At 52.1% G+C, this 135,000-nt stretch overlaps 3 protein-coding genes and 1 long non-coding RNA gene across 22 annotated transcripts in view; 2 read left to right on the top strand and 2 right to left on the bottom strand.

Annotated features, from left to right (window-relative positions):
* Positions 1 to 25,364: 25,364 nt before the first annotated feature.
* Positions 25,365 to 27,973, top strand: Klf2 (Kruppel like factor 2). Its single transcript, XM_021223591.2, has 3 exons — positions 25,365 to 25,652; positions 26,050 to 26,860; positions 27,360 to 27,973. The coding sequence occupies exons 1-3, from the start codon at positions 25,581 to 25,583 to the stop codon at positions 27,533 to 27,535; spliced, it is 1,059 nt and encodes a 352-aa protein (XP_021079250.1). The 5' UTR covers positions 25,365 to 25,580; the 3' UTR covers positions 27,536 to 27,973.
* A 9,810-nt stretch (positions 27,974 to 37,783) lies between these two features.
* Positions 37,784 to 40,537, top strand: LOC121139129. The gene is made up of 2 exons (XR_005875988.1): positions 37,784 to 40,013; positions 40,133 to 40,537. It is a non-coding gene; the product is annotated as an uncharacterized LOC121139129 (long non-coding RNA).
* A 2,779-nt stretch (positions 40,538 to 43,316) lies between these two features.
* Eps15l1 (epidermal growth factor receptor pathway substrate 15 like 1) lies at positions 43,317 to 127,565 on the bottom strand. 19 transcript variants are annotated; one of them, XM_040742158.1, is made up of 25 exons: positions 127,453 to 127,565; positions 103,026 to 103,067; positions 102,518 to 102,607; positions 101,882 to 101,929; positions 99,059 to 99,154; positions 98,204 to 98,266; positions 94,174 to 94,299; positions 92,341 to 92,400; positions 90,348 to 90,581; positions 86,514 to 86,671; positions 84,387 to 84,543; positions 84,086 to 84,171; positions 82,717 to 82,789; positions 82,011 to 82,172; positions 81,248 to 81,445; positions 79,176 to 79,340; positions 74,037 to 74,160; positions 73,218 to 73,268; positions 72,240 to 72,376; positions 69,818 to 69,878; positions 69,063 to 69,145; positions 59,151 to 59,283; positions 57,038 to 57,085; positions 47,903 to 48,108; positions 43,594 to 43,871 (listed from the first exon to the last, which is right to left on the bottom strand). In XM_040742158.1, exons 1-25 carry the CDS (start codon positions 127,483 to 127,485, stop codon positions 43,728 to 43,730), a joined length of 2,778 nt encoding a protein of 925 aa, XP_040598092.1. In that variant the 5' UTR covers positions 127,486 to 127,565; the 3' UTR covers positions 43,594 to 43,727. The 19 variants fall into 19 exon arrangements, 18 of the variants coding, with proteins under 18 accessions (XP_040598097.1, XP_040598092.1, XP_040598094.1 ...); XM_040742160.1 differs by having other exon boundaries at positions 79,269 to 79,340; XR_005875987.1 differs by lacking the exons at positions 43,594 to 43,871; positions 47,903 to 48,108 and adding exons at positions 52,100 to 53,429; positions 53,542 to 55,830 and having other exon boundaries at positions 79,165 to 79,340.
* Positions 127,566 to 130,046: 2,481 nt separating this feature from the next.
* The window catches only part of Calr3 (calreticulin 3), a 20,663-nt gene continuing 15,709 nt past the window's right edge, over positions 130,047 to 135,000 (bottom strand). The window contains exons 6-9 of the mRNA XM_005087087.4: positions 133,648 to 133,743; positions 132,565 to 132,696; positions 131,348 to 131,440; positions 130,047 to 130,661 (exon numbers count right to left, since the gene is read on the bottom strand). Of these exons, the coding sequence (XP_005087144.1) occupies positions 130,524 to 130,661; positions 131,348 to 131,440; positions 132,565 to 132,696; positions 133,648 to 133,743 (459 nt within the window). The 3' untranslated portion in view covers positions 130,047 to 130,523. The remainder of the gene's footprint in view (positions 130,662 to 131,347; positions 131,441 to 132,564; positions 132,697 to 133,647; positions 133,744 to 135,000) is intronic.

Genomic DNA, 135,000 nt, shown 5'->3' with positions numbered 1-135,000 from the left:
AGCTGGGTGGTTTGGCCCTTGATAGTGAGAACATGGGTGTGTTTGCCCACGATGGAGAAAGACCTCCACCAGCTTCTGGGGACTAGTGCGTCCTATCATGGAACTCACTACACTGAGGAGCTGGGAGAGAGGAGGAGCCCACAGACTGTCAGTGGCAGCCTGAGGCTCTTAACATGTCCCCAGATATAGCCTGTTTGTGGGCCTGGCTCCAAGGTCACCCCTTCCAGGAAGGCCCTGGGAATGTGTCCTATCGGCTGTCTCACAGACCCTCCTCAGGCCTGGAAAGGATCTGAATAGTTCCTGGTCCTGGGGGGGCTCTGCCTGTCTTATCAGAGAAGAGATGGCAGCGAGGGGCACCAAGTTGTCACAAAGAAAAGACCAGCAGGACTTTGTAGAAAACAAAAGGAAATTTAAAGGAGTCCTTCCCAGTGAGAGGCTGGGGGCGTGGCTGGGGGTGGAGCCCCTGCCTAGAATTCTCCAGTGAGGGGCTGGGTGTGGCTCAGGGGCAGACCTGCTAATGTGTGCTAGCGCCCCCCCCCCCGGGCTTCTAAGTCTAGCAAAGACAGGTAGTCCCACCACCTGCGCTGTGAATGTACAGTTAGTAATGTCCCAGCACCTGTACAAGCCCAGATCCTGTCCCCATTTGTCTGTTGTCTTGACAAGGGACAATGCCAATTTCTTCCATTCCTCCCACCAAACCAAGAAGGCCTTCCCTCCTCTGGTCCTGGGCAAGCTCTATTGGAACACTGAGGAAGGGGACGTCAGTGGCTGGCGCCTGCTTAACTCCGTACAACGCACACTGCCCCAGCAGAGAGCCATCTGCTTGAGCCCTGAAGAAGGCCAGCAGTGCTGGCGCTGGCATTGGCATTGAGAAAGCTCTGTCATGACACTAGACGTCCCTGTCAATGACTCTGAGGGTTAATGTTGGGTCCCAGCACTTGGGAAGAGGCAGGGAAGGCACTTGCTACCAAGACACCTGAGTTTGATGCCCAGGATCCAGGAGAGTTCGATGTCCAGTAGAAGGAGAGAAGTGACTCTTGCAAGTTCTACACACACACACACACACACACACACACACACACACACACACTTGCACACATGATCAAGCCAGTCAAGATGTCAACATGCACAGGGAGGGAACCAGCAGCCTAATCCCTGTGGGAGGAGCTATGGGTGCTTGAAGGCTGCTTGGAGAAGGAGTCACTCTCCTCCTGGAGGTGGCTCAAGCCCCTGCGGGGGGACACAGGCCCCTGTGCATCTGGGATGCGCTAATTTTGAACTCAGGTGGTTATTAGTAAAAATAAATAGAAACGGGACATGTTGCTCACATATGTCTAGTTGCCGCATATTTTTATCGCCCCCTAAAATACACTGCAACTAGACATGTGAGAAACATCGTGGACATGTTAAGGGACACTAGTACCATGGACTTCAAATAATTCATTACAATTATTTATTATTTTAGTGAGTGCATGTATGCCCATGCCATGCACACATGCAGAGGTCTAGGACAGCCGCAGGAATCAATTCTTCTACCTTGTGGGCCTTAGGGATCAAACTAGGGTCATCAGGCTTGGGCAAGCTCCATTATCCATTGAGCCATCTCGCCGGCCCAGAGTCAGGGACTTTATAATGGCCCATTTGATAGTCTGTGAATTGAGTCTCAGTAAAAATAAATGAATCAAAACAGGACTTTTAAAAAGAAACCCAGAAGTTCATTTTTCTACAATTTTTAGAGGGAGGGGTCGTGTCTGGGGACCTGGCCCAGCTCGACTAGCTTGTAGCTGACGTCTGAGCTGTGTAGAGCTGGCGGGAGCTGCAAACTAAGGGGTTTGAAAAGGAGCCAGATTCTTCTTGTTTCTTTTTCCCCCCTCGGAGCCGTGCAGTCTCCAAGCTGCTGTTCTCAGCCATCCCGGGGCCTCGTGTTCACAGGAAGCACAGCCAAGTAGGGCTTCCTGAGCACTGGGGAGAGGAAACTCCGTAATGTACTGAGAGCTGAGGTTAAAAATAACCCCAGTATATAAAGAGCCCGGAGGGTCCCCTGCTCCTTCAGAGCTCGGCAGTCGGGCTGGACGCCGGGCCTGAGCAGGTGGCTGGGGAATGAGGGAGGTTGAGCCCTGACCGGGTTCTGGCCAAGAATCCTGGTTGGGGAAGCCAGCAGTCGAGTTCACGGGTCCCTTCCTTCCAGCACTCAGACAGGGAAGCTGTGGGGATTTCTGTGAAATCACTGTCTTCCTACCAGAGAAAGAACTCAGCCATGGCGGAAGCTGGGCCTGGCAGTGACTCCACAGCCCACCACAGCTGAGCCTGTGTTCGAATCCCAGGTCTACCACCTCCAGCCTTAGTCTCCTCCTACGGGAACTAAGAATGATAATAGGTGCTGAAGTCTTTCATGGGACACAGGCCCACCATCTCAGCAGCTGGGAGGTAGAGGCAGGAGGATGTGGAATTTAAAGTCACCCTTAGCTACATAGTGAGTTTGCAACCAGCCTGGGCTATGCTATAACCCTGTTCAAAAATAAAACAGTAAACTTGTCACACGGCTGTAAGGAGACACAGCCAGCTGAACAAACGCAGCTTCCCACCAGGCTGTGCAGGGCACTGATGGGGTCTAGCTGACTGGTGGGTTTGGGCGGTGGTGGTGGGAATTTCTGTTTGGTTTTTCCTGCTATTGGCTTTGTGAGTCGGGGTCTCACTGTAGAGCCCTGGTCCCCGTGGACTCCAGCAATCCTCCTGCTTCAGCCACCTGAGTGGACGTCCACCAGCATGCCTGCCCCCGTTGCTCACAGTGTCACTCAGGCTGACCTTGAATCACGGATGTGAGCTCTCCTGACGCGGCCTCAAGGAGCTGGGGTACATGCCTGTAAGACGGTTTGTGGCTATTTGTCTATACCCCGGGAATCAGGCTGTTTGCCCTGTTGAGGAGAGGATTTGTTTCTGAGACAGATGTGGGGGTTACCTGCCTGCAATCCTGGCACTTGGGAAGCAGAGACAGGAAGCCGGTCAGTACTAGGCCTGTCTGGGGAACAGAACCAGATCTTCTCTAAAAAGACGGAAGGAAGGAAGACAAACGACCAGTACTAGGAAGGACAGCAGTGACATCAGTGAGAGTCAACACTCAGTAAAGTGAGCTGTGGGGCAGCTCAACAGCAGAGTGCCTGCCTAGACTGTCCAAGAGGCATGGTATCAAGGCCATATCCCTGACCGAGCCATCCCTCGGCCCCTCACTGGGGGATTCTAGGCAGGGCTCCATCTTTGTTGTTGTTTGTTTTTGAGACAGGGCTTCTCTGTGTAAGACCTCTATCTTTCAAAAGAGAGCTCTAAGTCTCGTGTAGGGAGGCTCTACCAACCAACGTGGACGTCTCAGGCTTCTCTACCTGCCTGTGTGGATCACTGCTGGAACTCGGGTCCTCTTGCTTTCTCTGCCTGTGTGTAAATGTCTCTGTTCTCTATGGCAGCTCTGAATCCCACTGGTGTTTCCCTGTCTCTCTCTCAGGGTCTCTCCTTCTCTACCAGCTTTCTGTCTGACACTGGCATTTCCCGAAGCTGTACCTTGGCCACACACAGGAAGCCCCAACACCTGTCCCTCCACAACTGTGTTCTCTTCATGAACCACACAGGGGTTCAGGCCCTCAGGGAGGATTCCAGAACCTCTGCAAATGTCCCAGGGACCTTGCTGTCTGGGCTGGTCTCCCCGAACTAAGGCTGGCCTCAGACAGAGGCTGATTCTGGTATCAGCCTAGGTCCCTTGCAAGGCAGCACTGTCTGCATCTGGGGAACACTGAGGCTTAGAGGGATGATGTCGTTTACCCAGCCCATCCGGCTCAGACACAAATGTCTCCTGACTGTGCATTGAGTTGTGGCTGGAAGGATTCATGCAGGGAGCTGGGACTACCGATTTGAAGAGACTGCAGAGGTCACCAGAGTTGGTACCATCTTTTCTTTTGTAGATGGTCTCATGAAGCTCGGGGTGCCCAAGTTGATTCTCCTGCCTCCCTGATGCTGGAATGACAGGTGTGCACCACCACACCTGACGTGTGCAGGGTTTTATGTGCCTGAGGTGAACACTGTCAGCTTCCCTCACTCTACTTTTTAAAATCTGTGTGTGCGTGTCACAGAGAGAGAGAGAGAGAGAGAGAGAGAGAGAGAGAGAGAGAGAGAGAGAGAGAGAGAGAGAGAGAGATGTGTACGTGCCGATGGTCACGGCACCTGTAGAGGCCAGAGGCCACCCTTGGGTGTTGGTCCTGGAGAACCTTGTTTAGATAGGGTTTGTTTGTTATTCACCATATGCGCATATTCCCACAGGCATCTGGAGAGTTCCCTCTCTTCTGCCCCCTCCCCCCCCAAGAGCCCTGAGGTCACAGATTTGCACTACCATGGATGGATTCTGGGAACTGGAACTCAGGTCCTCACATTTGTGGAGCAAGCGCATTACCCAGGGAGCCATCTTCCCAGTTCCGTGCCCTGTGTCCCTGAAACAGGAAGTGGAGACTTAGTGGGCAGAGGGTCCGCACAGACCAAAGGGCAGGTGCTCCAGCGTGGGGGAGACTGGACACCCCACACCCGTGCACAGTGGACACCCCACACCCGGCGCCCGTGCTCAGTGGACACCCCACACCCGTGCTCAGTGGACACCTCACACCCGTGCCCGGCGCCCGTGCTCAGTGGACACCCCACACCCGTGCTCAGTGGACACCCACACCCGTGCCCGGCGCCCGTGCTCAGTGGACACCCCACACCCGTGCTCAGTGGACACCCACACCCGTGCCCGGCGCCCGTGCTCAGTGGACACCCCACACCCGTGCTCAGTGGACACCCACACCCGTGCCCGGCGCCCGTGCTCAGTGGACACCCCACACCCGTGCTCAGTGGACACCCCACACCCGTGCTCAGTGGACACCCACACCCGTGCGCAGTGGACACCCCACACCCGTGCGCAATGGACACCCCACACCTGTGCCCGGCGCCCGTGCTCAGTGGACACCCATACCCGTGCTCAGTGGACACCCACACCCGTGCGCAGCGCCTATGCTTGGTCATAATACATAAGCCTTCTTGAGTGTGGAGCCATCTCTGCAGTCCTCCATTTTGCTTTGAGTCAGAGTCACTCAAGGAGCTGATGCTCACCACCGGCTAGGCAGGCTGGTCAGTGAGCCCAGGGATGGACGTCTCTACCTTCCCAGTCCAGTGCTGGTATGCAAGGTGAGCTGCCTGACAGTCTTTATGTGTGCTGGGGATCCGAACTCAGGTCTTCGTGTTTGTTCAAGGAGTACCTTACTGACTCAGTGGTCTCCTCGTTCCTTCCAGAAAGGAGGGGAAGAAGGGAGTGGGGAGGGAAGGGAAAGACAATGTCTTCAATTCTCTCCACAGATTCTTCCAGCCCAAAGAGTTTTGTTCCAAGCCTGGGAAATATTTGAAAGTCCATTTTGATCAGATGACAAATGATCTAAATTTGTCCCCAACCCCAGGCCACAGGAAGAACAGTAAGCAAAAGACTGACCCAGTGCGTAGCTCCATGAAAAGGCATCGTGTGCACCCGACTCCTGCTGCTCCAAGGTCTGATTCAGCTTCCTCACATTGAAACAGAGCCTGGGGACGGAAGCCCTGCTCTAAGGGACAGGGCTGCCTGAGCCTGCCAGTCTCTCCCTCTTGATTCTTCCCAGGGCCTGGGAGGAGTCAGGTGGCCTCCATAAGGACCCTCAGTAGTTACCCCATGCTCACCCTAGGACACCTCCAAGCCAGGTGACCCTGAGCTCTGATACTTTCAGGAAGCTGGGAGAGTATTTCTTAGAAGTGGTATGCACTTCAACCCCAGCTACTTAGGAGACTGAAGAAGAAGGATGCTTTGAGCCCAGGAGTTTTAGGTCAACCTGGACCACACAGCCAGACTCCATCCCAAATACAACACGGGATGGAGGTGGTGCTGGATGGAGGTGTAGATGGGGGTGGTGATGGATGAGCGGATGGTGGAGGTGGTGGTGGATGAGCGGATGGATGGAGGTGGTGGTGAATGAGCGGATGATGGAGGTGGTGAAGGGTGGGTAAAGGGGAGGATGCATGTCTGAGAGAGGTAGGTGGGTGAATAAGAACGTAGGTGGGTGGGTGCATGAGAGGGTAAAGTAAGTATAGACGGACAATGGATGCTCGGGGCAGTGTTGGGAATCTCTAGTTCCGCCATTCCAGACCCCATCTCTCATTAAGACCACCCAGTGTCAGCTCCTCTCCCAGAGCTGATCAAGACCACACCTACAGGGTACTTAGGACCTGTCACCAGACCTGCCACGTGACTCCAAGAGACACCTGGGAGTACTCTCTGTTTACTAAGTCTGGTCTTATTAGTTCGTTTGATTTGGCTTATTGCATTAGCACAGGATACCCAATAACTGGGGATCCAATGCTTATCAGGCAGAAAGACAGACATGGTGGGTGAAAAATTCAAGGAGGAGGGAATTTTTAGGGCTTATGAAAATCTGGTTGAGTATTTTAATTTTTCTTTTTCATAAAACAATCTGTGTTGCTTGGTCAGGCTACCCTTGAACTCCTGTCTCAAGCAATCTCCCCAAGGCAGTCTCTCAAGTATCAGGAACCCAGACACTCAACCCTGCAGTGGGACAACAGAAGAGCTCTGAGTGTCTCATGTCATGCAACATTTGGTTCACATTTATGCTTTAACAACTTGACGTAGGGTCCAGGTAACTCCAGGTACAGGGAGCTGGCCTCTCTAGCCTCCCTGGGCACCAAACGCATGTGAAACATGCACACAGCACACTCACACACTCTCACACACAACACACTCACACACACACTCTCTCTCACGCACACAAGTATACATAATTAAAAATAAAAAGTCCTTATAGAAAAGAGAAAGAAATCCTGGTGTGTTTTGTTTTTAAGATAAACTCATTATTCACCCAGGAGGCTGAGGCAGGAGGATTGGGAATTCCACATCAGCATGGGCTACACATGCTATGACAGATCTATTTCTCCAAACACTACAGAATCTGGCCAGTGAGATGGCTCAGCAGGTAAGAGGTGACTGCCACCAAGACTGCCAACCTGAGTTCAGTTCCTGGGACACACGGAAGAAGGAAGAACAGATTCCTGAACACTGACATCTACTTATTTTTTGGTTACTTGCTTTTGGTATTTTGAGACAGGGTCTCACTGTGTAGCCCAGGCTCTCTGTGTAGACTAGGCTGGTTTCGAACTCACAGAGATCCACCTGCGTCTGCCTCCCAAGGGCTGGGATTAAAGGTGTGCACAACCATGCCTGGCCACCTCTAGTTGTTTTATTCTCTACTCTCCTACCAAATTCTCTTTCTCTGTCTCTGTAACTAGCGTGCGTACACACACACACACACACACATACACACACACACACACACACCATTTTGACTTTAGACTTTCCCATCTATTCCAGAAAGGGGAAAAAACCCTCCCCCTTACTACACATAGTTTTTAAAACTGCCCTCTTTCAGTGGAAAAGTTTTGGTTTGTTTTTTTTTTAATGGCTCAAGAAAAACCTGATTGTTTGACTCGGGTCTGCAGTAAGCCCTGGCTATTTTAAGTGTCTGAGGGACACACACCCCCAACTTGTGAAAGGGAGTCGTTTGTCCTTTCTACCACATATCCCTGTGGCGCACGGGGTGAGGGGCACAGCTGTCAGCCTGCCAGGAGAAACCTAAAATATTCCAGAACATTCCTTCCTAAGGCGTCAGAAATCGTACCGTTTGGGCTGCGCCTCCAGTTCCGGCCAGGCAGGTTTCGGGAAGGAGTGAGAGAGGATGGCCAAGGGGGAAACAGGGAGAACAGATTCCTCTTGTGCTGTAGCCAGCGGCTGACAGCTGCTAATGGGATCCCCAAACTAGATGGCCACCAGGCACACCTGTGGATCCGGCCTGGCAAAGGCTGAAGCAGGGGATTAGAAGTTCAAGGTCACCCAAGGCCACAAGAGACCCTGTCTCAAACGAACACTCCTGAAATGGCAGCATTTAGGAGGCTGGGGCAGGAGCATTGCCATGAGTGGATCAGCCTGGACTACATAATGAGTTTGAGGCCAACCTGGGCTACTAAAGACACCCAGTCAGGAAAGTAAACAAACAGCCACAACAAAAAAGTAAAGACACATACACACAGTGCTGGGATTGAACTCAGAGACACACAAAATAAAATGTCGATTTTTAAAATAGTAACAAAAATACAAAATTGCTCAATCTGCCAACAGTTTTCTGTTTCATTTTCCTTTTATTTCCCTCTCAAATAGCATGTTTTTCCACATTCAAAGGTACGGGTAGATCCTGCCCTGGCTCCCAAACACAGTGTTCCGATAGGAACCTGTAAACAGCCCCTCCCTACAGTTGGGAGTCTGGATGGCACTAGAAAATCTGCTAGCAGAAGGGGGCTGGGATTTTCCAAAAATCAGCTCAGGACTTACGCAAGAGGCCAGAGAGTTTCTGCAGCCAACCCTGGAGCCACTCGGGCCCCGCCCAGCTGCAGCACGGAGGAGCGGGGCTGGTGGTGGAGAATGGCAACCAGGCCAGCGCTGGGGAGGTGCAGAGACCTAGTCTCTGGTCATCACAAGTCCCAGCCACCAGGACCCAAAGCACTGTGGGTCACTGGCTGTAACTCAGGTTGTCATGGTCACCTCCTCGTATCTTGCTGTTTGTTGTTTTTTTCATTGCTGGGGATGGAACTGCGGCAAGTCAGGCCCGAGCTCAATCCCTGAGCCACGCCCCCAGCCCCTCACCAGATTCTTTAAATCCTCACTATAGATGGGAAAAGGGTGGACTAAGTACGTCCCTTAAGAGAAGATAAGGAGCCAGGCATGGTGGGGAGGTGGGGAGGGAGGGCAAGAGAGAGAGAGAGAGAGAGAGAGAGAGAGAGAGAGAGAGAGAGAGAGAGAGAGAGAGAGGGAGGGAGGGAGGGAGGGAGGGAGGGAGGGAGGGAGGGAGGGAGGGAGGGAGGGAGGGAGGGAGGGAGGGGAGGGGAGGAGAGGAGAGGAGAGGAGAGGAGAGAGAAGAGAGAGAGAGGGGGAGAGAGAGGAGAGAGAGATATTCAGGGATTCAGTGGCTATGGCTGACTCCACGGTCTAGGCTAACCTGGGTTACATAGCAAGATTTTGTCTAAAAGAGAAAACTTGAATTTAGAAGGAGGAAGTCTATGCTCACACAAATGACATGCTCAAGAGTGTTCCCAGCCATGTTATTCATGGTCAGGAAATAAGAAACACCGCGTGTCATCCATAGACGAACTGTGGCTCCCCGGGATCTGCCCTCTGGAGTTCTAGTTGTCTGCGGTCCATCCCAGTCTGAAAATAACAAATGGAAAGCTCCAGAAACAAAAACTCCTGCTATTATTTTTTCTGTTGCAGATGTACGTGTGGAGGCCAGAGGATGATGCTCCTTCAGTCTCTCTCCGCATTGCTGAGGCAGGTCTCCCCCTGAAGCCGGGGCCTGCCTGTCCTAGCTGGCCAGCTTGCTCCAGGAATGCCCGCCTCTGTCTCGGAGTCTGGATGGCTGCCGTACCTGCCTGGTGTTTATGTGGGTGCCAGGGCTCCAGACTCTAGTTCTTACATTTGTCCAGCAAATGCTTGCTGGACCCTCCCCAGCCCCACTCCTAAGATTTTGGGGGAGAAGGAATTATTTACTTATTTTATATGTATGTGTTTTTTGTCTGTATGTATGCCTATAACCATGTGTGTGCGATTCACGGAGGCTGGAAGACGACATCAGATCCTCTTGGACTGGAGTTACAGACGGTCGTGAGCAGCCAGGTCCTCTGGAAGATCAGCCAGCGCTCTAACCACTGACTACTCTCCCCAGGCCCTGGTTCCAAAGTTTGTGTTGTTTTCCAGACTGGGTTTCTTTGTCCTGGCTATCCTGGAACTCGATTTGTAGACCAGACTGGCCTCGAACTCACAGAGATCTGCCTGCCTCTGCCTCCCAAGTGCTGGGATTAAAGGCGTGCATCTCCACCACTGGCTGCTTTCAGTTTTTTTTTTTTTTTTTTTTTTGGTTTTTCAAGACAGGGTTTCTCTGTGGCTTTGGAGGCTGTCCTGGAACTCACTCTGTAGACCAGGCTGGCCTCGAACACACAGAGATCCGCCTGCCTCTGCCTCCCGAGTGCTGGGATTAAAGGCGTGCGCCACCACCGCCGGGCTGCTTTCAGTTTCTAATGACAAGAAATTCAGCACAATGTTATACCTCTAGTTCGTTATTAACTATTGTTAATCTTCTATTTGAATAATATTCACATTAAATTATTTATGTGTGCATGTGCCTGGAGTCCAGAAGACAGCATCAGACCTCCTGGAGCTGGAGTTACAGGTGGTTGTGAGATTCCAAATGTGTGTGCTGGGAACCAAAGCTTGGTCATCCAGAAATGCAATACATGCTCTTAACCACTGAGCCATTTAAGTCATTATTCCAGCCCCTATACATTTTTATTATACACACACACACACACACACACACATATGAAATGCGGTACCTAGGACTTTTGGCAGTGCCAACGGCTCTGGAACACTTTGAACACTATAAGGGGACTGCTGTATCTTTTAACGGAATACCATGCAGGGGGGGAAAGACAAGCTACCCCTGCATTCAGAGCATGGGGAAAGCAGAGATACGACATTGAGTAGTGGAGCTAGATGGCACTGGGTCTCGAGTTGGGGAGGTCAGCAATGGGCACAGCTTAGGTGACACAGCTGTGGGCTCTTGCCTGTGGCAGATAGATGTGTGCTCCTTTACTGAGCTGTGACTCCATCCAGGACCACCTCAGGCAGCCCCCGTAGACTGAGACCGTGATGTAGAAGGACTGATGTAAAAGCCGAGTCTGTAACGCAGCACCTGCTCTGAGATGGAAGACAGACACGGGAGACTCGGCCTGGAGCTCCCGGCCCAGATCACCCTGAGGGCACAGTGCAGCGTCGGAACCAAGGGGAGCTCTGCCTAGCAGGGTGGAAGAAAGGATGGGTGCCCCAAAGCTGTGTTCTGACCACCACACATGCACTGTGGTGTGAGAGAGAGAGAGAGAGAGAGAGAGAGAGAGATGCTCACAATTGGGGTGATTGGGGTGTTAGAGGGTCCCTCCAGTTTTCCTGTCACTGAGGACAGTGTGAACAGGCACTCACCACACCCTGAGTTCAGAGATCCCCATAGCTACTCCTCCACCCCTGTGAAGTGTTTAAGTGGGACTATAGGATGGACCAAGTCAGAGCAGACAAGGAAGACAGCTCAGTGTCCAAGTGCCCCTCATTGTAGGTGTTTCTGGGAGCTGACCACCACACCACACAGCCTCTCCTGACAGCCACCACCCTTTATACAAGCTGGGCTCCCCCTGAGTCAGAGAATAGAGTCAACACGCCACATTGTCTGGAACTTTTCGGGAACCCAACTCAACACTTTTTTGTGGAAGGCCTGGCATGCTGCCAGCCTGTAGGAAGTGGATCCCTTTGGACCTAGTGGTGACAAAGACTAATGGGCTGCCAGGTGTGAGAGCTTGCCTGTCATCCCAGCATTCAAGAGGCGGAGACAGAAGGATGGCTACAAGTTCCAGGCCAACATAAACTATACATTGAGATTATCTTTTTTTTTTTTTTTTTTTTTGGTTTTTCGAGATAGGGTTTCTCTGTGGCTTTGGAGGCTGTCCTGGAACTCGCTTGGTAGTCCAGGCTGGTCTCAAACTCAAGATTATCTTTTAAAAATGAAATTAAACCAGGTGGGTAGTGATGCACGCCTTTAATCCCAGCGCTGAGGAGGCAGAGGCAGGAGGATCTCTGTGAGTTCGAGGCCAGCCTGGTCTACAGAGCAAGTTCCAGGACAGCCTCCAAAGCCACAGAGAAACCCTGTCTCAAAAAAGCAAAAACTAAATTAAATTGAAAGGGGCCAGCAAGATGTCTCAGCAGGTAAAGATGAGTGCTGCTTAACCTTGATGGCCTGAGTTCCATCCCTGGAACCACATGGGAGGAGAGGACTGACTCTACAAAGCTGCCCTTCACATGTGTGCACAAACACACACACACGCGCACACACAGACACACACACACGCACACACTAAAAAGCAGAGAAATGTGACTCTTAAATAGACAATTCAGGCCAGGCGGTGGTGACACACAGCACTCTGGAGGCAGAGGCAGGCGGATCTCTGTGAGTTCGAGGTCAGCCTGGTCTACAGAGCAAGTTCCAGGATGGGCTCCAAAGCTACACAGAGAAACCCTGTCTTGAAAAATCAAAAAGAAGAAAACAAAATGGACAGTTCGGGCTGGAGAGATGGCTGAGAGTTGGAGCCCTTGCTGCTCTCACAGAGGACCTGAGTTCAGTTCCCAGCACGCATACGTGGCAGTTCACAATCCTGTGACTCCAGCTTCAGGGGGTCACACACACATAGACCTGACACATAGATATAATTAAAAATAAGAAAAACAGCCAGAGGTGGTGGCAAATGCCTTTAATCCCAGCACTTGAGAGCCAGCCAGACAGTTCTTTGAGTTCAAGGCCAGCCAAAACTATATAGTGTGACCCTGCCTCAAACAACAAATCTAAAAAGTAAATTAAAACTTAAAAATGTAGACAACACGACGGCACCTGTTTGATTCCATACATTCCATCTCCCAGGAGCCCTGACTTCCTGAGTCCCACCCCAGACCAACATTGCTTTCTGTCCCTGGGGATTGGCTATTTCCGGACATTTGTCATCCATGGGTCACATAGACGCCACAGCCCTTTTCTACCCAGGTGCTGACTTTCAAAGTCCGTGCAGGGTGCAGCGTGAGCTGTCACTTTACCTTCTTCATGGCTGCAGGGTTCCCTTGGGGAGCACACCCCACCTTCTGGCTATCGCTACAATGCTGCCCTGAGCGTCTGGGGTGTGTGCGTGTGTGTGTGTGTGTGTGTGTGTGTGTGTGTAGGTGTGCACGCACGCATGTGCACACATGTGCACACCTCAGGCCCTAAGAGCAGAGCTGCACAGTACTGCAGAGTCTCTGTCAACCCTTCGAAGGCTCCAGATGCTTTCCTGGTGGCCGTCACACTGTGCACTCCCACACAGCATTGAACACGTGTAAGTCCTCCACATGAACTCTTCTTTCCATTTTTTCTTAATTTTTTTGTTTGTTTTTTGAGACAGGATTTCTCTGAGTAGCCCTGGCTGCCCTGGAACTGGCTTTGTAGACCAGGGTGGCCTTGAACTCAGAGAAATCCACCTGTCTGCCTCCCGAGTGCTGGGATTAAAGGTGTTTGCTATCACCCGGCTTAAATTTGTTTCTACAATTTTTAATTTACTGTGGGTAGTGGATGTTGTGCGATCCAGCGTGTGCCTGGATGCTCACGTGGAGCTCAGAGGACAACGGGCAGGAGTCAGCTCTCTCTCCCTACACGCGTCCATGATCAAGCTCAGGTTGTCAGGCTCGGCAGCAAGTGCCCTAACCCTCTGAGCCCTCTCTACATGTTGTTTGTTTTTAAGACAGGGTCTCACTGTGTTGGCCTCAAACTCAAAGTGACCGCCACTTTTGCCCCCCAGTGCCGGGATTACAGGTGTGCCACTGATCCCATCTTCTGTTGCTGATTAATTATTCTGCGTGTGGATGTTGCGCCTGCATTTATATCTATGCACCGTGTGTATGTGTGTACCTGGTGCCCATGGAAACCATAAGGGGACGCCAACACTCCTAGGACTGGAGTTACAGAGGACTGGGAGCCACCATGTGGGTGGGTGCTAAGTCCTCTGTGAGGGCAGCCAGCGCGCTTAGCCTCAGAGTCACCGCTCTAGCCCCTGCGTCTTTGTTTTTTGAGACATGCTGGAACTGTAGATCCTGGGCGGGCCTGGGATCCCTATCTGGTGGGATCCCAGCCTTGACCACTGCATCCAGAGGAACTGTCCGCCCAGTGGTTGTTTTTGTGTGTGGTGTATGGGTGTGCGTGTTTTCCTGACATGTGCAGGTGTGGAGGCCACAGGAGGCATTGGGCATCTTTCTCCATTGTGTCCCACGGTGTACTTTCCACTGTGTGGGCATGGCCTACATGTGGGCACGTGGGGTTGGCCGTGTGTGGAGCTCAGGAGGTGACTGGTTTTCTTCCTTCGAGTCTACAGAGGTTTCACTCAGCCACACTGCCAACTCTCTGTGACATTTTTTGAGACGGGCCCCTTACTTGCTTGAGGCGTGTGGACAGCTAGGTTGGCTGGCCATTGAGTCCTAGCAATCTAATCTCCCCCAGTGCTTGGGTTATGGGTGTCTGGATTTTTGTGTTGGGGTCCAAACCTCATATTTGCACAGCAAACACACTCACCCACTGAGCCGTCTCCCCAGCCTCTGAACTGTCCACTACATTTTTTTTTAGATTGCTTGATTTATTTACTTGCTTATTTTGTGTGTGTGCGTGCCATACATACATGCTGGTGCCTGTGGGGGCCAGAGGAGGGCAGTGGGTCCTCTGGAGCTCCATTGCAAGTGTCTGTGCACTTCCTGATCTCTGAGAGCATCAAAGGCTCCCAAACTGCAGAGCCATTTCTCCAGCCCATTATCTGCTTTAAAAATGTCTACTTTTAGCAGGGCATGAAGGTACATGCCTTTAACCCCAGCACTCGGGAGGCAGAGGAAGGTGGATCTCTGAGTTCAAGGCCAACCTGGTCTACAGAGTGAGTTCCAGGCAGCCAGAGCTATGCAGAGAAACCCTGTCTGAAAAACAAAACAAAACAAAAATGGCTATTTCACCCAATCAAGGTGGCCGTCATCAAAAAAGCAGCAAATGCTGGGAAAAGGGCACTATTTATTCACTGCTGGGGAATGCAAACTGGGCCATCCCTGTGGAAATCAGTGTGGAGAGTCCCCAGAAGCTGAAAATAGAGGCTGGAGAGATGGCTCAGTGTTTAAGAGCACTGGCTGCTCTTCCAGAGGTCCTGAGTTCAATTCCTAGCACCCACATGACAGCTCACAATTGTCTGTAATTCCATTTCCAACGGACCTGACCCCCTCACGCTGACACACATACATGTGGGCCAAACACCAATGAACATTAAAAAAAAACAGCTGAAAATACACTATTACAAGATCCAGCAGTACCCAAAGGACTCCATAGCCTAATCTAGAGACTACTCACAACAGCCAGCCGGTCAAACAACAGCCTGGATGCCCTTCAGCTGCCGAGCAGAGAAGGGACACAGGCTACCTTTATACAGTGGAAAATTACTCAGCTCGAGATAAAGGTGGAACCACGAAATTTTCAAGAAAGTGGAGTCCTGGTTAGGTGAACTAAGCCAGACTCAGATGAACAGCTCATCCTTTCTCTCACTGACAGAACCAACTTAAATTTATGGATGCTTGAAGGTTGTGAGGGTAGAGGGGGAAGAGGAGATCTTAGGGAGCTAAGGGCTGTTTAAGGGACAGGCAGGGATCAGCGGAAGGTGGCAGGAGGAAAGGCATTAACACGGAAAACGTACGGCGGGTGTGGGGACAGCACCCGGGAGTGGAGGCAGGAGAATCAGGAGTCCCGACCAGCTCCTGTCAAAAATAAAGGATTAAATAAACAAAATTTAAAATACAGTTTTTATACTGGGGTCATGTCAAAGCGTGTGGCGGGGGCTGGGGTCAGAGGGCTGCCTTTGGGAGTTGGTTTTCTGTGTCCACCATGTGGGTCTCAGGGATTGAACTCAGGTCACCATGTCTGCTTGGCTGCAAGCCCCTATACCTGCTGAGCCATCTCAGCTGGCCCAAAAATACATTTGTTTTCTCAATATGTATTATTTTAATTTCATGTGTATGAGTATTTTGTCTGCATATATGTAAGTTCACTGCACGTGTGCTTGGTGTCCAGGAATGACGGAAGAGGACATCAGGAATCCTGGAACTTGAGTCATAGTGGCTGTGAGCCACTATGTGAGTGCTGGGAATCAAACCTGAAAGCAGTGAGTGCCCTTAGCCACCGAGCCGTCTCTTCAGCCCCTACAATGTATTTTTTAAAAGGGAAGAAATGAAATCTCAGGGTCAAAGGTCAGGTGTGGTATTGTACACCTGTCACCCCAACACCTGGGAGGCTGAGGCAGGAGGATCAAATTCATCAGGAGTAGGAGACCCTGTTTCATAAGAGGGAGAGGAGGAGTTTAAAACAGAAATGAATGTACAGAAAAGAGTGGAAGCCCTTGGCATGCCTCTTGGGGTTTCTCAGGCCCCCACATTCCTCCACAGCTGTACCAGAGGCTCCCGTCCCGGTCCTGTGTAAGGTGGCACATGGCCAGCCTGCCTGCTGAGCTGTCTGGGCACTCGGCCCACATTTCCTCCAGGCGCCATCTCTCCTGGGGACAAGCCAGGTGTGACAGGCTCTGGTGACTCAGGCCTTGGCAGTGAGCCCTGCACATCGTCTGAGTCAGCTCCCCTCACGTGACTCTTCTCCTCAGTTACTGTGACATTATTTGTGGTAAACAGTACAGATCACCCAGCAAGAGTGTCCCAGTAGGGAACCGGGACAAGGCGTTTCTTAAATGCCCCCACGCCTCCTGAGCGATCTGTGACCAGGGTAGGAAGGAGGTAGTGGTCCCCAGCCTGAAACTACTAGGAAATGCAGACTGCAGCTCCTCAGAGCCCAGGTCTCCAGCTGTGACACCTGGGCCACTTGAAGTAGTCACCTGTGACACATGGCCAGGCTGGTCTATCTTCCAGGGCTGGGAGAATTGTCTTGGCATCTGGGGAATGGAAGCCAGGGAGACTGACCCTGCAGCCTCTGAACTGGGCAGAACTGTGGCTGGAAACCCCTTCCATGCCGGTCCCCACCTTCCTACTATCTATTCTGGGTAAGCGTGGCCACTCTGCTGTCTTCTGCTAAGAAAAAGGGCACTGGTGATAGTTTTGGTGCTTGTCATCTGTGGACCTTGTATGTGAAAGGCTGAGGCAGGAGGATTATTGCAAGTTCAAGGCCAGCACAGGCTACAAATTATGCTCAGTCTCAAAAAAAATGAAAACAATTGCTGGTGAGATGACTCAGCCGGTAAACCGCTTGCCATGAAAGCTTCATGACCCGAGTTCAGAGCCTGGAACCCACATAAAGGTGAAAGAAAGAAGTGATTCCCACAAATTATCCTCTGGTCTACACATGGAAGACATTCACACACACACATCCATTCACAATACACACACATTCACAAACACACATACACACACATCCATACATAGGGCCATACACACACATGCACTCACACATACATCTACACATACGTGCACTGTCACTCACACACAATGAAACGGGGAAAGGCATGTGTCTCAACTTAGAGCACTGGTACAGTCCCGTCACCCCAGCACTGGGGAAGCCACGGTAGGGAGGCTGCCAGGAGTCAGAGGCCAGCCTGGATTACAGTGAGCCTCTATGAAAATAGCTGGGTGTCTGGACTACATAGGGACCACTCCCTAAAAAACCAAACAAACAAACAAACAAAAGGAGTCAATGAACGAGTGAATGAGTAAGTAACAATAAACACATAAGGAATTGGCCAGATGTTGGTGGCGCACACCTTTAATCCCAGTACTTGGGAGTCAGAGACAGGCGGATCTCTGTGAGTTCGAGACCAGCCTGGTCTATAGAGCGAGTTCCAGGACAGCCTCCAAAGCCACAGAGAAACCCTGTCTCGGAAACAAAACAAAAAAGAGTACTAGGACCCTTGTTCCATACCCAGCACCCACGTGGAAAAGTTAAGTGTGTCGGCGCATGCGATGCTACAGACACACAGATAGCAGAAGCCTGGACTTAGCCAGATCAGTGAGCTCCAGGGTCAGTGGGAGACCACGCCTCAAAAAACAAGGCAGAAAGCTTCAGGACGGCATCTGGTGACCCTGCCCTCCACATGTGCACACACAGCTATGAACCGAGAGAGCTAAATAGCGAGACCCTGCCTCAAACACAGAAAGATGATAGGTAGGTAGACAGGTGATTGGTAGATGTGTAAAGGTCTGATTAGATGAGAGAAAATGCACCGTTCCTCCCTGCCAGGCCCTGCATCAAGTGATCAGTAAATGATGCTCTCTCTCGCCCCTGCTCAGTCATGCGTGTCCAGGAGACTGAGGCCCTGCATCAAGTAAGTGATCAGTAAATGATGCTCTCGTCCCTGCTCAGTCATGCATGTCCAGGAGACTGAGACTTGTATGGCAAAGAGATGAGAGGATCCGACCAGAACCCAGGGTGCAATTCACCTCAGCAAGAGAGCTCACCACTCATGCCAAGGCCCTTCCATCACCAGTCACTCTGGAGGTGGAAGATGAGGAATAGGAGTACAAGGTCATTCTTGGGACATAGGGTGAGCTAGCCTGGGCTACATGAGATCCTGTCTCAAACAGATAGACATAAATAAGCCAGAAACAACAACATCAGCTGGAAAATGGCTTTCCTAACAGATTTTGCTAAAGAGCAAAGGGCAAGAAATCCACTTTTATAAAGTCAATCCTGGGGTGCATGGCCACCGTCCCAGCACCCAGGAGGCTCGAGGGACAAGAGCTCGGCACAGTGGAGGCCAGCCTGTGGAACACAGCGAGTTCCCAGCACGTCTCAAGAAGAGGGAGAGGGTAGGAGAGGGAGAAGGAGGGGGGGGTCAAAGGAACGCTCTATTTTTGTGTTTTGTAGCCCTGGCTGTCCTGGAACTCACTCTGTAGACCATGATGGTCTCGAACTCAGAGATCCTCCTGCCTCTGCCTCTGAGTGCTGGGGTTAAAAGTATGTGCCGCCTCAGGAATGCACTTTCAGTAAAAGAAACCCAGGGATCCCAAACTTCTCGGCAGCACCTGGAGCCTACGCGGGCTTCACAGTGACACTGCATGGAAACACCCATTGGCTGCCTCAGCTGGGCGTGTCCTCCTCCTGCTCAATGCTGTCACTGTAATCTCTCCAGAGCAATCAGGTCTTGGAAGCTCAGCTGTGTTTTATGTGACGTCTTATTGGGCACATTCCTGAGCGCTTGCTATCAGGGATTTGAGCCAACTGCACACAATAACAATTTTGGAGAAAACATCTGGTGGAGAGAAGGGAGGCCTAGAGTCCAGTTGTGGAAGAGAATGAAAGGAACCTAGAAATGGCCAGGAGCCAGAGACAGGAGATCATGAGTGCCTACAGTGACAAAGACTAAACACACACACACACAGTTTGTGGCTGCGGAGAATATGGGCTATATATTTCTTTAGTCTACATGCCTTCTGGGTATCAACATTCATCTCTAGCCTGGAGTTGGAAACTTGCAAGTTCTCTTGAGCCCAGTGAAGACACCCTGGCAAAGCTGCATGCATGCTAGAGGTTCAATCCTTCACTCAAGGCAAACATCACTGCTCAATCACAGATCACACACAGACACAACAAATCGATCCAGGCCTGAGCCTGGAGAGTTGTGCAAGGTCAGTGCCCAGGTCTCACAGCTTGGGAGGAACTCGGCCATACAGACGCAGCCCTTCAATAAACAACTGTAATAATAATACATTGTATCTGGTGTGTGGTGACAAGCAGCCATTTAATCCTAGTACTGGAGTAAGAGGCAGATGAAGGCAGCTTAAAACCCAGGAAACATGGCACCTGTGTGGCATTCTCAAAGATTCAATATTCTAAAATGCTAAGCATGATTTAACACAAATAATAAGTTTTCATGATGCCCCGCTCACTGACTACGTCATCTGATCAGGTTGCTGTCCTAGCCGCGGTGACCAAGTCCCTGGTTTACACAGTACTACTGGAGTAAGCAGAAGGGGCTGAGGGAGGGGGGACGTGTGACCCAAACCTGGAGCTGGTCCACTCCTGAGGAACTCAGGGACACAAAGGGCTCCTCCATTTACCTAGCACCCACCGTGGGCTTCTGAGCCCTTTTCATTATTTTGAGATGGGGTCGCATGTAGCCAAAGCTGGCCTGGACCTCTTTGTGTCACCAAGGTTGACCTTGAACTTCAGGTCCCCTTGCTCCTATCTCTCCAGTGCTGGGGTCACAGGAGTACACAGCAGCAACCTGAACTGCTGCCTTTTTTTTTTCCGAGACAGGGTTTCTCTGTGGCTTTGGAGGCTGTCCTGGAACTCACTTTGTAGACCAGGCTGGCCTCGAACTCACAGAGATCCACCTGCCTCTGCCTCCCGAGTGCTGGGATTAAAGGCGAGCTCCAGCAATGCCCGGCCGAACTGCTGCCTTTTAAAAGACTACATTTAGTCCATGTCCCTGTTTGCAGACTGTGCGTGCGTGCATGTGTGTATGCATGTGCGTATGTGCATGTGCATGTGTGTGTGTGAGCATGTGTGTGTATGTGCGTATGCGTGTGTGCGCGCGCGCGCTCGCGTGAGTGCTGTGGTACACTCAGGGAAGGGACCTCAGGACAATTTACAGGAGTAATTCCTCTCCCTTCACCAGGAGGGGCTTAGGGATGGAATGAATGCAGGTACTCGGCCTTCACCAATAAACCATCTTACCAGTCTTGATTTGCTTTTTGTGGAGATCAGCTCTCTCACTCTGTTACCTAGATCCGCCTTGAACTCACAGCCATTCCCCTGCCTCAGCTTCTGAAGGGCTGGGACTCAAGATGCATGTCGAGGCTCCTGAGACACCCTGAGCATCTGTATGGGTGTTTCTGGGACTTGCCCCGAGAAACAAGCAGCTCTATGGCTTGTTTGAGGGTTAGGTCTGTTGACCTGACTTCAAGCCAGAGCATCTCCTCATCTAGAGATTCAAGAGGACACACACTGGGGCCTTCGAGATGCCTCAGCCCCTAGCAGCACTGACCGCTCTTCTAGAAGACCTTCCAATTCTCAGCACCACATGGCAGCTCACTCTTGTCTGTAACTCCAGTCCCGGGGGATCCAATGCCCTCTTCTAAGGACACTGGACACTATACACACATGGTGCACAGACATACACACAGGGAAACATCCATACACATAAAGCAAATACTTTTTTGTCTGCTTTTTGAGACTAGGTCTCCCTGTGTAGCCTGGGCTGTGTTGGAATGCTCTCTGTAGACCAGGCTGTGTTGGAATGCTCTCTGTAGACCAGGCTGTGTTGGAATGCTCTCTGTAGACCAGGCTGTGTTGGAATGCTCTCTGTAGACCAGGCTGGCCTCCAACTTAGAGATCTTCTTGCTCTGCTTCGCCAACACTGGGTGCTGGTGGTAAGTGCATGTGCCATCACACCTGGCTTAAAAGAAAACTTTTAAGTTTAGGCAACTGAGAAGTTGAAGGGTCTCTGTGAGTTCCAGCCCAGCCAGGGCTACACAGTGAGACCCTGTCTCAAAATAAACAGACAACAAATAAATAAATAAGAGCAGGCAAGATGGCTCCGTGGGTAAAAGCATTTACTGCCAACATTAGCTCAGTTCCTGACAGCCACATGGTTGAAGGCGAGACCACCGCCCACAAATTGTCCTCTGACCTCCACATATGTGCTATGGCATGTGGTGTGCCTTCGTGCTTCATGGTATGCATACACAGGCTGCATGTGTGTGTGTGAATAAATTAAAAACACAAAAACCTAAAGTAAAAGTTCTGAAAAGAGCAGCGGCTGCTCAGGGAGGTCAGCAGACGCCCTGGAACCTATGCAGGCTGGAGACTGACAGTGGACTGGGCAGCGGCCACAGGAATGAGGGGTCTACTGGCAAAACTACAACTAAACAAAATGCGTTCTCCAGCTGCATGCAAACTCAAAGGCCCAAACTTCTGGTCTGAGGCCTGGCTCAGAGAAGGCTCAGAGGCCCTGGGTTCGAGCCCAGCCCACCCCAAAAGCCAGAATCAAGAGTTGGAAGCCCAGCCAGGTGTTGGTAGCGCTCACCTTTAATCCCAGCACTCGGGAGGCAGAGACAGGCGGATCACTGTGAGTTCGAGACCAGCCTGGTCTACCGAGTGAGTTCCAGGACAGGCTCCAAAACAATACAGAGAAACCCTGTCTGGAAAAACCAAAAAAAAAAAAAAAAAAAAAAAAAAGAGTTGGAAGCCCATCAGGTTGCTGACAGCTGAGGGGATCCTGGGCTGACAGGGCTCAGCATCAGAGGCTCAACAAAATAAAGGAAAAATTCAAAAAGTTGGACTATGCCAAAGTTAAAAATGGAAGCCTGGCCAATGGTGGTGTTCTGTCATGCCAGGACTGGAAGGCTGAGGCAGGAGAATCAAGAATTCAAGATGCTGTTCAACATAGCAAGTCCAAGGCCAGCCTCATGAGACCCAGTCTTATAATAAATAAATAAACAAATCGAGGGCCAGTGAGATGGGCCTTAGGGGTTAAGGCTCTTGTTACCAAGCTTGCGGCCCCAAGTTCAGTCCCAGAACCCAGGAAGTGGAAAGAGAGACATGACTTCACAAAGTTGTACACACACTGAGTAAATAAATAAATAAAAATGAACAAAATTAAAAGACATTCTATTCAAAGCACACTCTTCAAAGAGTGCCCTTATGAGAATCCGAAGGCCACCTACTAGGAAAGAAATCTTTCCAAAGATAGTGGATCAAGGACAGCCATAGACACACACAAAGGATGCAAAAGGCGACCAGAAGAAACAAAACGCTCCATTGGAAACTGCTCAAAAGACCTAGCTGGGATCCCGAACACAGAAGACCTGTGCATCAGAATAAAGCTGCCCAGAGAGAAGATATGCAGAAAGAGAAATGTGCATTTCAAAAGCTCCCCCAGGCCATCAGGGGTGTGCAAATGAGGACAACAAGCCCTGTTAGAAAGGAGAAATTCCCAGACACTGTAGGTGAGGGGTAGCCCTGGTCAGAGCTCCTAGACCCTGGGAGCTCATCACTATTTTGTGTGTGTTTATTCATCTATGGGTGCTTGTGCCTGGAGCTTGGAGGGCTTCAGGAGACAGCTCTCCATCCACTGTGTGGGTCCCAGGGATGTCAGACTTAGTTTTAAGTTTCTTACTGTTTTGAGTCATCTCTCCAACCCCGGCTTTGAAGTACTGATCCTCCTGCGGCAGCCTCCCTCAGTGCTGGGAGGACAGGCAAGCATCGTCACTGGGGCTTGTGTTATTCAGTATACAACTGTTCCGTGGCTCCCCGAGGGAATCTGTTCCAGTACCCTCCAATATCAGGATCCCCAGACACTCAAACCCCTTAGTAGCAGGCTGTGGATGCCTGGAGATGAGGTTACAGGCCTCATGTGGGTATGTATTGAACCAGTTCTCCAGCACTCCCAAGGATTATAAAATGCCACTGGGTGAGTAGTACCCAACACAGGACAGCTTTGGGCGTCATATTCCTCTGTGTTGGTTAGGGATGACAAGGAAAGTTAAGTCTGCATGTTCAGAACAGACTCAGGCCCTACAGATCGAGCAGGGCAAGTGGTGTAGCCTGGAGGCAGAAGCAGGAAGATTGCCATCCCGGGCTATGTAAGAAAAACCACACACACACACACACACACACACACACACACACACACTCACACACACTCTCACACACTCTCACACACACTCACACACACACTCACACACACTCACACACACACCAAATAAAAACAAACAAAACTCCCTACTCAGCAATTGCCCCAGGATCCTAAACTTGGTGAAATGACCCAAATCTCATCTTTTGTTTAGGGAAACTGAGACACATTCCCCCCCTCCCCAGGTTGTTCAGATCCGGAATAAACAGCTCTGGTCCGTTTTTGCTCTTGTGAGAAATACAAGTTCTCCCCCTCTGTGGTGAGGGCTGAGGTGGGCCTTAGTCCCAGGTGATTTGTTAGATGTTCCTCAAGCCATACAGTGCAGCAGCTTCGCACACGCCCGGGCAGTAGGGATTCCACACCTTCCTTGGCAGTCAGAGTGTAACAGGGCTGCTGGTTTGCTGCACACGCCACTGTTTTACGGAAAGGAGCTGAGCAGTTTTGGGACTGATGTAGCCGTCTCTTACAGGAGTTAGGAAAATCCCAGAGGCAAAGCCTCTACTCAGCCACACAGTAGTGGGCCAGGGAGGGGCGGGCAGGGGGGTGGCCTGCAGCCGCCTAACCCTGCTGCAAGGGGCTGCCCTTGGGACCCTGGGACCCGGCTGACGGCACCCCTCACACCTGGCTTCAGGTAGGACTTGAAATAATTCTCTCCCTCTATTGCCAGATGGTTCCACCTGGCTTTGTCTAGATCTTGTCTCAACAACCCTCCCGGGTGAAGGTCAACATTGCACCATCTTCCCCCCCCCCTCCCTGGCCGTACCACACACTTCCTCCTCTTCCACTATTTCCTATTTTCTTTTTGGGCCCTGTGGGTACTATGTATATTTATTTGACATGCCCATCCCCCACTGAAAATGCCCTTTGCCCTTCAAGTCCGGCAGAGGACAGCTCCCAGCACCCTGGCCTCAGTTTCCCAGCACTTTAAGGGTTTCTCCGAGGTGTATGTAGGAGGTGAAAAGGTCCCAGAGACCCAATACTATTCATTCATTTATTTATTTATTTATTTTAAAGATTTTATTTATTTATTACATATACACCAGATTGAATTGTAGATGGTTGTCAGCCACCATGTGGTTGCTGGGAATTGAACTCAAGACCTCTGGAAGAGCAGTCAGTGCTCTTAAACTCTGAGCCATCTCTCCAGCCCCCCCATTTATTTATTTATTGTAACTTTTTGTTTTGTTTTTCAAGGCAGGGTTTCTCTGTGTAGCCCTGGCTGTTCTGGAATTCTCCTTGTAGACCAGGCTGGCCTTGAACTCAGAGATCCATCTGCCTCTTCCTTCCCAAGTGCCAGGATTAAAGTTGTACCCTGAAACCGCCCAGCTATTTATTATAATTTTTAATTACTACTTAGCAACCTTTTTCTACATGTGTGTGTATGTGTAGGCATGTGTGTCTGTGTGTGTAGGCACGTGTGCCACAGCGCACTGTGGAGGTCAGACGCGACATACGGAAGGGATTCTTTCCTCCTGGGGACAGGCTTGGAAGCAAACCCTGAACTGTCTTGCCTGCCCAGTTGTTTCTTATTTGAGACAGGGTCTCCTGTAGCCAGGGCTGACTTGAACCTCATGTTTTCAACCTCCAAAGTGTTGGGAGGATAGGGGAATGCCACCACGCCATGCTTTTCTTTGTGTGTCTGTCTCTGAAGGCCACAGGGAGGGTCTAGGCGGCCCCGGCTGGCCTTCAACTCTCCCTGTAGCCCAGACAGACCCCAAACTCTTCATTCTCCTGCCTCAGCTTCCGGAGTAGCTTACAAGTCAGGCTCACGCAAGGATCTCACAGAGCATCCCTCCGGGAGACACAGTGACCTCAGACTCCCCATGCACCGGTCCCAGTTTCCCGGGGCCCGAGGCTGGGGAGACACCGGGGAAGCCTCCTCACCCCGTGTTCCCCGCAGAGTCCCAGGTGCCACCCCCGCATTCTAGTCTTGCTGTTGTGCCCGGCGTGTTGACGCCGTCGTCATGGGGACGGACGGGGGCGGGCCCCGGCCTTAGGGGGCGGGGCCTGGGGCGCACAGCCCGGGCTCCCGCAGTGGTGGTTGCCGCCGCCGCCGCCAGGCTTTTATACCGCGGCTAAATTTAGGCTGAGTCCGGAGCTCGTCCCCATCCGGGACGCGTTTCCGCCGCCGCCTCCTGGCCCGCCCTCCCCGTGCCGGCCGCGCCTATAAGGCCTGGGCGGGCCGGCCCGGGGCACTCACAATCTTTGCCATGGCGCTCAGCGAGCCTATCCTGCCGTCCTTCGCCACCTTCGCCAGCCCGTGCGAGCGCGGCCTTCAGGAGGTGAGGGCGGCGGGGGTCCGAGGGCGGCGGGGCAGCGGGGGACCAGGCCACACGATATGGGCGCAGGGGCGAAGACGGGATGGCAAGCGTCGGGGTGCGGATCCGCGGTGGGAGACCTTGGGCTGCAAGGAGTTACACCTTCAGGCTGCCGGGGAACAGAGGTGGCCTCGAGGACCGAGGACGCCACTGGAGGGTGGCTACCTGTGGGTGCGAATCGCCGGGCGCCTGGGACTTGGATCCCGGGCGCACAGGGGCGAAGGACGCGCGCGCGTGCCGGGGATGGGAACACCGGGTGCAGACCGCAGGCGCCTGGGATTACGGGAGACCTTGGGTGCCGGGGAGGGGGGCACAGCAAGGTGGTGGCCCTGTGTTCATGTCCCGCGCCCTGTCTCCGCAGCGCTGGCCGCGCACCGAGCCTGAGGCGGGCGGCACCGATGAGGACCTCAACAGCGTGCTGGACTTCATCCTGTCCATGGGACTAGACGGTCTGGGTGCCGAAAACCCTCCCGAGCCGCCGCCACAGCCCCCGCCGCCTGCGTTCTACTACCCGGAGTCGGGCGCCCCGCCGCCCTACGGCACTCCCACGGCGGGCCTGGGAACCGAGCTGCTGCGCCCCGAGCTGGACGCGCCTCCGGGGCCCGCTCTGCACGGCCGCTTCCTCCTGGCGCCCCCGGGGCGGCTGGTGAAGGCCGAGCCCCCCGAGGTGGACGGCGGCGGCTACGGCTGCGCGCCCGGCCTGACCCGCGGGCCGCGCGGGCTGAAGCTCGAGGGCGCCCCGGGAGTGGCAGGTGCATGCATGCGGGGCCCCGCCGGCCGCCCCCCGCCGCCGCCGGACACGCCGCCGCTCAGCCCCGACGGCCCCACGCGCCTCCCCGCGCCGGGGCCCCGCAATCCGTTCCCTCCGCCCTTCGGCCCCGGCTTCGGCGGCCCGGCTCCCGCGCTGCACTACGGGCCGCCGGCTCCCGGCGCCTTCGGTCTCTTCGACGACGCGGCCGCCGCAGCGGCGGCCCTAGGCCTACCTCCCCCCGCCACCCGCGGCCTCCTCACGCCGCCCTCGTCCCCGCTGGAGCTGCTGGAGGCCAAGCCCAAGCGCGGCCGCCGCTCCTGGCCCCGCAAGCGCGCCGCCACGCACACTTGCAGCTACGCCAACTGCGGCAAGACCTACACCAAGAGCTCGCACCTAAAGGCGCACCTGCGCACGCACACAGGTGGGCGCACGGCCTCCCTGGGACGGGGGGGGGCGGAGCTGCGGCAGGGGAATGGCCGCGAGTTGAGGGCCAGGCCAGGTTACAGAGGAAGACCCTGTCCGCCCTCGGGAAGGGAGATGGTGCATAACGTCCCCAAGGTCCCTGGTCCTGGCAAGGGGGCGTGGCAAGTTGACAGTTTGGTTAGGGAAACTCGGGTCTCAAGACTTGGGGACCGGTGCAGACTTAGGGTCTATCGGGGACAAGACTTCCATCGCCAGCGCTGCATATTAACGCCTGGCACAGTGGTTTGAGCAGGAGGGTGAGGAGCTCAGGGTTAGCCTGGTGTACGCGATAGTAATGTAATGTTAGGGGACAGGCAGCCTGCCGGGAGACAGCCTCGCGGGTCCACGAGGTTCCCTGTCTAGATTGGATGTGGGTGGCGATGAGGATGGAGAGGAGGTGAGTGCTCGGATTAGGCTGTCGGGGAAACTGAGGCTGACCGTCATCCTCTCCCCGGCAGGTGAGAAGCCTTATCATTGCAACTGGGACGGCTGCGGCTGGAAGTTCGCGCGCTCAGATGAGCTAACCCGCCACTACCGCAAGCACACAGGCCACAGGCCCTTCCAGTGCCACTTGTGCGACCGTGCCTTCTCCAGGTCCGACCACCTGGCCCTACACATGAAGCGACACATGTAGCCTGGGTAGACCCAGCTACCCCTTGCGCGGCCGTGGCGGGTCCCACGCGCCGGGCACCGTCCCTTTATAAACTGCTATTTATTGGACCCTGAGGACGGGCCGGGCAGTGTGGCCACTGGACAATGACTCTTGCCACCAGTTCTGGCCCCCACCCTGACTGAAGGCCCCGGGGAAGAAGACAGGAGCCTGTGACGAATGTTTTCAAAATGGTGCAATAATTGACTTACTTCCCTCGGGTCCCCACTAGAGGATCGAGGCTAGATGCCTTGTGAGAAACGGTCTTTTTTACTGTCACCCGCGTCGTTTTTTATGAAATTGTATATAAGTGACTGGCAGATTGTATTACGTTAAGGGAGACGATGGCATCTTCGCCGCCTGCTTCGGTTTTGTAAGTCTTGGTTTTTTTTTTTAATTAAAAAAAATGGATCTTTGGAAGAATCACCAGAGTGGTGTGGCTGGGGAGGGTGGGAGGCCCTGGGGGGAAATGGAGCGGCTCCAGTGGCCAAGGTCACCAGCTGCAGCCCCCAGCAGGACCTGCGGGTTCTCTATAAATGTAAACATGGTGTTTTAGGATTGGGCACCGGTTATTTTAAGACAACCACTTTGAGCCATAATTTGCTCCCTTGTTCCCCAGAGCTGGGAAAAGTGTTGGTCCCACTGATGTGGCCCATCTCTAAGCTGGGGGAGGGGAGAGAAGGAAAATTAAACCTTTTCCTGGTAACTTCTGGGGTTTTAGCCAAACTTATGGAGTATGCTGGAGCCTCGTTGCTTTTTTTAAACTTATATTTTTGGAAGCAGAGCCTTAATATGTAGCCCAGGCTGGCCACAAGCTCGGTTCCCCTCCTGCCTCCCAAGGGCCGTGACTGATCTTTTTATAGGGGTTAGTGTTTTACAGCATTTATTTTTGTTGGGAGGGTTGCTCTTTGCAGGTCGGGGGATTCAGCTTAGGTCTTCAGGCTGAGCTCGGTAAGTGCCCTGACCCAGCTGAGCTGAGCTGGTTCCCTTGTCCCTATTTGGGACTCAAGGTCTCACAGCTGAGAAAGTTTTGAACTAACGGCATGTGAGCTTTGTGACTGCGACACCTGACTTGGATTTTCGTCATTTTGGGACAGGCTGGGATGACATGTGCCTCACCCCGGGCAAGGCAGTGGTTTTGCCGTCACCCACCTGTGTTGGCCGCGAGGCAGCCAGCCTTATTTGTGGGGTGCCGGAGATCGCTCGGGGGGGGGGGGCGTAACCATGGCTACTGACAATTGCCTAACGTACTTCCAGAAAGTGAAAATAGCCCTTAGGCAGAGCCCAGTTTTAACACACTCTCACCCCAGTTGCTACAGAGAGTCAGGGATTTCCTCTCCATCCTCCCCCTCCCCGGGGCCACGCTGGCCCTGGAAACAGCTGACAACTCTTTGGTAATCTGTGAAAAGCAGAAACGAGGATGGTAATGTGATTCATATTTCGAGAGTAAATACTCAGGCTTACTTCCGTTGCAGAGGGAGGGTGGGTGGCTCTCTGTGCCCTTTGGGAACCGCTTCTGCAAAACTTCTGAACCTCGAAGTGGCCCCTCAACCTGGGGCACTGGCCCTCTCAGAGCCAAGAGGGTTGGGATTTTTTTGTTTTGTTTTGTTTTCGAGACAAGAGTTTCTCCGTGTAACAGTCCTGGAACTCACTTGGTGGAACTCGCTGAGATCCACCTGCCTCTGCCTCTTGTGCTGGGGTTAAAGGCCAGCGCCGCCACTGCCTCCGCCCCATCTGTTTTTTTTTTTTTTATGTTGGTTTGGTTGCTTTGCTGGGTGGAGAATGTTCAGCCTCTGAACCACACCCTGAGCATTCACATGTAAATAGATAGTGCACAGCCCTGCAGTCCTAACTGAGGCCATTTTTTCTTGTTCATGTTTTTGGTCTCAGGTAGCCCAGGCTGGCCTCAAGTTTAACACTGTGCTCCGACCCCAGGCCAGGGTAGAGCCATTTTTCTTGTTCTTGCGAATACCTTCAGCTGTCACCCAGAGGGCTCTGAGGCCATAACGGCCCAGCTGAGCAGTCACAGGTGCTGCTGACATCGGTTGGAGACTCCTCCAACAATGGGCTTGGGCAGTGTGTGCCCCACAGGCTAACTCAGGAGCACTCTGCCTCGGTACCCCTCTGGGACAAATGCCAACTTGTCATGCGTGTTCCGGATGGCTGGCTCTGGACACTGAGGGGCACCCGGTGCTGGCTGGCATCTAAATTATACACGGGCACCCCCACCTACTGCAGAGATGCTCTTGGTTGCAGCTGTGTGCCCTGCTGAGGCTGAACACCCTGCTCCTGGTCCTGAAAAAAAGGTGGTCCACTTTGGGAACAATGTGATCCAGAGGGAGGGTGTGGGGAAAACTTATCACCCTTCTTGGGAATTCTGGGAAGAGACAGGCATCCAACCATTTTCCTCCCTCCAGAAAAGCTACCCACAACCTGGTTCATGTCCCTCTTTTTGCTTTTGTTTTTGTTTTGTTCGAGACCTCTATGTAGCCCTGACTAGCCTGAAACTCAGAGAGAAACCCACTAGTGCCTCCAGAGGGCTGGGACTAAAGGCGTTGCACTGAGCGGGGCCATCCATGGCCTTGTGGAAAACATTACATGCCAAGGGTTGACAGGATGGCACCGTGGATGAAGGCAATAAAGGCCATCGCTGCTAAGGCAGACCACCTGCGCGCCATCCCTGGGACCCGCAGGAGCTCAAGGCCACAGTTGCCCTCTGGCCTCACCTGCAAATGTCCCACTGGACATCCTCGTAAAATAAAAACATTAAAATGTAATATAAAACGTTAGCTATAAAAAACACCACATTCTATAACTCACCCTACCCAAACTTTCTTGCTTTGTCTGTGGAGGTGGCCTGCTCCGTGTCTGAGTTGCCGTCACAAAGCTGTGAGTGTTGGTATAGCCATTCTTCTCTCTGAGGTGGTAAGCAGTTTTCACCCGGCACCTTTCCCCTTACCCTGTCCTGCGTGGCCGCAGTTTCATTCAGATACTCTAGGAGCTCGTGCAAACAGACGCTGGGGCACGGTGGGCTGCACGTGTTCCTTCTCTGAGTAACACAGCAGCACACACGATCTTCACAATGTGCCAAGTGCTCTAGATCACACGCGTGCACACGCATGTGGGGGCCTGAGGTTGGTATCATCCCATCTCTCCACCTACTCAGTGAGGCAGGGTCTCTAAAGCAGACGGAGATTTCACCAGTGAGGCTAGTCTAGCTGGTCAGCTTGCCCTGGGGATCCTGTCACTGCCTTGCGAGGCTGGGACTGCAGCCTACCACGCCCATGCATTACATGGGCACCGGGCTCTGAACTGCTCTCTGCCTTCTCCTCTGAGCGGTCTCCCTAGCCTCCACTGCACTGATTTATAGCAAACATGTGAGAGCCTGCGAATAGAGGAGCCCTGAAGCTGACCCCTGTGCAGTCTAGAGCTGGACTTCAGACAGTCCCCAGTCATGGGGAGCTGGAACGAGACTTTTGAGAGGCTTTTGCCTCCAGCTGGATACAGTGAAGGGATGGGAGATTTTGAGCACTGGGCGTTTCCTGCCTTCATGGGGCCCTTCGGGGTGTTGTCAGAGGGAGGGTCCCCAACTCAGCAAGGAGCCTATCAACTGCTGAGTCACCCCACAGCTCAGAGCGGGCTCACCAAGGCTCAGGTAGTGTGAGGCTCTGGTCCCTGTGCCTGTCTGCGCCAGTGTGCCTTAATCTCAGCTTGATTGACAGGCGGCTCTATCTCTGGGACCTGAATACTGAGCAGAGCCCAGGTCCCCACCCAGTTCCTCACCAGAAGGTGGCATCTCCTAACTCTTTGTGGTCATACGGGATGCTGAGGGTTGTAACAGAAGGGCTATGACTTGACAGAGATGAATGACTAGGGGGGTGGCTGAAGCAGGAGGATTGCTGCAAGTTCAAGGTGAGCCTGGACTGTCTCAAAACAACCAGAAGAGCCAGGTGTGATGACAGGCACTTGTCCCAACACTTGGGAGGTAGTGGCAGGAAGATCAGTTCGGGGCCACCCCCAGCTACATAGACAGGCAAAGCCAGCTGCCGCCCATTCTCCCCCTCTGTCTTTAGAGACAAGGTCTTGCTATGTAGCTCAGGCTAGCCTCAGACCCAGCTATTCTCCCCGAGCCTGCCATGCACTGTCGTGACAGGCCTCCTCCCCGTCCCCGGCCACCGTCACTAGCAATCAGGAGTGACTCAGACTGTCCCAGCTCCAGCCCCAGCCCAGAGCCTGTTCCAAGTGCTCATCACGTGACTGACCAACTCAGACCTACCTGTGGCCCCTCCAGTTTCCTCCTGGCACCGTCACTCTGGACATCCTCCATGGACCACCTCCTACCCTCTCTGCAAGCTTAGGACAACATAAACACCCTGAATTTTACTTAGTTATAATGTGTAGCCCTGGCTGTTCTGAAACTCAGGCTGGCATCAAACTCAGAGATCCACCTAGCTCTGCCTCCTGAGTGCTGGGATTAAAGGTATGTGTGTGTGTGTGCAGTTGGACTTTCTCTTTGGAACTGTAGCTCCCCAGGATTGGCACAGAGCTATTATTAATTACAAAAGCTTGCCTTAACTTAGGCTTGTTTCTAACTAGCTCCTACAACTTAAACTAACCCATTTCTATTAATCTGTGTGCCGCCATGACTGTCACTTCTCCTGCTTGTCCTGTTCCTTGTCTCTTGGTATCTCTGCCTTCTTCTTCCCAGCATCCTTTCTGCTATGAAAATCCTGCCTAGCTATTAGCCATTCAGTTTTTTTATTAAACCAATCTGAATGACATATCTTCATAGTGTACAAACAGATTATTCCACAACTTTCCCCATTTTTGTCTAAAGAAAGAGGTTTTAACTCTAATACAGTAAAAGTATATACAATAGGAACAATTATCAAGTATTGTCTAAATAGAAAGGGAAGGTGCTAACTTTAACAAAAGAAACTACATACAATAAGAACAATTATCAGGCAAGAATTACATTTACAATGTCCAATCCACTTGTATTTGGCAAATCTAGAGAAAATATCCCATTATCTGTCTTCTCTTGATGAGTACAAAGTTTTGTATCTAATTTATCTTCTATCATAACTAAGGAAAACTCTATGATTAGCTAGTCTTCATTTCCATCAAAGACCCCACATTGATATAATAGTACCTGAGAAAACAGGAAGTGCACTGTACGCCACTCCAAAAACTAAAAAATGACAGAGACATCTGGTTGCCCAGACAGTGACCCCCAAGGTTCCTCTGAAACATTGGGGCATTCATCTTCGGCCTACAGTCCCAGAATATCTGACAGACATTTTTGTGAAGTAGGAATTTTGAAGGACTGTCCTACCTTGTCTTGGCAAAGTGTGGCAGTTACTTTTGCTTCTCACTTATCCTATTTGGGCAGCACACTGTCATCAGTTGAGACAAGGGCAGTTTCTTGCCATAAAGAAACAAACTCCACATGGAGGTTCTTCAGGACCCATTATTTTCTCTGATGTAGACTGGTGTTGCCAGGAGCAGACCCATCTCCCTATCATTAAAAGCCCTATGCTATTAAAATGCCAAAAATAAATAAATAAAATATTAAAATGCCATATTCTGGGGCTGAAGAGCTGGCTCAGAAGTTAAGAGCACTGGCTGTTCTTCCCAAAGCCCTGGGTTCAGTTCCCAGCACCCACATGGCAGCTTACACCTGTCTGGAGCTGGAGATGGACCTGGCTGCTCCTGCAGAGAACCCAGGTTTCTCATCTAGGGCGGAACATCCAGTAGACATGTACTTTCCAGGAAAACCTACCAGCACAGGACAGGCCTGACTGAGTTCCTGGGGCGCTGAAATAAGACACCCAAGGCCTCAGAGCGTTCCCTAAAACACAGAGGGCAATGAACGTGTGACTTTGAGATCTCACCCCAGATACAGGCCCCAGAGACACCTGCCAGCTCATGTTCTGGACTGAGCTGTCCAAAGGGCCCAAAACTAGGAATGACCAAAGGACCCTCTGCCCAGGAATGCAGAAACCTACACATCCCAACAGCCAGAACCACTCCTTATGACTCACTGGGACCATGGTCCTGGCCTCATTGGCTACCCGTGCAGGTGTTGTCTGAGCCTCCCAGGCCCTGGATTCCCCCCTCTGCTCCCTGGAACCCTGAGTCTGATGAGCAGTGACTCTTAAGGAGTCACTGCAGGGACCTTGGCACTGCCCATGTCACATGTCCTCCACTCCAATCTGTCAACATTTACTGAGTGTGAGCCCCACAGTGAGTCCTACAGTCTCTGTAGGGGGTCTTCCCATTCACCAGTAGAGCAGTGATCTATGCTTCCTGGGGTAGTGTTAGAAGAGATACCTGTTTGTTCGTGGTGCTTGTGGGAGGAGGTTAGCCCAACAGGAAGCTATTCCAAGAGAAAGGAATAAGGGCTGCAGGAGTGAGTAGCACTAGGGAGCCATGGAGGGATAAGGGTGGAGGGTGGCCATCAGCCTGATGTCCAGGGACAGGGTTCCTCTGCAATGACCTTCAGCTGGGAGGGGTCCCTCTTTCCCCTCTGACATCACACCCTTCCCTTTGTGTATCAGAGGGTTATATACTCTAGATTTTTGGGGGAAGATCCCGTTGTTTCTGAATTGGGACTCCGTGGGTAAATACTAGGCCAGGCTCCTGAGTACAAGGCGCTACCTCCACATCTGTGCATCTTGAAACTGGGAGGAGATAATTAGGAATGAGAGGACAGGAATCCCTGCACCCTCTCCAGCGTGTACATGTGGAAGCTTTGCTTTCTGTCTTTTTTATAGTACTGGGGACAAATCCTAGGATATCACTCATGCTAGGCAGAGCTTCACCCCTGAGCCACGCCCCCAGCCCTTCACTGGGTAATTCTAGGCAGAACTCCACCCCTGAGCCACGCCCCCAGCCCTTCACTGGGGTATTCTAGGCAGAGGCTTCACCCTGAGCCATGCCCCAAACTCTTTTTCACACCCTCACCCCAAACAGGGTTTCCTGGTAGCTTTGGAGCCTGTTCTGGAACCTCTCTTGTAGATCAGGCTCCCTAGTGCTGTGTGATTAAAGCCACCGCTACCCGGCTCTTTTTCACTTTTAAATAATTTATTTTTAAGTGTGTGTGTGTGTACACTCGCGCGCACAAGCTCACCCACGCAGGGGTGGGGGTGAGGTGAGGTGGGGGTTACCCATTGAGGTCCAGAAAGCTGTGTTTCCTCCCTCAGAGCTTCTGAATTTCCTGATGCGGGTCCTCAGATAGAGCAGAGACTTACCTGCTGAGCCGCAAGGCCCTGCTTCTTTATTCTGGGCCACAGGCCAGTGTTGAGTCCACGGTCATATGGCAATGGTGGTCTTGACTCCTCCTGGTCTTCCTGCCTCAGCCTATCGGTAGCCAAATGACAGGCGATTGCCTGCAGCCTGTTTTGCCTTTCTTTTTCGATTAATTAATCAATTAATTGATTGATTTTGGTTTTTCGAGACAAGGTCTTTCTGTGTAGCCCTGGCTGTCCTGGAACTCACTCTGTAGACCAGACTGTCCTCGAACTCACAGAGATCCGCCTGCCTCTGCCTCCGGAGTGCTGGGATTAAAGGCTGTGTCACCACTACCACCCAGCTTGCCTTTCTTAATTATTGTGGTTTAAAAGCCCACAACATAAACCTGCCACCTTTTCACTCTCGCGGTGCCGGTGAGGTACCCAGGGCTTCGGAAGCCCGAAGGCCCTGCCTCCTCAGCCCAGGAACCTTTCTCAAGGGCACATTTCAGAGCACTGAGCTATTATTATGCAACCACTACCACCCTCTATCTCTAGAACTTTCTCACCTCCCAAACTGAAACTATGCTTTTTTTTTTTTTTTTTTCTTTTCGAGGCATAGTTTCTCTGTGCAGCCTTGGCTGTCCTGGAACTAGTTCTGTGACCCAGGCTGGCCTTGAACTCACAGAGATCCACCTGCCTCTGCCTCCCGAGTGCTGGGATTAAAGGCGTGTGCCGCCACCGCCCGGCTTAATTTTCAAGATTAAAAATTGTATGTATTTATGCAGCCGTGCCTGTCTATGTAAGTGCACCTGGGTGTGTGCAGGGTACAGGTGGCTGTGAGCTGCCCCGTGAGGGTGCTCTGTGAGAGCGGCATGTGCTTTTAACCTGGGCCATCTCCAGCCCCGTAAACACAAAAGGTAAACACATCAAGGGCTGCTTTTTAAAGGCTGGAGCTGTACCTCCATGGCACACTGCCCAGGGATTGCTCCCCTTCACCACTTACCAAAAAACGCTAACGGAGGAAATAATGGTCTGGGCTACCCCAGTGGGCAGGGCCCGTCGCCCAGCACCCTCGAGGCCTTGGGGCCACTGCCGGCAGCACGTCCCCCGGTATGTGCTGTACCTAATTCCAGCTCTCCAGACGCAGACTGTTCAGGGATGCAAGGTGAGTTGGAGGATACCCTGGGCTACAAAAGACTCAATAGCAAACAAACAAGCAACAGTAAAGAGGTCTGACCAAGCCATCTGAGGATTCACACCAAGCGACTTCAGTGTCAGCTGGGTCCCGCCACACTCTGGGCCTCGGTTTCCTCTTCTATGAAATGGGGTGACAGCTAGGGGCATGTTGGGAGACCCGGACAGTGGCCCAGTTTCTGGGTGCCACCCGGAACTTGCGGGTTAGCAGCAGCCAGGGCTGCTGGAACCGGGAGCTGCCTGTGGGGTAAGCGCTGTTCACACCTATCCCACTTGCCCTGCCTGCTCAGCTGTGGCCTGGGCGCCTCCAAAGGTCAGGACCACATGCCTGGGGGGACTGAGGGAGGCTCAGGAATGCAGGCCCCCAACACGCTGTCCTCCCAGAACTTGAAGCACTAAGGCAGGAGGATCGCAAGTTCCAGGACAGTATGAACTGAATAACAGACCTTGTTTCAAAAACAAAGACCAAAACAAGTGTAAAAGCGGCTGGGCTGGGGCTCAGGCCTCTATAAGAAACCCTGCTTTTGGAGGCTCACCATAAATCTAGTGAGGGGCGGGGGGCGTGGCTCAGGTGTTGGAGTCTTTGACTAGAATCTCCCAGTGAGGGGCTGGGGGCGTGGCTAAGGTGAAACCCATGCCTAGAATCCCCCAGTGAGGGGCTGGGGGCGTCTGGAGAGTAGAGCTTGGAGCTTGAGAACACTGAAGAGTCCCTTCATTCTGTCCCTCACTCCCTCACCCTCCTCGGTAGTAACTTCCCATCAGTGCCTGCCTCTCCCCTCCGCTCTTCCCAAGGATCACTTCTCTGCAAACACCCCAGAGCCCTTTCCAGGATCCCTCATCTGGGAAACCCACTGTGGCTCCCATGAAGAGTCTGCCGCCTGTGCTAGTCCAGGCACCACTGGGGAAAGGGATCAAGAGTATTCGATGCCTACAGAGGGGGCAGAGGAACACAGCCTGTCATAGTGACTTTGTCCCTGAAAGACACAGACACCCAGCATCCAAGAGTTCCTGGGGAGGCAGAATTTCTGATGTCACAGCCAAGATACTGCTGGATTGAGATTGAGCTAGGGAGCACACCAGGGCTCCTCGGGAGCACCAATGTCCTAGTGCATCTGACTGAATTAGCGCTGGGAGTCGAGAACCCCTTTTCCCACTGTTTGGCAGGCTTCTGTGCAGACTGCTCTGGCACACCCTGAATTGCCTTCAGTTCAGTCAACCTTGCTTTCAACCTTAACCTTAGGTTGGCCTTTTGGGGACTGTCCCAAGATCAAGAGAAACAAACTCAGCAACCAGAGCCCTTGTATTCTGTGGTATTCCAGAATGAAGAGGGAACCCTGGGACAAGGAGCTGGGGGCGAGTTAGTCCCTATCTGGCTTTAACATGGACCCAGAGACATCCACTTGGGCTCTGGGAACATAATTCTCCATATTCCCAGAGCGCGTCAGTTGAACCCCAAAACCTCAAACACATCCTGATGCCTCATTTCCTCAGTGTGGCCCCGGGGTGACTTGGCCATATTGCCAGGGGCTCTGAGGATCGTTCTGAGTCATCCCTGAGTCTTTGAGGGAAGGCATGTCATCTCAGGAGCTGGTGGCTACAGTGGTAGGGCTGGTTCCCACCAGCCAACAGCAGGGCATTCCTGCAAGTGCTGGAACCCGTGTGTGTGCGTGTGTCCGTATGTGTGTGTGCGTGCGCGTGCACGCATGTGTGCATATGTGTATGCCTGTGTGCACACGCCTGTATGCGCGCGCGCACGTGTATGTGCATGTGTGCGTGCGTACACACGTGCGAGTGTGTACACATGTGTGTGCGTGTGTGCGCACATGCCTCCTCCGTGCTGCCCTTTGGGATCTGTGCTCTGCTGGATTGGGGAAGCGTGGCTGGGAAGTACGGTGCTGGCCCAGCTTGTGCAAAGCCCTGGTTTCTGACTGCAGTCTTGAAAAAGACGGAAAAAGTGGGAAATTGGGAAGGGCAATCTCTCCCTCTATGCCTCAGAGCACATGTCTGGGCGGGGCCGAGGCCGACGAGCTGGGCAGATGCGAGGGTGGGTGGCAGGCACAGCCAAGGGCCAGAGCTCAAAGGCAGAGCTGGTCCCGCTGCAGCAGAGCTGGGCAAAGCTCGGGAAAGGCCACGGGCTCCCGCCGTTCGCGTTCCAAGTGCTCAAGCTTAAACGCAGGCGCTTTCTAAGTCCGAGTGCCAAGCCACTTCCAGTAAGTCTCATTGTCAGCTACGAAAATAACTGCTCTGGAAGCTGTCACAGCTATGATGCTGCGGGGCCATGCCACAGGACCGCAGTGGCCTCTGTGCCCTGAGGGCTCAAGTCTCCTGGTCCAGCCTCAACTTCTTTGTTTTTTGAGACAAGGTTTCTCTAGCTGTCCTGGAACTCGATCTGTAGACCAGGCTGGCCTTGAACTTACAGAGATCCGCCTGCCTCTGCCTCCCGAGTGCTGGGACTAAAGGCGTGCCCCACCAACGCCCGGCGATGTTGCCTGTCTTTACACATGCACATGTGGAAGTCGAAGGACTACTTCCGGCGTCTGTCCCCTCTTTCCACCATGTGTGTCCTTGGGATCAAACTTAGGTCATCAGGCTTTACCTGCTGGACCATCCAACTGGCCCATTTTCTGCTGTTTGAGACAGAGGCTCCCGCAGCCCTGGCTGACTGGCCTCTGACATTGAGAGTGGACTTGAACTCCTGATCCCCTGTGGCCTTTCTGTCTGTGCCCTTCCCTTTGGTTATTGAACTTTTAAAACAATGGACCCCATGAAATCAGAGGTCTCCCAGGGGGAAGGCTGAGGTCCTGGGGCAGGCAGTGGAAATGCTCTCTGTAGGAGAGCCAGCTTGTCACACAGCCTGGCAGGAACAACAATGAGGGCCAGTTGTGACCACTTGGTTCTGGGAATTTATTTCCATTTACTTGTTTATTTGCTCATTCCTCAGTTCCTTCATTCATCGAGATCAAGGACGACCTGCTTCCCTCACACCCTGTGGGGCCTGCGGACGGAATTCAGGTCTTCAGGCCTGGCAGCAAGAGCCTGAGCCCCTGACCAGCCCCTGCTGCGTGTTATACTGAAGGCAGAATCTCAGGGTTCCCCACTTTGGTTTCATTCCCTGGACTTAAGGGAATGTCTTGACGAGATGGGACCACACTCCAGCTACTGATACAGAATGTGAAGATTCCTGAGCAAGACCAAGTACTGCTCTGTGGCTGTGGCCCAGTGGGTAGCACACACTCCCAGCATGCACCAGGCCCTGGGCTCCATCCCAACATGAGCCAGGTGGCACACCCATGTCATCCAAGCAAGGGAAATGGAGGCAGAAGGATCACGTGTTCAAAGTGATCCATGACTATGTGGCATACTAAGGGCTAGCCTGAGCTACATGAGAATGTTTGAAAAACTTAGTCATAACCAGCATGCTCAGTGTGACCAGGCCTCACCCAGGAAGAATACTGAAGTAAATTTACAGGTACCATTGTCTTGTGTTTGATGTTGTACTGGGTTCCAAGAAAGGTGACAGAAACCCAAGAGGTCAGTTTGTGAGCCAGGACTGACCGGTTCTCTGACCTTGGGAAGAATTAGGACCTGACCTAGGTAGTTCAGTTGACATGACAAAGAAAGTTCCTCCCGTCTTCAGCCTCACAAAAGAGGCCACCTACAGAAGTCAGGCCAGTCAAGCCCAGATTTTTCTATTGTTTGTTTCTAGTTGCAAAGAGGGTAACTTTGAAATGTCTAATTTGCATGATTTCCCTTAAAAAAAAAAAAACGAGTATAGCGGGAGGGTGTGGTACCCATGATCCTCCAGTGTCAGCCTCCTGACTCCCTGCTTTCCTACCCCACAAACACCATTTGTTTCTTCTTTCAGCCTTTAAAGCATTTTCTGTCTGTAGGCTGTCACCCCAGCCCTTCAGAGGTAGAAAATCCAGAGTTCGAAGTCATCCACACTGCCTGGGACACTTAAGACGCTGCCTCAAAACCTAAAAAAAAAAAGAAAACAAACATCCATAAAAACATACAACCAACTTTGCTGGAGGGTAAGATAGTCTCACCCTGTAGTCCAGGGTGGTGAACCTAATTCATCAGTCTCCTGAGCACAACCCACACTCCGGTTAATATGTACACTTGCTTTTAAAATTCCTTTTATTTGTTTAAGATGTGCGTGCATGTCAAGGACCGTGGTGTACGTGTGGAGGTCAGAGGACAACTTGCAGGAGTCAGCCCCTTCCGTCACTCGGGCTCCAAGGACAGAACTCTGGTCCTCAGCTGGCAGCAATCACCTTGGTCCACTCTCATCTCACTGGCCAGCGAGACTTCTTTAGAAACAGAGTCTCACTGCACATCCCCGGACGGCCTGAGCCTCACTGCACATCCCTGGACGGCCTGAGTCTCGCTGCACATCCCCGGACGGCCTGAGTCTGCCTGTCTCTGTCTCCCTTGTGCTGGGACTGTCCATCAGCCAGAAACAAAGCAAAGCCCACCGTACAGAACCACGCAGAGTCCACACAGCACAGTGCTGCCCCATCGTGGAATTTCTATGGAATAAACGAGATAACGATCATGTTTCCATTTTTTTTTCTTTTTCTTACCAATCTCACCTCATGATACAATTTGTTCATCGCTTAGGAACTTTTTACTAAGGAAAAAAAATGGATTGGGGGTGGGAGGCCCACGTTTGAAAGGCACCAGATCTGATAAGGAGCCAAAATATTAAGCCTATTATTTTTGGTGGCAGGTTTGTTTTCTGGCTGCTTCCTGTTTGGTCCTAAAATAGCCCTGAACAAGGGGCTCAGAACATGAACAGCTTTCCTATAAAACCAGCTTGGAAGCTGGGATTTTGTCTCCCAGAAGTCTGACTCATGGTGGTAAGCTGCTGCTGGGTCAGGGGACTCCTTGACTCTACCACCTAACCAGCATCAAAGTGACCCCATGCCATCCACAAAGTGAACCTCAGAATCTGCAAAGCACCTCCTAAGAGTCCTGACTCGGAGCTGAGGTCGGGTCATCAGCCAATGAGCAGGACACTAAGAATGGGCTGAGGTGTGAGGGGCTTATCTCTGTGGTTCTAATCTAAAACGTCCTTAACGAAAGAAAAGAGATGGTGTGGATAGGCTTGTTTGTCAGCAAGTCTGATTACCTGAGTTGTGTCAACTGGTGATGCAAAAACAGTGTCACCTCCAAGGGGACAAGAGAGTTTACTCTGACCTGGTGTTGGTGGCGCATGCCTTTAATCCCAGCACTCGGGAGGCAGAGGCAGGCGGATATCTGTGAGTTCGAGGCCAGCCTGGTCTACAGAGTGAGTGCCAGAGAAACCCTGTCTCAAAAAATCATACACACACACACACACACACACACACACACACACACACACAAAGAGGCAAATATGAACAACACACATTCAGGTCACCTGAAGTTCATGTTTTCAGATACAAGCAGTTTTTTTTTGTGACAAAATAGTCACAAACTATGGGCTTTTCAAATTACACAATGGAGACATCACACAGCGGGACAAAGCTGCTCTATGTCTCCTGGCTTGTCCTGTTGGCAGAAGCTATGGAGGGCTTTTTGTTTCCTGAAGCTAGTATATATTCCAAGGAGTTTCTTTCTTTCTTTTTTCTTTTTTCGAGACAGTGTTTCTCTGTGTAACCCTAGATGTCTTGGAACTCACTCTGTAGATCAGGCTGGCCTTGAACTCACAGAGATTCGACGCCTCTGCCTCCTGAGTGCTGGGATTAAAAGGCTGCGCCACCACCTCCTGACTAATAATTCACTTTTTAAAAAAAACTGAGAAAGAAAAAAAATTAAGAATAAAGTCTATCTAGCCAGTGCCCTTCCATGAAGCTTCCCCCAGCTGTGCTAGCTAGCTGTATACAGCACATGAAGGGACATGTGTAGACCTGAGTTCAAGCCCCAGAACCTCGTTACGATGTGAAACATTTCAAAAAGTAACTCAACCAGCTGGGTGGTGGTGGCGCACGCCTTTAATCCCAGCACTCGGGAGGCAGAGACAAGCAGATCTCTGAGTTTGAGGCCAGCCTGGGCTACACAGTGAGTTCCATGACAGCCAGGGCTACAGAGAGAAACCCTGTCTAGAACACACCAAACAGAGTGATGTGTAAGCATCTGACTGCATATATGTGTGCACATGTAAGTGCTTGGTGCTCTTGAAGCCAGAAGAGGGTAGTGAATCTCTTGGAGCAAAGTATGAATGGTTGTGAGCCATCATGTGGGTGCTGGGAATGAAACCCAGGTTCTTTCCAAGAACAGCCAGTGATTTTTTTTTTTTTTTTGGTTTTTCGAGGCAGGGTTTCTCTGTATTGTTTTGGAGGCTGTCCTGGAACTCGCTTTGTAGACCAGGATGGCCACGAACTCACAGAGATCTGCCTGCCTCTGCCTCCCGAGTGCTGGGATTAAAGGCGTGCGCCACCAACGCCCGGCTGACAGCCAGTGATCTTACCTGAGCTGTCTTTCTAGCCCCTTATTTATTTTGAAACTGTCTGGCTATGTAGCCCTGGCAACCTTGAAGCCACTATGTAGACCAGGTTTGCCCAAACTCAGATCTGCCTACCCATGCCTCTGCTTCCCAAGCAGGAGGATCAAAGGCATGTACCACCACACCTGACAAGACCCTTGAAAGCTGCATTACATGTGGGGTGGGTGCCCAAGGAGGCCAGAGAGGGCTCCCCTGGTGGGGGGGACTCCCATAGCACAACTCCAGCTGGGGACTCCCCAAGCCAGGTTTAAAGCACATGAAATAAAATGTAGTTCTAGCCGGGCGTTGGTGGCGCACGCCTTTAATCCCAGCACTCGGGAGGCAGAGGCAGGCGGATCTCTGTGAGTTCGACGCCAGCCTGGTCTACAAAGTGAGTTCCAGGACAGCCTCCAAAGCCACAGAGAAACCCTGTCTCGAAAAACCAAAAAAAAAAAAAAAATGTAGTTCTAGGGACACACAAGCCCCCGTCCTGCCATAGCTAGAGGCCCTTCGCATGGTCAGCCAGCATTCCCACGTGCCCCGGCCCCAGACAACTGCGTGTGACAGCCGCATGTGAGTGTCCGGGCTATCTTCACTCAGAAGGCTGTGTATCGTAGAACATTTCTGATTTCCGTGTCTGATCTGCATCACTTTCTTTGAGACATGGTTTCTCAACGTAGCCCTAGCTGTCCTGGAACATATGTAGACCAGGCTGGCCTCTGCCAGCACCTGCAGGCATACATATACAAGCATGCACACACAGACAATGCAGCGCTTCTCTTCACCGCTTCTGTGGGAGCGCCTGATCCTCAGTCTGCAGAGAACTACTGACACGCTCCTCGACTAAAACAAGACAGGTAGCTTCATGTTTCGTATTAAAATATTTTATATTAATCATTCAAACTTCATTTTTATACAATGAATGCATACATCGTGTGGGGGGTCTCATGGATGCGGGGAGGGGCTGGGGGCGGGCCTGTCTGCAGCGAGGAGACTGGAGGCTTTCTGTCAGCGGTTGGATGATCTGGAAGGCGGAGCCTGACCACTGTCACATTGCAGCAGGCAGACAGGCGGCTTCCAGGCCTTTCGCCTACAGCTGCCCTACTGGCCCACTCACAGGGGTGAGCTGAGTCCGCTGCCTCTGAACATGACCCCGAGGCCCGAGGCCCTGCGGCCAGCTTGTCCTGGGCTGTGGCGACTGTGGCCCGGCACGGCTTGAAGCGGGGCGCGCTCTGAGTATGGGTGTGCACAGACAGACAGCAGTGGCGCCCCTGCACGCCTAGGCCGGCATGTCAGCTTTGCTGAGGGCGATGGCCAGCTCCAGGTCCTCCTGCTCCTGCCGCCGCAGCCTCGCCAGACGCTCCTGCTCTGCTTTCTCGCTCTCCCGCTTGGCCCAGGCCAGCTGCTGCTCCTCATTGCCAAACTACAGAGGAAGATTTGGGACAGTGAGAGGGGGTTCAGAGGGGGCAGAGGGGCCCTCGGGCAGGAAAGTCCAGGAGCCCATCTGGAGCCCAACCTCACCCCACACACAGCAGCAGGGTGCATCCAATCTGAGCTGCCAACTGGAGGACTAGACACCCACCCCTGCATAGAGAGGCAGCCTGGCCCGGTGCTGGAAGGTTCTAGCAGGCAGGTCCAGCAACTCTGTAGGTCCATCCTACAGCTCTCCTTTCAGGACAGGGTCTCCTTGTGTAGCCCTGGCTGACCTACAGCTACAGCCAGTCCCCTGCTGGTTGTCAGAGCTTCCGTCTCCGTAGGGCCGGGGCCACATCCTACCAGCTACTTCTTCCCCTGCTCCATGCCCCCCTCCAGACAGCCCCAAACCCCCAGGAAGCCCACTGCTTGCACAGGGATTTCAATAGCTCCCTCATCGCCATCTCTTCCAGGGAATGCAGACATCTGCGACATTTAGATTCCAGCCCTCAACCTCCTTGGAGAGAGAGGAGGGAACAATGGTGTGAGGGACACAGGCGGCTGCTTCACCAGGGCATTGGGTCCTCAGAAGGATTTGTCTGTCAGCTGTCACCAGTAACTGATAGGAACAGTGGCTTGGAGGACCTGGCAGCTTCTAGGTGGGAGGAGTCAGGGCCACAAGGGACCTAAGGGCCCCAGGACAGGGCTGTGACTTAGCAGCCAGTGACAAGGAGCCTCCTGGAGGATTACTCAGCTCTGCTGGTGGTGGTGTGGCCTCCCCGGGAAGGGGTGGAGCCCAGGAACCTCACAGGGGCTTAGGCAGGAGACAGGTAGGGGCAGGAGTCTAAGACATCCCTGGGAGGTGGGATCCCTCATCTATTCCCACAGGCAGATCACAGATCACCCTGCCCCCTTCTGTTTTGGGGGAATTTTCCCAAAACTTCATGGGGAACAAAATAAGGAAGAAAAAATGTAGGGGAAATGACTCCAGGAGCTGCAGATCCACAGCCCAGATGAGCAGCAAGCGCCCGCCTCACCCCTATACACTGGGTGCTCCAGAGCTGAGGCCAAGAGGGGATCCACGGAGATCTGCTTCGTGCACTTGGCAGAGAGAAGTTTCCATTCCAGCAAGGGTATTTTCTCAGTAGTACTGACTAGCCTTGGCTGGAGATGCTTGGACTAAGCTGCTTCTGGTTCTCTCGGGTGACACAGGGGCAGGGGTTGAACCTGGGGTGTCTCAGGACCCCTTGAACAGCAGCATGGGTGCCATTTCCCGTCAGTACTGTCTCAGGGCCCAAAGCAGCTGCAAGGAGTCCACCTCTCTCAGGTATCTTCATCTTGAGAATTTGTGTCAAGAAGTAAAAATTGTATTTCTGAAACCCCTCGGAAATCCGCCTGCATGGGGCACGCAGCCAGGACCGGCCCTCACTCTCCAGTTCGTTCATGGAGGCATCTGCAAAGCCCACCGCAGTTGATGTGATGTCTGCCTGACGATTAAGGAAGCTGTGCAAGCCAAGGCAGCTATTCTGCTAGACACGCCCCTGGCTGCTTCTAAGGGACACACGGGTGACCTGAGGCAGAAAGACCGGCTGTTTTGTAGGGCAAGGACCAGGACAACCCATGCTGGCCCTGAATTCCTGGGCCTCCGATGGACAGATATTGCCATGTCCTGCTTGCCAGGATGTAAGGAATGGAACATATTTGCTGTTGTCGAGAAAAGTTTTCTCTATGCAGCCCAGACTTCCTCAACTTAGAGATCCACCTGCCTCTGCCTCCCGAGTGCTGGGATTATAGGCGTTGGCTACTGTGTCTTTCTTTTGAGATGGTCTCTTGTAAGGATAGCATGGCCAGCCTCTGTGGATGAGGTCAGTTTCCAGAAGCCCAAACTGATCAGGCTGTTTCCCACAGGTGACGACAGCCTTTTCTGAGCCTGCACAGCACTCAAGTCCCAGTGAGCCTAGAGAGCAGGCCCCAGAGGGCTGTCCCCAGTTCTGGGAGACACAAAATCCTACGTAAGGGTTCTATGCCCACTGGGTCCCTGCCATCAGAGAGAACTGTGCTGTGCCGATGGGAACAGAGGCCAGGCCAGGGCCGGCAGGGTTTGGTTTCCCATCTGCAGATGAGAACATCTACATCAGAAGTTAAACTGGGCACGGGTACATCCCTGCACCCAGAAGCTACAAGTCTGAGACCAGCCTGTGCGAGACCCAAACAACAGATAAACTTGAAAACTAAAACTGAAGCCAGTAACTACTCTGGGACAGCAGAGTCGTTAGCCCAGTCACAGCTTGGAACCTGGTGTTTACGAAAAACTGAGCAGGGGAATGGGTGCTCTGGCAGTGTGGGCACAGGAAGTGAACGGCTTTTCAGAAAGGCCACAGTCATTTCTCTCCACTGCGGTTCAGCCCCGCTACCGCTCAAACCGAGCTCTGCAGGCTCGGGCAACAGCGGTGCCGCTCTTCTGTTTGTTTAAACGAACTTAGCCCAGGCTGGCCTGCAACTCCTGGTCCTCCCGCTTTTACCTGCTCGGTGCTGAGGTAGAACTGGTGTGGAGCTGGGCTCACCACACCCACAGCACCAGCCCTGGCCTTGTTGGTTAACAGTTTCTACCAGAAAATAAACCTGGTGCCATTCAAAAAACTCAAAGTGCTTTGGTCTCCGGCTTTTACTAATAATGTCACCTTTCTGAAGGCACACTGTGTGCACTGTCAAGAGAAATGAATGGGTTTCAGGTTGGAAGTCACAGGTCCCCAGGGGCTACAAAAGGGCAGGGCCAATGTGCATTACTATTTTTAGACATCGTCTCCCTGTATACCTCAGGCTGGCCTCAACCCTAAGATCCCCCTGCCTCAGCTTCCCAGGACTGGGATAAGAGGTGAGTGCCATGGGGCCCAGCTCTGTCTTAAGCAATTCAAACCCAGGCACAGGACAGCCGTGCTCCATGGGTGTCACTAACGGCTGGGGGGGACCTGGGTATTTACTATGTCCTCAGACATATGCTTTCGTTTTTTGGTTTTGTAGTGGGATTGGAACCTGGGGTCCTATGTGGACCCTGCCTGCCTGTCTATCACCAGGTCTGTTTGGAGGCATGAGGTCAGTAGTTCACGACAATTCTAGGCTGCAAATTAAGTCCTGGGCTTATCTCACAGAAAAAAATAAGTAAACACAGTAGTAATCCCATTGTCTCCCCTGACGACCTAGGGAGGAACTTTACAAAGAAAAGATTTTGGGAATCAGGCTGCATCTGATGGACGAAAGGTGAAGTGGATTATGGGAAGCAAGCACGCTCAGAGCGCAGACGGCCCTTGGTGGTGGAGGGTGGACAGGGGCCTGAGGGAGCCAGGGCTGCTGTAAAGTGACAGCGGGGCAGAGCTGCTGGGAGCCCAGGCTGACTCCAGGAAGCCTGGCAGAGGCAAGTGGATAAGAGAAGAGGCTCCAGAGTGGCCATCTAGGTGGGATTCCTTTTCACTGCAGCTAATAATCCAACAGAAATTGGGGAAAATGAAAAATAAAACACAGAACAGAAAGTAACCAAACCTCTCATTCTGGGACATCCTGCCTGGACTCTCCTACATGCATAACGCTCTTGGTCAGGGCCACTCACCCCCAGACCTTCCTGGAGGCAGCAGAATCTGATGAAATATTTAGTCTCAGGAGATACCTGCCTGCTCAGCCTCCAAAAATCAATGAACCAGTGTGTTGGCGCACACCTTTCGTCCCAACCCTTGGAAGGCAGAGGCAGGTGACTTGAGTTCCAGGCCAGCCTGCGCTAATAGAAAGAGCATTTCTCAAACAGAAACTCAGTGAGCAACAGCTCTGAGACAAAGATCCATAGCACCGAGCACCCAGGAGAAGTCTCATCTTTAAGGACAACCTGTTTCTTACAGAGGTCAGTGCACAATAATAACAAAGGTACGTAGTAGGTGGATGGCGGGGGTTGCCAGCAGCGGGAGGGGCGGCGTCTTTAGCTGCAGAGGGAACCCCACCCCCAAGCAGCAGCAAGCCAGGAAGGAAAGGTGGCCAAGGGAAGACTCAACTTACAGAGGTGAAGTCGGCAAAGCCGGAGGAAGAGGCCTTAGGAGGTTTAGCTGAAGAGGAGGGGGCAAATGGATCTTTGCCACTAAATGGGTCCCCAAACCCCTTTTTATTTTGGAACGGGTCGCCGCTGTCAGCCTCGAGTGGCTGGAATGGATCAGGGGACTCAGGGAAGGCTGAAGAACCCAGCTGGCTTACAGGTGTACTCTGACCTGGAAAGTTTAAGGGAAAAAACAAAACAAAACAAAAACAGAAAAAAGAAAAGAAACACAAGTTACTACGACAGGGTGGCGTGCAGAGCAGGGTCCTGGCTGTCTCTCTGGGGAGAGTAGTGGCCCGGGGTGGCCCTGGGGACTCTGATTTTTTGGGGGTCTGGAATCCAGGACCCCACGCCCATTCTGTACTTATTACAGCATGGAGTTACATTCTATAAAGAGGCGCAACAAGGTTTCAGGCGGTGCCAGAAGAGCTTAATTGTTGTAAGGTTGTTTTTGAGAGGCTCAAGCACCCCAGGGTGGGCCTTGAAGTCATCTTCCTGCCTCACCCTACCAAGTGATAGGATACCAGGCATGTGCCACCAACCTGGCCCAAGATCACTGTGGGTCACATAAATGCACTGACCTGTCTTCAGCAGTTAAGGACACATACTGGTTTTGCCGAGAACTCAAGCTTGGCTGCCAGCAGCCAGGTCACTAGCCCGCATTTCCCTACAGTTACAGCTGAGCAGCAGACACTCATTGAAAACTCCTAAGGACAGCAAGAGGGGACAGGGAGGACTCCCTGGTGATGAGGTCACAGGCAAACCCTCCAGCTCGGTGGAGCACAGGCATGGCTACAGGAGACGAAGCCCAGGCCTGGCTTGTCCGGAGCCCCCTTCTCTGCAGCCTGGCCAGCTGAGTACCCCTGCACGCTGATGCTGAGTCTCTGCCTGAGCTCAGGGTCCACACATTCAACACAACTGAGACGTCAGTCCCAAAGGCCAGGTCAGCACAGCTCCCTGGAGTTAGCGAACTGCCCACACCAGCCCTCATGGTTCAGTCATTCCGAAACTACAGCAGTTGACCCCAGACACCTGCTGTGGGGACAGTACACCTGAGCCCAGGACACCTGCCTTCCACCCATGAGAACCAGTTCACAGCCTGATGGCAGTCTGTCTGAGCAGGTGACGTGCTCGCCACCCCAGGCACCAGAAGGGAAGGAGAGCAGCAGCTCCGCAGGGTGTTCAGACTTCTGTGTGCCACAGCACATGAGTAGATGCCAAAGGCCTGGCACCGTGCTGTCCCCAGACCACGGCACACTCCCCACCGCTCCAGCTGTGCAGAGCTCTACCACCCTTTGCTCTCGGGCTCATGGAGGAAGTTCTGAGGCCTAGCTGGCCTCAGTGTCCCCATGTGGTGCAGGAGTAAGAGGCTGGAGGTGCTGGGGTGACCCTTGGGACCTGTCTGGTGCTGTGTCTGGCTTGCAGCTCTCTTCTGAAAGCACTAATGGCAGCCTGGGCACAGACAGCTGTAAAGCGCCACAGTCAGACCCAGGTTGTCTCCCGGCTTAACTCCCACAGAGGTGTGGCACGTGACAGTGACGAGAGCCTGACAGGGCAGCCAAGGGCTCCTGCAGCTGTCCCACAACGTGGCATGAGGCACAGCAGATGCATGGCCATGGAATATGTCCAGCGAGCCTCACTGCACTGTCCCTTCGGGGTACTGCTCCCTTTTTAAACAAAGATTTAAAAAAAATGGTAGGCTCTTACTGTGTAGACCAGGCTAGCCTGGAACCCACCTCCTGTTGGCTGGGATTAAAGGCATGCACCACTATAACTAGCCTTTCTTTGGGCTTCTGCCCAGGCCATGGTCACAGACCTGGAGACCCTGTCAGGAGGGCAGGTACACACCTGGTTGGTTCTTCCAGAGGCCCCGGCCCCTGGGGCTTCAGTGCCTACCTCTCTCACTCCCAAATACCCCTGCTGGTCAGTCCCCAGCAGGCCCACCCACCAGAGTTGAAGGGACAGGCAGCCAAAGCCACCTGGACTTCTGCCCCCAGAGCAGGCAGGAGAGGCAGAAGAGGCTTGCAAGGCCCCAGCACATTGTTGGTTCTGACAGAGGGTCTAACTGCTGTCCCAGGCCTCTCTCCTCAGTTCCCAGACTTTGGAGAACAGAAGCACATCCTGTGTCCCAGGAGCCTCAGCCAAGGCAACCCAGGCAAAGGGAGTGTGACGAGAGAGCTGCCTGACCTCGCGCCCTGCCAGAGACGCCCCCACCAGTCCATCTCGCACTCTGCACTGTCTCCAGCCAGCCCTTCCTCCCATCTGCACCGTCTATACACATCCAAGGTCGTCTTGTGGAGGCTACACCAGTACCCACTTGTTGCCTGGCTCAGAGACCTCCCTGTCACTGCCTCTGTGGCCCTTGTGCCTAAAACCTGGTGGCTAAGTCACTTACTGTGTGCTTTCTCATTCTCTTCTCAATAGTCTGGACCTCGGTCCCCTACTAGGAGCTGAGCCCCTTTGCCTGAATGTGGCTCTCTATGGCAGGAGATCTGAGTTCCCTAAGTACCCGAGTACCAGAAGAGCCCCAGGACCACAGCCACTCTCCTCCCAGCCTTCTGCAGTGACCCCAAACCTGGACACTCTCAAGCCACATGCCATCTTATGGCACCATGGTTTCTGAAACCCATCCCCACCCTGCACAAACACACACTAACTCATGCCTGTGCAAGGTCCTAGGCTAGAGGCTGGAGCAGCTGACCCCTGGAGGGTCATGACAGTGGAGGGGCCTCCCACACATCCCCACCCAGCCTGTGCTGCCGCTCAACCTGTCTCCAAATCCCACTATCAAGTCCATGGCTAGAAGTCCTGAGCTCCGCCTATGCAGAGCAGCTCACTATGGAAACAGCATTGTTTGTTGAGAAAGGGTCTCATGTAGCCCAGGTCTTGACCCCATTACATAGACTGTCACCCTATACTTGGGAGGCTGAGGCAGGATTATGAATTTTAAGTAGACTGTATTACATAGTCAGACCCGTTTCAAATAAAAACAAGGGTGGGGTGCTTCATCAGCCCTGAGTGAAGCCTGGGTTTCATTCCCTACCCACTAAAAACTAGGCGTGGTCAGCCACGCCTCTGATTGTAGCACAGGGGCTGCTGAGGCAGGAGGACCAGGAGTTCAAGTTCATTACTAGCTATCTAGAGTCTGAGGCCAGTCGGGCTAATGAGACCACGTATCAAAAACAACACACAATAAGAATTTAGGAGCAGGGCATTTCTTGCAGGATGTGCTGAGGCTGGGCAGATTTGAAAATGTCTGAGCAGGGACAGGATACAACTAGCAACTTCAAGACCTCTCTTCATGTATTTGATGAAGAACTCTTTCTCCCCTGACCTGGGGGATTAAAAAAAATTACAAAAACTGTTTTGCTGGGAGGGGTGGTCAGGAATCCAGCCAGCTGCAGCCAAGTGAGACGGAGGTTTCTGAGAGCAGAGAGGCAATCGGAGATGAAAAGAGCCTTTCACATCAAGACTCACTGCAGCCGAAACCGTTATTTAGAAATCGCGACTGCACTCATGAAACCCGCCAGCAGCAACTGCTGTCTTCATTTTCAGAGGAGGGAAACGGTTTTCTCTCGGGTGCTGGCATGCAGGCCCCTGCCACTTGTAAGCTGGCATGGCCCTGGATTGTGCCCAGGTCTTGAGCAATGATGGAAGCCCCTGGCCATGGCTTCCTACTTGGCACTCTGATTTATTTTTGGTGACTCTATTGTTTCAAGGCTGGGTCTAGTTCCTGCTTTTATGTAACCACTTCTGCTAACTCCTTATTCGCTTTCCCTCTTTTCTGAGGTGGAGCTGCTCCTGAGTGTGACAAAGTCACTGTCTGCCCCAGCAGTAGGAAGCAAGGTCACAGTGCTTTTGGTTCTTGGAACCTGAGTATGGAGAGACGGCTATGGCAAAGGGATCAGGATAAACTGAGGACTGAGGCTGGAATCCGGAGCCCGAGGGCAGTGTGTGCTACACAATGAGGCCATATCTCAACTCAAAAGGGGCTGGGTGGCTCAGCAGACAAAGCTGCTTGTTCCCAAGTCTGATTATCTGAGTTCAATCCCTAAACTCACATGATGGAAGAACTGACCAGACGGCTGCCCTCTGCCCTGAGTGCCACTGACCAATGTGTACAAACAGCAAATAAACACAGTAAACAAATCAACAAAAGAAATAAATGAAGTCCCTAAGCATCATTAATAGCAACAACAATGAGAATTGTTTGGTCAGGTACGGTGGCACACACCTGTGATTGGAATACTCAGGTAGGGGGATCTCTGAGTTTGATGCCACAGCAGGCATGGCACCCCTGGCCCGTACCCCCCGGCCCGCTGCACTAGCTGAGGGGACTGAAGAGGCACAGTAGGCCTTATGTGGAAACCACAGCAGTTTCAACAGCCGCCCGAGCGGTGTACCGAAACCACACACAGCACTGACTTCGGCAAAAACAACACGAACTCCATGGTTTACCACAGCACACTCTGCTAAAAAAAAAAAAAAGTTACTTAGTGGCCAGCCCCACCCTGGTAAGAGTTTAATTTTCCAGGCTGTGTGTCTCCCAGCACACAGAGACAAGAGAACCACCTTTGCCTTTCTCAGCTCGCTTTTCAGGGACCCCTCGAGCCATTCCCAAGATGTCAATAACCAGCTCCATGAGGGCTGACTCTCAATTCAAGGAGCCGGTACAGGGAGACAGTCAGAGGTCTGGGGCGTAGAGTTCCTAGAAAATTGAGTTAGGAGAGATCAAACACCAGGCCCCACCCAGGGTCAGCACACTCCAGTTGCCTGGCATGTGGGATGCCCTGACTCTCACCAGCACACACACATGGAATGATGTACACCTCTAACCTCAGCACTCTGAAGGTTGTGAGGCAGGGGGAACATGAGTTCCAGGCAAGCCAGCCTGGGCTACAGGGTGACAATTCCTTCTGTAAAAAAAAAAGGGGGGGGGGCGCAACCAAGAGACAGCATGCGCTTGCCTCTGCCAAACTCTTAAGTTCTGTTGACACAATTCATTGCTGTACTTAGAAAACGCAGTTCTGCAGATGAGAGATAAATACAGGAAAAACACCCCTTAAAAAAGACAACTAGAAAACAAAGACTAAAGGTTTGTGGTCAGGGCAGCTGCCCCACCCGTCATCACCCTGTGCACCCCAGGAGCTCCCACACTACTGTGCACCCAACACGGCACCACACCACCAGCCCTGTATCCTACGCAGCACTGGTCGTTCCCACTGCCAGGCTTCCTCGAGCCCTTTTGATGGGAATTAGTGAGGGACATTACACCAGGCAGGGACACCAAACATCACCAGGGACCTCATCCCTCTCTGCCCCAGCTTACCAGCAAACCAAAGACTAAGTGGGGACAGAGGAGAGAGAAATCAGATCGCCTGACTCAAACTTTCAACTGTCATGAAAGGATCTTCTGCTTGCACCTCCGTTTTCCTCCTGACTCGCTCTGGCAGCCTTGGTGCCCGGGCCATTTCGGGCTTGCAGGCAGGAGTCCTGCACACAGGCAGATCACAGCATAGCACAGCACAGCAGTGTAACCCAGGAGATAAAATCTGAGGTCCCGGATCACAGCATGGTGCCGACATTTCCCACCAAAAATATTTACCAAATTTTGAGAAGACTTGCTTGGCGCATTGGAGGGACAGGATGAGGTCTGGGTCTGAGCAGAGCAGAAAAGCTGAACAAATATTTGTCATCCCCACCTGTGCTTGGGCTGTTTTTGTCTGCTGTGCAGCGGGCAGGGGTCATGGGAATGACTGGGCTGGCAGGACGGCTGGACATGGTGTCACTCACTCCACCACGGAAAGGGTGGCCGCCTGCTTTGGGTTCACAAACGACAAGTGGATTTATAGTGAGATAGACAATTTTCTGTTGTTTTCTCAAAGGCTGATCTCTAACAGCCCGAGGGTTGTGAAGGGGGTAGCATTAGCCTACAGAAGAAAACAGGCTGGGGCTGGCTGATACCAATTGCTACACACCACCTGCCCTGTGTTCCGTCATTTGTTTTTGGTGTTTCTGAGGCAGGGTTTCACTCTGCAGCCCCAGTGGGACCTCGTGCCCCCATGTGCATAAGCACACGCCACCATGCCTGACACCTGTCAGTTCTCGCTGTACAGACTGCCAGCCCCCCCCCCCCGCCCCCCGCACTCGGAAAAGGCATTGGCTCTTTCAGTGTCTTTGACACGACCCTTCGGTTCCAGTGGGCGTGCAGGGAGATGCTATCTGCAGAGAAGCCAGACCGTGGGGAGCCCTAAGTGCTCCCTCTGCACATCCACGGGGGGCTGCCAAGGCCTTCTTTGTTCTTTCCTACAAGGGCCAACACAGCCAGAACAGCAGGGAGAGGCATACGCACATTTAACAAAGTCATCACAGACTGTGCTGTCCGTCTGCAGTGGGAGCGAATGCCCTGTGGTGGAAAGGGTCACAGAACCCATGGAAGGGCCCAGGGAGAGCTTGGGGGAGGGTCCTTACTTAGCTTTCTGACAAGCTGTGAGTGACCACAATGACCCCGCCAGAGGGCTGGGGAAGCTGTACCTGGAGTCCTCCCTGAGTCCTTTAGTGAGCTGTGAGGGCTGGGAAGTTAGTTGTTCCTGCCCACTCACAGCCACAGATGCAGGCAGAAAGGAAGACTACTTCTCTAGGCTGACATCCTGCAGGCTTTTCAGGACCCCCACTGTCTGGATGGGGAGGCACCCCTGGGGGGCATTTACATGTTACTGCATACAGGTTACAAGGACACCTACCGGATCCGCCCTGCTGGGTGCAGATGGGTGAGAGTGCCGAAGTGGACAAGCCTATTTTCAAACTGCTCTGCTAACTCTGCAGAACGGGAGCTGCCATGTCACTGAGACCGGCTGGAGAAGCATGGACTCCCTTGCAGCACATGGGCACCTCCTCAGCCAGCATCTGCAGTAGGCTGGTTACACCAGGCTCTGGGACAGACCCTGAGGGCTGCCTTGAGTGAGGGCAAGATGGGGTGTTGGTGCCCCACCAGTTTAGGTGTCTCGGGCTAGTTGGGAGCCTTCTTCTCATCCTGGCTGGCTAGCAAATGCCAGAATCTTCCTGAAATGAAACAAGTGTGCCCAATTCTAAACTCTCCAGTGTACCCACTGCATTATCTCTTTGCCACCATCGTGGGAACGGAATTAAACTAGTTACATTCAGGGCAGAGGTGCTAACCACAGGCTCAGATGGCGATGCCATTTGCCAATACACAGCAACGAAAGGCTTGGGCACAGCATGGCCAATACCAGGGTCCAGATACACAGGTTCTGTCCTTGGCCTGGGACCTCACAGGAGGGTTGAGAACACACTGCAGTGGACTGCTTACAGCCCTAGAACATTCCCTGTGCCTGTATTCCGCAGACCACAGTGACCTACAGGAACTCAGGCCACTGTGCCTAGATCTCACATGGGTGGAGAGGACGCGTCGTCTGCCTTGGAAGGGACATCCAATCTCACAGCGGGCCAGACCATTCTCATGCGGCTCGGATGAGGGCTGCTCACTAAAATAAGTGCACTGTAGGTGGCATTGTGGGAAAGAGCAAAAAGCTGGCAAGACCTTAGCGCCTTTCCTTAGGCGCCTGACCTTGCAGGGTGGCACGGAGGTCATGAGCAGTAATAAAGATGATCGTTAACTTGGGGAGAGGTTAAAGGTGACTGGCTGGTGAGGGGTGTCTCTGGGGCAGCGCTGGCAGGAAGTGGCAGGGTGGGGCCCGCCAGGATCCCGCTATCTCAGGCAGCCCAATCACTGACGCCCACACAGCCATTTCCTGCACTTAAAAAAAAATCTGTTTCTCTCTTTGCAAATCAACAACTTTTACCTAGAAACTTCAGCGGTGAGTTGTGACTGATCTCCATCTCCGTCCGTTGCAGAAAATACACCACTGTTTACCTGGGGGAGGTACGTACTTACTCCAACTGGCAGTTTTCAGGGCTGTTTTGCATGTGTCTGAAAGCAGTCAGTTGCCTCAGGCTCAGACAAACACCTGCAGGTTATTCAATACCTTGATAGACCTTTCTAGAAAAGATCTCCAGGCACAAGAATGTAGCACCTTCAAAACACCCAACTTCTGTGCACACCCCAGCAGCCTAACACACATATTCTGTGGCTTCAAGGAAAAAACTGTATCCTCAGCATTGGGGTGAGGAGGGGGGGAGGAGAGGAGGCAGACCCCAGGGGACGAGGAGCTGGAAGAAGGAAGCCTGCAACTACGGCCACCCAGACCCAAACTGGCACATCCTGAGTGATGACACTCAGGGGACCCACTCCTGGCTTTAAGTTCAATACCTGTGCTCGGGCCCTTTACCTGGGGATGGCTAGGAGGGCAACTGGGGGTGGACAGCAGTGTTTCAGTCCATGTCCCACAAAAGCCCAGGCAGAGAGGTGGTGGCCTATCTCACACACAGGGCAGTCGGAATGAGGAGTCACTGTCGCTCATGATTCCTGCCCGAGTCAGACAAAGGCACCACTGCTGCCATGCTTTCTCTGCCAGGCCCTTGGGAGCAGGGCACCCCACCTCCTCCATCCCCTCCTAGACCAGCCCTCCCACTGCAGGACTCCATGTCTGATACCCAAGGGTCTGAGTGATGGAGTGTGAGCAGCTGAAGGTGGCCATCACTTTACACTGCTCATTTCACTTTCCTCAATGGGAAAAGGGTGGGCAGAAAAGCACCAGACAAAAACAGGGCATGACGGCCAGGAGGACTGAGTCCCAGGTCATCACAGAGACCCTGTCTCAGACATAAGTAAGACACAGGTCTTACTGCAGCTTGACTGTGTCCCCTTGGTAAGTGGTCAAAAGCTGCTCAGCCTGGACTGTTGCCCCATCCACCTGTGCAAGCATCTGTGGCATGTGTGGTATGGATGGGATACAGGAAGAGGAAGTGCATGGTTGGGCTCCAAATCCATGCATGAACCAGAGACTTGATGCCAAACGCTTTCCCATCAAACAGGGCTAATTGACAGATGAGCCAAGGCAGGGAGGGTTCTGAGCTGTGCATGGGTACCAGGCTGTGCCTGCATGGTTAGAAGCTAGCATGAGATTGACACCACAGCATGGGATACTGGGCTCACATGCAAGCCACACACATGTACCTACCACCCAGCAGTGTGTACACAGCCGCGCCCTTCTGTCCAGCTGCTGCTTCTGGGTAGAATGAAATGAAAAATGCTTAGGACCCCAAAGGCGCTCTGCAGCTGTTCATGGGTTACAGTGCAAGACAGAGCCCCAATTCTCAGGACGCTGGGACCCCCTGGCTGGGTTCTCCTGATTGTTGATGTAAGAGCAAATGGCCAGTAGCAAGAGACAGTGCTGGGGAGGCGGGGACAAGTGCAGGTGCCATCTTTCCAGTGACTCCGGGTGGCCCCATGCCCGCTCGTCCCCCTTCCTCTGTGGTGAGCAGGCCTCGTGTTCCTGCCCCGTCTGTCGCATGGCCTCACTAGCAGCAGGAGAGATAAGGGTTGCACCAGGTCTCCCGAGGTCAGATGGCAAGAGCCCATAGGCACGCCAAGGCACAAGGCTGTGACAGAGCCCAGGTCTGCATCACTGAAAAGGTGCCAGGTTCAGAGCCCAAACAGGGACGGCTAAGGGTCCTGGGGTCCCATCCTGGACCGACTCTCAAGAAGACTCAACTCTCATGGCAGGGAGTAGGGGCCACTGAGCACACTCAGCATGTCACAGGCCGCCCCTGCTCTCTAAATCCAGCACAAGGGAGGACACACAGGACAGGGAGGCCATGTGGGATGGTGTCAGTACTGCTCGCGTCTCCATGACAGCACGTCTGTGGACACAGGACGAGTGAGCAGGTAAGCGTGCTTTCAAGTGTGTAAGTAGATGCCTGCGGCACACCTGACACAGGAGTGTGGCACACTGGGGAACGCACGCTCACGTGACACTCAGCACTCGGCACCATGAGCACATATGCAAAACATGCACACGGTTAGCCTTTGCTTTTAAAGTGTGTGCGTGCCTTGAGTGATGAGATGCGTGTGGACACATATGACAGCAGAGTGCGTGAGCACACACACGCGCACCTGTGAACGAGGGCGTGTGTGTTGGGTGTGTTGGGTGTGCACGTGTGTGGACGTGGACACGAGGCTGCTGAGCTGAGGGAGTGCGGGGCGTCGCTCACGGCGGAAGGGCTCCCCTGCACCTCAGGTCAGTGTCCCCACAGGTGCCCTGCAGACCGCCACCTCTTCACAGACACCTGCTCTCATCAGACAGTCTGCTGGCCTGGGCACTGTCCCTGAGGGATACTGGTAACGGGAGGGAGGGCAGTGTCTTCAGGATGGCCCTGTCTCTGTCTACCTTCTGCAGGTGGGCTGTGTAGGAAGTGGCGATACAGAGATGAGTGAGCTAACCCTCAGACAGTCACAGGTAGGTTTACAGAGGCACACATTGGCTGTGTGTGACTTTGTCACCTCTCGGGAAAGGCTGCTGTGTCCTGGTAACAGGTATGTGTGGCTGAGTGTGTGTAGGTGTCCTGCGTCAGGGACAGCCTGGGCAGCAGAGTGAGATGGACAGGAGGCTGCAGGGACAGCTGTGGCCCTGGGCCACCTGCTCTTACTAAGAACTGGAAAGGAGGCACTGCATGAGTAACTCAGAAATGTTTCCTCTTTGGATGCTGAAGCCAGGGCTTCAGGCATGCAAAGCACTGCTCCACTGCTGGGCCACTGAGCTCTGTCCCCAGCTTCCACACGGGAATCACAAGGACCCAGAGTCTGCTGGGGGAGGGCACAGAGGTCGTCTCTGGAGAGCAGGGTTCAGGACAGTGAGCTTAAAGGAAAGAGGCCAGGAAGTGCCTCTGGCAGCTTTCTCCTGATCAGCTGGGCAAGCAAGGTAAGAGACAGCACAGCTATCCTGCTATCAACACAGCCAACATTCAGGGACAAGGGGTTCCCTGAGCCCCTGCTGCAGCCACCCCAGGCCCTCCCTGAGTCACGGTGAGTGAGAAGGGCATGAGGCCAGAGGCTGTTGGATGCTGAGGGATGGCGCAGATGGAGGGACACTGACGCAGCCTATGGTGGGGACCCTTGGGGACACTATCATGGCCTGGGCCTCGGGACAGGGAAGCAGCACAGTACACACAGCACACTCTGAGAGGGGCAACAGGCAGAGGGGATACTCTACTCTGGGCTGCTCAACGGAGGGGCCCTGTGCCCGCCGCCCTGTCCCCACCGGCGGGTGCCGCGAGAGGAGGAAGCGTACTGACCGCTGGGCGGTTTGGGCCGTGGAGGAGCGGGCTTCTTCGGAGGCAGAGCGGGAGTGTCCTGTTTACTTTTAAAGGGGTCATCTGAGAATCCTGTGCCTCCCAAGGAGGAGGAGAAGGGGCCAGAAGGTGGGGGCTGTAAGAGAGGACACGAAAGAGGCAAAAATAGACATTAAAAAGAAGGCACTGGGCAAATGCTCCCGCACCAAGAGCCCTGGCAAGACCGGGGTCCTCTCAAGCCCCCGCTTTCCTCCACCCTTAAAAGCCAGGCCCTCTATGTGAAAGGGAAGCCACCAATACAAGCAGCAGAGAGTAACCCTATCCCCCAATGGCCTCTCTTGCTCCGTTATGGGTCTTTCCCGACTTAACACTACACATGGGTCTCTGGGACTTTTGTTCATGTTCAGAGATGCAATGGCCTCAGCCTCTGCTGGCTGACAGTTGGGACGGACCCTCTGTAGGCCCCAGATGCCTGCCCCTCCCCCATCTGCTGGCACAGTCACACTACCTCCCTCAACTCTACCCAGTCTTGGTAGCTCCTCCACTTCAGCTTGTTTCCCCATCCAGTGTTCAAGTCTCAGCTAAACCAGTCCCAATTCCCTTGTTTGAAATAAGACAGCTATAAATAGATGGGGGAGTATACAGAGGAATGTGGGCAAGGATGGACGGATGGACAGACACGTGGGTGGACGGGGAGGGTAGACTATGGGTGAATGGGTAGATAGACGGGTAGGTTCATGGCTATGTGGATTAACTGATAAACCTGTGGGAGGGTGGACTGCAGCGGGAGTGTTCTTTGATTCCCACGTGATAGTGCATGGATGAATGGATAGACTGATGTGGGTAAATAGGCCAGTGGATGGATGGAGTGTAGACGGATGGAGTGTAGACGGATGGAGTGTAGATGGAGAGTGTAGACGGATGGAGTGTAGACGGATGGAGTGTAGATGGAGAGTGTAGACGGATGGAGTGTAGACGGATGGAGTGTAGATGGAGAGTGTAGACGGATGGAGTGTAGATGGAGAGTGTAGATGGATGGAGTGTAGACGGATGGAGAGTGTAGATGGAGAGTGTAGACGGATGGAGTGTAGACGGATGGAGTGTAGATGGAGAGTGTAGACGGATGTTAGACGGATGGAGTGTAGATGGAGAGTGTAGACGGATGGAGTGTAGATGGAGAGTGTAGATGGAGAGTGTAGACGGATGGAGTGTAGATGGAGAGTGTAGACGGATGGAGTGTAGATGGAGAGTGTAGACGGATGGAGTGTAGATGGAGAGTGTAGACGGATGGAGTGTAGACGGATGGAGTGTAGATGGAGAGTGTAGACGGATGGAGTGTAGACGGATGGAGTGTAGATGGAGAGTGTAGACGGATGTTAGACGGATGGAGTGTAGATGGAGAGTGTAGACGGATGGAGTGTAGACGGATGGAGTGTAGATGGAGAGTGTAGACGGATGGAGTGTAGACGGATGGAGTGTAGATGGAGAGTGTAGACGGATGGAGTGTAGATGGAGAGTGTAGACGGATGGAGTGTAGACGGAGAGTGTAGATGGAGAGTGTAGACGGATGGAGTGTAGATGGGGAGTGTAGACGGATGGAGTGTAGACGGATGGAGTGTAGACGGATGGGTGTGTAGACGGATGGAGTGTAGACAATGGAGTGTAGACGGATGGAGTGTAGACGGATGGGTGTGTAGACAATGGAGTGTAGACGGATGGATGGCACAATGGTTCACAGCCTCACAACGAGTGCTCAAAGGCTGGCCTGTAGGCATGGGAGAAGGAACTGTCTTGGTTACATGGACTGAGGTGGGAGGATCTGCCCACCGTTGGTGGCACCATTCCCTAGGCAGGTAATCCTGGACTCTATAAGCAGAGACAGAAAGATCTAAGCACAAACATGCAGGCATTTATGCCCTGCTCTTGACCGTGGCTATGATTGGCTGCATCTAGCTCCACACAGTGATGGACTAATCTGCCCCCACCCCCACTTAAAGTCCCCTTTGCCTGGATATTTAATTACAGCAACACGAAAAACCTAGAACAGATGGATGGAATAATGAGTGGATGGACAGCAGATAGACACATGGTGGACTGGTAGTGGATAGTCTGGTGGAATAATGAGTGGATGGACAGCAGATAGACACATGGTGGACTGGCAGTGGATAGTCTGGTGGAATAATGAGTGGATGGACAGCAGATAGACACATGGTGGACTGGTAGTGGATAGTCTGGTGGAATAATGAGTGGATGGACAGCAGATAGACACATGGTGGACTGGCAGTGGATAGTCTGGTGGAATAATGAGTGGATGGACAGCAGATAGACACATGGTGGACTGGCAGTGGATAGTCTGGTGGAATAATGAGTGGATGGACAGCAGATAGACCAATGGTGGACTGGTAGTGGATAGTCTGGTGGCTGAAGGAAGTATGGATGGATAGGTAAAGAGAGGGGGAAGGGGAGGAGAGGTGGGTGAGGGTAGAAGGCTGTGGCATACAGGTGGAAAGGGCAGCTGGGGGGTAAGCAAAAGACAGCACCATGGAGCTGATATATCAAACACACTCTACGCACTCGTTAAGGTATACAGGTCTTGGGCCTCATGCCTGAGCCCCTCTCAACAAAACAAACAAACAAGGCTAGGTATGATGGCCCATGGAGCTCTGAGTCCCCCTGGGGACGCAGTCAAGTCCTAGAGACCCCAGAGGAAGTTCAAACAGCTGGACCCCACTCAGGTCCAAGCCCTGCCTGTCAACCATCACTCCATCTTGGCATTGTTTCAGTGGTGGGCCTGGGCCTCCATGCTGGTACAGGGCTCCCACTACTCATGGCATCCTTCCTGATTCAGGGCAGCGCTTAGAGCTGGCAGGTGCCTGTGTGTCAGCATCACAGGGATACAGTGCCTCTTACCTATGGGGAGACACGCCTGACAGACAGGGGGACAAACCACAGTGCCAAATCATCTGACATGCTCACAGGAAAGAGCTGCGGCCTCCCGTGTGGGAGAAAAATCACTGTGTGTGTGTGGAGAGGGGGGTAAGAAACACTGGTTTCTTCTGTTGAGTGGTCCTGGGTTTCCTGATCCTCCTGCCTCAGTCCTTTGGATGCTTGGAGGATAGGCAGGTACTACTTCACCTGGTGGAGAGCAGGCAAACAGGAAGTGAAATGGGCATGGCAAGAGGACTGCCGTCAAGCCTGATAACCTGAGTTTGATCCCTGGACCTGCATGTTGGAAAGTAGAAACTCCTGCAATTACATGTGCACCTTGGGGCACTTGATACACTCATACAAATAAAATACAGTAAAAAAAATTCAAGTGAAATGCTTGGGCAATGGGCAATGAAGAGCACTGGCTGCTCTTGTGAGGTCCTAGGTTTGGTTCCCAGACCCACATGGTGCTCCAGAACCATCTGTAACTGCAGCCCAGGAGTGTACTCCTTCTCTTGGCCTCCTAGTGCACCAAGCAGAGCAGGTTGCATAGACATTCACACAAGCAAAACACCATATACACAGAGACCTTGTCTTGGAATAAAAAAGAAAAAGCACCAATACAATCAGGTTGTAGGCAAAAATGTATGGCATTTTCCTAATTAGTGACCAATGGGGGAGGACCCAGCCCATTGTGGGTGGTGCCAACCCTGGACTAGCAGTCCTGTGTTCTGTAAGACAGCAGCTGAACAAGCCATGAGGAGCAAGTCAGTAAGCAGCACCCTCCATGGCCTCTGCATCAGCTCCTGCCTCCAGGTTCCTGCCCAATGATGGACAGTACCGTGGAAATATAAACCAAATAAACTCTTTCCTCCCTAGATTGCTTTTTGGTGATGGTTTATCACAGCAATAGTACAGACCCCTTCTCAAAAAGAGCAAAATGTTTACTAAAGTAGACAAGAACACATTTTACCCAACATATAAAACAGTGAATCTGGTATGATGGCATGGCTGCCACCACAGTGCGTCTACGCCACTGGCAGAAGTGAGGAGAAAATTACACGAAACTCCTCAAAGGAGCCCAGAGAGTGAGCGGAGGCTGGTGCTTTGTACTTCCTCCCACAGGACAGGCCAAGGACGGAGCCCGAGCACCCAAGACAGAAGGCAGCGCTCAAGCTATCCACCCATCAAACTGCTGGGGAGGGTGTGGGGCTCATCTCGTCACAGACAAGAGCCAGCGTTAGCCACTCAAGTCCTTGGCTACAGCAGAGGCGTGACAGGGACTGGAGCGCTCTGGCACCCGAGCCGACAGGCCTTCCCCAGGCCCCTCAGGAGACGGCAGCTCTACGCTCGCCTCTTCCCGGGGGCTTGTGAGAGAACCCTGCTGCCGTCACCCCTGCCTCACACACACACAAGCACACCGAGGCACAGGAAGTCAATGTGACTGCCCAGACTCCACCGTGGGTCAGTGCTGACCCAGGGCTAGCAGAGCCTGTTCACTACCAAGGCCTGGATTCCATAGCACTGCCGGAAGGGCAGGCACAGGGCCACACTCTGGGAACTACTGGTCATCAGGCTGAAGGAGACACACATGGCTTCAGGGGAGAAACAGAGCCAGGAGGGGACACACGGAGAAGGTAGTTCTTCCAAAGGAAAACAGGGTTCTGGGGCTGGAGACAGCCAATGGGTCAAGTACGCGAGCTCCCTAGCACCTCCAGGGAAAAGCCAAATGCGGCAGCATCTGTGTTTCTGTAACCTAGAGCTAGGAAGAGCAGAGACAAGAGGAATTGTTGGCTGGTCTAGGCGAAAACTGCAGGTTGCAGGTTCAGTGAGACTCAAGAGTGATTAAGGACACCATCTGTGAAGTGACAGAGATGGCAGGTCTCATTGTCAGGAGTGGCAGAGATGCCACAATGAATACCACGGCCCCCACCTTGTCACACCATCACACTGAGAACATGGTGAGGGAAAGTTCCAGAAAAACAATTCCAGAATCTCAAGTAACTTTCATTGCAGCATACCATAAATGTTCATTTGCCAGTTGTGCTTGTTTACCAACGTACTGTGTAAGACGTGCAGATGCGGGGGGGACAGGGAGCACAGGGCTCAGGCAGCCGCTGGGGAGGGCTCCCAAGATGGCTCTCCACGGGCCAAGAGGATGAGGTGGCTCAGGGGCAGGGGACCATCTGTTTCTGGAGCCTGTGTCTGCAGACCTCAACTCCTCCTGCTATCTGTCTACAGGCAGGTGGTTATTGTTTTGAGATATGGCCTTACCATACACCCAAGGCTGCCCTTATATGCACATTTCTCCAGCCTCCAGACAAGCCAAAGGGGAACAGAGAGGTATTTGCTACTTGGTATCTCTTGATGCTAGTGAGAGGTTCAATGTACTTGCAAGCAAGTCTGGTGACTTGAGTTTGATCCTCAGGTTCAAATGGTGGAAAAGAAAATACTAACTGTAGCAATCAATCAAGGTTACCCTCAAGTTCCACATGGGTGCCATGACACACGTGCCACCCTTCTCCAAAGAAAAGCCTCTGTTAGCTGAAGGTGTGATCACTGGGACCTGTGTGACGCAGTCCTGGTTTTAGGGTGCCCCCTGGGTATGAGCTGCCTCCAGGGACAGGTCTTCTCACTTAGGAAGCCCTGAGTCACAGGTAAGAGGATGAGGGCCTGAGCAGTTCTACTTTCTGACCCACACAACCTGAAGCTCATGACAGCTGGTGACACAATGCGTCTGACCCTCTGGCTAGCTGCAATGCCTCAGATACACAGGTCGCCTCTGCCTGGGTTAACTGTGTTAGTTTCCTCACAGCCTTCCATCCTATCCAGTGCCACAACGACCAGGTGATTCCCCAGTACCAGTTTTATTATCTTCTTTCTTTGAGTTTTTCAAGGCAGGGTTTCTCTGGTCTACCTCTTGTATACTAGGCTGGTCTCAAACTGAGAGATCCGCCTGCCTCTGCCTCCCAAGTGCCGGGATTAAAGGTCTGTAACACCAGGTCCAGCTTCTAGGCCTCGTTTTGATGGTTTTAGGTTTCCCACTAAGTTTCCTTTGGGATCTGGCAGGGACTCAGGGCAGGCTGTATTTTTAGAAAGGATACTGCAGGGCCTGGGAACCGGTGAAGAGGTATGCTTCCACCAGCGAGCACTCGGAGGCAGGTGTGAGCTAACCCTGCAGCTGCCGCACAACGGCTCAATGCAGCCTGCTCGGGCCTTCGGAAAGGCAGTTTTGAGGAACAGACAAGAAGGACTGGGGGCGTGGCTCAAGGGTGGAGCTCCTGCCTGGCACACTGCAGGGAACCTGTGTCCATCAGCACCACTGCAAAGATTTAAAAAAAGAAAGAATCCCAGCACTCGGGAGGCAGAGGCAGGCGGATCTCTGTGAGTTCCAGACCAGCCTGGACTACCAAGCGAGTTCCAGGACAGCCTCCAAAGCCACAGAGAAACCCTGTCTCGAAAAACAAAACAAAACAAAACAAAACAAAACAAAAAACAAACAAACAAAAAAAGAAAGAAAGACAACAAAACCACGACAAGGTTGAAGTCACTGAAAAAGGGCTGGCACCCGCTGCACTCCTTTACAGGTGGCTTTTCTTCTGGGTGTGGGCAGAGAGAAGGCAAAAGAAGTTAGACTTCTTTACATTCCGGAGCGCTCTACGGACGCACTTTAGAACTTGCTTTGGTGTCCTTTTCGGCTGAGGGCCGGGATGAACCAGCGCCCTGACCATGCTCTCTGCAGGCTCATGCCACTGACCACACCTGCAGTCGAGGGAACTCATTTTTAAGCAAGCAAACATCACTGAGCCTCCAAACTGTCTACAGTATTCCTCTGGGAACAAGCACTGGATAGTTGTATGTAACTGACATAAGAGCTGGAGTCATCAGAGAGGAAGGAGCCTAAGTTGAGACATGTCTCCGTAAGATCCGACTGTAGGCAAGCCTGTGGGTCATTTTCCAATTAGTGATCAATGGGGCAGGGCCCCGCACCTGGTGGGGGTTCCATCCCTGGGCTGGTGGTCCTGGGATCTGGAAGAAAGCAGCTGAGCAAACCAGTAAGAGCACCCTCTCCAGCCCTGCTCGGCTCCTGCCTCCAGGTTCCTGCCCTGGGGGAGCTCCTGTCCTGACGGCCTTCAGGGATGAACTGTGGAAGGGTAAGCCAAACAAGCCCTTTCCTCCCCAGCTGCTTTCGGTCATGGAGTTACATCACAGCAGCAGACACCCTAAGACAGAGCCCCCTCCCCTGGTGCGCAGAGGCAGGACACTAACTCGAGCACTGAGGAGGACATACACTGCTGCCCCACCCTCATCAGGTGCTGAAGGACTGGCGGGGATGGTTAAAAAAAGAAAAAAGAAAGCTAAGAGAAGAAGACTTGCCGCTCTACTTTCATTTCCCTCCGGATTTATTTATACCAGGTGTTGTTCTTGAAAACTAGCAAGGTAACCAGAGAGGAAAATCAGTGGGGGCTGGGGCGGGGGTGGGGCAGGCACAGGCTTTACAAGTGTTGTGAAGTTAAGGAGCCCCAGGATGGTGTAAACAGTGTATGGGACAGGATTTTCCACAGACCTAGCCAACTGTGTCTTGGCCTGGTGCCAAGAACAGGAAGTGGGCCTGGCTTTCCTATCCCAGTTGTGGGGAGGGGAGTAGGGGGGACACACAGGCTTATCTGAGGGTTCCTCAGAAGGGGGCCTATGCAGCTGGAGGGCAGCTGGGCAGAGAGACAGGGAAGAACCAAATAGGGGTGGGTGGCAGCTAGCATCTACTCTAGCCTCGAATCCCAGCACTGGAAGTGGAGAGCAGCCCAGGCCCTGGTTCCTAGCATGTTCATGGCCACGGCCTCTCACTGAGACCTTAGAGCTCGCTGACATTCTCACAGGAGTGCTGGACTCCTGTAGCCCTGTCCTTCCTCCCACTCCCCACAAACCCCTTTGCTCCTGCTCCTACTTCCACGCCGTTAGTTTTCAGGTTCTGTGACTCTGAGCTTAATCACGTGAACACGGGCAACCAGCCAGGGCCACAGTGCAGCAGAGAAAAGTCCCTTGCCATCAGCAGCCTACAGCTGCAGATACCTTGTACGCTTGCTCAGGCCTTCCTGGGGCTGACAAGAAGCAGGGAACAGGTTCCAAGTCTAGAGAGCTGGCTGCTCAGGAAGGAGCCCATAACCCGAGACAGCACGGAACACCAGCCCTTGTAAGCTGCTGCCCCCATGTGGCCAGCATGTCCTGATTGCAGCAGCTGGGGTCCCAGGGCTCATGACTGCCCTGGACCTGCATGCACAGGGCTCCCCGTGCCAACCGCAGGTCTCCTGCTAATAGCCAGGCCTCCTTGTGTTCCTGGGTAGGTCTGTCACTGTGCTGGAAACTTGCAGCATGTCAAATGGTTTTTGGAAGCAGCATGACACACTGCATGTTGCTACTGCTGCCAGCCTTTGGCACCTCAGAATTACTGGGCAGTTGGGACACCAGTGTAGAGGGCATGGTGGGGGAGGTTGGGGACACCATGTCTGGGCGCTGGCTACCACATGTGGTTGGCCTCTATCTCCTGGAGTTCCACACCTGAGGATTCAACCAACCTCACACTGAAGCTAGAAAAACCCTGCATCTGCACTGAGTACACAAAGGCAGCTGTCCTTCAGACGACAATGACTACAGACACAGCATTCACAACCTGTAAGACCTTGAAGCTGCCCAGAGGTGCAGTCTGAGGTACTGAGTCATGTCACACAGGGTTTTGATATCCCCAGGGTACCATGCAATACATCTCTGTAGATGCCAAGAGATGTCTGCACCCTCAGAACACCCTACGCCTCACCCAGGTGCCCCATGAGGAACACTTGCAAGGCACCACACCACTGCAAGGGCTGATCTGGTGCCCTGCCAGGGGAGGACAGGGACAGAGTAGAGGGTGCCGGGACAGGCCAGTGGCTGAGAGCACCTGAAGCGCTACTGTGCCTAACTGTTTGGAGGCAGGGTTTCCCTGTACGGTTCAGGCTGGGCTGGAGCTGGCCATCTTCCCGCCTCAGCCTCCAGGGTTTGCTGCTACAGCTGGCTTGACGTTTTTACTTATTACCAAAGATGACACCAACATACACCAAACCAGCTGACACAAATGCACCGTGACTTAGTCTCTCTCACCAAGACCACAACTCCAGGTCAGCAAGTTCTTCATAAGCATGAGCCTTGCTGCTTTCTTCTCAGACTATGGCCCTGTGTAGCCCAGGCTAGCCTCCAATCACAGCAATTCCCCTACCAGAGCCTACCAAGTGCCAGAGAAAGACCTGCATTCCTCTGGGCTTGAGCTGCTGTGCCTTCAGGCTGACTGATAACTCAAGACATGGCTCTCAAACCACATGTCTGCTCAGTGAGTGACACTAGCCACAGTGCACCCCAGAGCTGGAGACCCCTGCTCAGGACAGAAGGACAGAGCTGTGGCTTTTGTCCTTGAGAAGTGCAAGCTGTCTTCATGTGCATATTTATTCACCTCTGGTGTGAGCTTGCCCTCACCATTCAATACCCTCAAGAGTTTGGTCCCTGGAGGCTGCAGGCATTTGTGTGGTCCACTCCCCCAGCAGACACACAAGCCTGAGGCCTGTCACCCCAGGCGCCTGGGTCCACTGTGTCTTATCTCTTCCTTCCCTAAGTCCTCGGCAGACAAGTGAGCTGCCTCAGGCCACTCCCTGACCTTGAGTGTTCTTGGCCACAGGGGCGCTGCTTCGTGCCCCGACATCTGATCCTTGTTTGAGCAGACGTGAGAGCAAGATGAGCCATAGCTGACAGCACCAGGAGGGACCTGGGCTGTGGTAGTTTCGAGTATACACAAGGTCAGGGTATTTTCTGGACCCTATCTGCGCTGCTGTGTAAGGCTGGACTCAAAAGTCTGAAGAGTGCAAGCACTCACATGTGTGGACACAGGCTGTGCGTGCGTGCTCCCACACGAGAGGCGTGTGGACACAGGCTGTGGCTGGGACTTCTTGGCAGGGACCTTACCTTTGACATCTGGCTGAAGTCAGCGAAGCCCTCGGCACTGCTGAAGGAGCTGCTTCCAAAGGGGTCCAGGGTCCCAAAGGGATCTGCGAGAGGCACCAACACAGCTGGGGTTATGGCCTAAGCAGACTCAAGGGGCAATCCTAGGGTCCAGGAGCAGGACACTCAGGGCCGTGAGCATCTCTGGGAAGATGGCTCCTGTGAGGCATGGATCACAGGGCTCAAAGGAGAGACTGGTTCTTGCCTGAGCCTGCCATCTACCCGCTCAGGAAGGAGAAGCAGGTGGCATGGAGAGAATGAGCCATGAGCATGGCCCCACATACTACAGTTTATGTGTGTTTATGGGGGGCACCAGCTGGGAGAGAGTCCCCAACAAGATAAAGTCTCACTGTAGCCCAGGCTGGTCTGGAACTCACAGAGATCCCCCTGCCTCTGACTCCTGAGTGGTAGGATTATTAAAGGTGATGTACTGCCATGCCTGGGTCTGCTTCCCAGTGCTGGGATCAGAGGTGGCTGTCACCATGCTTGGGGAACTGGACTGTTCGCATTAAGGACAATGGTGTTAACAGACTGACTGTCTGAAAAAGTCGTCCAGCCCCTGCTGGGACAGACAGGCCTGTGAGGCGAGCATCCACACAGGCCTCACAGTCTCAGGCAAGGACCTTAACGCTCCACCTGAGGCCACACTAATCTGGGGACTAATGGCATTACGGAGGCGTGATGTGACCAGGAGGGCAGAAGCCTCAGGTCTCTCTCACCTGATCCTTTCGAGGAGATGCTGGAGGAAGAGAAGGGATCACTGGATTCAAATGGGTCGAGCTGAGGGAGGAGAGAGACAGGAAGAGGTTATTCTGCCATCTATCCACTCAGCTGTACTCTCCCAACTATTTCAAACGCCAGACACAACAGCACACTTTGGGGTGGAGTCACTGGGACAAACCTGGGCAGAGGAGGGTAATCGTCAACAAATGCCCTGCAGAGGGCAACACCGATGAATGCTATAGTCCCCACAGATTCCCAGTGAACTCAGGCCTGAGGAGTGAACCAAAGCTACAGACACAGTGGTAAGGGCTGGCAGAAGGGACAGGTGTAGAGCTCCTGCCTATAATTCCCCAGTGATGGGTTAGGGGTGGGGCTCAAAGGGAGAGAAGTCTGTCTTTCAATGCAGGGAAGAGAATCAAATGACATATGCCTGGCCAATTCTATGAGCATCTAATCCCAGTACTCAAGAGGCAGAGGCAGACAGATCTCTTAGTTCAAGGTGAGCCTGGTCTACAGAGCTAGTTTCAGAACAGCCAGGGTAGCTACACAGAGAGACCCTGTCTCTCAAAAAAAAAAATATATATATATATACATATACATATATATATGTGTGTATATATATATATATATATATATATATATATATATATCTGAATTGAAAAGAGATGTTAACTCTTTTAAATTCATGCCTGCTATCCCAAGCCAGAATTGCTGCAACTTTGAAGCCAATCGGGACTATCAAGAGACACTACTCCTCAAAAGGAAAAGATAAACAGAGGAGAGATTCATATATAAAGGATCAAAGCAGAAATGACAAATGCTGCCAGCACTGTGGAAGTGGAGACAAGCAGATTTCTGAGTTCTGGGCCAGCCAGGGTTATACAGAGAGTACCTGCCCCATACATTTAAAAATAAATATATAAATACATACACACATAAACAAACAAACAAACAAACAAATTTATGTCCAGAGCTGGAGCAGTGGTTGAGGGTTACAAGCACTGGCTGCCCTTCCAATGGGCCAGAGCTGGGTTCCCAGCACCCATATGGTGGTTCACAACCACCTGTATCTCAAGGTGCAGGGATCTGATGCCCTCTTCTGGACTCCATAGGCACCAGCTACTCATGTGGTATACAGAAAGACATGCAGGCAGAACACCTATCCAACTAAAATAAAAACTTGTTAAAACCTTTAAAAGAAATCCCAATAGAAAAGCAATTACAGGTTGTGTTTCACTCTCCAACATGCTGGGCAAAGGGACTGGGTTCTCGAGTATGTAGAAATGTGCATGTACATTGAGCTATGCTGGGGATGGGGCCAGTCTCAACATGAAACTCATTTCTCGTGTGTGAGGTCTGTTTGCGTGTGTGTGGGGGTGAGTGTGTGGGGACAAAGGCCAGAGGCACCTGGCTTCCTATCTCATCACCCTCTGCCTTCCTCCTCTGAGGCAGGCTATCTATCTCACTGCACCTGAAGCTGGGCTGACCAGCAAGCCCCAGCCATCCTCCTGTCTCCTCCCAGCTCAGGGAGGCTGTGCAAGAGCATAGGCAGCTTGGTTCACAGGTGCTGGGCTTGCACACCCACTCCAGGCTTGCACACGTGTGTTGTTGCACAGGTGCTGGGCTTGCACACCCACTTCAGGCTTGCACACGTGTGTTCTTGACTGCTGAGCCACCACCCCAGCACTGCCACCCATCCCGTGGTTTGTCCGCTTTGGGGGGGACATTGGGAGATGGAGACGGTGTCTGACAATGTCTCACTACTTGCTATGAAGATCAGGCTGGTCTAGAATTCTGTTGCTTCTTATATGCTGTACACAGCATGAAGGGAAATTCACGCAACCACATGAGGTCAGATGTGGAACTCTGCATTTGTGTCATGATGTCAGGTCTGGCAGGGACAGATTAGATCCTCTGAAAGTCTCATGAAGGGAAGAGCAAGCAAGCCACCACGCCCAGCACTCAGTAGTATTTTGCTGTCGCTGCGGGAGACGGAGTGGAGGTAAGAGCACACGACCACAGCACAGGAGGGGACAGGAGGGGACGCCCGGCCCACTTGGCACTGTAGTGCGCTGGCTCATAAGAAAGGACTTGGGGGCTGGAGGGGTGGCTCAGAGGCTAAGAGCACCGGCTGCTCTTCCAGAGTTCAATTCCCAGCACCCACGTGGTGGCTCACAACCATCTACAATTCAATCTGGTGTCCTCTTCTGGCATGTAGGCAGAACACTGTATATGTGATAAATAAATAAATCTTACAAAGAAAAGAAAAGAAAGGACTTGGCAATGGCAGTGCTGGGAGCCACCTCACTCACCAGGAACGAGACCGGGCTTGCGATCCTAGCTCCTGGGCAACATGACCCATCCCAACACACGTCAAGTCAGACCTGCTTGAGTGGGCACCACACCGAGACCACTTACCTTCGGAGGTAAGGAAGGGTGCTTCGTGAAGGGGTCTGAGGTAAATGGGTCGTTCTTTGTCTGTTTCTTAAAGAAGTCATCAGTGGTGGAGCTGTGGAATGGGTCGCTTTCTTTGAAAGGGTCTCCTCCAAATGGGTCTAGAAAGAGGCACAACTGGTGAGCAGACACCAGAAGATGGGAGGAGTGGGCAGCGGGAAAGCGGGCTCAGGGTGACGCAGCAAGTGTGGTGAGGGAGTGGTCAGTGCCGTGGGGTCAGGATGGGGACACTGGCCACAGGTGAGAACCTTCCAGAGTGATGAACTGTCCTTCAACTTTCCACACTCTCCGTACCTGCCAAAGGCTTCCCCGGGCATTTGCTGCCGCATCTGACAGAAGGAAGAGGACTGACTCCTGCAAGCTGTGCCTTGACCCCCACAACACACACACAACAGTTGGATAAAAGTTTCTCGGGAGGACCTTGCTATGTAGATCAGCTATGTAGCTGGCTTTGAACTCAAGAGTTCCACCTGCTTCTGCCTACTGAGTTACTGAGTTCTGGGATTAAAGGTGTGAGCCACCATCCCAGTTTACAAAGGTTTTCAAAAGGAGAGCGTGGTGTGTACATTGTGCTTTGTAATAAAGCTGTGTGGGTGATGCCAGGGCCAGGAAGCACACTGGGCACCAGGCAGGCACTGGACTGGGTGGGGCAACTGTGACAGACGGGGGTCTCTGCGGGGATGTAAATATTCCAATCTTTTCTGTTTCTGTGGCTGGGGACGGAATCTGAGCTTTCAGGCACACTAGGCAATGCCAACACAGGAAGAAAAGGCACACATGACTTATGATGGCTCTCTTTTGCTATAACAGCACTGCCCCTAGCGTGAGTGGCAGGAAACCCCACCATGTGTGACAGTTACCACACATACCCAATATAGGCAGCTATGGCACAAGTGACCCTGTCCCAAACGAACTCAGGGACACAAGGAAGCCAGCCTTTACCTGTGGCTGCCGTCTGCTGCTCTGTGAAGGGATCATTCTGGAAGGGGTCACCTGGAACACAGAGAGAGGCAGTCAGGTGAGTGGAGGGAGGACTGTGGGAGGCAGGCCCCCGCCTGGTTTAGGGAAAGAAGTGGTCCCTCTATACCCTGGCCCGCCACAGGAGGTTCATGAGTGAAAAGTGACAGCCCCAGGCAGGAAAACACTTGAGATGGCCTGGATGCTTGGCTGGCTATAGAAAGAACTGTATCTTTGAAAACTCACTTTTCTTCCTCTACCCTGGATCCCTGCATTCCCTACTTTGCTCAGTAAGAGGATAGGGACACAGTGGTTGTCCCAGTCATGACATGTCCTATGACAATACCAAAGCTGCTGGATATGGTCCCTAGACCTAAAGTCAAAATCTGAAAGCTCCCCAGATATGGTGGCACACACCTTTAATCACAACACAGGTGAGGCAGAGGCAGGACGATCTCTGTGAGTTCGAGGCCAGCCTGTCCTACAGAGCGAGTGCCAGGACAGCCAGAGCTACATAGAGAGACCCTGTCTCAAAAAACAAACAAAAACCCTGAAAGTTAGGAGGCTGGAGCGGTGGCTTGGCAGTTATGAGCATCAGTTGTTCCTGTTGAGGACTCAGGTTCAAGTCCCAGCACCCATATGGCGGCTCACAACTGTCTGTAACTCCAGCTCTGGAGGATCTGACGCCCTCTTGTGCCCACACGTGATGCATACACACGCAGGCAAAGACCCATACACACAAGAAAGTATTTGAAAAAGAAAAGGAACACCGGCCTTTCGTGGGGGCGCAGGCTGGGGGTATACCTTTGAAGGGGTCGGCGCCTTTAAACGGGTCAGACTTGAAGGGGTCCTCCGCCTGGAAGGGGTCTGGATGCAGGTCTTGGGAGTTGTTGCTAAACAGTAAGGCTTTGTTTTTGAAAGGATCGTCCTAGGATTGTGAAGAAAGGACAGGTGCTGAGTTACTTCTGATCTAAGGGCAGGATTCCACACCTAAATCCACTGTATTTGATGCAGTGTGAGCCGAACAGAATACGTGAAGAGGAGCCATTCAAGCGGAGATTCTGGCTAAAAACAACCCGGACTGGTTTATCTGCGGAGGTAGCAATGGAGACCCGTGTGGCACGCATGGAAACTCTGCAGCTTTTCAATAAATCTAAAGCAAGTCTAGCAGTCACTGAGGGGAGTGAGCAAGTAGACAGAATCTACGCACGCACATGCTGGGATAATATTCAGCCTTGAGGAAGGAATTCTGCTGTAAAAAGAGGAGACTTGAGAGGGCTGGAGAGATGGCTCAGCAGTTAAGGGCACCGACTACTCTTCCAGGGTTCAATTCCCAGCACCCACATGGCAGCTCACAACTGTCTGTAACTACAAGATCTGACAGCCTCACACAGACATACATGCAGGCGATGCATCAATGCACATAAAATAAAATAATTATAACAAAGAGGAGACCTAGGGTGTGAAGCTAAGTGGAAAGAAGAGGTCATTGTCAGAGATAGATGCTGTGTGATCCCATTCATAAGTGGCCCTGGAGTCAGCACATTCACCGGGGCACAAAGTGGAGCGGTAGGCCAGTGCCATTGACTCCCACCCCCAATAGTCCTCTGTCAATCAGTGAGTGGGCCCTTTCTGCCCAAGCAGGAAGTGGGCCCTGGGGTGACACCGACGCAGCGGGAGCTGCTAAAGCATGCAGGGCACTTTGCATTTTTATAAAAAGGTGCTTATTTCTAGAAACCGGCAAGAGCATTCAAATCAGCAGAAAAAAACATTTACTTTTGAAGAGTGCTTTTCCATAGTGGGAATGCCTGCTGAGTGCCCCTACAAGCAAAATGCTGGGTTGGGAATCAGGGGTCTGTTCTGCTTGAGACAATCCTTCACAAAACAGGCCTGTTTAACTGGTATGCTTCTTTTTGGGGGAGGCAGAGTCTCACTGTGCAGCCCTGACTGGCCTCGAGCTCACAAATCAGCCTGCCTCTGCCTCTCCAACTGCTGCGATCAATTGTGTGAGCTGCCATGATCAGTGGATGGCAGAGGGACCGTCACCCCCCATGACCAAGTCACCCACACCTGGGATGTCTGTGAAAGCAGACAGTGGTTTGAAGAACTGACACGAATAGTCTGAAAGGTCACATTCTAATAAGACTGCCTACACCTAGGATAGGAGAATGCTGCCCCAAGGGGCCAGTTAAGAGGGGCCACCAGGTGGGAATGGGGCAGGGGACAAGAGTTCCTGACCAGCCTGGCCTCACAGCCAATGAAAAAAAGTAGTAAGCAGTAGTCACTGCCGGTGACAGAGTGGCGGGCTGTCTTCTTACCTGGGACCAATTCTGCAGACCGTCTGGGCACAGGCCTCCACTCAGGGAGGTTAAGCACAGATGCAGCCGGCACAGCATCTGCTGAGGACACCTGGGTGCTGCCAGCCCCGAGAGAAACGCGATGGGAGACTCTGACCAAAGGCAGCTCGTGTAGAGGCACAAGACAGACCTCTCTGCCACACCATGGGCAAAGGAAGGACACACAGACACTGCAGAAAGTCATAACCTAAGGAAGCCCTGGGCCGGGCAGAGACTCTTGTACTCCTGGCCTCTGTGAGGAGCGGGCCAAAGGACGGGAGATGGAGGAGCTTGGTCTCAGAAAGCGGCTTACATCCTTGGGGCAGGGCTGGGCACTGACTCCCTGCCGTTTTCAATCACTGAAGGGAAAACAACGAGTGGATGGGTTTCCATGGCAAACGTGCCAGGAACTGCACTGCCAGATCCGCACATCACCGGTGGGACTGTGGGGCCTGCGCGGTGATGTCGGGAGGAGTCACCGCCTCACTCAGGTGCGACACCCTCCTCAAAGGGGGCCAGAAAAGAGATGGGTGCAGCTCAACAGCAAAGACTCACTGAGCATGTATGCAGCCCAGCACTGCAGCCAAGCACCGGCTCCCATTAAGGGCAAGGAAGAAATGGAGCTGGAAAGAGGGCTTTCCCCTCACAAATGCGAACAGTGCACCAGCATGGAGGATGAAGGGCGTGTCACTCTGGGAGACAGAATACAAGGGCACGTACAGGCCCCTGGTACTTCCAAACGTGGGACCCGTTTATCACCATGTGCACAGAAGTGGATGAACAATTCTACAATGTCATTTTCCCAGACCAGTAAGTCATGTAGTAACTGAACTACATTAGGGTAGGTGATAAGTACCTCTGTAGAAATAAAACGTATTAACTAATTTCATTTAATTCTAGCTTCTGCAGCATGGAGGATGGGGCCCAGGGTCTCACACACACTGGGCAACCCCCCATTGCTGAGCCATGTGCCCAGCTATAGAAAACACCTTTAAGGGCAAGGCAGCAGCTAGCCCTAAGCTCTGCCTGCATTCAGAGGACGGACATGGCCACAGAGGACATCCAAGAAGTTTCTGTGACGCTCCTGCCTTTCACAGAGTGCTGGGAGATGGGTGTGGGGGTGTATCCCTTTCATACTTGGAGGCAGAGGCAGACAGATCTCTGTGAGCCCAAGGCCAGTCTGGTCTTCATAGTGAATTCCAGGCCAGTCATGGCTACACCATGAGACCCTGCCTCAATTAACAAAACAAAATGAAAAGTATACTGTGTGGGAGCCCAATGCTGGAGCTCCTGCTAATTGTCCTGATATAAATATTCCTGTCCTCAGTTGAGCTCAGATTACCAGCTAAGCAACTCTCACAAATCCTTGCTGGGAGTCCATAACCTTGGCTCCTGTATGTTACCAGGGCTGGAAGTGGCCACAGATCCAATCTGTCTTTATGAGCAGAGTAACGAACAGGATGGTGCATGGCTTTCCCTCTGCTGGGTGGGCTGGCTGGGTATCCAGGAAGAGGCTCCGTCAGCCACAAGAAATAAACGTGGCTTTGAAATGGCATAAGACTTGGTGGTGAGCACTTGCTACACCTACAAGACCCTGGACTCTGCCTGTGTTAACACGTGTCTGACCCTGGGCTCTGCCTTTGCTGACATGTGTGAGACCCTGGGCTCTGCCTGTGTTAACACGTGTGTGACCCTGGGCTCTGCCTGTGTTAACACGTGTGTGACCCTGGACTCTGCCTGTGTTAACACGTGTGTGACCCTGGGCTCTGCCTTTGCTGACATGTGTGAGACCCTGGGCTCTGCCTGTGTTAACACGTGTGTGACCCTGGGCTCTGCCTGTGTTAACACGTGTGTGACCCTGGGCTCTGCCTGTGTTAACACGTGTGTGACCCTGGGCTCTGCCTGTGTTAACACGTGTGAGACCCTGGGCTCCACCTATAGCACTGTGAAAGAAAAAAGTAACTAAGGATATACACACAGAAATGAACATGGCCTTAAGAATCCTATATCTCCATCAGGGGATCTTAACATTTAGCTCAGTGGCTCAAGAATGACCTGTAGAAAGTTCTAGATGTGCCACTCTGGGTGCACTGCTCTTCATTAGCAGAGCCATAGCTGTACCCAACAAAGAGAGCTGACAGAGCACCCTGCTCCAGACAGACCCCAGATGGAACACTGAACAAAGACCTTGCTTCAAAGCGTTTATTAAGAAATGGAAACAACCCCCGAAAATGATCTTAAAACTGCATTCATACAAGGAGATGTAGGTTCCTTCAGACACAAGTCCTGAGTTTCTAGCTAATATATCGATAGTTACACTGTACAGGTGATGGTCTATCCTGCAAACTCCACCTAGGTCAAGAATGGACAAAAACAACCAAGTACAAAAGGCTCAGATGGTAAGAGAAGTGACCAGTCACCTGCAAAAGGTCACCCTCTGCCAGAACGCAGCCCAGGATGTGAGGCCTAGTAAAAGCCCCAGGAGAGCCCGGCACACACCTTTAATGCCCACAGCTGGAAGCTCTGGAGTTCCAGGCCAGCCTGGGCTGCAGTGACACCCTGTCTCTGCAGGAAAAGAAAAAGAAGGAAAGAGAAAGAGGAGAAAAGAAAAACAAACCAAACAGTCTACAAGGGGAGCCTCAGAGCAAGCATTTCCCTGGCCCAGGACACAGGACAAGCAGCTGCACGGGAGCGCTGTGCGATGGAGTGGAGAATGCGGCCACAAGACAGAGACACACACCAACTACAGGCCACAGAGTGGGACGCCACGGGAACCCCACGGAACAGTGAAGCCTGAGAAGCCTGTGGTGGCAGGAAGTCATGGGCTGTGTCTAAGAGTGACGGGGACCTCTGTGGCAGGCACGAGGGATCAGCAGGGTTAGAGACAGCACCTTCTAAGTCGTCCAGGGCAAGTCCATCTTCCCTGGGAGTTCTTAGATGCCAAAGAAACTGCTTAGAGCACAAGAAAGGAGGGAAGGAACCAAGAGGGAGACGCAGCAGGGCCACAGCAGGAGAGCCCTGAAAGACGAGGCAGCCAGTGGTTAAAAGCAGCAGAGCGCCCAGTGACCAGGACTCGCCCCTGCGCTGGGGCTGACAGAGGGGCCACCCTGCCTGGGCTGCTGGGTCACAAGCAGCAAGGGCCACAGACAGGCCTGCAGACAGCTGACTGCACAGGACCTAGAAGGCAACGTGCTGTGACGCTCTTGGGGTCATAGGATGGAACCTGGGACCTGCAGTGCTCACTACAAGCTACACCTCAGCCTGTTTTCGCATCTGTCAGAATCACGTGACTTGAATGGCACATGTGCACCCCCAGGGTGGCCATCCATGGAGCATGGAGCTTCCACAGCACGGGACCACATTGGCTTTGGTTAGATCTGCCCTCCACATTTGAGTGATTAGCTCAATAGAAACACTTCTGAGGAAATGGAACACTTGGGCCTCACAGCTTCTAGACAGCAGGAAGAAGTCGGCCATCAACCCTGGGCCCTGTGCAGATTGCCATCAAAAACAAGGGGTGCCAAGCACTGAGGGAGTCAGTGCTGTGTGCAGATCTGCAGCTGCAGCAGAGCCCACGAGGACCAGGAGACGCTTACTCGACCTTTACCATGGCTCCAAAGCCGCCCCTCTCTGCCAGCAAGACGCCTTCGCTCAGGGTGGCCAGGTCAGGCAGGTTGGTGCCAGAGACCCCATCAGGCACCTGGTCATACTGTTCCAGGCTCCGGTGAGCTTCTAGGCGGCTCTCCTGCAGCTGTGATAGCTTGCTTCTCGCCTGCAAGACAAACACCATGGACATCAAGGGGAGCTTAGGGTGTGGGCAGCGAGATGCCTTCCCCAGGGGATCATGCACATGGCAAGGACTGCCTTGCACAGACTACACACTAGAGGACGCAATGGTCCATGAGAACCAACCCCCCTACTGCTCCAGGGCTCTGTATCCCGGCCCTAGAGGAGTACTTCCTCCCCGAAAGGTTTGCCAATTCTCAACCGACTACACTTAGACAAAATCTGGATTGACAGTCTGCTACTTGTCAGGGTTTTCACTGCATGCTTGTTTCCCTCCCTCCCAGACAAAGAACTCATGGAAAGGGAGGGTCACACATGTAACAGTGACAGCTCAATGCACATAACTGGTCCTGGACCCAACCTGCTCCTCTACTTTTGTTTTGAGTCAGGGTCTCTCTACATAGCTCTGGCTGTCCTGAAACTCACTCTGTAGACCAGGGTGGCTTCAAACTTACAGAAAACCACCTGCCTCTGTATCCAGGAGCTGGGATTAAAGGTGTGCGTCACCATGCCCAGTTTTTTGTGGTTTCTGTCTCCTCTAATTTAAAAAGAAGTATTGGTAATGATGAGAAGGCAAACACGGGAATGTCAAAATAAAACTTGCATCTGCTAATGAAAGACAAGAGGAAGGGGGAGAGGAAACCAGAGGAAGCCTTGTGAAGGCTGAGCAGGAGAATAGATCACAAATTCAAGGCTGACCTGAGTTACATGATGAGACTGTCTCAAGAATAACAACAACAACAACAATAAAAACCCCAAAAATCAAAAAACTGAAACAAAACCCAAAACAAAAGAAAGGAATGATGGTGACCATGGTGACACACACCTTTAATTCCAGCACTCAAGAGACAGCTGAGGTCTATGAGTTCAAGGACAGCCTGATTTTCATAGTGAGTTTCAGACTGTAGAGGCTACACAGTGAGACCTATCTAGTACCATTACTTCTATCAGCAATTCTACATGTGTCTTGGGCCATCTCCATGTAAGACTCTGAAGGCAGGAGGAAAAAGCCCGAAAATAACCCCACAGAATTAATGTTCATAAAATACAATTGTAGAGAGGGAGAGGGATGAGCAAAGGGGTCAAGAAACAGCAGAGCTGACCAAGATAGAGCTCACTGACTCCAGACTGATAGCTGGGGGACCAGCAAATGACCGAACCAAGCCCGCTGAACGTGGGTGTCAGTTGGGAGGCCTGAGCAGTCTATGGGGCCTCTGGCAGTGGAACCAGCATTTATCCCTAGTGCCCATTCCCCATGGAGGGATGCTCTCTCAGCCCAGATACATGGAGGAGGGCCTAGGCCCTTCCCCAAAGGATGTGACCGACTTTGATGATTCCCCATGGAAGGCATCATTCTCCCTGGGGAATGGATGGGGGCTACGATGGGGGGGGGGGCTGGTGGGGAGTATGGGAGGATGGGAGGGAGAAGGAACTAGGATTGATATCTAAAATAAGATTGTTTCTAAATTAAATAAATAAAATACAATACATGAAGCTACTAAGACAGGGAGGTGCCCACACTGCCCTGCTAGCCTGTAGCCTGCAGACAAGCAGACACTTTTAGTCTAGAGGATACAGGTTTTTTTTCCCTATGTACCAAGACCCAGTACCACCCTGCTCTGTGGCCAGAATCCCAAAGACCACCATGAAGTCCAATGACCAGCACATCCAGGACAGGGCAGGGTCAGAACTTTCTCTGAACTTTCAGGAGAGGTCAAGCACTCATGGGCCAGGCACCAGGCACCCCGAGCCTCACTGCACAGAGCCCTCCCCAGCTAATCTCCCCAGCTCCACTGACCCACAGCACAGAGACAGCGACAGAAAAAGCCACAGGAACAGTGTAGCAGCACAGGGGGACTTGGCTTCAGCTGGCCACCAGCCCTGTCAAAGTACCTGGTTGATCTCATCCTGCGTGGACTTCAAGGACTTGAGGATGGTCTCCAGCTGGGCACGCCCAGCTTGGATGCTCTGCTCAAGCTGTGTCTCCTCCTGCTGCAGCCGATTCAGCTCTGACTTGGCCCGGTTGAGGTCGTCTTCCTGGGACTTCAAGTCTGACTCCTGAGACTGAATCTGGGTTTTCAATGATGAGATCTGAAGTGACAGTCAAAAGACTCCCAAGTCAGGGCATAGAAAGACAGACACTTGCCGGGCGTTGGTGGCCCACGCCTTTAATCCCAGCACTCGGGAGGCAGAGGCAGGAGGATCTCTGTGAGTTTGAGGCCAACCTGGTCTACAGAGCGAGTACCAGGACAGCCTCCAAAACAGTACAGAGAAACCCTGTCTCTAAAAACCAAAAAAAAAAAAAAAAAGACAGACAGACAGACAGACACTCAACTTTCTCACTGTGTGAAGCTGAAGACCAGGTGGAAGGAGAGGACCGAGATGCACGGCTATCCTATGACCTCCCACACGCACATGTAATCTCTCACAAACATGAATAAGTTCAGAATAAACATTTCTAAAAGAGGGAGAGGAGGCGTGGGAGAGGCAGAAGGACCTGGAGCCCTGTTCCTTGCTGTAGGACAGAAGGATCATTTACAGGTCAGCCCTCAAATGCCTGGAGTTTCCCAGCTGATAATCTCTGATCCCACTCCAGGCATTTCGTCATCAGTCAGCGAGAGTTGTAAGGTGACATCTTCCACACTGTGGGACTCACCATCTGGGTCTCATCCTGGCATTTCTGACGCACGTCACTCAGCATGTCCCGCAACTTGGCTTTCTGCTGGTCCATCTCATCCAGGCGGTCCTGGGCATCCTGCTTCTGAGCCTCGAGCTCCTGCAAACTGCTGGTTTCCCTGTCCAGGTCATTTTGTAGCTCCTATGGGAAATGGGTGCTGTTGGCTGACACTGGTAACAGGCCCTGAACAAGGACAGATTAAAAGCAGACTCTGGGCTGACTGCAGCTCTGCTCAGGACCCTCATCAGGGCCTGTGTGGGGCGGTGCTCCATCCCTGTGCTGGCTCAGAATGAGCACGAGGCCCTGGTTTCTTGTCTGGCGCCTGAGCACAGGTGAGGCCAGGGTTCTATGCTCAGTGCCTATCAAGCATGAGCGAAACCCAGGTTCCCTCACCAATGCTGCCAAGGGAACAAAAACATTTTGCAATCTTAGTGCGGTCCCTACACTCAGCACAAAGCAGGCCCAAACTGCTGGGTGGAGGTGGCCCACACCTTTAATCCCAGCACTTGGGAGGCAGAGGCAGACGGATCTCTGTGAGTTCGAGGCCAGCATGGTCTACAGAGTGAGTTCCAGAAACCCCCGTCTCAAAAACCAAAAAAGTTCCAGGACAGCCAGGACTATGCGAAGAAACCCTGTCTCGGAAAATGAGAAAAGAAAAACCCGCAAGCCAAGGTGCAGCGCCCACCTGCACTTCGCTGCTTTTCTGTCTGATGGCCTCTTCCTTGTCTCTGATGTCCTGTTCCAGCGAGTACTTCTCTCTGCAGGGTTAGAGACAATGTGTGCAAACAGAACCAGCACTGCATGGCACAGAGCTGTGACCCTGACTGACTTCAGGCCTGAGCCTACACACTCCCACACAGAGAGACCCGTGACCCTCCACGTGTCCTGTCTCCTCAGGCTTGACACAACTGGTCCCACGTCACCATGACAGCATGTGTCCTGAGGTTCTCACCAGCGGTCAGATAGATCAGCTTCTAAAACTGAGCGAAGGAAGCCCCTTTCTGTCTACATCACCCTGTGCTGGCCTAGAGTGAGGGACATTTTTACAGCAACACTCCTGGACTAAGCAGCAATCGCCCCATCCCAAGACCAGGGGAACCTGCACTCAAGAGACCTCCTTCCCAGTGCCCACCGGCTGAGAGCACAGTGTCCTCTCCATCTGATGACCAAAGAGGAAAAGGGAGACTCCTAGGTGTGCCAAGTCCTTACAAACTCTGTTCAGGAGGCAAACAGGGAGGAATAGGGGTAGTCTCCAACACTAGCAACCCCCACCCCACGCTAGCCAGGAAATGGAGAGCTCGGACCCAAAGTGGCAGGGACCCAGAGAGAAGCCCAGGCACACACCTTCTCTATGGGGTCCAACACCCTAGAGAGCTGACACAGACATCTGGACTCCCCTCCTATGAGCCACCACGTGGCTCAATTCTGTGACTGTCACACAGAGAGAAAACATCCCCTACATCCCACACCAACCAAATGCTACCCAGTCTTGTGAAACTGGAGGTACGTTCAACATGAGCAGGGGCACACGGACACCGTCTGGCATTAAGGGATGTGCTCTGAGGAGGGGCTACACACGGACACCGTCTGGCAGCAAGGGACAGTGCTCTGAGGAGGGGCCACACACGGACACCGTCCGGCACTAAGGGATGTGCTCTGAGGAGGGGCCGCGGGAACGGGGAGATATGATAAAGGACTTTCTGGAGGACAGGAATGGAAAACAAGCTGGCTAGGGAAGGCATGTGCAGAGACGTGGGAAGCAGTAGAAGTCACCAGCTTGTAGCAAAAGGCAGTGAGGTTCCCAGGCCTGTGGCCACCTCTAACTGCTCCTACAGCAGGCATGGGTCCACCTCCTCAGCTGCTGCGGGACTTGTCTCTGCTATTTGTGTCCCTATGCATCTGTGTAGTCACAACCTGCTGAGGCTACCTGGACAGTACAGGCTCAAAGCGCTACAGACCCAAACAGAAGCAGATCTGAGAAGACGTGTGACCTCCCCTCCCTCAGAGGCTGATTGGGGCTTGGACACAAGGCTGCTGCATCAGGAGTCACATACCTCTGCAACTGAGCAATCTCCTGGCTAATGTCATCCAGCTCTTTCACACCAGTGAACTCCCCTGACCCGAGAGCACTTGAGCTATCCTAGGACCAAGTCAGACATAGAGTCACAGGAGGTCAGCAGCCCACATCTCTGGTACAGCAGGTGACCAAAGTGCTGGCCACTGGCCTGAAAACACCCCAGGCTGCCCAACCCCCATCCTGAGCTTGGGGACCAAGGACTGTGGGGCTCTTGGGGCACCAGCGCCACCTTCTGGTGCGTGGTAGAAACAACAGAAGCAAGGTGTCTGGCTACTCACCGGAATGGGAGTGCCTCTCTCCGAGGGCGGCACCATGTCAGGCGACAGGACTTGAGGAGGGTCGATGCCTTTACTGACCTTCTGCTGGATGAAATACATAGCCAGCGCGAATTGCTCTTTGCTTAACTTCCCTGTTTGTCTCGTGTCGGCCAGGGCCCTGGGAGAAACACGGGATGCAATTACACACGCTGCTGCACTTGCCACCTACCCTGAGCAAGCTCACCGGGACCAGAGCAAGCCCCTGGCACTGTCTCCATGTTTCCCCAGTGCTGATAAGCCTCCGTGAGGCTCACAGTATGGGAGTGAGGCTTTGGCCCACAGAACTGACAAGTGTGGGTCTGAGGAAGGACCCCGCCCCCAGTCACCTCCGGCTCACTGTAAGGGTCAGGCTTTCTTGTGCAAGATACTGCAGAAATGCAATTACCCCATAAAGCCCTGTGCAGAGGGGGCAGGGCCACACTCTCATCCCTGATTAACCTATAGATCTGGAGGTTGTACATGGGTCAGTGGGGACAAGAGCTGCACTATGGAGGTCTGGAGACACTCCCTGCCCACGTGTCTGCTACCAGGAGCTTGCCTCTGGCCTCACTGTGCCTAGTGTGGAACAGGAGAGAACAGCACTGTCCCAGCCTCGAGCTGACAGTGAATGGTGACGCAGTCATTTGCCAGAGGCAGGCACAGGCTTCAGGGCCCACTCTAGCAGCAGCTACTTGCAGGGAGAGCGTCATTGGAGAAGGGCAGGTTTGCCTGCTGTCTGGCACAGCAGTTCAGCTCTGAAGGAGCAGCAGCAGTCTCAAGAGGCAACCCTATGACCGCGCTCCTTGGCCAGCTCTCCTCCGTGCTGGCCTAGGATTACTCAAGATGGTTCTTTCTGACCACTGGGTGAACAGCTCAGTTTCCCTGCCACAGTCAGGAAGTTACTCAAGGCCTGGGCCTGGACAAGCTAACAAAGCTAGACCAGGCCAGCCACAAGGGCCCCCATTCTGAGATGACAGAGGGAGGAAGAGGGTGGTTCCTCCACCCAGGACCAAATGTTACACCAAATAGTGGCCACCATCTATACCAGAACAGCTGTGACTACTTCCAAGGGGACCCCGAGAGCAAGCCTGTTGGCTCATGACTATCCCTGTGCCAGGTGATTTTGAAACTTTACACAACCCAGACACATCTAGGAAGAGGACTCTTGAGAGAATGCCTCCATCAGATTGGCCTGTAGGCAGTTTTGTGCGGGCATTTTCTTGATTAATGACTGATGGGGGGGCAGCTCACTGTGGGTGATGCCACCCCTTGGCAGGTGGTCCTAAGCTGTATAAGGAGGCTGAGCAAGCCATGAGGAGCAAGCCAGTAAGCAGCCCTCCTCCAGGACCTCTGCTTCAGCTCCTGCCTCCAGGCTCCTGCTCGAGTTCCTGCCTGACTTCCCTCAGTGATGGACTGTTATCTGGAAATGTAAGCAAAAATAAACCATTTCTACATTGCTTTTGGCAACAAGTGTTTGATCGCAGCAACAGACACCCTACTAAATCAGTCGTCCCCATAGGACAGGGTGGGCAGGGTCACTGGACCCTTATCTACACATTCCCAATTCTGTGATTCTGCCCCTAATCTCACATAGCCTGGGGTCTCAGGAGGTGCCAGGATGTACTGAGTGTGTAAAGTTAATCGAAGGGGACTCCATCAATGCAGCTGTGGGGTCGTCAGCCTCTTTGCCCCCACCCTCACTCCACTGAGTAGCATCTCACCTATGAACTGCAGGCCCAATCAACTCACTGGTACCCTACTGCACTGGGGTGGTTTACATCTCCCCAGGTAAGGGTGGACACAGCCCTGAGAACAAACAAGGGTCTGACTCCCTACTCTCTCCCTGTTGGAAGCAGATGCTGCCCTTCCGAATGGGATCTCATTGGAACTGTCAAGGCTCTCTTTGGCTTACCCACGTGGCAGGCAGAATGACTGTCACAGGTGGCTGAGGCAAAGTAAGGCTGTGGAGAGAGTTGTCCCAACAGAGCTCTTTACTATGAAGTCTGACCCTACCTCCCAGGACGCTGACACCTGGGAAACTGGAGCCCTCCCCCACACTTGCCTCCTTCAGGGCCTCTCAGAGCCACCTCCACCAGTTTCCATCCTTACCAAATGTGTGCCAGAAGGTTCTGTGTGAGGCCCGAGTGCATGAAGATCTCCTTCACTTCCTGGCCACTCACGTAGCCATCAAGGTCCAGGTCAGTCTTCAAGAAGATCTCATCAAAGCGTATCTTATCTGCCACAGGCACCACCCAGGCCACTGGTGGCTAAAACAGGTTACAAGAGTGACTTAGCCATGAGCCCTGTTTCAGCCCAAGGCTCTGCTTACAGAGCTCTTATAGAGCATGTCAAGTCCATGCAGCTCAGGTGCCAAGCCCCTGGCTAGGGACAGTGAGGGAACAAAGAAAGGATAGTCACACAGATACGTGTACAGGGAAGTTCAAGTCAGGTGGGCTTCTCTGTGGCTACCACAACTGCTACCTCTGAACCCAGAACCACATACATACGTATGTACTGTGTGTGCATGTGTGTGCATGCATTCGTGTGTGTGTGCACACGCACGTGTGTGCGCGTGTGTGCATGCGTGCGTGCGTGCGTGCGTGCGTGCGCGTGTGTGTGTGTGTGTGTGTGTGTGTGTGTGTACACGCACACACTTGCTACAATCTCAGGCTACAAACAACCAAGACAACTCTGCGGCTGCTAGTCTCTGCACATGGTGACAGTTTCTGTTGTTCTGATTTTTAGTATAACTGCCCGTCAGCTCTAGTGAGGCGGAGGCAGGAAGATTAGGAGTTCCAGGCCAGCCTATGTACATAAGTGAGACCCTGTCTTTAATCTGCTAGTGACTGCTCTGTGCTGTACAGCCATGCCCTCCCTACACAGCCTCTTTTGGGCCCAAGAGGAATATCAGTACACACCAACCCTCATGGACGCCAAAGCTCTCAGTGCTTTCTCATCGCATACACAGACATCCTCCCAAACACTCTCCCTATCTTAGCATGACTTAAGATTGCCCAAGCTGATGTCACAGCTGTCTGCAGTACACTATTCTCTCCTAAATGCTCATCTTGCCAAACGATGTCCTCTGACAGGAAAGTTCCCAGCAGCCAGACCTGGCTGTGGGATTCAGTCACAGGACAGGATGCTGTTACCTCTGAGTTAAGGGGCTGCAGCAGGTGTCTGGCCAGAGTGGGGAAAGATGACAGGTGGCAATCAAGCTGAACTGACCTGACAAGGCAGAAGGGCTTCTGAACACGTGTCCCAAGGAACTACAAACCTGGGATGGACAAGGTCCCGTGTGGTTCTAACAAAATAAACCTCTGCTTCAGTGCTAGGGCAGGCATACTGATGCGAGTGTTATCAGGGATAAGTGAAGGAAGGCAAATCTGTAGCTAGAGGGTACCACTAGAGCACTGGTGCCCCTCCTGTGGTGATGTGACATGTGATGGCCTGAGGGACTATGACTATGGGTCCCAGAAAATGCCTGTCTTCTTGACAAATACCCTGTCCTAGGGACGCTGATCTAAAAAACAAAAACAAAAACAAAAACAAAAACAAAAACAAAAACAAAAAGCCTGACCTGGTGGGAAATCTGGAAGGAACCGGGAAGTCCAAGGCTGTGTCAGTTGCTTCCCTCCCAGCCAAACCCCGACCCATCCCTCTGTTCACAAACGCTCTTTCAGCACAGGCTCAGTTGGTGAGATGGGGTAGGGTGGCTGTCCTAGGAAACAAAAGCTGCAGGAGGCCAGCTCTTGCCTGCCGAGGCCTCACATTGTTCCAACTCAGATGTCACCTTGTTGGTGTCCTTCCAGTGGGCTTGTAGGTAAAGGGACCAACCCCACTCCTAGCACTCCCTCAGCTTACTAATTTGCTTACTGTACATGTGAGAACAGATCACTATATGACCACTGTGAAACACTGAGCACTCTGGCCACATTCTTGAGCCTGGCTGCAGAAAAACACCAGGAGTGGAAAAGCAGGGGTGTGGCTCAGGGGCGGAGCCCTGCCTAGAATCCTCCAGAGAGGGGCTAGGGCGTGTTCACCTACAGGATGCTTGCCTGGCATGTGCAAGGCCTGAATTCCATTTCCAGAACTGTAGGAGCATGCTGTATGCACACACATGAAATAATAAAGAAAAGGGGGAGCCATGAACCATTAAAACACTGGGCTAGGAGGTGAGCTTGACTCTGTCCTGCCAACACATAACATCAAGTGGTCACAGAAGCTGTGGGCACTGAGTTCCTTCCCAGTGACGGTGGTGTCCATCCTCACTACAGTCTCTGAAACACGAGGGCCACACAGGTTCTCTACTAGTCACGGAGAGCACACTGATCCCATCTACCTTTCTTGCCGTCACTTTCACGTTCTGACAATGAGTAGGGTGCTGGCCCACCCGCCTGCCCAAGTTTACTCTCAAAACACAAAAGAAGGGCCAGAGAGATGGCCCAGCCTGTCAACCTGAGTTTGATCACCATATTCCACACAGAAGAGGAGAACGAACTCCTGCAGCTGTCCTCTTGCCCGACACACCTGCGGTGGCACACACCCCTGTGTGTGTTCATTAAGGGTCCTGGTCCTACCACAATGTTCTAGGGGAGTTGCAGGCAGCCACAGAATGGCAAGATGTGTGGACTGGAAAGGGGCTCTGTGTGACAGCAATCAGAGGTCATGCCACACATCTGGCCAAGTAAAAGTCTAAAAGGGAGGACTGAGCTGAGGAACTTGGCCTCCTGACGAGGAGAGGCACAGAGGCAGGAAGAGAGGGTTGGGGCAGAGAACGAGCCTACAGCTGGACAGGGATATGAAGAAGGCACCTAGGAGTGTGTGGTGGGGGTTGAAGAAGGGTACTACAGTCACCCCCACATACCCACAGGCTCTGCACCCACCTCAGAAAAAATACTGACAGACACTTATCTGTCATCCCAGAATTCAGGAGCTGGGGCAAGGGAATGGAAGCCTCTGGATCAGTCTGGGGTACACAGCAAGCTGTTGTCTCAAAACGAAAGAAGCAGAATAGCTCCTACCCAGCTCAACACTGACAGGCATCTTTCTCATTGCCCACCAAATAATTTTGTGCACTAAGCATGCAGGCAACATTGTCCCCCACGTCAGTGTCTAAGCACATGGGAGATGAGGAGGCAGCATGGTATCCACAGCAGGCATCTAAAGCAAGCAGAGGAGACGGGGCCAGGACTGGGCACTGGCCCAGCGGATGGGACTGCCTGCTACATAATCATGAAGACAGGAGCGCTGATCCTGAAACCATGCAACACGCATCCTGCAAGTGCCTGCAACTCCTGCTGCAAGAAGGTCAAAGACAGGGAGACCACTGGGGTTTTGTGGCTGCAGTCTAGCCAGGAAACAAGAGTCCCGGGTCAGGAGGAGACCCCGCCTCAAAGGACTACACTGATAGAGGAGGGTATCTGATACTCTTCTGCCCTCCAGTGTGCACACACTCACGAATGCATGCGCATAAACTGGTAAATAAATAAATGAGTCTTTTCTCTCAATGTGGTGAGTCTAGGGGCACACCAGGCTCTGTGCAGACACTATATCACTTCAATGAGGACTTGAGCACCGGAGGGCACTGGCACCCGAGGGGTCCTGGAGCCCAGGTTCCATACACACCAGGGAACAATCTCACTTACCTGCAAGTGAGCAAGAAAGCTCATTCTGAATCCTTCTAGCAATCTTTCTAGTTTATTTATTTGTTTGTTTGTTTTATGTGTACTGATGTCATTGTCTATGCATAACATGTATAAGTACAGACTGATGTGAGCTGCAGTGTAGGTGCTGAGAATTGAACCTGGGTCCTCCGGAAGAGCAGCCAGTGCTCTTATCCACTAAGCTATCTCTCCAGCCCCCTAGCTCTAGAAAATCTTTTAGAGAATTGGATTAAAGTTTTCTCTTTTTTGCTGTCAAGAAGTAGTCGTGGCCACTGACCTGAGTCTGCTTGACGCCGTGCTTTGGGGACAGGCTGCCTGTGCTGTTGAGGCTGCTGACGCTGCCGTGGGACGGCGTGGAGCGGAGGCTGTCCTTGGGTGGAGGGCTGGCAGGCAGGACGGGCACAGCACCTGCGAACACCGTCTTCTTCTTCTTGGAGGGTGGGATGAGGGATGGGGGCAGGACGGAGGGCACTGGCTCCTTCTCCAAGGCGCGGTACACCAAGTGCATGGCCTGTGGTGCCAACAACAAGAGCAGGGACCTGAGGGCAGGGCCACAGGACACAAAGAGTCTCATGCAGTCTTGGGAGGCACGGGGACCCCAAGAGGCTCCAAGGAATTTGCTAGTCTTTTCTCAGGCATCATCCTCCTCTGCAGCTTTGTGAGATGGGTTGAGTTTGGGCAAGTGAAGTGAGCCCAGATGACAGCCATCCAGACACCACACAGCCAGTTCTGAGGGATCCTTGCCAAGATTTGAGTTACCCATGGTCTGAATGTTAGGTAGGAAATTCCAGAAACAAAGACAACATTTGTTAACACTGCTATTATAGCACATTGCCATGACTGTTTTCAGACAGGTGTCTCATGTTTCCCAGGCTGGCCTCATGCTCACTAAATAGCTGAGGATGACCTTGAACACCTGATCTTCCTGTTGTGGCCACCTCCAGAGTACTGAGATTACAGGCATGTGCCACCACACCTGATTCATGTGGCCCAGGATGACCCCAGGGCTAGGCAAGCTAGGCAAGCATTCTACTCACTGAGCTGCGACCCCAGTCTGTGCTGCAATTACTTCAGTACTGTTACTAATCTATTCCCCATGAGAACACTCACAGCAAGAACAAAGACAGGGAGAAGTGACACATGCACATGTAGCAGCCTTGGCTGAGTACTCCAGGCACTTGTACACTCTGTCAGCATGCAGTATGACCACCAAGCCCCAGGGCTGCTGAGTTCCAACATCCTGAAATCTGGAGTTACACAGACCCAGAAGGGACAGAAGGACAGGCATGGGAAGCAGAGGGACATGTTCTAAAGCATGTCTATGTATTTATTTATTTTGAGGCAAAGTCTTGATATGAAGCCCAGGCTGGACCAGAATCCCAATCCTCCTGCCTCAGACTTCTGAATACTGGGATGTCAGGCACACACTGGCAAAAACACAGATTTTGAAGATTGACTTTTATATCTATGAGTGTTTTGCCTGCCTGTGTGTCTGTACACTAGGTGTGTACAGAGCCTATGGAGGCCAGAAGAAGGCATCAGATCTCCTGTAACTGGAGGTAAAGAGTGCAGTGAGCCTCCATGTGGGAGGTAGGAATCAAACGCATGGCTCTTTAGACCTAAGGCATCTCTCCAGCCCCAATATTACACATTTCAAAGTCTATTCTAAAATGTAATAAAGTCCAGGTACTGTACACACCTATCATTCTAAAACTAAGGAGACAGAGGCAGGAGAATCAATGCAAGACCAGCTTCAAGCCTGACAGTGGTAGCACATGCCTTTGATTCCACTACTTGGGAGGCAGAGGTACGCAGATCCCAGTTTGAGGTCAGCCTTGTCTACAGACTGAGTTCCAGGACAGCCATGGCTAGCCAGAGAAACCCCATAAAAGTACTGCGTTTGCAATTTATCTCTTTGAAAATGATCCAAGGGGAAAACTGTGTGTGTGTGTGTGTGTGTGTGTGAGAGAGAGAGAGAGAGAGAGAGAGAGAGAGAGAGAGAGAGAGAGAGAGAGAGAGAGAGAGAGAGAGAGAGAGAGAGAGAGAGAGAGAGAGAGAGGATGGCAAAAAAGTAGGCATTATAAGATCACACTGGATCAGTGAAGATGAATCTGGACTCTACTGTACCCCTGAACACCTTTTCTAAATATTGGAAAATGCCAAAATAAACACTTTTAAAACTCTAAACACACATAAAAGACTCTCGTACCCACCCCATGAATACTTCCTTAGATCTCAAGCAAGTTGGAAACAGGACACAGAGGACTTACCACAGCAAATTCATCTCGGTCCAGATGTCCATCTTTGTCAATGTCACTGAGGTCCCAGACCTGCAGGGGACGGACAGATCCATGAGGGGAATGTGGGAAGGAAGCTCCTGTAAGTCTCACTAGCACAGACAACTTCTGAACTGATAGTGAAACGAGGCCAAGGCAGTTAGAGGCACTTCAGGAGATGTATACCTGTCTTCCCAAGCACGCACGCACGCACGCACACAAACACACATACAGAAGAAAAGGAAAGAACTAGTCTGTGACAAGAGGATGAGGATGGAGGATTGGAAGCTCAAAAGCAACCTGACAGACATAGAAAGCTCCAGGCCCATCCTGGCTACATAGCAAGATCTTGTGTGTGGTGTCTGAATGGGAGTGGCCCCCACAGGCCACATCTTTGCCTGCTGAGTCCTCAGCTGGTGAACTGTTAAGGTAAGAGGTGTGCTCTTGTTGAAGAGCTGTGTCACTGGGGGGTGTGCTTTGAGGTTTCAAAAGCCCATACCAGGTCAGATCAAGTCTCTCCTTGCCTCTCTGTTTATGGACCAACTACTTCTCCGACACCATGTCTGCCTGCCTGCCACCATGCTTGCTGTCATGATGATCATGACTAACCCTCTGAAACTATAAGCAAGCCCCAATTAAATGCCTTCTTTTATAAGAGTTACTGTGATTATGGTGCACCTCACAGCAATAGAACACTGACTAAGACCCTACCTAAAAAGAGCAAAACAAACAACCTGACACCCTGCAGCTCTCTGAAAGCCATCCTCTAAGGGAGCTGCGACCTAGACCCTTCCTGCAGCATGTTCACTGTTTGTACAAAGGCCAGAATGAAAACCACATCCCAAGCAACCCTTTCAACTGAAATCTGAATCAAATAGTGTTCTCTGTAGGGCTCTTAGGCCCTAAGACATCTTTCTAGACCCAATATCACAGACTTTAAGGTCTATTTTAAAATGTAATGTAACTGGAGATGCTGCACATGCTCAAAATTCTAGAACTTAGAGGCACATGTATGGGCACTAGAAAACGGCCTCTAAAAGCCACTGAGGACAGTGTTTGCTGTTTTTAGACTCTGCTAGAGGCCAGGGTCTTGGGTTCTGGCTGAACAACCATGGTCCCCCCATAGCAAGGCCACACAGATGGCAATAAGCTTGCCTAGCCCACATACATCAGAAAGCAGGCTACCAGGATGAAGCCTTGGGCCACAGCTATACCCCTCTAGAGGAACAGTGCTAATAGTGGGGGGTCTGGAGCCAAACGATTTGCATGAGTATAAGCAAATCTGAGGTTCATTTTTGATGAACCTCCTGATGCAGGGTCCCGCTACACAGACTGGGTTGGCCTAAAACTCATGATCCTCCTGCCTCAGCCTCTTGGGATTATAGGTGTGCATGGCCACAGCCACCAAAATTGAGGCTTTAAAATAAACAAACAAATAAATAAAAGAACTGCACTATGGAGGTGGATTGGAGTTTAAGGTTACCCCCAGCCAATATGGGAGATATAGGAAACCCCATGATAAAACCAAAAAAGGAGTATCTAAGACTATTTCTAACTCTGCAATAGAGCTGAAAATGCCTTGACTTGAGACTGACAGGCAGGACAAAGCATTCATTTAAAGACATAAGCCAAAGGCAAATGAAACGGCTCGGCAGTATAAGAAGCATCTGGAGGTGCAGTGCACACTGGGAGAAAAGGTGACGTAACAGAAGCATCTGGAGGTGCAGTGCACACTGGGAGAAAGGTCACATAACAGAAACATCTGGAGGTGCAGTGCACACTGGGAGAAAGGTCACGTAACAGACTGGGAACGCACCCAGCCCTTACCCTGCCCAGCACATCCAGAGGGAGTTTCGAGTTCATGAGGACTGGCTTGACCTTGTCTCCAGAGAGCAGACCATTGACTGGCAGAAGGCTTTCAAAGATGCCATCAAACTTGGCCTTTTCTTCCACCTACCGGGAAAGGAGGGGCTGGAGTGAGTATAGAGCACGTGGAGAGGACCGTCTACACAGACCTCAACTGTACCAGTGGGAGGGAGAATTCATGGCCTGGGGGCCATGGTGAGCGGGAGAGAAGCTGGTCCACATCTTCCACGTCAGGTCTCCTGATGGCAGGGAATGCCTTTGCAGTGTATCAAGGAACCTCACAGAAGGTTAGTTTGGAAGCAAACATGACCAAAGCCACCTCCAGTGGGGACAATGGCACACATCTCTCATTTCAGCACCCAAGATGGAGGGTTTGAGGCCAGTCTGTACTACATGGGAAGACCGTTTCAAATGTCAACTTCAAGAGCGAAAGTCTTGCGTCCAAACATAAACTGTGATGGGGCTCAGTGCAATGGAGCCTTGGGTTCCAATCTCATCACTAAGAAAAAAAGGTTTTGAAAAGAGTGTTGGTGCATGGCTTGGTAGGCAGCATACACAAAATACCTTGGCCTCCACTTCCAGCACTGTGTAAAACACATGCCCCTACCTGCAATCCAATAGTGAGGAGGTAGAGGGTTCAAGACCATCCTTGGCTACATAGAGGTTTGAAGTCAGACGGAGCTACAGAAGACCCTGATTCACAGAAACAAAATTAAAGGACTAAGGGCAGTTTGATGGTGAAGCCCTTGCCTGAAAAGCTCAAGGTCTGTCCAAGTTCAAAAGAGACAGAGCGGGTCAGGAAGGAAGAGAGAAGCACAGGGAAATGTGGCATGGGGGCTGCTTCCCATCCTCTGAGAGCATCCGCAACACACACTTGGCTGCAGGACCAACTCCGGCTCATCAGGATCACTTAGGTTTTGCAAGTATATACTATAGTGGTGTGTTGTTTTGCCAGTGGACTTGCAGGGGTGGCTGAATTCAAGGGGCATGGCTTCAGGTGAGTAGATGTGACCTCTTATAAGGAAGAGGAAGAGTTGGCTCGCTCTCTTGGTGGGGGGGGGGGAGTCAGAACTCTGGAAAGGCAGAGACTGCATCTTCAGGAGCAGGAAGACCATATTGGTTATTTACTATTGTGTAAGTGCTTCCCTAATAAATACCTGTAATCATTTATCTTGGGTCTTGTGGATTCACTTGGCGCCCCACAGAGCTTGATTCTCACAATCAGCCCTCACTGGCGCAGCTGACTGGATGTGGCACCCACAGGTCCTGAGCTAGCCCCACCAGCTTCTGTGCGTTCACTGTCAGACCGCAGAGTCCCCTGGCATTCCTGCCTGCCTGGGGATTAGGTTGGAGTTCAATGCACCAAACCAGGAGAAACATGGAAGACAGTGGTGCTGAGGGGATCTGAACTGTAGAGGTCCAGCTTGAGAAGTTTCAGAGGAGAATGTCAGTATGTGGCCTAGAGACCTTCTTGTGATTTTGGGGGGGTGGCTGTTTTTTGCCCTTGTCTGAAAAATTCCCTGAAGCTAAATTAACAGGTTTTGAGTTAATGGTGTTGACAGAGATTTCAGGGCAGCCTAATACTGACTTTATCCTGTGGTTATTAGTGAGGCCTCTCCTCCCTCCCTCCCTCCCTCCCTCCCTCCCTCCCTCCCTCCCTCCCTCCCTCCCTCCCTCCCTCCCTCCCTCCCTCCCTCTCCTCTCCTCTCCTCTCCTCCCCTCTCTTTCTCCCTCCCCCCTTGTTTTTTTGAGACAGGGTTTCTCTGTGTAGTTCTGCCTGTCCTGGAACTTGTTCTGTAGACCAGCCTGCCTCAAACTCACAGAGATCCGCTGACTCACGAGTGCTGAAATTAAAGACATGCACACCACTACCTGCCTATTAGTAGTTACTCTTATACAGATCTATAATTTTTTAAAAAAGAAGCAAGATAAGCAAGGAAAAATACAAAAGGTGCAGTTTGCAGAGAAAAGGAGCATCAGAAGGTCCAATGGAGCTAGTCCAGTGCTCAAGGAGATCCTAAATGCAATAAAGGGAGTGGTGCCCTCAAGACAAGACCCCAACTTACAAAAGGAATTAAAAGTTTAGGGCCGGGCATGGTGGTGTACATCTTTAATTGTAGCACTGAGAGGAAGAGGAAGCTGGATCTTTGAGTTCTAAGCCAGTATGGTCTGCAGAGTGAGTTCTAGGACAGCCAGGCTTAGGCACTGAAGGAAACCACTAAAAACAGAAAACTGATGAAAGTTTGAACTGGGAGCCACAGCATGCAGCCGACCTTGGCAGTCTCAGCCACAAGGTTCTGGCTTTAGAGTCAAAGACACAAGAAAGGGGTTGTGGAATCTCCCTCCAGGACTAGGGAAAGCCACTGAGGCCAGGCATGTGTCAGAGGTGTCCCTCATGGAGACCTAGAGAGGCCATGGTGTGAAGCTGTGAAGGTAAAGTTTGTTAGAGATGCCAGAGCCATGAGATACCCGCTGAGGGAGTGAAACCAGAGCTGAAGAACCCTTTGACATTAGACAGAGAGATGCAGGATTTGCCCAGCTGGTTTTCAATCTTGCTTTGGTCCAGTATTTCCTCACTGTGTTCCAATTTCTCCCTATTGGAATGGTAATGTATATTCTGTGCCATTGGATATTGGAAGTATGCAATCTGCTTCAATTTTGATTTTTACAGAGGATTACAGTTGGTTACAGCTAAGAGACTGCCATGAAGCCAACATGGTGGCAACAACCTTTAATCCCAGCACTCAGGAGGCAGAGGCAGGCAGATCTCTGAGCTCAGCCTGGTCTAAAAAGTGAGTTCCAAAACAGCCAGGGCTACAAAGAGAAACTCTGTCACAAAACAAAGCAAGCAGACTGCCGTGGACTCAGAAGAGACTCTGGACTTTCAAACAGTGTGGACACTGTGACAGACTGGTGGCTTTAGAAGTTGGACTGAATGCCTTATGTCTACCAAAGTCTATGGGGCCAGGGAGTGGAATGTGGTGGTTTCAGTGAGCATGGCCACACCAGGAAGTGGCACTATTAGGAGTTGTGGTCTTGTTGGGGTAGCTGTGGTCTTGCTGGAGGAAGTGCATCACTGTAGGTGGCTTTGAGGTTTTAAAAGCCCAAGCCAGGCCCAGCGGCTCTCTCTGTCTTCCTGCTGACTGCTGATGCGGACGGAGAACTCTCACTCCTCTCCGGCACCATGTCTGCCTGCCATAGCCTCTGAAACTAAAGTAAGCCCCAAATAAAGGCTTTCCTTTCTAAGAGCTGCTGTGGTCACAGTGTCCCCTCACAGCAATAGGACACTGACTACGACAGCCATCATGCTTGTTTTCCTCCCTAGAGTCAGGGCCACATTGCCCTCTACATGGAAAAGGAATACCTAAAGTGCTGATTTTTCAAGCCATCCCCATGCTGAGGAGGCAGAGACTAGGAGTTCAGAGCTCTGACTCAGCTACAGGCTGAGCTTGATGTCAGCCTGGGTGAAAGAGACCCTTTCTCAATAAGCAAAAAACAAAACAAGGGTTGGAGCGATGACTCAGAGGTTAAGAGCAGCCATGTGCAGTTCCCAAGGCCCAAGTTAGGTGGCTCGCAACAGCTGGTAATTCCAGCTCCAGCGAATCCCACCTGTCTTTCACCTCCAAGGGCACACATACCCACCACAGACATACAAATAATTTAAAAAAGTAAAATCTTAAAAACAAAGTCAAAGCCGGGCGTTGGTGGCGCACACCTTTAATCCCAGCACTCGGGAGGCAGAGGCAGGCGGATCTCTGTGAGTTCGAGGCCAGCCTGGTCTACAAAGTGAGTTCCAGGACAGCCTCCAAAGCTACAGAGAAACCCTGTCTTGAAAAACAAAAACAAACAAACAAACAAAAAAAAACAAAGTCAAAACACAGATATGATCCTCTGATTCTGTGGAGACATACAGATGGCAAAGGTGTTCTAGAATGTTCCAAATGATCTATGTGGCCAGCACATCAACCATGGCACTATCCCTCTCACTTACCCGCACAGCCCAGTGGGTCTCTGTAGACGGTTGTGTGGCCATCAGTGGGCTGCTGGTGTCATGCTGAGGAAAAATGGGACAGTATCACATGTGTAAACACAACCAAAAGGATCTCATTCCAAAGTGGGAAGGTCACCAAGTGGGGAATGACCTATGACCCCAAGGCTCCCCTCCCAGGTATAGACCCACAGGTGCAAGCACAAATCCACGACCATTCACAGCTACACTGCTCCCAACAAGCAAAAGTGCAGGAGACACCACAGAGCTCAGCAGACAGACAAGTAAGCAGTGCCCAGCCAGTCATAAGAGTAAAGTACCCGGATCTGGGCAGAGTCAGTGAAAGATGCACACACAAGGCCACACCCAGTGTGACGCCATGAAAGCAACATCAGAAAAGACATGGCTACGCAGAAAGATGTGTGGCTACCAAGGGCTGGGAGACAGAGAAACAGACATGGCCCAGGGCCTTCCTTTTGGGAGCTAAGAACTGGAACTCCAGCTGATGTCTGCACAACACTGTAATATATAAGTGCTACCCAGCTGCACATTTTATTTTATTTTGTTTTGTTTTCAAGACAGGGTTTCTCTGTGTATCCCTGGATATCTGGAACTAGCACTATAGATCAGACTGGCCTAGAACTCACAGAGATCTGCTGACTTCTGCTTCCCGAGTGCTAGGATTAAAGGTGTGAGCCACTACGCCTAGCTGAACAGTGCATTTAAAAATGGTGAGTTACATGGTATATGCATTTTACCTTGACTAAAACATGGGAAACAAGAGAAAACATGGAGCTGTCATGCACATGTATGTACACAGACACAGTACCAAGAGAGCATGATGGCTCGCATACTCACAAATTTCGGTGGTGGCATGGTAAGGCTCAGATTGCTCAAGCTGACTTCGTGGCCACTCTGTGCACAGGCCACCAATCTCAGCGCAACATAGAAGCCCTGTGGACCCAACGAGAGGAATATTAACATCATAAAGCGGACAGAGTGGCTCCTAATACACTGTGGTGACTGCAGACAGCACAGCAGACAGCAGTTAGTAAGTACTGAGCCGGAAAAGTTTCCCGCAAAGTGACTTCCTAAAGGCAACAAGCTTCTAGGTCATGACATGCTGGAGCAGTCCACACACCACAACTGAAGGGCCAAATACACACAGCCTACTTTGTTTTCTGCTTTTGTAGGACCTAAAGCCTCAGGAATACAAGGCAAGCACTTTTTTCTAAGCCGTACCTCAGTCCAGGTAATAGATTTTTTGTTGTTGTTTTGTTTTTCGAGACAGGGTTTCTCTGTGGCTTTTGGAGGCTGTCCTGGAACTCGCTGTTGTAGACCAGGCTGGCCTTGAACTCACAGAGACCAACCTGCCTCTGCCTCCCGAGTACTGGGATTAAAGACGTGCCACCACACAGCTAGTTTTAGTACTAATTATGAGTGCATGCACAAGTGTGAGTACCCTCAGAGCCCAGAGGCATTAGATCTCTAGAACTGGGGTTACAGGAGGCTGTGAGGAGTTTAGTGGGTGCTGGGAACTGAACTCAGGTCTCTGCAAGAGCAGTAAGCACTCTTAACCACTGAGCCATCTCTCTGGCCTCTTTTTAAAACAGACTCTTACTACGCAGCTGAGTCTGAAGGGAACTCTTAATCCTCCTGCCTCAGCCTCATGAGTGCCAGCATGACCTGTGTTCTGTGATAAGCTGTGAGCCTGACACAAACTAAAGTCAGCTGAGAAAGAACCTTGATCGGGGTCATGGGAGGATGGGAGGGAGAGGGAAATGGGATTGATATGTAAAATAAGAACGTTTCTAATTTAAATAAAAACGTATTTAAAAAAAAAAACAAACCTTGATCCCTCCATCTGACTGGCCTGGGGACATGTCTGAGCAAGCCAAATGGAACAGGCCAGGAAAGCAAGCAGTGAGCATTGATCCTGCCTGGAGTTCCTAGTTCCCCTCAATGATGAACTGTAGTCTATGACCAACCAGCCCTTCCTCTCCAGGTGTTCTGGTCAGCTTCACCAGTGACAGAGGCTGGGACAGGTATGCACCCTAGGGCAGAGCTTCTCATGGGGAGAGACTACACTTTTCACAGGACGTCACAGAAGCTGTGGAGAACAGGGCAGGAAGGTGGTCCGAGGAATCAAATCAGGTCCCTCAGCACCTTCACTTAGCAGCCGGCGAGCAACCCAATCACAAGGGAGGGAGATGCTGGTGGCTGGTGGTCAGTGGCTGGCACATGGACAGGCTTGAGGCCTGAGGACACAGAACAGCCTCAGACAGAGCCTGGGAGAGGAGCTAGGAACTCACTTGCATCCAGGCCCGGTGAGCACAGCACCGAAAAGCTACCTGTAAGTTCCCACAGCCAGCACTGTGGGACAGACACAATTCCACTCAGAATATTCCTGAAGAGCAGAGCCCAGGGCTCTAAGGCGAAGCCTCCATGGTAGAGGGCACCAGAAAACAGCCAGCCTGTTAGTGCTGTGACCACAGTGGTCTGACACAGTACTGCAATTGTGTGACTTGTAAGCCTTGATTACAACTAGAAGGGGTGGGTAGAAACCACTCAACTGCATTTGGAATCTTCACAGAATTCTCAGGTCACTTTGATACAGAAGAGTCTTTATGCTGAACATGGCTCTATGATTAAGAGCACACGCTGCTCATGCAGAAAACCAGGGTTTGGCTCCCAGCACCCATCAGGCAGCTCCCAGCTGCCTATCACCTCTCTCCAGGGATCTGGCACCTTCTTCTGACCTTCATGGGCCACAGACACACACACAGAATTTCTGGTCTCTCTGCACCCTGTGGGTTTTGTCTGTTGTGAGACAAAGTCTCACTGTGCGGCCCTGGCTGTCCTGGCACTCCATATGTACAGTAGGCTGGCCTCGAACTCATAGAGAGCCATCCATCTGCCTCTGCTGCCTGAGTGCTGAGATTAAGGGCATGTGCCACCATAGAAGGTACAATGTATTTTAATTATTTTAAATCTTTAAAATGTTTTAATCACCGGTAAATTCATTGTGATGTTTAGGTTTTTTGTTTTGTTTTGTTTAAAGGGGTGTGTGTGTGTGTGTCTGTGGACATCTATGTGTGGGTGAATCAGAAGAGGGCATAGATAACTTGAAGCTAGAGTTACAGGTGGTTGCAAGCTGTCAAATGTGGGTGCTGGGGCCTGGCTCTGTTACAACCGAGTCCCCCTTACTGTGTAGCTGACTGTCAATGGACATGACGGGAACTACCCAAGAAGGAAGTCTGGATGAGGAGCTGCTTCAGTTAGGCTGGCTGGTGAGGGGTTAGCTGACATGGGAAAGCATACCCTGCATGTGGGTACCCAGTCCTGGCTAGGCCCTGGATGGGGTGTGACTGGCTGCCTCAGGTTCCTCCTGCCTCAGGTCCCAAGTGGCTGCACCTGGAGCTGTGAGTCGCAGATACGCTTTCACCAGAGCTGCTTTTGTCAGGGCGATTTATCATAGCAGCAGGTAAAGAAGCTGAGACAGTCCCAAGACAGTCAAAGGAATGTCACCAAGTCAGGGGCTTGCATACATACAGACCTGCACTCCAAAGTGAGAATTCCTCAGAGCTATGTGTGGATGACGGCAGACAGTGGAAGGAATGTACAAGTCGCCTGGCCTTAGCGGTGCCCAGCCCCTCCCCTGCTCTGTGTGTGCGTATATACCTGTTTGTCCAAGAACCCTTTACCTTCGGGGTCTGCCAAGTCCCATATCTGTGGAGACATAAAAGTGCCTGTGAGTGTGACTGTCACTCACCAGTCAAATTGGACAGAACAGGAGTCACATCAACTGCTTCTCTGCCCTGGGCACTGGGACCTTCCAGGCACACAGTCATCTGGTGGCAGGGCCCATAGAACCCCATGCTCACTTAGTGCCCTATTCAGTCATTACATGCAATGTAAACCCATAGCTATCAAGACACCAAAAGCACTCTGGTCCAGTCTACTGCCTACACCTTGAAGGTGACCACCATCTGAGATTTACCAGGCTGGCCTCAAACTCCAAATATCCACAGCCCTCTGCTTCCAGAATGCCGGGATTAAAGGAGAATTCCGCCATGTCTGGCATTGTAGGTTTGGCTTATCTTTTCAAAAACATAGTCATACTATGTAGGCCAGGCTGGCAAGGAACTCATGATCCTTCTGCCACAGCCTCAAGTGCTCGGATGGCATGGAAGGTCAGCTCTCCAGGCTCTCTCCAGGCTTTCAGATCCACCCACTACAGCAAAGAAGCTCAGGATTCCCTGGCCCCACCCAGGTCTGTACAGCTGGCTTTCATTCCAGGGGTGTCAGAATCCCTACCTTCCCCAGGATGATGTCAGAGAGCCCCGACTTCTTCAGAAAAAGCGCAGCCTCGCTGGCCCCAACTCTCCCTGTGTAGGAAGGGTCCACCTGGAACAGGACAGCAAGAGTCAATAGAACCACTTACAGCGTTGTGGGCACAACCATTTACAGATGCTGCCTCCGTATGTGCTCACAGAAAGCTGCTTCAGATGTGTGCCCAGCTGCTACTACAAAGACGGCAGATGCTGGGCTGCTCTGCATGTAACGGCTCTGGGTTCACACACGAGTACATACACAACACATTAAAAGGCACTGGCCGGCTGGAGAGGTGGTCAGTGGGCCAAGGCTCCTGCCGCTAAGCCTGAGGGCCTGAATTTGATTCTGGGGCCCACACAGTGAAAGGGGAGCACTGACTCGGAGCTGTCCCTTTACTGCTACAGACACACTATGGCACAGGTGAACACAAACACACCCACACAGTAGAGTGAACTAAAATGGAACGCAGGAGGACAGCACACGGACATACCTGCTTGTAGTAAGATTCGTATAACGGGTTTCCACTGGGAATCTGAATAAAACACAAGAGTCAGAAAGTGACCACAAGTGGACATATGGCCTGTCAGCACAAAAAGCAGCCTCCCATCTTGGACTTCTTCCTCCTCAGATATAGTCCAGGCTGGTTGTTCTGGGTTTTTTGTTTGTTTGTTTGTTTCATTTTTGTTGAGACAAGGCCTTGCTAGATAGCCCTGGATGGCCTTAAACTCCTGATGATCCTCCTGATGCTGGCTCTTGAATGCTGATACTAAAGGCAGGAACTGCCACACCCAGCCCCAAGCTCCTCTTGAACTCCTAGGGTCAAGTGGTCTCCTGGCTTAGCCTTCTAAGTGGAGGTGACAATACACAATGTTTTGTCATCACCAAAATACAGCCCAGTTCTGGTAAAAATGTGTGCACCTAACAGGCAAAGCAAGGCCAAAACCCAGCACAGAGGCTCACCTCCGGTGAAGTGGTGAAGACTTCCTCCTCACCCTGTGAGGTGGGAGTGTCTGTCTGTGTCCCTCAGTCGCCAGCATGCACTTGGCTGACTGTTTTGAGTCCTCACCTATCCTGTCCTCTATCAGCTGCCTGACAAGTGATAGTCCACAAGGCTCATGCTGCAGGCATCTTCCAGGATGCAGCCAGCCTCACGTTGAAAGTAATCACTCCCCTGTACAGGAAGCTAAGAGTCCTCCACTCAGCACCAAGGACACCCAGGACTCCAAGGTCACCTGTTGGGCTCTAACCACTACTTCCCTCCCTCACTGGTCAACAAGATGCCCCTCTATGGGGAGGAAGAAGTCATCTGGGGGAACAAGTCACCCCAGTGCGGAAGTAAGCAGCCACTATACAGCAGTGGGGGTCTCCCAACATTGAGGGGAGGGGTGGTCGAGACAGGATTCTTGTGAGTCAAGACAGCCTGGGCTTTGTAGTGAGACCCTGTCTCAAACAAGAAAAATAAGTAAACATACAAGTGACTACATGAAAGGGTGTCCCTACGCAGGCACTTTATGGAAGCTCAAGTTCAAATGCAGGCCACATCAACCCCAGTAAGAGCTGGGGTAGTGGCAGTCAATCGGGGCTCCGTGCTCTGAAGCATCACATGAGGGTGTGTCCTGCCTGCTCCCTCTGCCTGGCCAGATGTAGGTGTCCCTTGGCCTTCCCAACCACCAAAGCTTACAAGAGGTAAATCTGTTCTTGATCAATGGTCCAGCCTGTGACATCTGACACAAATACACCAGGGTCAAGTGAAGAAAGCGAGATGAGGCTAACTTAAAGAAGGGACCACCATCGGGCTCAAATGTAGGGAGGGAAGGGTGCTGTCTACACAGCTGAAGGGAGAGTGAGACTGAGCACTCCTGAGAGGCTCATCGGAACTTCCTTAAGTGGTGGCTCACACCTTCAAATCCCAGCACACAGGAGGCAGAGGCAGGAGGACCTGGGTCTGAGGCCAGCCTGGTCTACAGAGCAAGTTCCAGGCTGCTTAGGGTTGCACAGTGAGACGCTGTCTATAAAAACAAATAAACAACCTTCCTTAGCCTGGCGGGCCTGTGATGCTAGAGATCAAGAGACTGAGTCAGGAGGGAAGCTGTCCTGTCCTGGAAGGGACTCCCAGGCTCTGAACCAGCACTGTAAGATCATTTCAGGTTCAAAACAACGCAATTGCAGCCGGTTTCTCTGGGGGAACCAGGCACCTGTGCGCAGAGCAAAATACCCAGACAAAGAGAGTCAGGCTGGGGGGAGGGGAAGGAGTACAGAGGGCTGCGAAGTGGAGGGAGGGGAAGAGGCTGGACTGCAGGAAAAAGATCTGAGGCTTGGAGCAAATGTGGAGAAAGAACACATGAAAATACCACTATGTAGCCAGGCGGTGGTGGCGCACGCCTTTAATCCCAGCACTCGGGAGGCAGAGGCAGGAGGATCTCTGTGAGTTTGAGACCAGTCTGGTCTACAGAGGGAGTTCCAGGACAGCCTCCAAAACAATACAGAGAAACCCTTTCTGGAAAAAACAAACAAACAAAAAAAACACTATGTGGAGCCAGCAAGATGTCCCAGCAGGTAAAGATGCTTCTGTGCAAGCCCGAAAACCCAAGTTAGAGCTCTAGAACCCAGAGTGGAGGGCGAGAACAGACTCCCTCAGGTTATCATCTGACCTCTGCTCACATGCAGCGCACATGCACACATATACATAAACACTTCAGCAAGCCTCTGGAACAACCTCCCTAGAGCAGTAGGACTAACAAAAGGGAGATGGCTGTTTGTCACGTCTGAGAAAAGGAGACAACAGCATGCCACCTGCCATAGCTCTTCTAGAACACAGGTTCCACTGGCAAAGTCTATACTGCAAATATTTTCAAGTTTTTAGAAAGTTCAATTCCATAGCACCCAAGCACACCAAGCATCCATTCCCAAGGCGCCATGGCTCAGTCAGCAGTGAGTTTGGTGCATGTACAATTATTACCATCTGGCTCAAGCTTCCCGAGTGACAAGAGCCACATTCAGGCCAATGAGTTCAAGACCAACCAGCCTGAGCAACAGAGCGAGCTGGTCCCAGTCAAGACAAAACCCAAACCATGCAAAACCACTAGATTCATAGTCAAGAGAAACACAGCCCAGCATCCAGAGAGGCCTCCATAGCCAGCGCCATTCAAGCCTGTTCCAGCCTGGGACTGGCTGTGCACCTTGAGAAGTCACAGCCCCACAAGCCCTGGCGGCAGAGCAGCAAAGGCAGGTTTCCACACTTCAGTGCTGTGGACGGAGACAAGGAAGCAGGGCAGATGTTAGACCTGAGTCACCATTCCTCTTATGCCATGGCTTCCTGGAGACACTGAAGCCACACCTGCATGATGCCTTACTGTTCACTGTGACACTACCCAAGCCTCAGTCATGGCCAATCTGTGAAACAGGCATGAGAGAGAGACCTCAGTCACAGCCAGCTCGGGATAAAGGCAGTGGTCCCTGGGGCGAGCTCCCAAGCTGGGACAAAGCCCTCTGTCAAGCCCACAGCTGCAAGCTATGCACGCTCTGACCCCAAAGGGAGTCACAGAATGAGACCAGCCAGAGGACAAGGCTTTGAGGGGAAGAGACTGCAGGGGCAGGGAGCTGGCTACAGTCCACTATAGAGCCAGGACACCACACTTGTCTCTTAAGCCATAGCATGCCGCCCGAGGCCCCTTCCCTTCTGCAGCTGGATGAGACAGACGGCAGAGAGAAGACATGGAGCAGTTTTGCACACTGGTGCTGACGCAGTTTTGCAACACCACAATCTGCGTGCATTAGAGACTATGGGAACAGGGCAGCGCCCCGTGGAGAGGGTGCTCTAGAGAACGCATCACAGCAACCCTAATCCTGGCAGAAAATAAAACCTCTAAACAGGTTCCAGTGTGTTTTACAAAGTTCACAGACTTAAAAAAGAAAGAAAACGGGTATAGGCAGTCATAGAAAGAAAAAAGATAGTTTAAAAAATAATAAGGTTGCTGGGCGTTGCTGGCGCACGCCTTTAATCCCACTTCAGGGGAGACAGAGGCAGACAGATCTCTGAGAGTCTGAGACCAGCTGGTCTAGAGAGCCAGTTCCAGGACAGCCTCCAAAGCCACAGAGAAACCCTGTCTCGAAAAACCAAAAAAAAGAAAAAAATAATAAAAATTTATTTGCCAAGTGGAAATCAAAAATGCTTTGGAGAAGTGGTTTTGCTTTTGTTTCCACAGAAAACAATAGGCTGAGGATTCATTCCAGGTTGATATAGATCTGGTTTTGATCAAGGGAGACCTTCTAAAACTTGGCAGGTGATATCTCAAAAAAGGTTACCTCTGGTCTTCCCAGGACATGGCCATTATCTCAAATTTTCTCAGGGACCCTAAAGATACTTCATCCACAGACAACTGGAAGCAGTCTAAAGAAAACAAGGGCCACATGACCAAGAGTTGGGTTGTAGGGGGCTTTTGTTTATTTGGTGGGTCATGGATGTTTGTTATCATTTAGGGGAATATAGGATAAAAATACAACTACTAATCTCAGATATTTGTGTTGGCATGGATTTTGGTATATTGAAACAAATTAAAGTTAATTTTGTTACACCGTTTATATGTTTCTACCCTTGTTTGGGGTATTGTGGTTATGCAGTTCATTTAAAAATGCAATATATAAATAAGGTTAGCAGTTAATTTATAATAATTAAACTTGTATGTTTAAATTAAGCATGTTTTCAAGGTTAACTAGGTATATTTTAGACAGATAGATGACCTATAGAATATGATATTTAAAATGTTTTGTTAACTTAGGGTTTTTCAAGACAATGAGACACATCTTCTCCTGGCAGCACCAATTTACTTCATGAAAGGATGGCATTAAGAAATTCCAGAGAAGTTTGCTTTCATTGTGGCAAGGTGGCCACTGGGCAAAGGAACTGCTCTTGCCTTTGACTACTGACATTGTGCTGTGCAGACTGGACATGCCGGGCACACAGGAAAAAAAAGACTGCTGAACTTTGCCGAAACAAGGTAGGAAGTCCTTCAAAATTCCTGCCTCACAGAAGAGTTTGCCAGATATTCTGCAGGACACAGAGGAAAGCGACTGACCAACTTTGCCAATACAACGTAGGACAGTCCTTAAAATTTCCTGCTCCACTGAAAAGTCTGCTAGATACTCTAAGCCCGCAGGCTGAAGAGGGACGCCTCAGCTGCAGGCTGAAGAGGGACGCCTCAGCATTGCAGAGGAGCTGAGGGTGACTGTCCAGGCAGACAGAGGTCTCTGTTGTTACATAAGATTACATCCTTCTGGGTCTTTGACTAGATAGTTACAGTTGCAGTTTTCTTTAATTATGAAAAAAAGTTAGGTATAAAACTTTGGATCCACTGAGATAAAATAGGTAATATATTTTCCCTAAATTTGTTAAATGCAAATGAACTGGACATTGTTAATGTAATTATTGGCTGTATATATTTGTATATATATTTATTGTACTTTTTGTATATAGTTTTCCTATGTTAGTTAAAACTTTTCATTTTATTTAGACATAAAGGGGGAAATGTGGAAAATTATTTTAAGGAGTATTACATTTGTTATGCTGTAGAACCTTTGTTTTAGTGATGTAAAGATGTGTTGCATGTGTTTAACTCTGTGAAGCTGTGTTACTTTGCCTGTCTAAAACACCTGATGGTCTAATAAAGAGTTGAATGGCCAATAGCAAGGCAGGAGAAAGGATGGGCAGGGCTGGCAGGCAGAGGGAATAAACAGAAGGAGGAATCTGGGAAGAGAAGGAGCAAAATAGAACAAAGATGTCAAGGGCCAGTCACCCAGCCAGCCATGGAGTAAGAGTGGAAGAAAGATATACTAAAAGTAAGAAAAGGAAAAGCCCAGAGGCAAAAGTTAGTCAGGTCAATTTAAGAAAAAAAAAAGCTGGCAAACAAGCCAAGCTAAGACTGAGCATTTATGAGCAATAGTAAGTGTGTGATTTATTTGGGAGCTAGAGCTAGGTAGTGGGCGCCCCCAAAAGAAAAAAAAAGCCTAAAAGAGTCAAAGAATGAAAAACGACCAACATTTTGGTGTTCCAACATGGCAGTAGGGTAAAGAAAATCCCAACAACACGTATCTAACCCTGGCAGATAGATCTGGCACTACAATTTTTCTCAGGTTGACCTCAGCAAGCTCCTGCCTCTGCCTCCTAAAGCTGGGATTACTGGCAGCATATGCATGAATGCCACCGTGCCTGGCCTGAGCTCCTCACTCGGTCCTCCTTCCTACAGGGCAAGGCAATAGGGCAGACAATATGCTAGCTCCTGTTTACTGGTGGGACAGTAGAGCTCTCCATGCAGCCAGTGAGTGCTGAGGCTACAGTAGCTTCAGGCTGCAAGAGGCCTTCACTAGATCCTAACTTGCTGCAAAGACAGCCCAGGAATGACAGTGGGACAGTTACGTGGGCATGTGACCTGGGAAAATGCACTCTTGGGCTTCACGATGGTGCACTTTATAAGACCAAAGCAGCCATGACCAGACACTGAGCATTCAAAGCCATCTGAAAACAGGTGCAGCCTGCTGTTTCCCCTGGCTGCCCTGGGCACAGAAGGAAGGGGCAGTCTCAAGTTCCACATGGCAGCCAAGACATGAGGCAAAGCACAGGCTGCAAAGGTGTGAGTGCCAACCCTGCCGACCCAGCCCTGCTCTCAGTGCATGCTGGCCTGAGTTCTGAGACGACAGCAGATCCGTCATGTGGCAAGAGCGTGACAGAAATGAAACTCGACTTCATGGGCCCCCAGAGCAGCTGCTCTACAGGCCAGGTCAGAGCTGGAGGAGCCTGGAAGTGAGGAGTTTCACAGCAGGGGACAAGCAAAGAAGAATGAGAAGCTGATCATGGCAGTATAACCTGCACCTGTGCAGGAGGCTCTTTCCAACCCGGGCTACAGAGTAACACACACGGGCAGAGGCTGTAGCTCAGCTGGCAGAGTGCTTGCCTGGCACACACCCAGCCTGGCTCCGACTTTACAGCACACAGATCACCCCAGCATTCAGGAGGGACAGGCAGAAGGATGGGGAGACCAAGATCACCCCTAGCTACACAATGAGTCTGAGGCCAACCTCAGCTATATTAAACTAAACAAATAAAAACTACTGGCAAACAGGTGTAGTGGCACTCAGGAGGCAGAGGCAGGTGGATTTCTGAAGAAAGATGAAGGCCAGCCTGGTCTACATAATGAGTTCTAGGACAGGCAGGGTGACACAGTAAGACCCTGTCTTGAAAAAAAAATAGCAGAAAACAAAACAATAAAAAAAAATTGGGCTGGCAAATGTCCCAATGAGCAAAAGTGCTTTCCTTCAAGCGTGGTGTCTTAGTCATTGTTCTATTGCTGTGAAGAGACACCATGACCACAGCAAACTCTTAGAATAGGAAGCCATTTAACTGGGGCTGGCTTACAGTTTCAGTCCATGATCATCATGTCAGGGAGCGTGGCCACACGCAGGCAGGCGCTGTAGCCATGGCGAAAGCTACACCCTAATCTATAGGTGGAGAAAGATAGAGACTCTGGGTTTGGCATGGGCTTGTGAAACCTCAAAAAACCCCTGCAGTGACACACTTCCTCCAACAAGGCCACACCTCTTAATCTTTACAATCCTTTCAAATACCGCCACTCCCTGGTGACTAGCATTCAAATATATTAGCTTGTGTGTGCAAACCAGCAGCAGCAATCCCCAGAAGCCACAGACGGAAGGGTAGCTCCATATGCACACCTCCACACACTACGGCACACGCTACCATCACCTATAATAGAGCAACCCTAAATTAACAAAGCAACAACAAAGCCCACCTTTAGTTCCAAAACTCAGGAGGCAGAGGCAGGCAGATCTCAGTGAGTTCGAGGCCAGCCTGGTCTACAAAGCAAGTTCCAGGACAGCCAAAGCTACACAGAGAAAACCTGTCTCAAAAAAAACCCAAAACAAAACAAAACAAAAACACCAAAGAGACAGTTGTAGCTCAGTAGTAGAGCACCAACTGTGTGGACAAGGTCCTAGGTTTTATTCTTATCACAGAGAGGGAGGGAGGGAAAGAGGGAGGGAGGGAGGGAGGGAGGGGGAAGAGGGGAGGGAGGGAGGGAGGGAGGGAGGGAGGGAGGGAGGGAGGGAGGGAGGGAAAGAGGGAGGGAGGGAGAAAATCAGGAAGAGAAAAACAGTTGAGAAGGGCAGGCAGGCCATGGCCAGGCCAGGAGGACAATGCCCCCCACTAGCAGCTATGCTGGCAGAACATCTTGCCATACGGTGCCAGGCTAGCAAGGCTTCGGGGCTTTCAGGTAATGGGTATTTTTCATACCACACAGTATCTTCTGAATGGGACTCAAGTCTAAACACAGAACTCAGCTGCTCCCAGGAGCCTTGCACACACAGCCTAGGGAATTTCCTCGAAAGCAAATCCCAGCAGGTCAGGTGTGCAGTTCCTGCCTGTGCAGTCATGTCTGTGAAGAACTTTTGGATTCAAGCAAAACAATGCAAGTGTCTATATTACAGAAGTACTAGCCTCACTGTCTACTTGGCAAAGTCAAGAGCAGCCACGGAGCAGAGCCAGCAGAGGCACATGCACACTCCTTGCCCTGCTCTGGAGGTGGACCAAAGCAGCTGCAGGAGCTGACCTATGCACCCCAGACATGCGGGTGTAAGCAACTCCCTCGGACTCCAGCCAGACTTCTAACTTCGGATCATTCTCAGACTGACACAGAATGGCAGAACTGAGTGTGTGCCTAGGCGTGTATGTGTGCCAGGCAGAGGTCAGAGCACAACTTCATGACAGCTGGCTCTCATCCACCACGGAGGTCCCAGGGGTCAAGCTCATCAGGAGGCTTGTTGGCAAAGCCTTTAGCAGCTGAGCCATCTCATCAGTCCTAATGTTTTAATTTAGTTTTAAAATTTAAAAAGTGTGTACATGTGTAATTCTATTCCAATTAGACCTGTGAAGTGGAGGTTGGAAGATGGACTCTTTTCCCACTGTGAGAGTCCTGGGGATTGATCTCAGGGTTGTTAGGCTTGGCAGCAAGTGCCTTTACCTACTAAGCCATCTTGTCAGCACCCTCCCTTTTAAAAGAACAGCCGGTGGAGGGTGCTGGAGACAGCTTAGTGCTTAAGAGCACACACAGCTCTTACAAAGACCTGAGTCAGGCAGCTCACAGCTATCTGTGATCTTAGTTCTGGGGAACTGGCGCCTCCTCTGGCCTCCACAGGCCCCTGTATATACATTCCGAATAAACTTCTGCAAGAGCCAACACACACAAATGAAAACAAAGCAGAAGAGGGGGAAGAGGAAGAAAGGCTAACATGTGTCTGACGGCAAGGCTTTCTGCAACCATGCCAACCAAGGAGAGACAATGGGGCAGAAGACACGTGTGCACTAGATGTGTCCGCTGAGCTGGACCTATTTGCTCATTATTATGGCATTTTGAGACAGGGTGTCACTATGTAACCAAGGCTGGCCTTGAACTCACTATGCAGCCCAGGCTGGCCTCAACTGCCAGCAACCATCCTACCTCAGCCTCTAAAGCACTGAGATTGCAACACCACACTGCCCTGCACGATAACCCTATGTTTACAATGCCAGTGTGAAACCCTGAGTCTGATACATGCTAGGCTCCACCCTGCACCACACCCTCAGCCCTGTTCCAATGGAGTCTGATGATGGAGGAATTCTTTCTTTATATATGTTTCTCTTATTGGTTGATGAATAAAACACTGTCTGGCCAATGAGGCAGGAAGATACACAGGACTAGGACAAGGAGAATTCTGGTTAAGGAAGGCAGAAGAGGGCCCACCAGAGGAGTTACCATGTAGGCCGCCAAAGGAGTAATCTCCGGTAAGATAAGACCACGTGGAAATACGTAGGTTAATAGAAACTGGTTAGTAATTAAGACAGAGCTAGTCAATGAGAAGCCTAAACCATCGACTAACAGCTTTATAATGAATGTAGTGGTGTGTGCTTATTTGGGGCTGAAGCAGCAGTGGAACCTAGGCAGACAAGAGAAAAGGAACCACAACAGTCTAACAAAAGCAGATCAGGTGAGATGGCTCAGTGGAAAGGTGCTGGCCACTGAGCCTGACAACCTGAGTCTGACCACACACACACACACACACACACACACACACACACACACTACAGTGTCCCCCAACATAAATAAGTATAATGATTCCTTTCTAAGTAGGAAAGCTACACCAGGGGCCTCATCTGAAGACTGTGAGGGCAGGAAGCAGCTTGGTGGCCAGGAGAAGAAGGGCAGCTGTCAGCACTGTACTGGAGGGACAAAGTGGACCCCAGCTGCTGACCACATATCAGTGATACAGGTGGAAATGCAAATAATCGCAGACTTCACTCTACGTAAAATGTAAAACTATGAAGCATCTGGGGAAAAAGCACAGGAGAAAACGTTTAGACTCTAGGGCTAGGTGAAGCTTCAGAAGCCAGGTGCCTGCTGCTGCACATGCACAGGACCTGGGACACACATTCAGGCCCGCTCCATCCGCCCGCTCCATCCCCAGCCCTTACTGAGCATGCCATGACCCTGGCTCCCATCAGCCTCACTTACTGAGCATACACAGCACACTGGAGCAACAAATAAAAATGAGTTCTTATGCTGGGCAGTGGTGGCGCACGCCTTTAATCCCAGCACTCGGGAGGCAGAGGGAGTTCCAGGACAGCCAGGGAGAGAGCCCCATCTGGGGGAAGTTCTTAGACCTGACACCAAAGGAAAAATTTAACTCAAATTTCCCAAATTCAAAAGTTCACATAAAAACAGTGAGAGATGGGGCTGGAGAGATGGCTCAGCAGTTAAGATCACAGGCTGCTTTTCCAGAGGACCCAAGTTCAATTCCCAGCACCAAATAGCTCCTCACGACTGTCTGTAACTCCAGTTCCAGGGCTGCAATGACAACACTGCAGGGGTGCACTCACCCTCCTGCACAGCACTGCTCACTGAGGAGCAAAAGGCACAACGGTCATCTCACTAAAGACACACATGGGGAAAGTGCAAAGATGCCAGACACCACGAACCAGCACAGAAATGCAAACTGAAGTCCATGGGACGGCTCACACAGCAAAGACAGGGCCTGGCAGGGCTGCTGGTGGGGTGTAGTCGGGATCCCAAGAACAGCAGGTGCTGCTAAAAACCACAACACTACAGCTGTCCTGGGCCTCCACTCTTTAGCAAGAGCTGGTGTACCCTGCTACAGTCTGTGCAGCTCCAGCTGTCTGCTGGAGTGTACCCTGCTACAGTCTGTGCATCTCCAGCTGTCTGCTGGTGTACCCTGCTACAGTCTGTGCATCTCCAGCTGTCTGCTGGTGTACCCTGCTACAGTCTGTGCAGCTCCAGCTGTCTGCTGGAGTGTACCCTGCTACAGTCTGTGCATCTCCAGCTGTCTGCTGGTGTACCCTGCTACAGTCTGTGCATCTCCAGCTGTCTGCTGGAGCTGCACCGAGGCTCCTAGAGACTCAAATCAACAAACAATGATGGAGCATGTTAGACACAGCTGGAGGGTAAGCCACTCAAACCAGTTCATGGTGGCGGGAGGATGAGGCAGGAGAATTACTAGCTCTAGGAGAGTCTGAGCTCAGCACTCCAACCACCCCCCACAAAAAAGAACACATTTGAAGGTCATGGTTTAGCTCAATAAGCTGGGAAGGAGGCAGGGGGAAGGGACAGGAAGGGGAGGGGAGGAGCTGGGAACAGAGTTCTGGACTGGGGAAGCTACTCAGGGGTAAGACGTCTGCTGTGTGTGCGAGGATGGAGACTTGACTCGGATTCCCTGCACACACATGTAAAAGGGATAGAAAAAAGAAATGGCTCGGTGTGGTTGAAGCCATCTGTAACTCTAGTGAGGGGACACAGGGTCCAGAGCTGAGTGAGCAGCCAGTCCTAGGCCACTTAGAGACTGTCTCAACAGATAAGGCTGGACCAGTGATGCGGCTCAGCCAGGAAAGGCACCTGTCACACCAAGCTGACAACTCTGACCTCCACAGGAGCACTGTGACACTCTTGTGGACAAACCCACAGACACTTAATTTAAAAAATGTAAAGACAAGGTTGACAGCAACAGAGGGAGATATCCAATATTACTGTCAGCCTCCACATACATGAGCACACATGGGCACCTGCATACTCACCAATACACAAAAAAATTAAAGTGAAAAATGGATCATGGACCAAAATGCAAAGCATATAAATAAAACAGCAAAACTGGTGAATGTAGAAAACCACCACATAAGCCCTATGGCCACACCCAACAACCAGAGACTGAGCACAAGAGTCTAGAGTCCCAAAAAGGTGAGTCTTCACTGTCTAACCACCAGGTTAAAAGCCACAGCAACAGCTGGTTGCTGACTGTTGGGGTTTAGGAGGAAGCAGAGGAAACTGGAGTGCTGGTATGGAGTGCAGAGGGGAAATGATCCATGGATTTCTGCACCACTGTCACGGCTGCCACTTGACTACAACAATCTCAATGCTTTGTTTGTGTCTGTACACGTATACACACACACACACACACACACACACACACACACACACACACACGAATGTCAAGGTCAAGATCTCCCTTAGCTATACCCTCAAGTTAGAGGTCACCCTCAGCCAACTGCAGTATCATCTCAAAAAACAAAAAGACAACCTTGGAATTAAAGAAACGGGTCTGAGTGGGCATGGTGGTACCCGCCTGTATCCCAGGGAGCTGGTGCTGAAGCAGGAGATGATGCACTCCAGGCCAGCCTGGGTCCCATAGTGCGCCCCTGACTCCACAATGAAAAGCAAAACACAAAGAACTGCATGTGTCTGGATGAGGGGCTGGGAAGGATGGCACAGAGCATGGTGACCTGTGGTGAGCTCATGTCATTCCTCTGCCCTTCCTCTCCTCCAGTGTGTGCAGGCCTAGAGCCGGCAGATGCTGAGAGACAAGAGACCTTTCCCACCAACCGGACCAGACTTTTGTCTAACAGTGCGTAGCAGCCTTTCTGGGCAGGGCTGAGGTTCGTGGGGAGAGGAGTGCTGAGTCTGTGGGGAGTCCTGGGTTCCCACACTGGCACTGCAAACAGGAGCTCATACATCTGTACCCAAGCACAGGAGTGGCCTGGAGTCCACCAGAAAAACCTACCCAGATGTGCAGGGCAGGAAGGGAGAGACAGCTGTTTTCCCTCCTGGAGTCAGAAGTGGACGGACAGGCAGCTGAGGCCTGACTCGAGTGACAGAGCAAAGCAGAAAGGATGCCTAAGGCCAGGACACAGGTGACAAGGGCTGGCCAGGTAACAAGGGAGGATGTGGACCCCATATCCCTGCAGGTAAGAAGGGAGGATGTGGACCCCATATCCCTGCAGGTAAGAAGGGAGGATGTGGACCCCATATCCCTGCAGGTAAGAAGGGAGGATGTAGACCCCATATCCCTGCAGGTAAGAAGGGAGGATGTAGACCCCATCCATATCCCTGCAGGCTGCAACCAAGGTCCTGTTTCCATCCCCTGCACCACAGATAAAGACCAAAGATCGAAAACTAAACATGGCGGGTGGGGCCCACACTGACAGGGCTTTCTTGGATAGCTGACTTGCTTCTTCCACGTTCTCTGGTGTTCCAAATTTGAGCCATCTTTCTCTGTCCACAGGACAGAAAAAGGGACGAGGTAAAAATAGGGTCAGGAAGATTCCCAAACTCTTCCAAGGGCTGAACGATCTACAGACAGCCTATCTGGACGCCCATCCCAGTCAGAGGAGGCCAGTTGCCTTCCCTGCATGGAACACAGTGGGAAAACTGTTCCACACCACCAGAGCTCAGATTCAAGAGTTGAGAGCATCAATTGCTACCAGGAGACCTTGGATCCCAGTCTCCACTACAAGAAATGACCCTGTGGGAAAAGGTCACTTATAGCAACTTTCTGAGATAAGCCCACCTTCAGACAGCCTGTCTGGCTCTGCCACTACTCCACTCAGCCTGATCCGCTTCACTAAGGCAAGGCGCCCCAGCCTGATGTGGTGGCACATGCCTGTCACCCTAGCACTTGGGAGGCTAGAGCAGGAGGCTGGCTGTGAGTTGCAGGCAAGTCTGAGCTACAGTAAACATTCCCGTGCAGGGGCCAACTCCACCCAACAGATGTGGATTCCCTTCCTAGCCCAGCCCTGGATTGCTGGGCAACCCTTGGACAGTGGGCCACATGCCACCACCCAGGCCTTGTGGTCCTTGGCTACGCTGAGTCATTCACATCACATGACTCCAAGTAGGAGCTCATCCTATACCTAGAAACGCCCTTCCACCCTGCTCCCACTCGAGCGTCTCCAAACGTCTGCAGATGATGCCCAGCAGCGGTAGGCCCTTGGCTCTGCACTCCTCTATCAACACTGAGGATGCAGTGTGCATGGCAGTCACCGGGCTTCGTGAAGGACAGCCAATGGCAAAGGCAGTCCAGGATGACAGACAGAACTGTGTGGCACAGTGAGGGGCTCAAGGTTGGGGCAAAGGATCCAAGAATCAAGCAGCGCAGGGCTCTGCAGCAGAGGCCAGACAGCAGCCAAATAGCATGACACACGTGATCCCAGCAGTAGGGAAGTCCAGGTCAGCCTGAACTACAATAAAAGCCCATCTGACAGCAACGACAAGGAGAGGACTGAGGGGCTGGTGTAGGATTCATCCCAGCAAAAGAGCACATCCTTGCAAACAAAGATGCAGACCTAAGGGCCAAGTGGACTCAGCCCTAAGCAAGACTGACCTCCCAGACTCAGCGTGCAGAAGGGAATGCAGGCAACAGGAAGCGGTCATCACCCTGGCAGAAGCTGAGGTGCAGATGTCACTGAGCAGGGTGACTCTGCCTCCTCCGGGATGCCATTGAAGCACCGGGGCAGTAGAAAAGCAGATTGCTCCAAGTAGTCTCCACAGTCTGTCCAGGGACAGTCAACAGATGCCAAAGAGCACTACCCAGAAGCCGTGACGCCTCTGTCCCCAGACACACTACCCAGCTCCCCACCCAGCTCGAAGACCATCTTCCCCACTCTGCCTGTGCTTGAACAGCACCCTGGAAAGTCTGGGCACGATTACCCCAAAGCACACCTCAGCTCAGCAGACTTGCCAGTCACACCCAGGGCCACTTGTCACCTTCTGGAGAAGCCCACTCTGTGCCGCACTCTCGCTAGAGGACACCCTCAGCCTTGAGAAACTCCTTTCCTCCGTGGCCCTGGGGCTGTCACCTTTATCTTCCAGTTTGACTGCCCCATCTGACACGCTGTTCTCTACTTGAACACAGGGCCCAGGACTTGGTTTTGAATGCATCTGGCCTCCTCCTGGGATGCTTCCAATCTGTCAGGACGACTCGATCCCACCGAGCCTTGCAAGATCAGCCTGTCACCTTCTTTCCACTCTGGACAATCACTGGTGACATCAATAGCCCTGGTCACTGGCCACTGCCTGAGTCCTCAGACAGCAGGTCCTGAGCTCCAGCATCTTGAGTTGAGGCCACACACACAGGCAGGCACACACACACACACACACACACACACACACACACACACGCACGCACGCACGCACGCACGCACGCGCACACACACACACACACACACACACAGGCGCGCGCGCGGGCACACACACCACCATAGACCAGGCAGGGGAGGACCCAGCCTCTCCTGACTAGAGGAGCAGGTCCTAGTCTCAGGCTCAGGCTCAACTGAATGCCCATCCAATGACAGGAAGCCGTAAAGAGACACACAGGTTAGCGCACTCACACACACTCACACACTCACGCTCACATCCTCTCGTCACCCGTAATCGCTCACAGTAGCCTCCATCCCTCCTTCTGCTCACTCAAGTCCACCAAACAGCCAGGCACCGTCTCCCTGTATGTCACAAATTACTCCTGTGATGAGTGCTAGGACTGACTGCTCCCCATTTCCCTCCGTCCCAGAGCAACATGTCTCCTACACCTACACCCTGGGTACGGAACTGAGGAATTACTTCTCAAGGTCGCATCGTGGAGATGCCTGTCCTGGCCCCTCCTTCTCTGCACCTGTTGACTGGGGGGGGGGGGGATTGAAACTCAGGCCTCTAAACACCAGGCACACCCCGCCACTAAGCCATGCACCCTCAAGTGAAAGAATTTGGTCTGAGGATACTAACCCCACGGTCCAGGGTGCTCAGCAGACCCAGGGGCCAAGACTCCCAGCTCCACCCACAAGGTTCCAAAACTCCCAGGAGTGATGGGGACAACCTCAGAGACCCCACCCAAGAGGCAAATACCTTCCAGACCCCACCAGAGTTCAGCTGCATCTAAGATCCCAACACAGACAGGGAGGGGCCAGCTCAAAGGAACAATAATGCTGCTTAATATTGCACTCATAACACCAGCCTGAAAACCAGTTTCCCCTAATCCAAAAGGAGTGTGCTTCTCAACTGTACATTTTCCAGCAAAGACAAACATCTGAACGTGTAAACCGGTGGTTTCCATTTCCAGCACCAGAAAAATAAGGACTGGGGGCAGAAGAAAGGGCAGGTTAATTCCCTGTGATGACTGCCCTGGAGCCCCGAGGGCTAGTCTGCATACCCCGTTGCTACTTCTTTCTTTCATCTGTTTATTGGGAGGGTAAGCAGCATGGGCACAGCACTCGTGGAAAACAACTTGTAGGAGTTTGGTCTCTCCTACCATGTGGCTTACAGAACTGAACTCAAATTAGCAAGTTTGGTGGCAAGTGCCTCTACCCACTGAGTCATCTCACAGGTCCCCACGGCTAATCTTCTCCTGACCATATGTATCCCTTCCACAGGCAACCTCTGACCAGCTCCTCTGCCACTGCATACCCACATCCAGCATTCTCTGTGGCAGTGCTCCCCCAACACAGCCCCACCCAGTGTTTCTCAATCCCCTAACAGCTTAACAGTCAGGCCCTAGGATACAGGATAAGTAAAAAGGCATGGGCAAGAGAGGTAGCATGTGCCAATCACTCTACTGAGGAAATCAGAGCCTGACTCAAAGTAAATGTCTTTAAAATGCCTGTTGGTGGAGCACTGTCTTTGCACGCATGAGGCTGTGGAGCCCATCCTCAGCACTGCATACTAGGGTTAAGTGTTACATGCCTGTCATCCCAATACCTGGGAGACAGGGCCCAGGAGATCAGACTGTAAGTTCCAGGTCAGCCTGGGCTCCATGACAGCCTGTTTCAAAAGATGGTTTGTTTGTTTGTTGTAGCATGAATACTAAAAACCCAGAGACAGATACTGGGTTAAAGCTGAAGATCGGAGAAGCAAAGTGGCAGCCACTAGAGAGCTCTCACCTCTCGCAATGCCCAGAGAAAGGGGTGATCCACTGAACCTCAGACGGCTTCTGACTGCAGTCTCCTCACACTGCCCTGAGCTCCTGTCTCCTCCCTCCTTATACTCCTCTCTGGTGCTGGGATTAAAGGCATAGGACCCCAAGTGCTCAGATCACATTTGTGTGAGCTCTGTTTCTCTTTTCAACTGAATCAATGTCTTGTAGCTCAGGGTGGCCTTGAACTAACAAGAGATCTGTCTGCCTCTGTCTCCTGAGTGCTGGGATTAAAGGTGTGTGCCACCACTGTCTGGTCTCTATGACTAGAAAGTGTGGATAGTTTGCACTCTGATCTTCAGGCAAGCTTTGTGTGTTATATCATATACAGAATATCACCACAGTTTGTTTGTTTTTTGGTTTTTTGGTTTTTTTTAACGAGACAGGGTTTCTCTGTATTGTTTTGGAGGCTGTCGGTCCAGCCCGGCCTCAAACTCACAGAGATCCGCCTGCCTCTGCCTCCCGAGTGCTGGGATTAAAGGCGTGCGCCACCACCGCTCGGCTTGTTTGTTTGTTTTTAATGAGACAGAGGTGGCAAGAATATAGGAGTCAGTCAGGCGGGAGGCAGAGGCAGGCGGATCTGAGTTCAAGGCCAGCCTGGTCTACAGAGTGAGTTCCAGGACAGCCTCCAAAGCCACAGAGAAGCCTGTCTCGAACAAACAGAAAAAGAATATAGGGATCACAAGCAGCCATGTGGCACAGCACAGGGTACCCATCACACCAGCCAGTCATCTGTGAGAAAAGGTTCCCTAGAGAGACAGCCCAGCTGAGGAGGAAGAGCAGCTGGACAGGGGGAAAGAGAAGGGTGTTTGGGACAGGTCACTGCAGGGGCCAAGGCCCCAGGGCAGCCCACAGGACAGGCAGTGCTGGGAGATGGGAGCCCTGGTATGCCACCCACTCATGGGGCTGCCCTTCTCAGGCAGGGCTTCTTGTGCCTCTCCCTGCTTTCAATCAGTAAGGGGGTGACAGCTCTCCCATGCAGCAAGTAGCAGGAGTCTGAGACCCCCAAATCTTGTGGCATCAGAACCTTGCTAGGGTTGCTGAAGACGGAGATCAGAGGAAAAGCACTTGCTTAGAATACATAAGGCTCTGGTTTGGAGCCCAGCACTCCTACACCAAACCAAGCACAGTAGTTTGAAAGCCCGTATCAGCCACAATAGCTAATGACTTAAACTCCACAGGGAGTGGAACCCATCAGGCTGGACCATTGGTGTCACCACCCTGTCCAGCAGCAAGCTGTGGCCCTGCCTGAGGACAGTGGGTAGGTAGGTGTCACTCCTGCTGCAACCAATGGCCTCAGGCCAGCTCTCGACAAGCAGTCGCCTGTCTGCCTTTTGTCCAGGACTCATCTGCAGTCCAGGCACACCCTGTCCTATTTACCAAAACACCTTCCTCCTATCCCTAAGTCACCCACAGTCAAAGACACACATGGAAGGCAGGTGCTATCAGTCACGCCAGCACTCAGGAGGTGAGACGGGAGGATGGCAAGTTCCAGACGAGACCAGGTGAAATACCTGTCTTGACCCTCTCCCCCAAGATGTACACGATGTATACAAAACATAGAGATGGCCAGATGGATGGCTCCACCAGTAAAGCCAAGCCTGGGGCCTACAAAGTAGGAGAGGACTGATTCCTGCGGTTGTCCTCTGACCACACGAGTAGTCACGCACTCATGTCCACACAAATACACACAAACACGTAAATGCTGTCTTTTAAAAGCACACAGATGTAAGCAACAAGCAGGTGCTCTGAGAAACAGTCACTGCAGGGAGCCAGCGACATCAGTGTCTATTGGTACCTGGAATCAATCCTTTCAGGACAGGAAACTGAAGCACAATGGAAAGAGCTGGGTCAGCCTAGGCAGTCAGGTACCAGATGGTTCCGACTCGGCTTACCCTTCTAAACACCACAACAATGAACAGAGTGACCCAGATGATTAACTCAGCAACTAAGATACAGCCGCCTCCCCTCTTCTCTCTTGATGTAGATTGTCTTGTTTAGTTGGGCTTAACTATGTAATCCTGCCCGACCTGTAACCACATAGTCCAGGTGGGCCTTCAACTCACAGAAATCTTGCCTTTGCCTCCCTAACGCTGGCTGACAGACTGCCCACCTAGACCAACTGCATGGAATAGCCTTCTACAGGGACATGGCTGCACAGTCAAGCTGAGAAGGCCAATCCTGCAACCCATGGAACTGTTGACAGCATCGTGACTGGCAACACAGCCCAGACGTCAGAAAGTGATGCTCAGCTCCCCAGAGCATCTCAGGCAAAGACAGGTACTTGGCTCCTAAGAGCAGCTGACCCAGGCTCAAAGCCAGGCATGGGAACAGGGGTTGAGGGAGGAAACATGGGATCTTGCTGACAGGGCCTCAGGAGCCAGCAAAAAGCAGGCAACTCAGGTCAGCAAAGTAGCCAGGGGATTCTGGTTTTCCAGGTGAGGGCCAAATCTCCCCTAGATCCCTGCTCTTTGTCCATCAAGACACACTGCATAGCCATCAGCCTTCCAGAAAGATAGTCTTGAAAATAACACAGACGCAGTGGACTAATGAGTGTCCCAGGCCCTCAACATTCATTCCAGACACACTGGCTTGGCCCAGGGCTCTGGGCAGGGGCCCAGCAAGGTGTGTGAAAGAATGGGGTTGGGGCACCTCCTCAGTAGGTAGCTGTGGTTCAACTCCAATGTGGCACCCACGGCTATGGGACTCCACAAGTCACCTGACAATTGTGGGTCTCAGCTTCTTCCCATGCAATAAACAGTCTTTCCAGAGGGGCTGGAGCACAGCTTGCCAGTAAAGCTCCACCCAGCACGTACAAGGGCCTGGGTTTCATCCGCAGCACCAGAAACATTCAAAACCTGCAACCATGGCATGAGGTTCAAGAAAGTGTCCCCAAGTCCCCTGGAGGACGAGAGACCAGGTACTTTCTTTCCTCTAGCCTAGGGCACCTTCAGTATGAGGACCAATACCATCAACAGGGGACCCACAGGAGGTACCGGGCAGAAAGGAATCTCGGGTCCAGGAGGGTGAAAGGGAAGTCTCCCCGGGCCACCACAGCACCAGGAGCAACAAAGCCTGTTGGCGAGTGGAAGACAAGGGTCAGGCCATGAGACTGGAAGACCAAGGCTAGTCAACAAGGCCAAGGGGCCAGAGAGGAGCAGAGCGGGACTGGGGAGCTGGCTCGCCAGCCCAGACTCACTCTGAGAGGGCAGGCACTTTACCAGTGAGCTACATCCCTAACTCTTTGCCAAGAGAATGAGAGCCATGGAAGGTTCTGGAGCAAGGCAGTAGAAGAAAAGGAGGAAACGAGACCCATTAGGGTGCAATAGCAACGGGACCCACGGGACTCCCTAGAGAATTGCAAGGCTCAGGAAGTGGCCTATTTCAGAGCCCAGCAGGCCCCAGAGGGCAGGGAACCAAGTGTCAGGAACATCCACGAGAGGCAGGTTTAGAGTGCTGAGCATGGAGGCTGGAACCCGAGAGCAGAGAGAAAGGAGGTGGGCAGAGAGAGGAGGAAGTCAAAAGCCCTGACCAGACAGGAGGAAGCTGAGCGGACAGAGGAGGAGGCTGAGGCTCTGTCCCAGCTCCTCTGAAAAGAGCAGGAGGGGTCCCTGGGGTCAGGGAGAGAGTCGAGGCTGGGTTTGCTGGCACTCGTGTGCAACCCGCTCTGAGAGGTGGAGGCAGAACGGCAGGCCTGCCGGCCAGGGTGCTACTGAAGAGAAGGACGCAGAGGATAACAGGGACATCTCCTGGGGCTGGCAGAGAAGGAGCAGTCAACTCCTGCTGGCCCTGTGGCCGGAAGCGCAACCACGTCAAAGTCAAACCCTTCTGTTCAGAGCACCTCAGTCGCCCATGGTATCCAAGGGCCTGGGCTCACACCTGGGTGACAGTAACACCTGTGTCTGAGCTTTAAGGGCAGGCAGAGGGCTAGAAAGATGGTTTAGCCTTCAAGAGAACTTACTGCTCCTACAGAGGACCCAGGTGTAAGGATTCAGGCATTCTGCTGGCCTGCCCCTGTCACCTGGCAGAATGCACTCAGGCAGTGCCCTGGTCAGCCCAGGGCTCCATGAGTGCGCAGTCTGCACGCAGGTGCAAAGGACCCTTTTAAAAGAAAGACCCCCCCCCACACACATAAGCTCTCTATCCTAATCACTTCCTGAGGTTCCCCTGGGGCAGACAGGACTTTCCTGTCTCCCTCTTCTCTGTCCTCTCTGTCTCTGTGTCTCTTTTCTCTTTCCTTCTCCTTCCCTCCCCTTCTAATAAAACTTCTCATTTAAGCTCTGTCTGCCTAGCGTGTTTGTCCTCTGCCTCGGTCAACCTTGCCTGCCAAGGTCTCCCACGCAAGGCCCCCTAGCACTTTATCGTAACACTAGGTTCAGTTCCCAGCACCAGCATCAAGCCTGTAACTCCAGTCGAGGAGAGCTGACACCCTCTTGCCTCCGAGGGCACCTGCTCACACGAGGTACACGTATCTCAGGCACACTCCCACACATACATATGTGTAAATAAATCAAAAGGGAGAAAAGGCAGGTACAGAGGCTGAGCAGGGGGCTCACACTGTAACCCCAGCACTTAGCAGGGTGAGGCATGAGAACTGCCATGAATTCAAAGCCAGTTTGGACAACTTGGTCACCGAGATGGTTCAGTAAGTAAGGACGCTTGTCACCAAACCTGATGACCTGAGTTTGATGTCTAGGGCCCATACGGTGGAAGTAGAGAACCATCTCCTAAGTTGTATTCTGACTATTCAGTAAGTGCCTAGTGCGTGTAAAACCCTGGACTCAATCCTCAGCATACTGCCCCTATAGGAGCAGGCAAGGGAGCGTGGACCAGGCATGCTGCTAGCAAGGGGCTAGGGAGCAGTCAGGTATCTGTGATCACAGTCCTGCAGAGGCTGAGGCAGAATTACCACAAGTTTGGGGTCAGCCTGGGCAACCAGCAAGACTCTGGACTCACACAGAGAATCAATGCAGGACCGCTTCGGGCACCATGGCACACACGCCCACACACATATACACACACCGCAAACTAAATAAGTACAAAAAACAATAAAATAATCACCACAGAAATACAAGCATGGTGGGCGAGCAGCTTAGAAGGCTTGGCCTGAACTTGTGATCCACAGCAGGCCGCCAGCTCCTCACTGCTGATTCAGCCCGTCCCACAGGGAAGAAAAGCCATGCGGAAACTGCTGCAGTCACAGTCCCTGCTACCCACTTGGGTGACACTGCCTGGGTGCTGGGCACCGAGCGAGTAGCCTGTCCTCCCCACAGGTGACAGGTCTAACACAGAGACAGCAAGCAGACAAGAAGGTGGTGGGGTCCTGTGAGGCACACATTGCTGTGTGCCATGACTAAAAAAGGCCTCTGGGAAAGATGACATCTGAGCTGCCACTCAAGGAAGGGAGGAATGCAAGGTTAGAGTGCTTCAGGAAGAAGGAATAGCCCTCAGGGACTGGACTATGCAAGGAGCAGAAAACTGGCCACATGTGGTGCCAAGGAGAGCATGTGGCAGGCAAGTCAGAAGCTGGTGCACATCTGGGAGGAGAGAATCAGGATTCTATTCCAGAAGGTTCTAAGAAAGTGAATCTCAGGAACTGACTCATGTTCTCACATCAATCACCTCACTGTGACAAAAACACCATCCTACCCTGCAACTATTTTATCGGGAAAACAGGGACCCCACACACACACAGGGTCCAGGCTAGCTTAGAACTTTCTGTTTCTGGGGTGCAAGCTGGGAGTCAACACCATGCTTCTTGGCCAGGAACCTCCTTGATATTCTGGTGTTTTGGAAAAATTGACAGCATGCACTCAATAACCACCAGCTAAGCTACTACCATGGCCCAAATGTGAAAAAAAATCCAAATTATGGCTAATGTCAAAATTAGAAAGTTTGAAAAGACCTTCCTCCAAAAGCCAGAGGTAGTGCCTGAGCTAGAGATAGCACAGCTAGTAACATGCTTGCCCTGATCCGTGCTCTATCCCCAGAGTTCACGCAAGTGCCACACGGTGGTGTGCTCTTGTAATCTAAGTGCTGGGGAGGTGGCGACCGGTTTGCTGTCTAGACAGGGTGCCCTAGCTGATGAACTCCAGGCCAATGAGACCCTGTCAAGAGAGGTGGACACCCAAGGTTGTTCTCTGTCTCTGCATACAGGAGGGAGCGCAGCACGCGCGCACACACACACACACACACACACACACACACACACACTTGTATCAGGAAAGCACAGCCAGGAGCCCGTGTCCTTAGCTGAGGCATCCCTCCTGAGCCTACACTGTAGTACCTGCTACTAATGACAGCTTGTGTCCAGGCATGGCCACACACCTGCAGTCCAACGACCTGGAAGCCAGCCTGGGGACATAGCAAGGCTCCATCTCAACACATCCCTCACATCTGCCTGGTCCTTATCTATGCACAGGTGCTGTAAGAACATGTTAATTAATGACCACTGGTCTCCACACTGTTAATTTACTGACAGGGCTGCTGAGTGGTTGGTTCTTGTAGGATTTACACTCCTGTATTTCTTTCTCCTCCGGACCAGGTGAGCCTGCTGCACCAACCTGCCTATCAGTCCCTACCGGCTTTGGCATTCATACTGGCAGTGATCTCTAGTCTCAAACATCCAAATTTAATGATGGTAACAAAAGAGCTTCAAATTCATAGGGCAAAATGTTCTTCGTCTTCTGCTAATGCATTGTATAGCTCTGTTTTCCAAATGAGGTCATTGATGTGTGTGGTGTCTAAGAAGCTTGCTTCAAGGACACTGGGAAGAGGAAGAGCTGGGACCAAGATCCGAACATAAGGTGCTTCCTCACTGGCAACCATGCCCCCGTGCAAGATAATTCTAGCAAACTGCTTATAATATGCTCTGGGGACATACGGGTAGTTTGGCAAATTAGCAAGACAGGCGTACTTTCTCATTTTTATGGGTGTCCCCTCCAGAAGACCAACGACCTTGTCGGTGGGAGACGCTGCGCTCCCAGCACCTGACCCCACGCACGTTAGCGAGGGACGAAGAATGAATGAATGTCTCTGCCTAGAAGCACAGAGGTCCTCTCGTGGCTTTTCTGCACGTCCCTGTGGCGTCTGATATTCTTACTGATGCGCAGATTAACGCCCACCGTGGGGGGCGTGGGATCCGCGCTCTTCGCACCTCGCAGGGGCGGCGGAAGCAGCTCCCCGGGGAAGGAGGGCCGGGCGGCGGGAGGCGCTGCGGGCGCGTCCCGGATCTCCGCGCGGCTCCACGCAGGGACGCCATCCGCCCCGATGTCCGACCCCGCGGGAGACAAAGGCTGGCGACTGGGCCCACCGCCCTCGCCCACCTCCGCGGAGACGAAGCGCGACGCGGCTCGCGGGCCCCCGACAGCCGGCCGGACGTCAGCCGGGGCGGCCGCGCGCGGCGGCCGCGCCCCGTCACCCCTTCGCAGCCTCTCGGAGGGTCGCCGGGCGCGAGAGTCCGCGGGCCGCGCCGGCCTGTCACCTTCAGGGCCGCCCGGGCCCCGCCGCTCCGCCGCCCGAGCCCTCGGCGCGCGCCTCCGCCGTTCCCTGAAGCCGCGTTTCCGCGACGCCTCGCCCTTTCCGCGGCACTCGCCGCCCGCACCGCCCCGCTGCGCGCCCCAGCACCATACCTGCTGCGAGAGGGGGACGAGCGGCGCCGCCATCTTCGTGCGGACTCGGCCTCCCGAGCGCCGAAGGGGCGGGGGCGGAGCTGTGCGTGCGCACTAGGACGAAGGAGGGAAGCGATGCGCACGCAGCCGGGCCAGCGCGATGACAGGCCTGAGGCTAGGGTACCAGAGTACACATGCGCAGATGGGAATCCAGAGTCTCACGTGCGCGCTTTTGCAGTAGAGGGGCGGGGCCTTGAACTGACTCTGCCCGAGGGGGCGGGGGGATTCCGGCTCGGGGCGAGGCGTGACAAGATGGTGGGGCGTATCGAGGGCGGAGCCTAGGGCACTTTGTCTGCGAGAGGTGGGGCCTCGACCTCAGTCTTCTGGAGCCGACCGGGGGGCGGGGACCAGGGGCGGGGCATCAGACGCACAGGAGCCTGAAGTGGGCGGGGCCTTCTGCATACTCTGATTGAGTGGGCGGAACAAGCCCAGGGAGTGGCGTGAGCAGGTTCTGAAGGGCTCCAGCGGGCTGTAGGGCCTCCGGCTCCCTGCAGCTGGAGGTCGCTGCTGGGGACGCTCTAGACTTCCCCTGTTCCCAGCCCTGTGTGCGCCTCCCCATCTGGGTCGGTGTCTCTGAGGTTCGCTAAACGCAGGCATCGTCTTAATCTCCGACACAGACCGAAGTACCGTGGCACCCAAGTTCAGCTTGGGTTGGGCCCTGTGGGCTTGCTAAACAGACTTGCAGATTCGGGTTCTGACTCTGTTTGCAGAGATCCGCCTGCCTCTGCCTCCCGAGTGCGGGGATTAAAGGCGTGCGCCACCAACGCCCGGCTGTGGCCTGACATTTTGATTTGAGGTTTGGTTTTGGGTTTTTTGTAATGTGTGTGTGTACCTGTGTCAGATATGTGCACACTAGTAGTGCCTGTGGAGGAGAGAAGAGGTTGTTAGATGCCCTTGAGATAGAGTTGAGAGCATTTGTGAGCCTCCCAATGTGAGTAGGAAACCAGTTTGGGTCCTCTGGAAAAGCAAAAAGCGCCTTTAACCAATGAACCATCTCTTCAGCTACCCTGGCGTTTTTTTTTAATTACACTATATTTTTAAAAGATTTATGTGTGTGCTGCCTGGAAGAATGGATGTGTATCACCTGTGTGCCTGATGCCCATAGAGGTCAGAAGATGGGGTTCCCTGCAACAGGAGTTTCCATTGGATGCTGGGAAACACGTGGTCCTCTGAAGGAGCAACCGCTCCTAACCCCTCTCTCCAACCCTACTTATTTTTACTGTACTATTACTTAATGTGCGGGTGTGTAGTCAGAGGACAACTTGTAGGAGTCAGGTCTCCCTTTCCGTCACAAGCCCCAGAGGTGGAACCCGTGTTAGCCTTGGTGGAAGCATCTTTACTGGGATAAACGGCATACACCACACTCACTCCCAGTTGGTTTGATTTCTAGTGTTAGTTGTGAGGATCGATCCTGATTGCCAGCTTGACAGGATCTAGAATCACACACAAAGCTCTGGTGTACATCGTGAATTTCTGGACTGGGCTGTGAAGGGAAGACCCACAGTTCCGTGGGCTGGAGTCCAGGACTAACCAGACAGGAGAAGGCGATCTGGACAGCATTTGCTCTGCATGCTGACTGTGGATGCTGGCGACCAGCTGCCTCACCACACACAACACACACTCTAGTGCAAGTGCCTCCAGAGGCCGGCCAGAAGAGGACACCAGATCCCCTGGGGTGGGGGTTGGAGGCGCCTGGTGTGGGTGCTGGGAAATGAACTCAGGTCCTCTGGAAGAGCAGCACGTGCTCCACTCATTTCTCTATTCTAAGTTTTTTAGCCAGCTGTGTGGCTCCCATGCCACGAGTAAGTCCGAGGTGTCAGGAAATGAAAGACAAGACGTCCAACCACTCGTGCTAAGAGAATGTGTCTGCCACCTTTATTGCCAGAGAATGTGTGTGTATGTCTTTATTGTAAGTGCTAAGATCTCTCTCTCTCTCTCTGTCTCTCTCTCTCTCTCTCTGTCTCTGTCTGTCTGTCTCTGTCTCCCCCCCCCCCCCCGTAAAGAGGAAGCAGGCTTATATACAGGCTTACAGCACAGTAGAAAAACCCCAGGTGTAAAAACACATGTTTTCCTCATGCTAGAAAAATAAGGGGGCTAGTGAGATGGTTAGGAGCACTGGCTACTCTTCCAGAGGACCTGAGTTCAGTTCCCAGCACCCATGTCAGGTGACCCACAACCCTGTAACTCCAGCTCCAGGGGAGCCTATGCTCTCTTCTGGTCTCCATGGGCACCTGCATGTGATACAATAGAAACACACACAGAGACACAATAGACACACACAGAGAACACAGACACACATAATAGAAACACACACAGAGACACACACATAATAGAAACACAGAGACACAAGAGAACACAATAGAAACACAGAGGCCAGGCGTTGGTGGCACGCCTTTAATCCCAGCACTTGGGAGGCAGAGGCAGGCGGATCTCTGTGAGTTCCAGGCCAGCCTGGTCTACAAGAGCTAGTGCCAGGACAGCCTCCAAAGCCACAGAGAAACCCTGCTTCGAAAAACCAAAAAAAAAAAAAAAACCACACACACACACACAGAACGCACAATTTTTTAAAAACTTTAATGTCTTTAGAGTAAAAGATAAAATATTTTTAAAAATTCATTTTACCATCTTTTATTTCATGAAGGTATTTAAGAGATTCCAAAACAAAAGCATGTTGCTTGTGGCCAGATTCTTACAGGTTTCTGGTCCAGTGGTCTGTTCTGGACAGGGAAACTTTCTTTTCAATGTCTCACTGTGTGGCTCAAGTTGTCCTAGACTTTGCTATGTAGACCAGGCTGACCTGGTACTCACAGAGATCTCTGCCTGCCTCTGCCTCTGAAGTCCTGAGATTAAAGGTGTGTGTCCCACAGGCAGCTGAGGGACACCTCCTGATATATGTACTGAGGTCACAGGGTCTGGGGATGACTAGGGAACTGCACCACAAGCATGGACAAATGACCCTGCAGACGTGTGATCATTCAGATGTGTATTAGCAGGGAGGCTGGCCCAGTCCTCTGCATGCACAGTGGGGACGACTACAGCTCGCCTTGCCTGTGGAATCTGCTGAAATGGTTGTGCCTGTGAAACTTCCCCACCAGCAGCTCCTCATCCTCCTCTCGGGCTCTTTTCACTTCTTCCTTGGCCTGTATGGCATCCATCTCCTTTTCTGGACCCTGGAGGGACAAAAGCAAAACAGGCTGGGGCCGGGCCGGGGCTTATACAGTGGACTGCTTGCAGTTCCGTGGGTAGAGTGCATATAGCCCAGTTGATAATGCTTGCCTAGCACTGAATTCAATAGCCAGTACAGGAAAAACTGGGCATGGTGGTACACCTGCACACAGGCTCAGGGATCAGAAGTCCAAGGCCACTCCCGACAGCAAATCTGGGAACAAGTGAGACCCCGTCTCTAAATAGATAAAAACTAACTACGGTAGACAGTGCTGTCACACGTCTGTCATCCCAGCACTTGGGAAGCAGAGACGAGATGATTCTGTAAGTGGCGTGGTGAATTCCTCCGCAGCCAAAGCTCTACTGAGACCCCTCCCTCTCAAGAAAACAGGGCTCCAGGGATGGTTTAGTCATAATGCTCTCCCAGAGACCTGAGCTCATTGTCCAGCCCCACACAAGGCAGCTCACAACTAGTGTGACTGCAGCCCCAGGAGATCCCACACAGCCTTAGGGCCTTCTGGGAGCACTGCACTCATGTGTACAGATGAAAAAGAAAACCAGGCTTTGGTGGCGCACGCCTTTAATTCCAGCACTCAGGAGACAGAGGCAGGCAGATCTCTGAGTTCGAGGTCAGCCTGGTCTACTTCTGAATCCTTCTCTCAAACAAGTGAGCTAGGTGGTTTGTGCCTACCTTAGTCTCCCCCCAGGTGGCCTTGCCAAACTTCTCTGCATATTCTTCATCATCTGTGATCAGGAAGTTATCAAAGATGGTTCCAGACCTCACCTGTGGATGGAAGAAGGCCCTTACTGGTGGTGGAAGACACACCCTTTCTCATGGCCAGGGTTACTTAGCTCAGTAGTGCACCGATGACCAGGTGTCACTGTGATGGAGCCACATTCCAGGTGAAGCTCAGGGTGGCCCAAAGGTAGAGCCCACTCTTACCATGCAGGAGGACCTGGCTTACATTGCTAGCTCCTAAGTGTGAGCAGTGGGCATCAACTGGGACTCAGAAGCCCAGGCTCCACCCCTACTGTATACCCCACAGCTGACAAGAGTGACAGTCAGCTCCAAAGGAAGAGACTTCAAATGGGAGTCTCAAGACCACATGCAACTGCAAATCACAAAAGCGCTCAGTGAAAAGTAATTACAGACTGGGACTCAAGGGAGGGTTGAAGGTTAAGAGTGCTTGCCATTCTTGAGGAGGAGTTCAGTTCATAGGGTCTACACCAGGTGTCTCACAAAAGCCTGTAACTGGAGCTCCAGAGGATCAGACACCCTCTTCTGGCCTCCAAGGACACTTACACACATGTGTACATACATAGTACACAGAACGCTTGCTGGGAAAGCATTCAGGACCTGAGTTCAAATCTCCAGCCCCCATGTGAAAAGCCAGGCATGGTTGCACAGGTGCTTACGACTCCAGTATTTGGGGGCAGGAGGGGCAGATGAGGGATGCTGGGGTGCATTAAACACCCCCCCACACACACACACCACACATACACACACCACATACACGCACACACACATTTGTGTACCAAACAGGTTATGTTAAAGTTCAAGTTATAAATCAGCCAGTTATAAATCAGATGGCTCAGTGGTTAAGAGCACTGGCTGCTTTTCCAGAGGACCCAAGTTCAATTCCCAGTACCCACATGGCAGCTCACAGCTGTCTGTAACTCCAGTTCCGGCAAGATCTGGCATCCTCACACAGACATATATGCAGGCAAAACATCAATGGGCATAAAATAAAAATAAAAAAGAAAATTTCCCTATAAATCAGCCAGCCAGTGACATAACGCCTAGGATCCCAGCACTCAGAAGCTAGGACAAAAGGCTCATGATTTCAAGGCTACACAGCAAGGTTCAAGCCATAGCTATTAAAGAAAAGCTAACTTAGACTAAGTCACCTGCCATAGCTCCAGACCGACAGCACCTATGTTCTCGAACTCTGAGAGGTCGTACTGTGTCAGATAGTTGGCAGGCTTCATCTTCCGTTGGGGCCACAAGTCCTTGTCTATGCCCTCAGCTTTCAGACCGTCCTGCAAAAACAGATACTTGCAGACTGGGGCAACAAGCAGCAGAAATGGTTGGTTTGCTTTCGGTTTTTGTTTTTTTTTTTCCTATCAAAGGTGGCTAGCCCACCAAGGGCCAATCTTCCAGAAATCTTCCTGCAACTTATAAAAGTTTTATGCAAAGGAATTCAAGTCTTTTCATTTCTTCTACTTGATAAAAATTCCATGCAAATTTTTTAGCATCCCTGATCTGGTTTAAAAATTTTTTTTAATTAAAAGCACCATGCACGCCTTTAATCCCAGCACTCGGAAGGCAGAGGCAGGCGGATCTCTGTGAGTTCCAGGCCAGCCTGGTCTACAGAGCAAGTGCCAGGACAGCCTCCAAAGCTACAGAGAAACCCTGTCTCAAAAAACCGAAATAATAGCCGGGCGTTGGTGGCGCACGCCTTTAATCCCAGCACTTGGGAGGCAGAGGCAGGCGGATCTCTGTGAGTTCAAGGCCAGCCTGGTCTACAAGAGCTAGTTCCAGGACAGCCTCCAAAGCCACAGAGAAACCCTGCTTCGAAAAACCAAAACCAAAACAAAACAAAAACAAAAAAAAATCCGAAATAATGATAATAAAAAAGAAAAGAAAAGCACCCTGCCCCTAATTCCTGGAACTTGATAGCCGGCAGCAACCCATCCCTCCCCCCTTTCCTTTGTTTGCATCAACTCTTTCAAAAGTGGCAAAGCTCAAAAGACTCTGATCAGGTTCCCTGGAGACGCAGACACCTCCTGTGTTAGAACAAGAACTAAGTGAACTCCCCCATGTGCTTGCTAGCAGGCTTGGGTCACCGTGTATCCCTTTTACAAAAAGAAATCGCCTTGCCTGGTTACTCTCACTTTGTGACACCGAGATGTTCTCTTCAAACATTACAGGTGGGACAGGGGCAAGGGCCACCACAAGGGTCCAGGATCAGTGCAGGAAGGAGCACACACCTGGAATGGCGGCTTCTGCAGCCAGTCCCCATCCAGCTCGCTGTTCCACTCGCTCGGCTTGCTGGCGCCTGCATCCAGAAAGTGCTTTTCCCAATCCTGCAAACATAGAAAGGAAAGCGTGACAGCAAAGCAGAGAGGGAGAAGGAAGTTTTTGTAAAGTGTTCTTATTACATGTGTCATGCATATGTGCACGCGAGGCCGTCAGAGGACAACTTGCTGGAATCAGTTCTGTCTTTCCACCTCGTGGTTCCAGGGATCAAATTCAGGTCCCCATAGCTTGGCAGTCATCTCACCACCCCCAAAAATGCTTTGGTGGAGGAGCACACATGCCCAGTGGGGCTGGGGCACAGCCCAGGGGGCCTCCAGCGACCAGCGGGCACTAGCAGGTAGTCAGGGAACACTTAGAAACAGATCAGCATAGCAGATCCCTGACTCCTGTCACAGTGTCCTTTCCTGGTCACTGGAGTGTGGATGGGTTTGTGTCAAGTTGGCACAGGCTGGGGTCATCTGAGAGGAGGGAGCCTCAATTAAGAAAATGTATCCATAGATGGGTAATTGTGGCTGTGGCACACGCCTTTGATCCCAGCACTCCAGAGGCAGAGACAGGAGGATCTTTGAGATCCTTGAGTTCGAGGCTAGCTTGGTCTACAGCTGAGTTCCAGGACAGCCAGGGCTCCAAAGAGAAACCCTGTCTCAAAAAACCAAAATAAGAGAGAGAGAGACTTCCTCACTGAAATTGGGGTAGTAGGGAAGCCTATAGGGAATGTTCTTTTTTTCTTATATTTTTTATGTATTTATGTATGAGTACTCTGCACGTATGCCAGCATGCCAAAAGTGAACATCAAATCCTATTGTAGATGGTTGTGAGTCACCATGTGGTTGCTGGGAATTGAACTCAGGACCTCCAGAAGAGCAACCAGTGCTCTTGAACTCTGAGCCATCTCTCCAACCCCACATTTTCTTAGCAATTGATGGGGAGGGTCAAGCCCATTGTGGTTGATGCCACCCCTGGCCATCAATCCACCAGGTCCTGGGTTCTGAAAGAATTCAGACTGAGCCAGGCAGTGGTGGTACATGCCTTTAATCACAGCACTCTGGAGACAAAGGCAGGTCTCTGTGAGTTTGAGGTCAGCCTGATCTACAGAGTAAGTTCTGTGACAACCAGGGCTGCATAAAGAAGCCCTGTCTCAAAAACAGACAGAAAACAAAGCAGGCTAAGCAAGCACGAGGAGCGAGCCAATCAGCAGCACCCTCCATGGCCTCTGCATCAGCTCTGCCTCCAGAACCCTGCCCTGTGTGAACTCCTTCAGTGATGAAACCCTTTCCTCCCCAAGTTGCTTTGGTCCTGGAGTT

This window comes from Mesocricetus auratus, unplaced genomic scaffold (assembly GCF_017639785.1).
Source record: "Mesocricetus auratus isolate SY011 unplaced genomic scaffold, BCM_Maur_2.0 Super-Scaffold_6731, whole genome shotgun sequence".
NCBI classification, from domain to species: domain Eukaryota; kingdom Metazoa; phylum Chordata; class Mammalia; order Rodentia; family Cricetidae; genus Mesocricetus; species Mesocricetus auratus.
This window is presented reverse-complemented; position numbering and strand designations above follow the sequence as displayed.

Excerpts from the sequence above, each read along its gene's own strand:
- Eps15l1 (XM_040742158.1), bottom strand. The coding sequence starts at position 127,485 with ATGGCGGCGCCGCTCGTCCCCCTCTCGCAGCAG. Across the intron at positions 90,582-92,340 it reads ACCGAGATGAATTTGCTGTG|GCCATGCACTTGGTGTACCG; the intron begins GTAAGTCCTCTG and ends TTGGCACCACAG. Across the intron at positions 86,672-90,347 it reads ACGGCGTCAAGCAGACTCAG|CCACCAGTGGCCTGGGTGGT; the intron begins GTCAGTGGCCAC and ends AACCTGTTTTAG.
- Klf2 (XM_021223591.2), top strand. The coding sequence starts at position 25,581 with ATGGCGCTCAGCGAGCCTATCCTGCCGTCCTTCGCCACCTTCGCCAGC. Across the intron at positions 25,653-26,049 it reads GCGAGCGCGGCCTTCAGGAG|CGCTGGCCGCGCACCGAGCC; the intron begins GTGAGGGCGGCG and ends CTGTCTCCGCAG. Across the intron at positions 26,861-27,359 it reads GCACCTGCGCACGCACACAG|GTGAGAAGCCTTATCATTGC; the intron begins GTGGGCGCACGG and ends TCTCCCCGGCAG.